Below are 134390 nucleotides of genomic sequence, written 5' to 3' on the forward strand. Positions count from 1 at the left end.
CTCATAAAAAGGACTCTGCACACTTATTGTCAATCAGAGGTTTGCTGCAAACTCATAATCCAGAAAAAAAAACCAAAAAACCTTTGCTATCATTTTCCTGGATATCTAAGGTTGCATGATTAGAAACCTTCATGACTATGATTGCACTGGAGAGCACATGAACATACTAACTCTGATTAGCAGGGAACCATATGAAGATCAGCACTATTGCTGTTTAGCTTTCAGGGAGTGGGTATCCTGAAAGCATACCCTCACTGATTGCAGATCTCCCATGTAGATGCACATCAGTTTATGACCTGTGTAGACAGCATCCCTGTCTTCATGTTGCCATGATATTTTTGGTGATCCACTCCTGCCCCTGGGTCTGGTTACTGGGTTGAATGAAATCTGACATCCTGTGACAGTGATTACACCACAGAATTAGAATGGCTCACACATTTTTATTGTCGTCTATCACTGGATTACTTAAAACCTGATGACTTGCAGCTGAATGTGTTGATTCCACGGAAACGCATTGTGTTTGGGTGATATGAAAGTCCCGTCTGTCCCAGCTCAGGGCCCAATCCAATCCAACTTTCCAGCACTGGTGCAGCCACAATGTAGCCCCGAGGTAAGGGAACAAATGTTCCCATACCTTGAGGAGGCCTCTGTGACTGCCTCCCCACTAAGGGATGCAGTGCACACCCCATTGGCATGGCTGGACCAGCACTGGAAAGGATTGGGCCCTCATTCACATATACAAGTCACTTCAGGATGCTGTAGTGATAAGTGATGAACATACATGTGGGAAGCAGCCCACCAAAGCTTCCCCCCCAATCCTCTCCCTCACAGTAGCAAAGATCTTCCTGTTTCTGATCTTCCACTTCTGATTACAAAAATAGGACTTAACAACAACAACAATAATATTAACAATAATATGAATAATACAAAATAATTATCATATACTCTTTTGAAAATTATTAACACAAACCAGTTAAACACTCCCCCTCCCCCCGTGGATAAAAAAAGGTGAAGATGTACACTTTTATAAAGACAAAGTCCTCAGTACAAAAAGAAGGAGAAAGAGCTTGAAAATGGATATTTTTCTATAAGGCAACAGGTTACCTTTCAACTATGTTCTTGAATTACATTGGAGTTGTTTGGTGGTGTTTTTAAAAAATGTCAAAACTTGGCTTGCTTCAGTTTATCGATGTGATAACAGAGTTTCAGTGCTGGTCCCAACTTCAGGCCCAAATATTTCATGATCATATCGCTTTTCAGCAGCAACAGAGCATTGCCGTCAATTTCCTAATTTAAAAAGAAAGAATCGTGAGTATAATTTCTGACGTTTGTTGCATAGGAAAGAAGCTGCTGTAGTGAATTGGCTGCAGAAGAATTGGCTTGCTATGACTTTGTGTTGAGCAAACTTCCCTTGACAGTTGAGAGAAATTAGGCAAACTGGAGACAGAGGCAGTTCCAGGTTTCAGGAGCCTCCCACCCCACCCCACCCCACCGGTTACAGTGTGTGCCTTTTTGGCATGGCTGTATGGGGGAGGGGTGGGGAGAGAAGGATAGGATTGGGCCATAAAAGTACTAGGAAATGTACATTGAAATGCCGTCAAAGTACGTATTCCAAAGCAGTTTTTTGAGAGCTGTTCATATGCATTTTAAAAGGATATATGGCCCCCAAATAACACGTGTGCAGAGTTCTCATTTGACAGGGGTGCATATGGATTTTTTAACAAGTGAATGTGCCCCAGTGCAAAGCATAATGGGAGAAACACTTCTAAGAATGACTGTGTGGGCTTCACATCTCCCTCCCTCCAAATTCAGCATGACAGGAAGCAGATAAGAGGGTTAGGGGTTGCCTTGTAAAGCAAGAAGAGCCTGGTATGAAGTGATCAACAATACGAATTTGATACAAAATGACTAATCCTAGACTCTACTGTTGCAGACCTCATTCAATGACAGATTTGATCACTATTAGTAATTTCCACTTTGTAACTGCTGGAGGTCATGACTTATACTTTCTTCCACATTCTGTTGGAAGACTGCAATAGTATATAGCAGATGTTGCTTTATTAAGATTTAGTGCAGTGATTTTCAACCTTTTTCATTTCAGGGCACACTGACAAGGGACTAAAATTGTCAAGGCACACCATCAGGTTTTTGAGAATTGAAAAGGCACAGCGCTGCTGGTGGGAAGCTCACACCCCCCAATAGCCCTTCTAACAAATGACTCAGAGCCCAATCCTGTAGTCTGTGCCATGCCTCTGCAGTGCGGACCACAGTCGCAAACGTGCTGTAAGGCACATTTGCAGGGCTTACCGCCGGGCTCCCACCGGAGCTGGCTCAGCTCCGGCCGGTGCTGAACCAGAGCGTGGCAGGCGCCCGCGTTCCATGGCTCAGCAGTGCCTGCGACCACTGGGCTGCAGAATGGCAAGGGGATGGGGACGATGGCGTTCCAGGGTGGGGGAGGCTAGTGTGACGTGGTAAGGGACGCGGGGAGGGGGCGTGCTGGGGGTGGATGGGAGGAGGATCTGTGGAGCTCTGCTCAGCAGGATCCTAGGTGCTCGTGAAGGCTGCGTGCCTTACACAAGCGCCTTTATTTTAGCAGCAAACTTTTGGTCGCCACTAAAGAGAGTAGCCCCATTGCAGGGCTGCCTCCCTTACCCGGGGGAAGGGGACGAACATCCCCTGCGCAGGAGGCACTGGATTCGGTGGCAGCCCTTGCAGTGCCGCTGAGCTGGAGCGCCCCAGGCAGCTCAGGATTGGGCTGCCCATTAGGATTGGGCTGTCACCGCCTAAACTCCTGCGGCACACCTACAGACCACTCATGGCATACCAGTGTGCCAAGGTGCACTGGTTGAAAATAGCTGATCTAATCCCATGAATACTGATTATCAAGTTTAATATTTCAAAATTAGGGTTAAACCCTCTGAAAAGGTCCACTGACCAAAGAAAACAGGCACTGAATCAGAAGGCTGGCTTCACTGTGACTTCTCATGGTGTAAAAACACTATGCTGGGTAGTGCAACAGGATTGCAGTGTAAAAGTAACTAGCTTTGTTCCATTTTGCTGCCTGTATTTTTACAGGAGCTAGAAACACTGGCTTTACAGAGCAGTAAAATCTTTCTGTTCAAGAAATACGGCAAAAGCCAGAATGGTAAGCTAATTGGAAGAAAGCTAGAATAATCAATACTAAGATGGTTCAGGTCTAAGAAACAATATATGCTTTCAGTTGTAAAATCCATCATTGGAAGAGACAGGATATAATTCTGAAAGAATGGGTTTAATTATCATCAACTCAAAAGCTTTACACTCCCTTCATTATTCATTTTCCAGTTACAGATCAGAGTTAAATGAGAAACCATTGCATCACTTGTGGGCTGGCTTTCCATTTGCTAGTTCTCCTTGATGTCAATTGGCATTTGTAGGGCTGTTTCAGCTCCTTCCTCACCTGAAATGGGTCTGTGCCATTCCCTCAGAAATGAAGAGTGGGAGAAAGCCCATCTGAGAATATTGGAAGGTGCAGGTGGGCTTTGTTTCTGGCCATCCTAGAGCACTGTTTCCCAACCTGGGGTATGTGTATCCCCAGGGTACTCAACAAGAACTTTATGGGTACTTGAAAAACAATTGAATAATGGTGGGAAAAGGCAGGTAGTGCAGCAGAATGCCTTGCAGGGCCAGCAAAGCAGGAAGGAAGGTAGCTAGATGGCTGCCAAAGCCCCACCAGTAGCTAGTTTTTGGCCATCAATTCATGTATGAATCAATGATTTAAAACTAGTGCAGTGAAAAAGCTGAAACATAATGCAGAAAGTGTTCAACCACCAAGAATTTCTTAGGACATGTCTGGTGCAAAATGGTGCAAAAGAGTGAAAAGACAAAGTCTTCAGTTCTTGAAACAGGTAAAAAGAGAAAATACTGCAATGAATGCATGAAACACGGGTTTTTGTATATAGGAAATGAGGCTTTATATTATTATTATTAGTTACAAACATTTTGCTAACATGAGGGGCACAATTTATGGAAATAGGCAGCCAAGGGGTATGCAAGTGAAAAAGCATTGGGTACCACTGTCCTAGAGAAATGAAACTCTACTTACTCGGAAGTATCCCTACTGACATAAATAATGACAGCTGCTTGCAGCTGTTTTTTTAGTGTCACACATTAAGAATCACAGAGAAGTTAAAATCATAACGGTCATCACCTGAGTTTGTCTTTTGTTCTGTAATCCTGTCATGTCATGGCCAAATTAGCTGACAGCAATAGCAAGGATTTCAGGTGCTTGTTGGGAATGTCAGTGGCATTCAGGGCTTCAAAATAAATTATGCACCAGCTCCCAGGAATGATTTAACTCACAGGAAGACATGGCTAAGGTTAATGGAGTAATCACTTGTCTTTCACCTCTTGGGTCTTCATGCTTATCCGGTTTAAATGTGAACGTTGAAAAATTGCACAGCAACGTGTAATTCAAAGTCATAATTGAGCTCTTAACCGTAACCCATTTTTGCCCGGCACACAGGTGCACACATTTGATCCCTGTTTAATATATCCAATGTTGGGCAGAAATAGCTTAATCTAGCTTCAGAATCCTTGTTTGTTTCCTGATGAGACTGACTAAATGCTGAGTGTCTTTTAAAAAATGTACACACATTTTAATGGGCTACAATTTATAAATCTGCAGAAAACTTACAACACTTGGACATCTTAGCAAAGCAATTGAAGAGATGTATGGAACCATCCCAGCACACATGTTGGTGGATGTCTACAGATTCCTTAATCAGTGATGATGTCAATGGTTTATAGTGGTGTATAGCTGTATAGTGTTTCCTAGCCAGGTGTTCTAGGGAAGTCCACAAGCAATGCATGAACCAACTGGTATTCAGTGGTATACAAAACTGCCTCTGAAACTGGATGTTTGTAGTACCTATAATGGCTAATAGTTATTTAAAAACCTATTTTTCAATTATCTAATCCCCTTTTGAATTCACCTAACCAGTGACTATCACCACATCCTGTGGTGTGGAATTTCATAAATTAATTATATGTCATGAAGACGTCAACTGCTAAAGAATTTCAATTTTGTTTTTAAATCTTGGGTTCCAGTCTAAAGGAAAAGGAAGAAAAAAAACCAAACACCATTCCTTCCCACTTCTGCCACATCATGCATATTTTTTCAAACTCTCTCATATCTTCCTTTGATTATCCTTTATTTTTCTTTAATATCCAAAACATTATAGCCTTTCCTGGTAGGGAAAGTGCTCCAGCTACTCAAGCATTTGTGTTGCCTTTTCCTCCACCTTCCCAGATGTATGATATTTTTTTCTGAGATGCAGCAGCCACAATTATACAAGGCATTCTAACGGAAGCCACAACACAGATTTATATGAAGGTCTTATGATACTGAGTTGTCTTATTTTCAATCCCTTTCATTGCCACTGTACACTGAGCCCAATCCTGTGCTCCTGTGTTACCTGTGTAATCCTGTGTTACATTTAGAATGTAAAGGCACTTTACCTAGAAGGTAAAGTGAGCAGCCCCATTGCGGGGCTGCTTACCTTACCCGGGAGAAGGGGACTTCTCCCAAGGCGCCTCCTGTGGTAGCCCAGGGTGTGCAGGATCCGGCAGCAGCCCTTCTCGGTGCCACCGAGCCTGGGTGCCCCGGGCAGCTCAGGATTGGGCTGTGGGTTGATATTTTTGCTGAGTTATCCATCACAACACCAAGATATCTATCCTGATTAGATACCACAAGTTCAGTTTCCATGTGTTTATGTGGAACGTTGGGATGTCCCATCTTATATCTACATACACTGATTCTCACTGTTGTCTATTTGGGAAAGATTCTTTGGAAACTCTTTGTAGCTCAGTTGAATTTTCACTCTCTTGATAATTTCCTGTCATCTGCAAACTTGCCTGACTTGTTTGCTGATCACACCTGATTCCATACCAGTGATGGGCAACTTACATAGCATGGGTTCCAATGTAAGTCCTTGTGCTATTCGTTCTTTCTCCACATTGTAAAAATTATCCCCCTGGAGACCTTGTCATTCCCTTTGAGATCAGGAGGTTCAGGTTTTTCTCTGTCCCACTAGCTAACTCAGGGTCCAATCCTATCCAACTTTCCAGCATCAGTGCTGCCATCTTGTAGCCCCAAGGTAAGAGAAAAAAATGTTTCTTCACTTTGAGGAGGTCTCTATGTCTGCCCCTCCACCACAGGATGCAGTGCATGCCCCATTGGTACAGCACCACCGGCACTGGAAAATTGGATAGGATTGGGCAGTCAGCCAGGAGAGAAGGATGGCTCCTGGACCTTATTTTCTGTTTGAACACATTTATGATACAGTAACACATCCTGTATTGTCAGAGTCTTAAGATCATGGTTGGCAACCTTTAGTCTCGAAAGACTATGATATAAGCCTACAGCCCCTGGTATTCCCAAGTGGTCTCCCATCCAAGTACTAACCAGGCCTGACCCTGCTTAGCTTCTGAGATCAGATGAGATCAGATAAGATGTTGCCCGAAATACTTGGATAAGTAGAAGGGGAATGCTCTTTAGCTAGGTTAAAATGGACTCTGGAATGTTTGGGGCAACATAGAACGTACACTAACATTGATTTGTGGTAGCAAGAAGACTAATGTAGTGGTACTTCAAAATTTATTGGTTATTACAGGCCTGCACAATCTGTGACCTAGTGAGGCAAAGGCAGCCAACCAGCCATGTGTTGTGGCCTACCAGGTGATTTACTGCTCCCCCCCCCCCAACCTTGCCAACCCTCCAGGACCGGCCAGATGTCTTACAGAATCAGGATCAGTCTCTAGGAAATGTCTGAAGCAATCTTGTTTATTTTAATGGGACCTCATTTGCATCAGTAGTGTTGCTAGGGGGGTGCAGGCCACATTGGGTGATACACAACAGGAGATACACTACTGGCCAAAAATTTTAAAAAATTGGTATTTTTGAATAATAGCATCATGTTTTTTTCATTGGATGTGTAATTTCATGCCAATTGCAATGAAACAAATCATGTTGAAATATCTCTATTCTATCAAAAGTTACAGCCAAAAAACCAGTGGGGCAGGATGAGGATGCATCACCCCACTCACCACACAGGGCATTGTCACACCCACTGCATGGGAGGAGGTCTATCAGGGGGGTGATGCGCTGGGTGATGCAAACCCCTTTGCATAATGACATTACATCATGTGGGGGGGGGGAGAACTGCCACCAATCACTTCAGTCACAGGAGCCAACCCTAACTACCCCTCTGTTTTCACATCCCAGGCAGACAGCAAAACCAGGACATTTATACTTTGCCAGTAAGCTTCATCTGCTGCCTTTCAAGTTGTGCAGCCCTGGTTCTGTAAACTGAAAATTAAACTTGAATAATCTTATTCTGTCACAAACAATTTCCAACATACATGTTTTCTGAAGAGATCCACGTGTGGCCCTAGAGCATGAGGGTCAGCATCTCTCACAAACCAAACCACGTCATCAACAGTCCAGGTCACAGGATTCTTGCTTGTGGGCCGACGTGCATCCTGTCTCTCTGGTGAAGGACTTGAGGCTGTTGGCATAAAAACAAAGAAACCAAAATCTCAGCACATCACAAATGAAGATTAACTTGTTGCAGCAGCAGTGTGCCAGTCATTACTGGTAAAACCAATGTATTGCATTTCATCCTCTTAACCTGGTCCATATTTGCACAGTTCATGGGTCTGACAAATGTACTTTACATCCTTAATAATAATACGTGAATCATTCATGTGAGAGAAAAACTAGTGAAGAAAAGAGTACGGACTGGAATTTACTTTAAAGAGGTGTTGTCCTCCTACTCCTGAACCATTAATTTATGTGAATGAATGAATGAATGAACGAAAGAACGAAAGAAGCCTATATCTTCCCTTTGTGAGATCCCTCTGTTCACCACAGAGAGTAACTACAGTACCTGCAGTTAAGAAGCAGAGCCCAGAGGAACTCTGGGGTATCCCTACACATTTTTTTCCAGTGTGCTTATTTACTGCATGCAGTGATCAGGCCACCCTGCAATTATATGAGGGAGAAGAAGCAGAGAGGGAGACATCAGATGCTCATTCTGAGTGGATTGCTTGCCCTTTGGCCACAACACCAACTACCCTGTGAAGAAGTGAAAGTTGTTTTCTTGTTTTATTTCATTCAAGTGTAATATATTTATTGTATTTTTCAATATTATAAGCTGATTTGGGAACTAAGGTAGAAAAGTGGATAGAAGTTTACAAATAACTAGAGGTGTTTGTTTCCAATGAGTAAGATAGGATTACAGTCCAAGTCTTACTGTATACAATGGGCTTACTTCTGAGTAATGTAAATAACACCATATTCAAACACCTCTACAAATAACAGTGTACTTGGAAGTTAGTTCCATTGAGTTCAATGGGTCTTATTTCCAAATAATCATGCATATGACCACAGTGACATAGCTGAGCCTTGGATAACAGAGAAGACTTGGGTGGAGGATCAGAAAAGACAGTGTTTCTCAAACTGTGGGTCAGGATCCATTAGGTGGGTCATGGGCCAATTTCAGGTGGGTTCCCATTCATTTCAATATTTTTTTTAATATATTAGACTTGTTGCTACCATGGTATGTGACTGCATTTGGGGAAATGTTCACAAATCTGTAGTTTTAACAGGCTACTATGTATATGCTTTTAACAATGATAGTAAATGGGACTTATTCTTGGGTAAGTGTGCGTAGGATTGCAGCCTAGGATTGTTAAAAAATTTCCTGCTTGATGACATCACTTCTGGTGGGTCCTGACAGATTCTCATTCTAAAAAGTGGGTCTTGGTGCTAAAGGTTTGAGAACCACTGATATAAGAGGTAGGAAAGTGGGGAGGAGGTCAGCCATTTAGAATTTGATGGCTTAACTGAAGGCATAACCCTCAAACTGCTGAACAGTGCTATAAAAATATAAAGCCCCCAGTCTCCTGCTGTGGGAAGGAAAATATTCCATCTGCCATACCCTTAATGGAATAACTCCTGCTATCAAACCTATAGGCAACTGCAATAGTGGCTCAAGAGAACACCATCTTCCCATCTGGAAGTAAAAGCATGAAACTGTTAAAAAAAAAAAAGTTAGCTAGCTTTGGTTAATTGCTTCTCTCAGCAGATGGGTAGTTTCAGACCTGCTCTACACATGAAATTCTTTCTTACAAGTCCAGGATAAACCAACACATAATTGTATGTATATTCACATAGAAAAACTGCACAATCCTAGGCATGTTTATTCAGAAATAAATTTCACTGTGTTCATTGGGGTTCACTTCCAGGAAAGTGTGGATATTCACAGCTTTAATGTCTGTTTTTCTTGATTATGGGCACAATAACTGGGCTCTGCTGTGTCGTAAAGGCATGTTCAACAGCACAGTGCCAATGGCCATTTCAGAGATGCTGCCATAAACAGCAAAGGCCCCGCCTTTGCCCTGGCACACTACCTCAGATGGCAACCTGTGCTGAGGCTGGTAAGCTGTTGTGGGAGTGGGAGGTGAGGGGGAGGCAGGGCAGGGCAGGGAGGAGGAGGAGGAACGGGGCAATTTCTGGGAGGGTGGTAGGCAGAATGGGGAAGGGAGGATTAATCCTGGCAGCACAGTCACCAGGTGCCTTCCCCATTCCTTCCCCTGTTCCCTCTCTCTTACTCTCCTCGGTTATGTACCAGCAAAATGGCAGGCAAAGATATGAGGAGAGCCATTGGGGCACTGGAGGATTGCCCGGTGTAAGGGAACAAAAGTTTCCTTAACTTAAGGAGCCTCCAGGGCTGCTACCTTGGTGCGGCTGGATCGGCGGAGGTGGGAGGGTTAGTTAGGCTCAACCTGTTCGTATTCCTGGGAAAAGGAAGAGGCTGCATTTTCCAGATACATGGCATCATAGCAAGAGAAACACCAGCGCAATTTCTCACATATGATTGGGGTTCACATGGGTGGGCATTTTTCTGCACTGACATTAGCTCCCTGTAGGAAAAGATGCTACGTTTGGGATAGCCCGAATATTTTCTTCTGCTTGAAGCGGTTAAGCTGTTGGTGTCTTCCTAATCATTGATTTTTTCCAAAAAAATATCCTCAAAGGATGCCTCACTAGAGAGCTACTAAAACTGCATAAAGATGAATGCCACAGACATGACTTTTTAATGGCATCAAGTCAGAGATGATTTAAGGTCACATCAGCTCCATTCAGCATTAAATCAAGGTAATAAAGCACATTGGGATGAAAGTGCATTTATGTTTTTATTCTTAGTCTCTGTAGAATTATCTTATCTTTGAGCCCTCCCTCAACTCCCCCTCCCTTTTTGCTTCTTTCTTCTCACAAAGTGTCCTATTACGTTAGAAGAAATTATACCTGTTTGGTTTTTATTTATATCTCAGGGCTCTGTGTGTGCATGCATGTGTACATACGAGCCTGTTTGCACTGAGAACCCCATAGCATGCCATTTTTAAGGCATTGCTGCAAACAGTGAAGGTAATCTGCTCAAGAGCTCCCCAGTTTGGTGCCTTAACATACAACTGGATATGCAAGATGCAATTACAGGAGTTGGAGAACTGACACCATTGCACAGCATTTTTAGCTTCTTTTTGTGCATAGATGCAAACTCTGCAGTTCCATAGTTCGCTGTGTGGATTCCAGAGGCTCTGTAGGCCAGCATGTGACTTGAATGTATTAGATCAGGTTGCTGAAATTTTTGTGCTAAGGGAGCCTTAGATTGTTGGATGATAGATCTTTGCCTGTTCCCTTATGTAATTTGCTTGTAGGTACAGATGTTACCACTACTTACCAAGTAGCAAAGTTTGCTATAGCTGCAAAGAAGATCCATGCAAAACTCCAGAAACTTTAAGGAAGAGATCTAGGAAGCATGTTACTACTGGTTGTTGATATATACTTTCCTATTGTTTTTTTTTCAATGTATTGTGACGACTTATAGTTTTAAGCAATAAACTGGATTGATTGATTGAGTGCTAAGGGAGCCTAAAGCGGGAATGGAAATGTTGCAGAACACAAATAATTACTTATTTATTTCCAGCCTTTTACCCAGTCATCAGGGCATCCAAGGTGGCTTACAACAATTTAGAAAATTACAACAAAAGATCATAAACACATAGAACAAGCCACACAGATGAACAAGCCTTGCTGAGGAAGAATCAGCATGGCTTCTGTAACGGTAAGTCTTGGCTCACAAACCTTTTAGCATTTTTGAAAAGGTCAAAAGCCATGTGGATGTGGCAGAAACTGTGGATATTATATATCTGGATTTTCAGAAGGCATTTGACATGGTCGCTCAGCAAAGGCTGCTGAGGAAACTCCACAGCCAGGGAATTAGAGGGTAGGTCATCGCATGGATTAGGAACAGGGTGAGAACCAGGAAACAGGGTGGGAGTCAATGGGCAATTCTCACAGTGGAGAGAGGTGAAAATTGGTGTGCCCCAAGGATCTGTCCTGGGACTGGTGCTTTTCAACCTGTTCATAAATGACCTGGAGATAGGGCTAAGCAGCGAGGTGGCTAAGTTTGCGGATGACACCAAACATTTTTGAGTGGTGAAGATCAGAAGAGATTGTGAAGAGCTCCAGAAGGATCTTTCCAAACTAGCAGAATGGGCAGCAAAATGGCAGATGTGTTTCAATGTAAGTGTAAAGTAATGCACATTGGGGCAAAAAAATCAAATCTTCACAAGCAGGTTGAGTCTTAGAGGGTTCCATTCCCAGAACTCATGTGAATGGCAAAAATCGCATTAAATTGAATCCATTTAAAAAACAATGTCCCTCTGCTAGGCAATTCAAAAACAGCTTTGCCTATCTTTGTGATGTAAGACAGAGTCATTAGGCAGACAATCCATCAATAAATTTCTCTCCAAAAGCTTAGAAAGGTTTCACTCAGAGCCAGCACCCCTGTCTTCAACTAGAGCACAGTGCTGAGAAAGAATGCAAAGTGATTTACCTTTCTTTCATGAGCTCAGGAGGAAGGGAGGGGCGCTTGCCTTGGAGTGAAGCTGTTTTAAGTTCCTGGAGAGAGAATGATTGATGGATTGTCTGCCTGCTGCCCTCTCACGCATTAACGAGGCTATTTCCTTTAATTTAATTAAACAACATTTTCCTTTTAATTTAAAGGGCCCTTCTTATCGCATTGAGATAAAACCATGGGTGAAAAATTCATGGATAAATAGGTTATACCTGTATAGGCTGATGGGTTCTGAGCTGTCTGTGACAGATTAGGAGAGGGATCTTGGGGTGCTGGTGGGCAGCTAAATGAAAGTGTTGACCCAATATACAGCAGCAGTGAAGAAAGCCATTTCTATGCTTGGGATCATTAGAAAAGGTATTGAGAATAAAAAGGCTAATATTATGCAGTTGTTCAAGTCGATGGCAAGGCCACACCTGGAGTATTGCATCCAGTTCTGGTAACCACATCTCAAAAAGGATATTGTGGAAATGGGAAAGTTGCAAATGAGAGCAACTAAAATGATTACTGTGCTGGGGCACCTCCCTTATGAGAAAAGGCTACAGCATTTGGGGATCTTCAGTCTAAAAAAGAGATACCTGAGGGGAGACCTGAATGAGACTTACAAAATTATGCAGGGAATGGATAAAGTGGATGGAGAGATGCTCTTTTCTCTCTAACATAAAACCAGTACCAGAGGACATCTGCTAAAATTGAGTTTTGGGAGAGTTAGGACAGACAAAAGAAAATATTTCTTTATTCAGCATGTAGTTAGTCTGTGGAACTCCTTGCCACAGGATGTGGTGATGGTATCTGGCCTAGATGCCTTTAAAAGGGGTTTGGACAAATTTCTGGAGGAAAAGTCCATCATGGGTTACAAGCCATTAACCTCCTGATTTTAGAAGTGGGTTACCTCAGAATGCCAGATGTAAGGGAGGGCACAGGGATGCAGGCCTCTTGTTGTCTTGTGTGCTCCCTGGGGCATTTGGTGGGCCACTGTAAGATACAGAAAGTTGGACTAGATGGGTCTATGGCCTGATCCAGTGGAGCTGTTCTTATGTTCTTATCAAAATAAAAATAAAATATAAAAAATACAACCACCAATAATAAATAAAAAGCAGTACAGACAGCAACATTATGAATAATTCAAACCCTTAAAAAAATAAAATAAAAAATCAGCCCATATCAACATATAATAGGCAAAACAGAATAGTAACCAAGCACTGCAGAACAGAAACCAACAAAACTAAGGTGAGAAGGCTAAACAAACAAAAAAAATTATCAGCCCCTGCCAGAAGGCCAACAAAGAGGGCATAGATCTCAAGTCAATCTCAATATGGGAGGGAGTCCATATTTATGATGTCACCACTGAGAAAGCCTTGTTGCCTCCAGCCTGACTTCAGCCAAGAGCAGCACATGTAAGACAGCCCACTCAGAAGTCGTATCACATGGAAATAGTTCCAGGTCCCTGTGAAAGACTTTAAGAATGTATTATTTAATGATTTTATTGCTTCTTAGTGAACACTTGAGTAGAATTCCACCTACATGCATTTCATTATATCTTCACAGGTAAAAGGACAAGAGAGTTACTATTTTCTAAATGAAAACTTTTGGAAAGGGGGCCTGGAATATTCATAAAGGGCCAGACTCCCACAAGCCCCATTGTGGCTGATGCCTGGAATCAATCAGATGCATTGAAATATCAATCTGTGACCACCCAAAAACCCTCATTTGGAGATGTCCTACAGCCGAGCGGGGGAGTGGGGGGGGGGTTTAGTAAATCAGAGCAGAACAGAGCCATCAAGGATGCCAGAGGCACAAACAAATGAAATGCAGAATTTGTTTCATGCAGAAGTCAAGACTGTGGAGGCTCACACTGTGGATACTGATAAAAGGAGCCCCATAACAGCATCCAAATAGTTAGGACTTCATCATGCATGATATGAACCACAATTTTTTTTAAAAAAATATTTAAAGTTAAATGACCACATTTCATGAAACTTAGAATAAAGTCCATTGTTGGGATGTCTGGGTTTTCTAAACTGGTTTGGTTTTAACAGTTCCAATTTAATATTGAAGTGTTACATGGTGTGAACTGGAGCCTTAAACCTCCTCGTCACCCAATAAATTTTCCTAAGAGCTTCTGGATAGAAACACAGTTTGTTCCAGACATTTATTATTGCACTGGAGGGGGGGGGGGGGTTGGAAAAAAAGACGCAATGGTTGAGTACCAATATCTAAAAATTTTAAATTGGTGATTTTATGTTTGTCCTTGGTGGTAATAATGTAAGAGCACCTTCTGTTTGCTCAAGCACTTGGTGGTCCATTATTATGGAGGCTGGAGGTTATATTGAGCTTCCTAATATTGATTTATTCAGACTATTGATATACTTGGCTTAAACTGTCTATTTTGGTTTGCATCGGCATTTCGAAATCTCAGGCAGAGATTATTTCTTAGATCATTTTTATTGGAGGTGACAGAGATGGGACCCTTACATAAAATGCATGCCACTGAATTATGGCTCCTTATCTCTTAACATTTAAGCTGTTTAGCTTCACTAACTGGCGTCTTTCCTCCTATGTTGGGAAAGGCTTAGAAATATTTAAAGTGCAATCCTATGAACAGTTTTCCTGGGAGTAATTTTCAGTGAACACTATGGGATTTACTTCTGAGTACTTGGCATCCTTCAGTCTCGGAAGACTATGGTATCGCGCTCTGAATGGTGGTTCTGGAACAGAATGTCCTCTCTAGTGCGCGAAGCCTGGGTAAAGTAGATATGGAGCATAGACTGTTACCCATGCAGCAAATCCCCCCTCTCCACGTCGCTGAAATGGTCCAAAGGAAAGGCAGAAGCCAATACGGTTGGTTCCAGCGGCGTCGCAGGAGTTGCCAGAGCGTGACTGTGTTCAGCCATGAACTGCCTCAGGGACTCCGGCTCTGGATTTTGCCTCGAGGTTGACTCCTGAAGCCTTTTCCTTAACTGGATGTAGCCACAAGGCAGTGGAGGCTAGGGATCAGAGTTTTCCTTCTCTCAGATGAGCTGCCTTCCCAGGCTGACGAGTCCCATCTACCCAGTGGCTGTTTAGTCGCCTCTTATTACAAGTACAGCCAAACTGAGGGACTATTCTTATCCCCAGCCCCCAGGGGGTAGTAGAGTAGACATGCATAGAATTGTGCTGTATCATTCTCTCTCTTTTTAAATTATATTTTTATTTTAAAAGATCAAAGATTGAAACATACAAACTCAGTAAGTTAGAAATACAAAACAGAAATAAATAAGAATTATTAAAAAAAACAGATATTGAAAGTTGTGTGGCAGGTGCTGTATCATTCTCATTGCTCTCTTTCCAGTAATTCATGACATATACATAGGTTGTGAGCATAGACACATACATAAATGTAAAGAGCAGGACTAGTGTGTTAGACATCTGCTCAATAATCATGTTATTGAGCACCGATACTATTTTTACTAGTTTACTATTTTCTGATTTTAAACTTAAATGAGGTGTATTTTTTTGTATTTATGAAGAACAGATTGCAGTATGTTTCAGTGCTATAGATTTGCAAGCTGAGCAGATGGATTTTTTTGTATTTGGAGTTTGTAAAATATCATATTATAATTACAGCCTGAAAAATCACTGCAGTGGGAGTAAAGGAGTAGCTGAAGGTCTTCAAATTAGGTGGTCATTATTGGTGTTCACATGGAATCAGGCAATTCTCAAGGACCCTAGCAAAACAAATGCCCAGTTCAATGGTAAAAGAGCCAGCTGGAATCTTTGGTATGAGGCTATAACAAAATAATAAAAATGCAAATCCAGCAACACCATATGAACCTTAGGAATACTATTCAAAAGGTTGTCAAGCTCCCATTGAGCTTAAAAGCAGAAAATCTTTTCTTGCATCAATATACATATAGAAGTATTTATAAAATAATCTGTGAGGAAGGGAACATCCTTCACATTTGCCATTATTTGGTCCATTATTTGGTCCTGAGATATTCAACTTCCAGAACTGTCACAAAGGGGAATATGTGACCAATGAGGAAAAAGTAACACAATCTAGGAGCATAGGAAAGTATTTGTTAAGACATCTGGAGAACCTTTGCATTTCAGATTCAAATCAGAACTGAACGTGTAGCGTATGAGCTACGCAGTGGGTTTTTTTTTTTTGTTGCAGATCAGCATTTATTTATAACACACATGTCTAAATATTCAAAACAGCAGGAACACAGGCTTACTAAACACAGAAATGGAGCAGTAAAGGAGACAGGGTGAAGTGCGGATCAGGCCCAAGGGAGAAGGTGGGATCGGCAGCAGTAGTGCAAACAGATCGCAACCCTCTTCCTGGACCTGATCCATCTTCCCAGGTCAACATGCGATTGAACTGGTGTATGTCTGAGTAGACTCATAGCAGCTGCCTGGGGCTTACCCGGGACAAGAGGACAAATGTCTCTTTACCCCAAGAAGACCTCCAGCAGCCGAAAATCCCCCTTGGGATACAGCAGTAGCTGTCACTGCTGTATCAATGTACTGGGATTTAGGCAAGATTGGGCTGACAATCATTCCATATTTCTGCAGGAATGAGATAATTAGGAAGAATATTCCCAAGTGTTTGAGACAACACAAACAATGTCCTACTACAAACAATGTCCACAATGTATTTCCTACTAGATTATACCACATGCAAAAATGGGACACTAAGTAGGACTCTCCAAGCTAATCTGAACACATAGAGATGGGGATCATATAGAGAGAGGAACTTATCAGATAAATTATTGTGCAAAAAGGGCTATAAATTAGAATCCACAACATCTTGAACTGGCTATTTGGGAGCCAGAGACATTCCAATGAATTGGTTAAGTCCTCTGTTCTCTTTGCATAATGTATATTGCATTTAGACTTGTGGGTATTTTTTGCTAGCAGAGTCCTACCTGTGTATTAATCCTTCATTTATGCATCTGAAATGATTCACACCAGGGATTAAATACATTAATAATGATCTCATCTCTTAACATGTCAGAGATATCCTAGGGCATTGTGAGATCAGAAATTAATCAAGATGATAAAGAATGTTCAGATCACAAAGAGAGAGGAGTGCCCTGGACCAATAATTATCCTTAAAGATCATAATTTAGGTAAAATCCAATTTCCCCATTTTGGCAGGTGGCAAGAGAAAATGTAAATGAACCATGGGATGCTAAAAACTCAGGAAGCATTTCAGTGGGAAAGGAAGCTGACTTGTACATTCTTTAGTGCTGCATGTGAATGGTCTGGCAGCATCTAATACTGTTATTAGACTTTGATAAAGCAGTAAGTATCAGGCTACCATTTAACATGATTAGCCAACTGAATAAACTGACTCAGCTGATATCAGCTCAAGACTTGCTGAACAAACTGAGGCTACGGAGAGACTGTTTCACAGTTAGTGCCTTTTTCTTTTCTGTAAGGAATGACTCCACAAAGAAGTTTCCTTAATGAGTTTGGGAATATGCAAGCAGAATGAGGTAGATGTGCTATTATGATATATCTGAGAAGACTGTCATGTTAAGGAATAAATGTGCATTTTGCACACTGGTATAGCCAGGCCCAGCTGGTGCTCATGTGCCACCTGAGCCAGCCACAAAATGCACCTTTTTTCCCTGCCTTTTATTTAAACATAAACATTAAAAAGTCTTGCAGGCACATTAACACATACCTGTCCACTTTCTGTCCCGGGTGGTGGGGAAAAGGGAGTGAAGCCAAACTGCTTCAGCATCAGCTGCCCTGGGTGCAGCCTCCTCATTCCACCCAGGTCCTGCATGCCCCGCTAGGTCATTTCAAACAGGCCTTGGGGAGCAAGGAGACTGTGCCCAAGGCAGCTGAACCTGCGGCTAAGGGAAGGGGGGGTTACATAAGAACAGCCCCACTTGATCAGGCCATAGGCCCATCTAGTCCAGCTTCCTGTATCTCACAGCGGCCCACCAAATGCCCCAGGGAGCACACCAGATAACAAGAGACCTCATCCTGCTGCCCTCCCTTGCATCTGGCATTCTGACATAGCCCATTTTTAAAATCAGGAGGTTGCACATACACATCATGGCTTGTAACCCATAATGGATTTTTCCTCCAGAAACTTGTCCAATCCCCTTTTAAAGGTGTCCAGGCCAGATGCCATCACCACATCCTGTGGCAAGGAGTTCCACAGACCAACCACATGCTGAGTAAAGAAATATTTTCTTTTGTCTGTCCTAACTCTCCCAACACTCAATTTTAGCGTATGTCCCCTGGTTCTGGTGTTATGTGAGAGTGTAAAGAGCATCTCTCTTTGTGCTTTATCCTTCCCATGCATAATTTTGTATGTCTCAATCATGTCCCCCCTCAGGCGCCTCTTTTCTAGGCTGAAGAGGCCCAAACGCCATAACCTTTCCTCATAAGGAAGGTGCCCCAGCCCAGTAATCATCTTAGTCGCTCTCTGTTGCACCTTTTCCATTTCCACTATGTCTTTTTTGAGATGCAGCGACCAGAACTGGACACAATACTCCAAGTGTGGCCTTACCATCGATTTGTACAACGGCATTATAATATTAGCCGTTTTGTTCTCAATACCTTTTCTAATGATCCCAAGAATAGAATTGGCCTTTTCTGCCGCCGCACACTGGGTCGACACTTTCATCAACTTGTCCACCCTCCCCCCCCCCCCAAGATCTCTCTCCTGATCAGTCACAGACAGATTTGGATTGGATTTTCATCTCCTGATGGCCCACTTAGATGCTTTCTGCCAGGGTTAGGGAGATGGAAAGGCAGAGGCAGCAATGCCAGAATTTTTTGTTCCCCCTTCCTGGAAAAGTACACTGCTGCTACTGTGCTCTTTGAGTTAACAGGAAGGGGATCAGGGCACAGACTGGAGCATCTCGACTGGTGCAGGCTGGAGAAGGCAGTGGGAAGATGTGGGGTATCCTTTGTATTTCTGCTGCCCCTGAACTTGCTGCTCACTGTAAGGTCTTCAGTCCATGTCATCAGTGGGCTGCCCTGAATATAGCCATAATGCACCTCATCTTTATGTTGCAAAGGAGTGGAAGGAGAAAAGAATCTCAAGTTTTGTACATCTAAGGGCGCAATCCTAACACGCACTGGAGCAGGCAAGCCAGGAGGCTTGTGCTGCATCCAACACGGGATTGCAGCAAGCAGTGGCTCAGCCAGGGGCAAGGGGAAGCTCTTTCCCTTACCCGTGGGGAAGGGCTGCGCACCCCTATGAGTCTCCTCGAACCTGCGCCACCTCCGGAGGTGGTGCAAGTCCGAGGAGAGCGGAGCGGCTTGAAGTCGCTCTGCTCACCCCGGGGACAGGGGTTGGGATCCGGCATAACTGCCGGGTCCCAGCCCCACCCCCAGGCCTGCCTTCCCCCCACCCAGTAAGTCATGTGACATTTGACTAATGGGTGTGAAAGAGAGAAAAAAAGGAGTGATTTAAGAAGATCCCTATTGGATCAGACCAAAGGTCCATCTAATCCAGGATACTCTTTTCCATATAATTGGCTGCTGTAGGGTAGATAAGCCAGGCTGTTTAATAATTTATTTCAGAGAATAAAACTGGTTTTGGGAAATTTCATTCATCTCAGGCTTCTGGTTGCCTACGTATATTTTTTATATCAAATAGTGAGGTATTTAAAATATTTTAGATTTTCTAGGACACACATCATTTAACAGCGTAGAACTCAATGAAGAGTGCTCCAATCTCCTTATACTTTGCTGCTTAGTTTAATGACAGCTTCATAGTTCTGAAGAGATTTCAGCAGATGCCTACCACTCTTCTTCATTTACTCTCAATCCCAAATCTTGATCTCACAGCCATTCAAGGCAGCATGTAGCTGGATCATAGAACTGACCCTGGGTCATCAAACACCACACAACAAAAATGACCATAAGAATTCCAGCACATGGGAAGAGTGTTTGAAAATAGTGCTTCCAGATATATGGAGGAATGAAATTAGAATGACATTACTAGCCCAGAACAACAACTTTTCTTTGGTAGAAGAGTCAAATGCTTTTGCAAAAATATTCCAAAACAACAAGAAGTTCTGATAGCATCTGCCTCTCCCTCACAGCTAGAGGGAATCAGCTAGAACTGTTTGAAATTTTACTGAAGTTGAACATTTCATAAATGTCAAAATTCTTTTTTAAACAATGCATTGAGTTGTGCCATGATTTATGACAGCCTATAGGCAAAAGTGGCATTTGCAACTGGTTAAATAGATACAAATGGAACATGTGACAATTTGTTCCGACTTCGAGTCAATTCTGAGCCAATTTTGGGAGCCGAAAGAGAACCAATTTTGCAAATCTTTTCATCCTATGCTAAGCATGACCCCTTTTTCTGTAATTATTGCACCTCATTGTGCAAAACTGTTCACAAAGAAGTGGAAGTTGGAGGGTTATAGGGGATGTGTCTCTGTTGCCAAGGCATCCTTTCCGCTGTGTAGTCACATGTTTTTTACTATTGGGGAAAGGATGGATATGTGCATTCACAGCTAAAAGCAGCCTAGTATGAATCGACTTGGATGTCCAATGTGCGTCTAGTTGCAGATAACATCTATCTGCATTGGATTATTTCAGTGGAATGAGGCTTTTCCAGCTTTTTCAATGATACTCAAGGAAGCCTTCTTTCTTCTGATTCCCAGCTCAGAGCAACTGGTTCAGCAAAGAATTTACAACCAAGACAGCAGCAGAGTTCCACCCCCCCCCCCATTATTTCTTGCCCAATACTTCTTGCCGTAGCTCAGTAGTTCACAAACTTTTAGCACCGGAACCCACTTTTTAGAATGAGAATCTGTTGGGACCCACCAGAAGCAATGTCATGACCAGAAGTGACGTCATCAAGCAGGAAAATTTTAACAATCCTAGGCTACTATCATGGTTAAGAGCATATTACTTAGTAGCCTGTTAAAAGTACAGATCTGTAACATTTTCCCAAATGCAGTCACATACCACAGCAGCATCAAGTCTGATATATTAAAAATAAAATATTAAAATGAATGGGGAGACACCTGGATTTGGCTCATGACTCACCTAGTGGGTGCTGACCACAGTTTAAGAAACACTGCATTGAAAAGCTGAATCTGCTCTGAATAAGGGAAATTCAGTTGGTGGTAGTGATGGAGGTCCTTGCCTAATCTTAGAGAAACCTCAGTGAGTCTAGATAGAGCCTTAAAACATTTACTGTCTGCCTGGGATGAGAAAATAGAGGGGTAGTTAGGGTTGGCTCCTGTGACTGTTGGCTCCTGTAGTTAGGGTTGGCTTCCTTAAAAATGTAACTATCAGGGTAGGAAGAAAATGAAAAGCAGAAAGCCCCGTTCAGAAGAATGTTGTAGAGTTAAGTAACAGCCCAATCTTATCCAGGACTGGATTGTTATGTGCAGGGGTTTACGATAGCGGAAGTGTCTTCTGTGGTCAGCACTCCATGCATGGCGCTCTGCTGGCTGCCATTCAGTGAGTGCTGCTGCAAGATGTGACAACACTGCAACTTCACCACTAGACCCTACCGCACCTGACAGACTCAGTAAGTCAGCAGTGGAGGTAGGCTGTGGGTAGGGAGGGGGAGGCCGTGTGAGGGAGTGGGAGAACTGGGGGTGTAACTGGGTGGGGAGGGGGAGGAACTGCGGGTGGGGAGGAGGCAACAGTGATGTATGCTGGATCCTATCCCCTCCATTTCAAATCTCCCCAATACTTTTCTCTCATTTGGTGATGCACGTCCAAGGAGACCCATAGGTGCCCCCAAGGCTTATGTGAAGTTAAGTATAAAATGTTTCATGGTTACCTCCGGTTTTCCTACAGGTTGTCCCCACAGATTGGATGCAGCTGCATCCTGCATCCAAACTTACATGTAGGGTGCAGCTGCACTGGCACTGCTGGCGGGGGATAGGGTTGGGCTGTAAGTAAAGTAGCAGTCCTTAGCTTTTTATTGGGGGCAAGGCCAATTAAATTTGGTCTAAACTGGTAAATTTGGTTATTAGAAAGCTGGCCTAAGGTTGTCCACCCAGTGCTAGATTCCATACAGTCCAACTGTCCCTCTTTTCTAGGGCCAGTGCTATATATAGTATTTTCTAGTACCCATGCTGTTTTTATTCCTATCTGCATTTCATTTTTTATTTTATTAAAATATTTAATGTCCATGTCATTTATTTGGTCCCTATTTTTGTTTTTTGGGAATGCCTTTTAAAAATGTTATTAGGGTAAGATGCTAGAGTTGTCACTCTCTAGGGTTCAGCAACCTCTCCAGGGTTTCTAAAAATTAAATAACTGAAGGAGAGATGGCAATGTCTTCTTTCTCTACTTTGAACTGTTGATAATGTTTTATAAATCAATGTTCTAGTGTATCTTTATTGCACAGTATACAGTACAATATAGCAGGAGGGGTAAAGGCTTCAGGAGTATATAAAATGATGGGGGCAGTTACCCTTATTATGAAAACAGAGGTGTTATAAGCATGTCTCTATTTTCATTTGTGAAATGTTGGGGATATCAGAATGCCTAGGTCCCACACTCCCATGATGCATTGCCCTTCAAATATTGTCAAACAAGGTTTAGCTTTAGGGAAGTGGATCCCAGAAATGCTGGGATAGTTCACTAGGCAGTTATATGACAAAAGTGTCTTCTCCCAAATCAAAACAGCAGGCTAAGATAAAAATATATGGATAATCGGTTATGTGCCAGGATCACAGCGCTTCTTACAGGCTGAGAATGATGGACAACCACCTACCTGGTGGAATGGCAAAGCTGACTCCACTTCTCAGTGAAAAGAATGCAAATAATAAATAGTACTGCTATTCATAAAACATTTTAAATGCTTACAGTGCTTTTAAATTTTTGTGACAGTAGTCATCTTCTTAATTCTCCAGGCTAGGTTACTATTTACTTGCACTTTTCTGCCGGAGAATTGACCAATAGTGTGGAAGGTCAGTCAGTGATCAGATTCAAATCTGAACTGAGATTTGACTTAGTTATTTATTGAAGATATTTTTATCCTGCCTCTCCATTCAGACAGTGAGCTTAAGATTAGCTTACATAAAACATAAAAAAACTAAATACAAGAGACTGCAACCAAAGAAAAAAATTCTCTGCTTAGGAGCCCAATCCTGGGCTCGGTGCGCCGGCTCACTGCCAGCACGCAATGCTGCAAACATGCTGTAAAGAACATTTGCGGGCCATAGCTTTGGGCAAGCACTGGTAGTAGCCGTGTGCTGGCTGGCGCCAGGCTACTGCCAGGCGGGTACCCGACCTCCACCACTTGGCAGTTGCACAGACCACCGAGCAGTGGAGAGGTAAGTGGGGACATAGGGGGAGGCAGGGAGGACGCGTTCCAGGGAGGAGGAGGTGAGCAGAGGGTGGGCGGAGGCTGGGGAGGAGGCATTGCAGGGAGGCAGGGAGAGGGCAGGGAGGAGGCGTGCCAGTGGGAGGGAGCAACCTTCCACCGGATCCAGTGCCTCCATATTGGGCTCGCTGCCCTACACAGAGGCTCTAGATTCACTGTCGACCTTTTGGTTGGCGGTGAATCAAGTAGCCCCGTTGCGTGGCTACTCCGTTTACCCGGGGGAAGGGGACAAAAGTTCCCTTCTTCTGAGGAGCTGTTGGTGACTGTCCAAAGTGCACAGGATGTGGTTGCAGCCATTTTCGGTGCCATCACAGCCACACACCCCGGGCAGCTCAGGATTGGGCTGCCCATCTACTACTTTCACTCGCTCAGATTCAGACAAAGAGATTGATTGAGAATCAGTACAAAATAATAAAAAATTGTCATGGAAATTATGAAATCAGCAGAAACAATCAGTCAAGATTTACTACCAGGATGATATATTGTAGGGAAAGGACACAGTAAGCTAATGCCAGGTAAAAGGGTTGCATGGTATAAATTATAAAAAAAAATTCAAGTGAATCACATTAGAAATATTAGGAATACTATAGGCCAGTTAATAAATTAAAAACAGAAAGGTACTAATGACTTAGAAATGGCTAAAGCACTGAGCTACTTAAGTAAATCTGTCTTCAAAATGAAAAATATATAAGTAGCACTTGAATAATTAGAAACGAAGCAAGATGCTCTTAAAGATTAATTGCTATAGGCCAGGTAATGGAGCATTTTTGTGAACAAAGACCACTCATAAGGATCAGAATAAATGTATCCAAGGGCAATATCCAGCACATTTAATGAACCCAGAAATTACTGAAATATCCTAATGGGAAAGTACTGAAGAAACAGAAGAAAGGTTATGTCATTTTCACTTCTAAACAAGAAATAAAATAGTCATGACTGGACTAATGCACAGATCTTAGATTCTGTCAGGACTGTAGAAATACTATATTCATTATTTTGGATTCTTTCTCTCTATTTGCAAAAAAAAAAAAAAAGTAAAATACCATTTGTGATATTTTGATCTGCATACTAATGCTTGAGTCATAATGAGCTCATATCTGAAAAGTTCTCTTCCTAAAATAAGGACTGAGTCCTACAAGAGCTTACAAAAAGAGTAGAATAGCAATTCTCTCTACCTCCAACTTAAGATTGCCTACTCCTTGCTGTCCTCTACAAGGGTCTGAAGACATTTTTATCTGCATGACGTTTCATTATGATGTCATTGGTTTTATTGGCTGCTTTTATTGAATCAATAGTTTTTAATAGATTGCTATTTTTTTAATCCTTTATTTTATAAGCTGTCTTGAGCTCCCAGAAGGATGGAAAGGTGGAGTATAAATCTTCCAAATAAACATAGATAAAATATATAAATCCAAAATACTTTTCACATGATAATCACATATACAGTACACTAAACATGCATAGGAGACAGTGGGATTGCAGTCACAAATCCTATCTCCCAACCTACAAACATGCACTATACTGTCAGTCCCAACACATACAAATTGTATGCAAGTCCATAGATTCTGTTTACGAATCTGGAATGTACAGATGGTAATGAATGCATGTAGTTCAGGTGGCCGGGCTTTCTGTTGCAACCCTGCTCCCATCTATGCTTGTTCACTGTACATATGATGACTCTAGGAACAGTGCTTAAGTTCTCACCAAGAACCAAACTTCTGTTATATACAAAGCATAACACTCTAATTCAGGGATGTCAAACTCATTTCATATGGAGGGCCACATTGCATTCATGATGCCTGCTGAGGGCCGGAAGTGATGTCATTAGGCAAGAAATGATGTCATTAAACAGGTCATAACCAAAAATAAACACTTTTTTCTCACTTAGGAACTCATTAGCTGCAAATAACAAAAGAATATATGCAAATTTTGATCATATTTCAAGATATGGGAGAGCTCCATTTTCATGTGGGCTGCCCTTTCAGCAGTAACACCTCAGCACTACTCAGCAGCTGAAAGCCTGAGGGCCGTATAAAAAGCTTCCACTGGCCGCATCTGGCCCCCGGGCCTTATTTTTGACACCACTGCTCTAATTGTATGAATATGGAATTCAACACCATCTTAGCATCATCAGATGAAACGGAATAAATGATGTTACCACTTCTGTTTCCTTCCAGATAGGTTCCATTTTGAGTTGGGCTTGATGTCTGATGCCTTAAACCAGTAGTTGAGGGTCCTCCGGAGGACATCTGGCCAGGACGGTGACTACAAGAGGAAGAGGAACCTCCAACATGACGTCCGTCTCCAGAACTCTGCCTCATAGAGTATACAGAGCCCATACAATTAAAGGCAGAATCGGAGGGATCTACGCTGTAGTGCTTTGTGGGCACTAGGTCAACCAGGTAATCTTCAGGTATAACTGTTTCTGTGCAAAGAGATGATTAAGGGTTAATAAAATAAATTCATTGATCTTCTGTCAAAGTAGAATTATCTTTTCTGCTTTCAGTTAGTCTGAAATATCAGACAGCCAACTTAAACCCAGGAGCAAACTATAATACAAACAGACTTAAAATAAATGTACAGCTTGAGTTTTATCAATGAGGATTTATAATAGGAAATGGATATGAATTAATTTCTGGGACAGAAGCTCTCTAGTCATGAAATGAATTAATAATACATGTTAGTTAATTTACTGGAGAATTTGATGGACTATGACTGCAGTGTTTGGTTTGCCTCACAATGATTTTCTGTATAGGTAGGGGTATTATGAGACTTTAAAAGAGGCATGGTGAGAACTTTCAGGGGCCCTGTGGAGCACAGGTCTCATTTACCTAATGACAAAATGTGAATCACAGAGGAGGAATCACATTATGTGGCCATGAAACCCCCTATTTGCTTGTACTCACAACATGAAGATGAAGAGAAAAAGAAAAATAATGGGACATGCAGTTAATTGATAGAACTCCTGCTGGTCAGTGAGAATCATAAATAAAAAAAAGGTTTTGATTGCAGCTAAAAAATTATAATATTCTGAGCACATAAAAGCCTCTTCACTTGTGTAATGTACTCTAGTTCATAGCAGAAAGTATCCCCAGGAAATGTGGGATTTCTCTTTGGTGAAAAGGGGCGGGGGGCTTGTCACAATTTTTTGTGCTTCCAGTACCTAGATAAAGAAAGCATGTTGTAGTGCAGTTTAACCTGAACCTGAACACATTTATTTTTGTGGGTGGACTTCATTACCCACATTTAATCTATGATACCCTCTGCCTGAATACAACAGGACTTACTCCCTGGCAAGTGCTACAGGTTTGTAGCCTAAGTGAGCATATCCTTATGAAATCAAAGCTTTTCATCATAATATTAAATTGGAGTAGCATAGTGGTTAAGAGATTGAGCTACAGTTAAGTCCTCTGAATCTCACCTCTGCCATGACCTCACCAGGTGACTTCTGGCACAAATTCCATAGAATTTTTCTGTGTCTAGTGTTATTCCCAGGATGGGCATCTAGATGTTGCTAGACTGTTTAAAAGCTTACGTGGACCAAGCCACACTCCTTCTTAACCAGGATGTGGGTAGGATAAACAAAGTAAAGAACCAGCATTGATCAACCAGCAAGTATTTGACATAACCAGCTTTTGCTGAGGTCCAGTGCCTGACAAAGGGCCTACAGCTAACAGGGGAGCACTTCCCTCTTTGTGCTTCTAGAGATTATATGTTTATGTTCTGAATGTGCATACCAGGAAAATGGAGAAGCATCATGAAAGCCAAAAAATTGCTGCTGCCTGCTTATGTTGCATAGCCACCCACGTAAATGGAAAAAGGCAGCAAAGATGGTACAGTGCCAGGGGCAATTTTAAATCAAAATAATAATAGCCTCTGGCCTTTCCCTCAGTATCTACTGGATCATTGTAGCATTTTCTCTCCTTTCATCACTGCATTTGCAAGTACACTATTCAGATTATGAAGCTTGGGCAACTAGTCATGAAAATGTGCCCGAGAAAGAAGCTCTTGACAGTTTAATTTCAAAAATACTAATGACCTGCATTGTACAATATATTATGTCCAGGAAATCATCACACTTTCAGAATACCAAGATCCCCTAAAAGATTCCATGGATAAGCTCTTAATATACTATGAAAGTTGCCGAGATCTATTTTCTGTCAATATATTATTTCTCCTGGACAAGAAACAAAGCATTTTCCTTAACCTCTATGTCAGTGTTTCTCAAACCGAGGTTTGGTACCCACTAGGTGGGTCATGAACCAATTACAGGTAGGTCCCCATTAATTTCAATATTTTATTTTTAATATATTAGACTTGATTGTACCATGGTATGTGACTGCATTTGGGGAAATGTTACACATCTGTACTTTTAACAGGCTACTAAGTGTATGCTTTTAACAATGATAGCAAGTGGGACTTACTCCTGGGTAAGTGTGGGTAGGAGTGCAGCTTAGGATTGTTAAAATTTTTCCTGCTTGATGATGTCACTTCTGGTCATGACATCACTTCCAGTGGGTCCTGACAGATTCTTATTCTCAAAAGTGGGTCCTGGTGCTAAAATTCTGAGAACCACTGCTCTGTGCAAACTGAAAAGTAACCATGTTGATTCTGTAGATGAGGGCACTAAGGCAAATGTCAAGTGCCCATGCTCCTAAGTTCACCACATTAATTGGAAGGACCAATCCTCCCAGAACATCTGGGAGGAAGTCTGGTCTAGAGGGTAGAGCCTCTGCTAGCCTGAAGATAAACATCAGAAGTTCGCCAGTTCGAGGACACCAGCAGCTCCCTGAATGGCTGAGAATCGCAAGACCTTGAAGCAGCTGACAAGCCCAGCTGAGTGATTCCACCTGCCCCTTGAGGGATTTGGATATGCCTGCCTATGTGAACCCCCTTGAATAAAGTCAGAGGAGTGGTCCGATGACCAGAAAGGTGGTATATAAATACCGAGTTGTTGTTGTTGTTGTTGTTGTTGTCGTCGTCATCATCATCATCTCAGATCTAACAAAGCAAAATCAGCCATGCACTGACCAAGGGCTGAATTTTGAGCGCTGTAAGAAATTTAACAGTTCTTGCTTATCCACTCTTGTAATTCTAAACCCTCATCTTAGACTTCTGCCTATTGTGCCAGCTGCCTTTCCTGGACACAGCAGGAAAGCACTTAGGCCAAGACTGAACCCAAAAGATTACAATGGAGAGCTGCTGACTATCAGCACAGATGGTTATCTTGGCTCTGGGACGTGTCCTGGAACCAAGACAACCACAGGCATTTCAGGCTCAGGGACGCCAGAGACATGACACAGGAGTGAAAGGAAGACCCCTTCTTTCCCTCACTGGTCCTGCCATTATCCCTTTGGCAAGTCAGCTGCTCCTTGAATTGTGCCATCCTTGGCACCTGACTTTACTGCCTAGGTGACAGTATCAGCCCTGAATGTAGACTTGAAACATGCCCCAGAACAGGCACAGACTGAGCACAATCAGAAACACACCAGTGCATCTGACCAGAGTGGACCAGGTCAAATATGCTGCATGACTGCCTACATTCCTGAAAATAAGCATCATGTATATGTGTTGCAAGTCAAAGAAACCATCACATGTCCAGGTGTTAAGAAAAACACTCCATCTGGATTAAAGTCCACTAGGCAACATCCTTTTATGCAGACACTCAACAGCTGTCATGAATGAAAAGCAATACAGTAAATAAATGTCGGTTTCTACTCTGTGCAAAGTAGATGTTTACAAATGGCACATTATGTTAATTTAATGTCCCCTTCACTGAATCACTGTCAACCAGTGTCTGAATTGGGGGTGTAGGAAGCAGCAGTGCCATAACCCCACTTCTGATGGCAGCTCAGCTGTCAACAAGAGTGAAAAATCCATGTATACAATCATCACATTCCATCTCTTTTCAAATGCAGCAAACAACATAATGATCTCCTCTCAACAAACCTTTTTAGATCAGGCAAATAGTTTTCTATTAAATTTTGTTGTGGTTGAGTGGATTGCATGGATCTCCCATTCTCCCTTTAAATCTGACCTTAATATTTTATTTATTGTTTAAGGAATAACGTTCATGGCAGAGGAATATATGAGGCAATAAATGGCTTGTGCAGGTAATTAAATGCTGAACCAAAGCCGAGACTACTGATAACCATAAAAGCCATTTATTTTGACTATATTCGAAAGCCATGCACTGTGGTTATTATATGAGGGAAGGCAAGATTGAGCCTGCCATAGGACTACATAAGAAAAAAGAATAATACTGCACATTTATTGCATTTGAGGATTTGAACTCATGTTGCCTTTTTTTGTATCCTCAGAAACTATTATCAGTTTGAAGTCAGTCAAGAGACACATGTGACTAACATGTTCAGCCATTGCATGGAGTTTATAATAGGTTGATAGGTTTTAGATTTAATAAATTTTTATGGCAGAACAAAATTGTAGGTGCTATTTCAAAGTTTAATTCTTGAAGGACTCCTCTCTCTAATTTATCCAGAAAGTCCCAACTAGAGGCGAGATTAGAAAAAACAATCTACAAATCATATAGCAACAAACTGAAAACATGTCTTTGCAAAATAAGGCTGTATTTTTTAACATCAGGGATGGAGAGTGTAAAGAAACTGAAGTGTAAAGAGTGCAGAAGTCCTTAAATGATGGGTTGTATATAATCTGTAATGCGCTTAATTTTATAGCTCCCAAGATGGATGCAAACTGAATGGCTTACCCAAATGCTCTCAAAACCTAAATGGAATATTAGATATTTCAAGGGAATCATCGAGATTCCCTATTCTTTGTCTGCTATAAGGCTAATGTGCGGGGGGGGGGGGAGGGATTTGCAGAGAACAACTGGCAGGAGAAATGAATTGATCAATATTCATGTTTCAGAACTTTGGAAGTCAGTGAGCAGTTGAAATTTTCATCATGGATTTTATGGTAAGACTAGTATTTTATGGTACTATGATATTTTTTGGTAGAACTAGTATATGGTAGGACTACTAGTAGTTATATATACTGTTTCTTCATGCATGAACCTTCCATTTATCATTGATTGATTATATGTGTGTGTGTGTGAATTTCAATTAAGAAAAAACCAAACAGCACTGCAGACAGGCTCTGGGTCCTTGAAGGATATTGTCAAACACTAAGTAGTAATATTAGCTAAATAAGTAGTTGACCTAAAAGAGAACATTTAAATTTTTTTGGTAATGTTTTAGCTTTCATCTTTATCGATAACATATTTATGATTTAAGTACAAGGCAAGGTGCTGTAAGTTTGGAGAATGTCAGAGGTAGTGAAATTCTCAACAGAGTGGCTCATACCAGAGAATGGAAGATATATACAGACTATTCCTATTCAAATATACATGAGAATTCGATTGAATACAGAAGGACTTATTTCTGAGTAAACATGCATAGGATTATATTATAAATGTTGTCCTCAAGATTGAAACCGTGGGGTGATAGTGTCTTTAAATTCTATATCCAGGAATTTTCTCATACTTCCAATATCACAGAAATTTCTCAGTAGGAAATATCTCTACTAGGAGAGGATGTGGACATCAGAATCGAAATGTTTAGCAACAGGCTACTTGAGCTTCTTTGTTGTTATTGCTGATTTATTTTATCAAAAACATGCATGAAGGAATGTTGTTGTTTGGCTGTTGTTTGGCTACTGAATGTGGTATCTAGGGCATTCGCATTTGATCACTGTTCTGCCAAATTCCAATCCAAGCTCTGCCTTGAGAATTATGCCCACTTTCAACAAATGAGCTCTCCTTCTTTCCTCAAAAAAATTACCCTGGTTCTGCCCTGTAGTCCTGCTGGACCCCACCTCCAGGGTAGCTCGCCTGTTCAACCTGCAGAGGTCCTCTCTCCTGCCAGCAGCCTCCCACCACTACAGCAGTCCCTTGGTCCTCAGCAGGTCTTGGGCACAGCAGCCACACACCAAACTCCAGTGTCTCCAGCAGTCTGTTCCAGCAGTCTCCAAAGTCCATTCACCAATCGGTCCAGTCTCCTCTTCCTCAAGCTTTCCTCCTTCTGCTGCCCACAAACCCTTCCTGCCTCAGATGCTCCTGAGAACCCTATTGCCTTCAAGTGGCTGCAGCTGTGCAGCTCACTCTGCTGGATGCCCAGGCCTTACCCTTAAAGGGGCCACTGCTGACACCACACCCTACCTCCTTGCCAGATCTACTGAGATTCCAATACAATCACATATACTACATGGATGGCCTTGTTGTTGATGCTTTGTTTTATAAAAAATGGGTTATCAGTTGTGGTCCTTTAGAAGGTAACATTTTCCTAACGTAAGTGGACATGGTACAGCAACTCAATTCCCAGTGATGTGATCCGGAATTGGCAAAGAGTGCTTTAATTTCAGTAGGATAAAAATTGTGGATATACAAACCAAAGATCCTAATGCCCCATGTTCTCAGCCTTTAGGGCAAGGGTGCCCAAACCCTGGCCCTGGGGCCACTTGGCCCTCTGGAAACTTGCTGGAGCCCACACTGGCCCGACACAACTGCTCTCAACATGAGGGCGACTGTTTGACCTCTCACGTTAGCTGTGGGATGTGGGTTCCCTCCACTGCTTGCTGTTTCATGTCTGTGATGCAGTAGCTGCAGCAAAGAAAAGGCCAACCTTGTTTTGTGCAAGGCCTTTTATAGACTTTGAGCTATTGCAAGACGTTCATTCATTCATATAAGTTCCACCTCTAGTATATTAATTTATGTAAATTTATGTAAATTTGTTCAAATTTTAAATATAAATTAATTCTTTTTTTCCCCTGGCCCCCAACAGAGAGATGGTCCCTCATCAGAGAGATGATGTGGCCCTCCTGCTAAAAACTTTGACACCCCTACTTTAGGGCAACATTTAGTTTGTCGCTATCTCTTTAATTCTCTACCACACGTCATCCTGTTGAAAATTCCACTATTTCTAGCATTCATCAAATTGTCATTACTTTTGGTTAAGCAGCACATTGAGGATAATGAGAGACAATATGACTTAAGTACGTAGTGCCCCAGAATTTTTTCTTAACGAAGATAGATTATATAAGGTTGCAATAGCACCTTATTTTGTCCAGCTGGAACAGCTTAGACACAGAAGGGCATTTACTTTGGCCCGGCTTAATGCACTACCCTCAGCTGTGCAGGAGGGACGGTATAAAAGGATCCCTTGGGCATTGCGTCTTTGCCCATGTGGAATGGAACAGATAGAAACAACTGAATATGTTCTGTTGTGGTGTATTTATTATAAGAAGATATGTGAAGAACTTATTTTCCCTTTGATTAGCCAACTTTTCGGATGCACAGAGCAATAATATATGTATGTATTATTATCTGATTCCAATCCAATGTTTACATATAGTGTTGCTAAATTTTTTACCACTGCAATGGGTATTAGGAAATGGATTTTAAATATGGATGAATCTCTGTAGTTAGAGTATAGTCTGCTAGATAGAATGGAATTGTTTTAGGGGAGATGGCTGGAAGTTGCTGCTGGGTATTTTAGAACTGTTTTAAACATAATATAATTATAAATTGTTTTATTGTTTTAAACCTAATCACAATATATTGCATATCTTTGTATATTTATTTATATATGCTTATATATTTTGACATTCTATATGTGGCTGGTCTTATGACTGTAATAAAGACTTACTACTACTACTTTTTGGTTAATATTTATATTCACAACCATATTACTGATGAAGGTGAAAATTAACATTAACATTTTGCATAATATGCTTTTGTATGAAATAAAAGTTGATTTTTAAGGATTCCCTCAAATATGATTCCCTAGTGATTTAAACCTACCTGATTCCATTCTTCCATTTTCATATTCTTCTGGGTTTTCAGAAGTGTTGTATTGTGGAAAAGGCTGATTGCTGAAAAGATTGTCACATAATAAACTTCGGCAAAGCTTTTTGAGGAACCGCAAAACATAACCAATACTGTTCACAACTGGCAGGCTCAAGAGGTGCTGTTTCCCATCGAAAGAAGCAGAAACTGGGAAGAAATTGGGAATTCAACATAAGCAGTAGCACCATACATAAAACAGATTATAGTGCATCCTCTAAGAACCCTGCACTTTCAAGAGCCTGACTGCGAATTATGTAGCTTTTGAGCAAATGGCGACATTGCAACCGCTAGGTCATTCACGAAAGGCATACGTGTAGGAAGACAGTGGTATGGAACAACATGGATCTTTGTGGCTCTAAACATTTCACAGATAGAGGTGAGTCTGAGTCTGTCAGTGGGATTTCCCATGGATGGCAGCTCAATTATATCCTCTTCACATCAAAGGATAGGGGTTGCCCATCCTATCCTTGCCCAGCCTAGGCAATGGCTGAGTCTAGCAAGGCAGCCTTTTCAGACTGGATTTATTGGGCTTGGGACTTGCTGGGGCCGGCAGCCTGACCCTTTGACCCTCTGCCTCTGGAGGGAGACTCTGACCTGAGTTCTCGCCTGTCTTTCTGTCTGCTTTAGCTTCTAGCCTCTCCTCTCTTCTTTCTGTCCCTTCTTCTGCCTTCAACTTCCCTCTTTTTCACCCCTCCCAACCCCTCTAGGTATCACCTTCCCATCTTTCCTTTTTCCTTGCTGGTAGCTGTCTCCAGGTATTCTGGGCTCCTTCTCCTTTGCTATCTCCTTGCTGTCTGCTCATTTCTTCACTTCTCAGTTCTTCTGTTAATTTCCTCCTGCCTTTCTTCTCCCTCCTTCCATCTTCAGCTCCCTTTGAAGGCAGCCACCCCTGCCATTTCCACCTGCTTCCGATCAGCTGCCCCAGCTAGCTGCTTTCATCCTCCCAATGGCTCTGCTACACCCAGTAATGATATCATTTCCAGGCATCTCAGAGCTGATGGTTGGAACAGCTCCATGTGAGACACATGGCTCTGTGGAACTGCATAGAACTTCACATGTTTTCAGGAATGAGCTAAAATAATTTTCAAAATATCTGTAGCCCAGTGGTTTTCAAACTCTCTTGGAGAGTTTGCACCACTGTAAGTCCTTGTGGGGGCGGGGGGAGGCAGCGGGAGTGGGGGGAAGGCAGCGACCCGATCCCCAGGATCATGCTGCTCAGGAGGGCTGCAGGGACTGGGATGCACTCACCATCCCTGCTGTCGCCTGTTGGGGGTGTGGGGAGCCCTGCACGAGCACCTGCAGGGCTCCCCAGCTTGTTAGAAGTGAAAGTAGAGCGATCACGTTCCACCTCCGCAAAACCGGAAATGGAGCACAATCGCTCCGCTTTCACTTTCTTCAGGCTGGGGAGCCCTGCAGACACTAGCGCAGGGCTCTCTGCACCCCGGGGCAGCTGCTGCAGGGACTGGCGAGTGCATCCCAGTCCCTGCAGCCCTCCTGAGCAGCATGATCCTGGGAATCGCGTCGCTGCCTCCTCCCTGCCTCCCCTTTGTCCCCGCCCCTTAAGGGGAAAGAGGCTAGGGCCTTCAGGCTGGGGCATCATGATGCCCCAGTCTGAAAATCACTGGTAGCCTATTTTAATCAACAAGGATATATACTGTGATCAGAGTGTTTTTACAGAAATGAAAATAGGAATACGTTGGATATAATTAAATGTGGCCCAGCAAGACAAAACTTGGGGTTGTACAGCATAGAGGTCCCCAACATGGTGAAATGATTGCTATGGAATTGGTTTATCTACATCCACCTTCAATGAATTAAAATAGTTCTTGTATTTGTTCTTCCATTTCAAGATGACCCAAAGAGCAGTTCTACAAATGAGAACCATTGGTACATGTTTAAAAACAAACAGACAAACAAACAAAAACCATAAGTACATAAGAAATATGTACTACCCTGCTAACTGGGTTAGAGGCACTTTTTAAGTGGGTGCTCCTCTTTTATTTAGCAGGGGGAGAGTAACTGGCCCACCTCACCCCAGCAGAGACGTTTCAAGTGCCTGTCTGCTGGTGTTCTTCTGCATCTTTTTAGATTGTGAGCCTTTTGGATCCATTATTTGATTTTCTCTCTAAACTGCTTTGTGAACTTTATGTTGAAAAGCGGCATATAAATACTGTTAATAATAATAATAATAATAATAATAATAATAATAATAATAATAATAATAATAATAATAGGACATTAGAAAATGAAAAAGAAAATCCAAGTATTATAGAGTAATGATAGTTTCTCTGGATTCTGTGGTAGAATGTGATCTAAGGCGCAAAGGATTAAAGATTTCAGCTCATTGTGCTGTATCCTTCTCACAGAGCCTGTCCATGCTCATCAGAAGCCTATGTCGGAAATAAGAGATTCTTGGCCCATGAATTCCGAGATTCAGAAATAGCCATTCCTCTCTGATTTCTCAAAGATCAGTTTTTCCTACTGAAAGCTGAAAATGTGAGAGGGTGTCAATTACTTCTGTATACTCCTGCCAGGGAGTAAGTGGCAGAAAAGCAAAAATCATGTATATTTTAAGGTCCAACCAGGGAGGAAAAGTATTGAGGCCCCATCAAAAAGTGTGAATTCCACGAGCCATCAACACTGATAAAATTCAGCTGCTTGAAGAGTCAGGTAGTCCACCCATGAGGTGAAGTGAAGCAGCTACTGTGAGCAGCATAAGAGATGCAAGTGACCCCCTGCACAGGTTGCTCCCTACACCCATCAGCCATCTCCACAGCCAACTCATCTTACCCCATATCTCTCCTGCCTCAGTCCGACACTGAATATTTTGAGAAAGAGCAAGGAAACCTGGAGAAGCATCACCACATTTCCAAAAAAAAGAGGTGTTTTTTCCTCCAGCTTTGCTGCTCTATTTCAAAACACAGAACGGCAGCACAAAGAGAAAGAAAAGGCAAAAGGAGGAAGGAGATGATCAGGGTGTGTGAATTAGGAGGCCAGCGTCCAGTGCTGTGGCTGCTGCTGCTGCTGAAGTCCATGGTGGCAAAGCTGGAGGAGGAGGTGACTGCCACAATAATCCTGTCCCTTTTTTGAGGAGGCATGCACACACCTCCCCCCCCCCCCCCACTGTTCCCTCTACTGCTGCTTCTAAATTGGTTAGGCAGGAGGGTTCCACTCCTAGGCAGCAGAATCTGAACACAGCTTTAAGCACCAGTTCAGCTTGTGCCAGCCTGGATACAGCCTGGAGGTTTGCATCGTACAGAATAAAAAGGGGCACCTCATTTCTTCTCAAACAAGTCACACTTGTACACTGAGCTTGGGAAGGTGCTGAAGGAGCCTGGACGTGTCCTGAGGACTGAGCTTTCTTAAGTCCTGCCTCAATTTTGAAAACCTGCTTCAGACTACAAGCAAATGATGAGGTCTTAACTGGCTGAGCAAAGTGAAGCCTCTAGCTCAGTGTTTCCCAAACTGTGGGTTAGGACAAGTTTCTGAAACATTAAGAAGTACAACAAATCAACCGCTTCACAAGCACCCTTGCCCAGTTTGCAGAAGAACATTGTTAGCTGGAATGCTAACTTGTGGAATGAGGTAATCTTCATAACTCCAAATTAAAATGTCACGTTTTCTGCTTTTCTCTAGTAATGAACCCAGTTTCAGCCTTTTGTCTGGCCTGGCAGTCCTTAACTGCACATCTTGCTCTCCAGGTCAGCCTTCTGAGTACCCTAGAAAAAGAGTAGGAGGAACAACCCTTGAACTCCATTTCTAGAGAGGCTCTAGCAAATGTCTAAACATACATTTTATATGCAAGATCCCTAGTGCCTTGGGAGCACAGGACCTTGATTATTATTAATTAATAATTTGTTATTAATAATAAATGAAAACAATTATTTCTTTCTAGATCTCTTTTTTTGGTCTAGTCTTTATTGCAGTGGTTCTCAAACTGGTGAGTTGCGACCCACCAGGGGAACTGGAAACAGGCTGGAAACCCTGTTAAGGGTTCTGGATGGCACCACAGCGATAGCAGCACCGTGGGGACCAAGGGGCAATTGCAAACTGGAAGTAAGCTCCAATAGCAGATTGGAGCTCAGTGCGGCCGTGTGGAGGGTTGCAGAGGGGACTGCAAGCCTATGGGACCCTTCAGGAGGCTTCAGGACGCCCCCAGGTATGGTAAACCACCCCTGGGTCCCTGCAGAGCCACGATCACTGTGGCGCTGTTGGGGCCATATACCCCAGCTCTCACCCCGCCCCGCAATAACTCACAGAGGTAGCAACTATTTGGGAGGAGTTTGGGAACCACAGGTCTAGTGGGTCATGATAGATGGTCGTTTTAAAAAGTGGGTGCCAGTGCTAAAACGTTTGGGAAGCACTGCTTTAAATTTACCTATTCAGCTTGCTGTTTGTTTGTCTGTTTGCTCCTAGTACACTTACTTCACAGGAAATTGAAATTTTGGAAGGAATTTGATACATCATACAAACCACAATTCTGTGTTTCAAGTTCAAATACCAGTTCAATTGCTGCCCCTGTTTCAAGGACAGGATAAAAATGCAAAATACAAGGCAACACAGCTTTTGCCCTGAAGACCAAACCACTGGAATGAAGACCAGTGTGTGTGTTCATAATATTCTGCACTTCTGCATGCACCCCTTGCTTGGCTTCTTGAGTTTCAAGGTAGCCAGGAAAGGTACTAAACATAATTTAACATGGTAACTTCTTTGATGATTGCAGGAAATTTTGTTATGCATGTTCCTTAAGCCAGTCTATGATTCATATTTAAAGATTAACTCAATACCCATATTAGTTTTCAAGGAAATACAAAACTGATCTGAATGCAACATCTGAAGCAGGACCTCTGAAACACCGCTTTACTAGTTTTTAGTAAGGAGACTCTGATGAGTACGTTCAAGGCCTGCTGCCTTTGTTTAGGCCTCTAAGAACAGAGATTATTTACTTTCTCACTACATTACCTGACACCATTTCACCTCCATAGCCCTGCTTGACAAGCGAGAAGACAGTCTTCTGCTGGTGTGCACAGTCAATGCATGCTTGAACTGCCTGTTGTAGCACCATGGAAGGCCGCTCAGGCCCGAAGTGGTCTGGAAGTTGCTGCACTTTCTTTCTCTCGAGGTATGGCCCCAAATTTGCTTGCTTGTTGACATAAATGCAGACTGCAGATAGAAAAAGGCATCATGGTTAGTACAAGAGATCCCAAAACCAACAGAAAACCAAATCTGTATTCACTTGAACGAAGTCAAACAACATTAGGGCCTATCAGGACCAGCGGTTTTTCAAGTATTTAGTAAACAGACAGGTGATGTAGTTTGCACAGTACAGTGCATATATAGTGCTCCGCTTCCAGTTTTGTTTTACACAGATTTCTTTTTTTACACTAAAATGTATTTGTCTTTCCAGGACTGATCAAACAGAAGTCAGTATAATCAATAGTGTCTTTTGTGCATTCTGTTCAAGAAGGATAGAGTTTTGCTTCCACTACATCACCAAATATAACATTTATAGCATTTATAAAATATAAAATTTTAATTTTTTTTTCTACAGGAGCGAATGCCAACCATTCTGTAATGGGAATTTTAAAAGGACACTCAGGGACACCATTGAGATGAACCTGCTTCCTGGCTCTGGTGAGCTCCAGTGACTCGAGCCATTGAGAATAAAGTTTGCTGGTATCTGCATACCCCATGTGCTTAAAGTGAGGCAGAAAGTTGAGCACTGGCTTTGAGAGAAAATGAGACAGAGATATCATAATGCATAGGAACATTCTGAGAACTATGTACCTCACATTGGTGCTTCTATACAGTATTTCCATTTACAGAATTGCACTTTTCAGGAAATAATACACTTGATATCAAGTTAAATCTTATACAGATGGTCTGTCCTACCAAATATCAAAGTCTAAATTTTAAAAACTGACATGGAATTAGAAGCTTAAATAGAATTAAATTTGATATAAATTGGACAGAAGTAATCTCCATAATGGCTCCAAGGTCAATGCAAAATTTGGTTCAGTGCCGTTTTTAGAATTAACATTCTCAAGAAAGAGGAGCTTTCAAAGTTCTGCATACAATAACAGCAGCAGAATGCTCTGAAATCCATAAATCCACACACACGCACAAATCTTATCTGTGAATGAAGAAAACAGAAATTGACCTATATTATGTCCTGGGAAGAGAGGCAAACCATAAGGAATTAATTAAAATACTGAAGGTTGAGCGCACATTATATTTCACCATGGTATCTTATGTTGACTGATAATATGAGTAAGAGGAGCTCATGAATGGGACAAAATTAATACAGCAGTCTGCAGATAAGACTACTGATGAGAAAATATTCTATGTTGCGACACACCTTTGCGACAAATCAGAATTTGTCCTCGAAAAGCTACTACCTAATAACACAACTGCAGCACAGCTCATATTTTCATCTGTTCACAATATCTCCTGCATTCTGGTTTCAACCAAACTACCTCCTTTGAACAGCTGCAAATAAATACATTGTTTAGATATCTCCCATGTTTTAGCTGCAGTATATGTACCAGCACTTCTCTGTGTAAGAGAAAGCCTCTTATAACAAAGCACAAGACATGTTTCCCCAAAAGTATTCTCTTAACTGTTAGACATTGGATAGACATATTCATATGTGCTTGTATTTTGGAAATAAATACTAAGTTTTCTCAGATTGGTCTCAAGCCTGGAGTTCTCAGATTGATCAAAAGAGGGTTTCCATTAGTGCCTAGAACTGCATTTATGTTTGCAGAATGCAAGCTGCATGTACTGTGTTAATTTTTATATAACTATATGCAGGGGGGAGTCACAAAGATTACATTGTTAGATGCTCAGTTAAAAACATCTAGAAGCCTACACACTTCACAGTCAACAACTGAGGGTTTGACAAAAAGGGCCCAATCCTATGTGCAGCTAGCATTGGCACGGAGCTTCAGCACTGTCACTGGGTGCTGTAAACATGCCATAAAGCACATTTACTGCAGAGTAAGCAGTGCTGGGTCTCAGCACCAAGTGGAGGGCGTCTCACTGGAGCCAAGTAAGACCACCAGGTGGTGCAGCAGCATTTCAGGTTGGGAAGGAGGGCATGTGGAAGATAGAACTGGGTGGGGGGAAGGGAGGAATGGGCCCGGGTAGGGGGTTGGGACCAGCAGAGGAGGCCTCCACCGGATCCTATGCTCCATGTCAGGATGAAAAGCCCGACATGGAGCTCCTTCAGTCTGTGCTGGTACAGACTGGAGGAGACCTATTGCGGGACCTGCATCCTTACCCAGGGGAAAGGGACAAATGTCCCCTTCCACCAAGAAGATTTTGGTGGCTGCTGCAGCACCCACAGGATACAGCAGTAGCCGTTTTGGCTCCACTGCTCCTCTGGGTGCTGGGCAGTTTAGGATTGGGCTGCCCATCAGCATAAGTTTCCCATGGCGCAGGTAGCCTCTTGTTCTTCTTGTTAAGCCACTAATGATATTCTGTATGTATCAGCATATTTTATATTGATAACCTACACTCAAAAGTGCTTAAGAAATCTTCAGCAGAGGACACTACTGAAGCTAAAAACAACAGTACATATGTCAATGCAGGTGATCATGGAATTTTGCATATTGCACTAATTAAGGTAATTATTTGGTTACACAATCAGGCCCTTTCTGTACTAAGACAATCCATGTTAACATTTAACATACCAGAATATTGATTTTCTTTTCCTTTCTTTTTTTAAGGGATAACAAGATCCCGCATTTGTGAGGTACATGAATGCATTCGTGTGTGTGTGTGTGTGTGTGTGCGTGTGTGTGTGTCCATGCTTGTTACAGACATGGTGTAAGTCAGCCTAAAGTAAGACACATTATTATTGCTGGTGGCAAGCGTGCTAGGCTTGTCATCTTTCAGATCATATAGCATTACCATGTGACAGAAATCAGATAGGTGACAAAAGAAATTATAACAGAGCGAAGGACGTGGATGATGGCTGTGCAGTGTTGGGGATAATATACAGTTAGTATCACCCTAATGAAAATCTAGTGCTTGAAGTGTTAACAGCCATTCAGGCTGAACAATAAAAAAGACTCAGAGCAATCTATTCTGGGTAAACAGGACTATAATGGCAATAATACTTAGCATCACACAGCACTTTAAGCCATCAAAAGGCCATACAAACAAACGGGGAAACCATTACAAGCATGAACAAGGGACATGAACTGTATTACAGAGACCTGATGGCAGATTTATTAATACAAAACAGCACAGACTTTGCTTTTTGCCCGTGCTACTGTGTTATTTTAATTCAGAGCTGATGAATGCTTTGTGGGTATGTGGTGGATTTCTACCATGTACAGCCAAGGTATCTTAAAGAATTAAAACTGAGAAAGTAAGGCAAGAGCAGGAAAAACATGACAGATCTGCTTTATAAGGCTAGCAGTAAACAAATTTTCTTTATTCACTGTGAATTATACAAGAGCAAAGATTTGTTTCCACATGTATCCCTGAAGTCCAAAACAGTGTAGCTCAAAACATGAACACATTGCATTGCTTAAGTTCAATTTACTTTGTCTTATACCCATGGATTGTCATCCACCCCCACTACTTTTTTACAGCACAGTGGCTGACAGTTATAGGCCTCATGATTAGGGCTACTTGGTTCAGACCCGGAGATGACTCCATTATCCACTGAGAGTTATAAAGAAAGGAGAATCTCTCCCACTTTAGTTTCTCCCACTTTAGTATTACTGTGCTTGCAATGACAGACGAATCCCCATCTTTTGTAAATTTCCCTTCTGTGCATCTCCTATGTCTACAGCAGCTTTCTCCAGGTCTGGATCTAGCAAGCCAAGTTGTGCCATGGAAGTTGCCAGTATCTAGAAAAAAAATTGAACAGAGGACAACCAGGTTGATAGCACAATCCTATGCATGTTTACTTGGAAATAAATCCCACTGTGTTCAGTGGAGTTTGTTCCCTAGCAAGTGTATTTAATACTGTAGCCCAGTGGTTCTCACACATTTAGTACCAGGACCCACTTTTTAGAATGAGAATCTGTGAGGACCCACCAGAAGTGATGTCATGACCAGAAGTGACATCATCAAGCAGGAAAACTTTTAACAATCCTAGGCTGAAATCCTACCCACACTTACCCAGGAGTAAGTCCCATTGACTATCATTGTTAAAAGAATATACATAGTAGGCTTATTAAAAGTATAGGTCTGTAACATGTCCCCCAATGCAGTCACATACCAGGGCAGCATCAAGTCTAATATATTAAAAATAAAATATTGAAATGAAAGGGGACCCACCTGAAATTGGTTCGCGACTCACCTAGTGGGCCTGACCCACAGTTTGATAAACACTGCTGTAGCATATATATTTTGGAAAGCACCACTTTATAAACAACCAAGTTTTCAATTTTAAAAAACATTCTACCAACTCTTTTTTCACATTAGATTCCACCTACCTGTGAGGGCTTGCGGGGCTGCTGAATTTGGGATTGTGGCAGCATCCTGAGGGATTGAACTAATATCTGGTTCTGGTGTGCTTCGTGGTGGGGAAATTGCTAAAGGAGTCATTAGAACACGAGATTTCAGCTGCAAGACAGAACCAATTTGGGTAATGAAAACACATACAGGATCTATTCCATTATACTATATCTTGGAGCACTTTAAACTCCTACACGTTAGCAAATTACGATAGTATCACATTCTTTCTAGACACATTAATGCTTCCAAGGAACATGGAATATGGAAGCATTATGCATTCACATTTAATGCTGAAAGATACAGAATGTTGTGCAATTCACTATGTAGTTATTTACACCTTAAGAAAGTACTATCAAATCATAGTGTTGCTTATTAAATACATTACAGATGTAGAAAATACATCCTACAAAAAGTTCAATGTGGGATATCAGGTTGTTTATGCTGTATAAAGCTGTCATTTAAAATGTGGCCATTAGTGACATAAGAGTAGCTAACTTGCAGTTAACCATTAATTTCAATAAAACAGCAATAAAGTTAAATTTTGTTGCTTTCAACAGATCTCACAGTGCAATCCTATACACATTTACTCTGAACTAAGTCCCACCATATGCAGTAGGGCTTGCTGTAAAAGAAGCATTTATAGGATTGCAGCTATAGCTACAAATAACCCTAACTAGATAGAGACATTAGTAATTTTTACAGTGGGATGAATCAAGAGTTTCTTGAATAAGGCACTTCTAAGTGTTCTTGTGGGGACCTCAAATTTCACTGATTTCCCTCTCCAGCTGCAGCACCCATGCCCCTTCCCATACCTCCAATCCCCCAGTCCTCAAGATCATTTTTTATAGGTATGGGGGCCAAGTGAGGAGGCCAATGCGAGAAATCCCCGTACCATGAATGGAACTCCACTAACAGTCCAATCCTATTGAGTGACAGAACAAGCATTCCATCAGCAGCAACCACCTTATGACACCTTGCAAAATGACTTAGAACATAAGAACATAACATAAGAACAGCCCCACTGGATCAGGCCATAGGTCCATCTAGTCCAGCTTCCTGTATCTCACAGCGGCCCACCAAATGCCCCAGGGAGCACACCAGATAACAAGAGACCTGCAAGGCTTTCTGGGAATTGTAGTTAAGAACATAAGAATAGCTCCACTGGATCAGGCCATAGGCCATCTAGTCCAGCTTCCTGTATCTCACAGCAGCCCACCAAATGCCCCAGGGAACACACCAGATAACAAGAGACCTCATCCTGGTGCCCTCCCTTGCATCTGGCATTCTGACATAACCCATTTCTAAAATCAGGAGGTTGCACATACACATCATGGCTTGTACCCCGCAATGGATTTTTCCTCCAGAAACTTGTCCAATCCCCTTTTAAAGGCATCCAGGCCAGATGCCGTCACCACATCCTGTGGCAAGGAGTTCCACAGACCAACCACACGCTGAGTAAAGAAATATTTTCTCTTGTCTGTTCTAACTCTCCCAACACTCAATTTTAGTGGATGTCCCCTGGTTCTGGTGTTATGTGAGAGTGTAAAGAGCATCTCCCTATCCACTCTGTCCATCCCCTGCATAATTTTGTATGTCTCAATCATGTCCCCCCTCAAGCGTCTCTTTTTCTAGGCTGAAGAGGCCCAAACGCCGTAGCCTTTCCTCATAAGGAAGGTGCCCCAGCCCCGTAATCATCTTAGTCGCTCTCTTTTGCACCTTTTCCATTTCCACTATGTCTTTTTTGAGATGCGGCGACCAGAACTGGACACAATACTCCAGGTGTGGCCTTACCATCGATTTGTACAACGGCATTATAATACTAACCGTTTTGTTCTCAATACCCTTCCTAATGATCCCAAGCATAGAATTGGCCTTCTTCACTGCCATCGCACATTGGGTCGATACTTTCATCGACCTGTCCACCACCACCCCAAGATCTCTCTCCTGATCTGTCACAGACAGCTCAGAACCCATCAGCCTATATCTAAAGTTTTGATTTTTTGCCCCAATGTGCATGACTTTACACTTACTGACATTGAAGCGCATCTGCCATTTTGCTGCCCATTCTGCCAGTCTGGAGAGATCCTTCTGGAGCTCCTCACAATCACTTCTGGTCTTTACCACTCAGAAAAGTTTGGTGTCGTCTGCAAACTTAGCCACTTCACTGCTCAACCCTGTCTCCAGGTCATTTATGAAGAGGTTGAAAAGCACCGGTCCCAGGACAGATCCTTGGGGCACATCGCTTTTCACCTCTCTCCATTGTGAAAATTGCCCATTGACACCCACTCTCTGCTTCCTGGCCTCCAACCAGTTCTCAATCCACGAGAGGACCTGTCCTCTAATTCCCTGACTGGAGTTTTTTCAGTAGCCTTTGGTGAGGGACCGTGTCAAACGCCTTCTGAAAGTCCAGATATATAATGTCCACGGGTTCTCCCGCATCCACATGCCTGTTGACCTTTTCAAAGAATTCTATAAGTTTCGTGAGGCAAGACTTACCCTTACAGAAGCCATGCTGACTCTCCCTCAGCAAGGCCTGTTCGTCTATGTGTTTTGAGATCCTATCTTTGATGAGGCATTCCACCATCTTACCCGGTATGGATGTTAGGCTGACCGGCCTATAGTTTCCCGGGTCCCCCCTCTTTCCCTTTTTAAAAATAGGCGTGACATTTGCTATCCTCCAATCTTCTGGCACTGTGGCCATTTTGAGGGACAAGCTGCATACCTTAGTCAAGAGATCTGCAACTTCATTCTTCAATTCCTTAATAACTCTTGGGTGGATGCCATCAGGGCCTGGTGACTTATTGATCTTTAATTTATCAATGAGGTCTGAAACATCTTCTCTTCTAACCTCTATCTGACTTAACTCCTTGGTTAGGAGGGGCTGTTCGGGCAGCGGTATCTGCCCGAGGTCTTCTGCCGTGAAGACAGATGCAAAGAACTCATTTAATTTCTCTGCCATCTCTAAGTCTCCTTTTATCTCCCCTTTCCCTCCCTCACCATCCAGAGGGCCAACTGCTTCTCTGGCGGGTTTCCTGCTTCTAACATATTTGAAGAAGCTTTTATTATTCCCCTTAATGTTGCTGGCCATGCGTTCCTCATAGTCTCTCTTGGCCTCCCATATCACCTTCTTACATTTCTTTTGCCACAGTTTATGTTCCTTTTTATTCTCCTCATTAGGGCAAGACTTCCATTTACGGAAGGAAGCTTCCTTGCCCTTCACAGCCTCTCTAACTTGGCTCGTTAGCCATGCAGGCACCCTCCTGGATTTAGTGGAACCCTTCTTTCTTTGGGGTATACACCTCTGCTGGGACTCTATTACTGTTGTTTTAAGCAGCCTCCATGAACTCTGGAGAGATTGGACTCTTTTTACCCTCCCTTTCAATCTCCTTCCAACCAGCCTCCTCATTTGGGGGAAGTCCGCCCGTCGGAAGTCAAGGGTTTTTGTTAGAGATTTGCCTGGTATTCTTCCCCCAACGTGCATGTCAAAATGGATTGCAGCATAATCACTGTTCTCCAATGGCTCAGTAACATTGACATCTCTAACCAGGTCCTGTGTACCGCACAATATTAAATCCAGAGTCACCTGCCCTCTGGTGGGCTCCGTGACTAGCTGATCTAAGCCACAGTCATTTAGCACGTCAAGAAATCCGGTCTCCTTATCGTGACCAGAACACAAATTGACCCAGTCTATATGAGGATAATTGAAGTCCCCCATGATTACAACCCTGTCCCTCCTTGTCACCTCCCTGATCTGTTTCCTCATTTCAAGGTCCCCATCCTATTTCTGGTCTGGAGGACGATAGCACGCCCCCAGTATTACATCCCTGCACAAGCCTGGTAATTTAACCCACAGAGATTCTACGGTGGAGTCGGACCCACCTTCAATCTCTACTTTGCTGGATTCTATCCCTTCCTTAACATAAACGGCCACCCCACCTCCAACATGCTCCTCCCTGTCCCTCCTGTAGAGTTTATAGCCCGGGATTGTGGTATCCCACTGATTCTCCGCATTCCACCAGGTTTCCATTATGCCCACTATGTCAATGTTTTCCCTAGTCACCCGACATTCCAGTTCTCTCATCTTTGCTCAGAGACTTCGGGCATTCCCATAAAACATTTGTACATGGAATGCCCCAGGGTGGGCTGCTTATTTGCTCCTGTGTCTCCACATCCTCTCACTGTGCCAAACCGTCTATCACATCCCATCACGCTACCTTTTCCAATTTCTTCTCCTACTCTGGCTTTGTCTTGTTGTTCTCTAACCTCCCCATCCTCCATTAGCATGCAAATCTGCTTGCTAATTAGCTAAAGACTTCCATTAGCTCGCTAAATTAGCGAATTATTTTTATTCGCTATATTTTATTTTATTTTATAATTAATAAATTAATATTTATTAATTAGCAAATTAGCTAATAGAATTAGCTCGCAATTAGCTCGCTAAAGACTTCCATTAGCATGCAAAGCTGCTCGCTCCCAGAGTGCCAGTGGAGAGGCTGCAGTGGCGTCATGCATGGTGCTGGCACTGGACCAGCCCACCACCCAACATAAGTTGGTGGAGGACGCAGGATGGGGGAGGGGAAGGGCAGAACAAGGGTGGAACGAGTGTGGGCAGAACGAGGTGTCGACAGGGTGGGGAAAGGTGGTTTGGGTCCATGAAAGGTGAGTGCAGCAGCAGTAGCCACTGAATCCAAACCTCTTCCTGGAACCAAACCCACAGCACAGGTCCATATAGATCTGCACCAGTAATCTTGCTGGTGCAAGTCCAAGTAGACCCCTCCACACTGCAGAGTTTTACCCCTGGATAAGGGAACAAATGAGCCCTGCCCAAAGGAGAACTCTAGGACTGCTCTCACTGCAGGTTACAGTGTGAGACATTTTGTCACGTCTGCACAGTCAGAACAAGTATTCCATTGGATTGGATTGGGCTATAAGTTATTAAGACCCCTCCAATTATGGCTCAAAGATGTAGATTAGCATGAACAGCAGCTAGTGTAAGATGGCACTGTGGCAGGCAAACAATGCTTCGGTAATCAAATGTCAAGTAGTTATTTTGTAATTCACAGGAGAGATATGATCTCCTCTTCCTCCTCCTCCTGTGCACTATACTGAGGTTCAAAGCTACATCACAACACTGACTGAACTTTCTCCAGAATGTCTGAGTGAATTTTGTATTCAGTTCAAAATGTCCAGCAAGAAGTTAAATGATATTGATTCATTGATTACATTCATTCATTGATTCATTCATTGATTACAAATGACACAATTAAGGAAGCTGCAGAACAAACACAATCCAAAATGCTGCTTTAAAAGTAATTTCTTACCCTTTAACTTAAAAAAAAAATCTGTCCAGGGGCATCCCATACACCCAACTGGGCACAAAGGTGTCACTGGGGTTTGTGTCACCTGGTGTGAAAGTTCATTGTGTTACCTCCTTGATGAACCAGACCATACAAAATAAATTACAATATCACACATGCAGTCTAAATTCAGTGGCATCACTAGGGTAGGTATCACCTCCATTAACTTTATTTATTTAAATATATAACAATACAGATCACCCAACTAATCAGCAACCAAGAAAAAACCATTGGCCAACTCGATGGCACTCACACAACTGAATTAGAGTTCTAGTATTAGCTCTGATACATGGAAATGAGAGCTGACTCATACCAACAACTTATGGATCTCTGGTATGTAATAACAACACCTCATTGGCTCTTGGGAACAATCTCATTTATCAGTTTTGAGTTAAGAGAATCCATTTTTTTGTAACATAACGCAGTTGTGTTTTCCATTTCTGGTTATTTGGCTATAACCTTTGATAGAGTATAGATATTTCAACATGGTTTGTTTCACTGCATTCTGCATTAAATTCCACATCAAATGACATACAACATGATGGCATTATTCAAAAATACCAAGATTTCACAATTTTGGGCATTTAGTGGAGTCACACACAGCCCAAGTGCATCACCCAGTGCTGTCAGTCCCCCTCGTGATGCCACTGACTGGGTGTGACAAAAACACTGGTATCAGTAAGCTATTCAAAAGAGGCCACAACAAAGGACAACACAAATGCAGGTGATTTTCAGAACATTCAGGGTGAAACATTGTTGGGAAGGAGGGCAATTTCCCAAATTCTAAGCTTATAATATTATTATTAATTATTATTAACAGTATATAATATGTGATTATTGCTTCAATCTTTGATCCTTAATCTTTGGGGTTTGCTACCTATCAGTGGCTCTAAAAATTAACCAAAATGAGAGCTGCTGAAAGACCACAGCAGAAGCAGCCAGCTACATACTGCATCCTGTAAGCCATGAGGGTGACAGTTACTTGAATAAAACCCATATCCCATATCTTGAATAAAACCTAGCCCATATCATATCCCCTGCCATTCCAGACTAAGGTTGCTAGAGAGTGAATTTGTTCAAAAAGTCATTAAACAGGCACATAATCAGACAAAGATACCTCCCCTTTGCCATCCTGTCTACACACACACTGGGAGTTCACCTATCTATCATTGCCCATTTCTCTTCTGAAGTGCCTGCAGGACACAAGGGGCAGTGCATTTTCCAGGCGGCAGATGACTCAGAGGCCACCTGTCTCTGGGCTCAATCCTATCTAATTTTCCTTTGCCGGTGCAGTTGTGCCAATGGGGTGTGTGCTGCATCCTGTGGTAGTGGGGCAGTCACAGAGGCCTCCTCAAGGTATGGAAACATTTGTTCCCTTACCTCCAGGCCGCACTGCAGCTGCACCGGAGCTGGAAAGTTAGATAGGATTGGGCCCTCAGAGTTTTGCTCTTATCTTCTTTGACCAATACCTGATTCCTTCCATATCTCCCTTCAACCCTCTCCGCTCCTGATCTTACCAGGTGCAGGACCTGCCTCCAGGAAATCTGACCAACCACATGGAGTCCACCATGTCATGAAGTTGCACACACCCATGCAAAGGGAATAGTTCTAGGATTCCCTGTTCCAAAGTTTAGAGACTATACATCCACAAAGAGGTACATATTTGTGAATTGCATGTAAAGTATATTTATTTGAAACCCTTTTTTTCCTGCTTCTGCTCCTGTTTTATTGATAGCAGGTGGGGGTTGGTGGAGAGCAGTTGAAAAGGGGTCTTCCACTATATGGCTTTGCTTAATTTATATTCATTGACCCTTTTTTCCTACCCTGCACATGCCCAATCTTGTCTGATCTTGGAAGCTAAGCAGGGTCAGGCCTGGTTAGTACTTGGATGGGAGACCGCCTGGGAATACTGGGTGCTGTAGGCTTATACCAAAGTCTTTCGAGACTGAAGGTTGCCAACCATTTTTTTCCTACATGAAGTAACTTTTCTTTGTTAGAATTGCCACCTGAACCTTGTTAGAATTACAGCCTGTATCTGTAAATTTCTTGTGTCTAAGCATCACCTCCTTTCACGTGTTCTTCCTTTTGTCCATCCCTCTTTCCCCAGCACAGGAAGGAGCAGGAGGACTTCATGTTTGTCTCTGGTAGCCCTACTGTGAGTTTATTTAATCTTATATTAGCACGAGACTGTTAACAGCACCTGTCAACACTCCTTTCCTTTTAGTCCTCTGTCTTCTAGAGTTGCCCTCCTGCATGTTCTAAATTGCATACAGTGGACTAACTCAACAGATGTTCCTGCTGGTTATTCACAGTGCCAGCTAAAGGAAACCATCTTCTCCCAAGACAAGAAAGGAGACTAGATCAGTATTTCTCATTGTTTGTCCCCTGCTGTACCACTCTGCATGGTCCACCTGTTGGGAATACCACCAAAAGTAACTAGCAATGATGTCATTGCCAGTTACTTCCAGATTGGGAGGTCAGATACAACAGACACATGTAAGAGGCTCAGTGCGGACAGAAGAGCTTTTTTAAGCATGTGAGAAGTGCACCCTGGAGCTCTGCCTGCCAAGCCTCTTACCACTGCTTGTTGCACTGTGTCACTTGTCTCGCTGCCAGGTGGGGTCCAGGGTCAAACATATACTGCCAGGCACCACCTCCAGTGCCATCGGTGGTACACGTGCCACTGATTGAGAAATGCTGGACTAGATGTACACTTACCTTTGCTACTCCTTCCTTTCAACTAGGTATCTCTCACTCTTAACAGTGCCATTTCTAATCTAATATGGGACCATTCCATTCTTCAAGGTTGGCCTTGCAAAACAGAATACATTACACTTCTAAACACAAACTCAGAACTCCTGTCAAATGCTTACTCAGAAAACTGTATTTCATCTTTTTTTTTTTGCTCCAGCACTTTCCTGTCACTTTCTGACATCAAAATTTATGTCACTATTTATTAGCCATTAAAAAGTAATATGACAGTATATAATATGAAAAAGCACATTTTAAAAGTCAATTGTCTGAAATCTACATACTCAGAGAAGCATTTTTTCCTTTTCAAATGCCATTCCTGGCACAGAATGCAAAGATCACAATGAATTTCAAGGAACAGAGGTATGCTACTTAGCTGAAGCCTATGAACTTAAAGTGGGTATACGTATACATGCTTCTGAAATAAATGATCCTGTAAATATATTTCACCATACTTCCATGAGTGTCAGCATTAATATTGGAAAGCATATCTCCTATAAAGTTACAAGATACAGGTCTTTCTAAATAGCATTCAGGGAAGCTTTGATGCATTTAGCAATTTATCTAGACATAACTTGGCAGCATATATCTAGGGGTATAGTTGAGAGGGGTGGGGGAAGAAGCTTCAGGACTTCTCCTACATCAGGAGGAATGAGGTCATCAGCAGAACTACTCAGGTGCAGCATTTGAAACTTTTTTCAATGGATCTTAGGGCGAAATCCTAAAATAGCTATTTTTAAGAATGTTCTTGTTATTAATGTGTTTTTACCTTGTTTTAATTCATTTTTTAACAGTGTTTTTAATGATTATTGTAAGCCACTTTGGGTCCCTTTGGGGAGAAAAGCGGGGTACAAATGACGTAAATAAATAAATCCATATTCACTCCTGGGTAGGTGCAAATCCCTTGTGCCAGCTTGGAGGTGTTACAGCACTTTCATGCCACCTCAAGAGTCAGGAAGCCAACCCCAGTGCCATTACACCTGCGGACCAGTAAGTATGCACCGGCTGAATCAGACCAGCACCAGAGGGTCTGGTGAAGGTGGGGGAGAGTGGAATGGGGTGTTCTGGGGCAGAGGAGTGCTCCACCTTTTTAGGTGGTGCAGATCTGAGTAGCCCCACTGGGTCAACTGCTGGGGTAAGGAGAATCAGCCCTCTTGCCCTGCGCTGAGCCACAGCCAGCCCCAATCCCATGCTGGATACGGGGCAGGCCAGGTGATGGGTTTACCCGATCTGGTGGGCTATTGTGAAATACAGGAGCTGAACTAGATGGGCCTTTGGCCTGATCCAGTGGGACTCTTCTTATGCCTGTTTCAGCACGGGTTAGGATTGGGCTGCCCATTGAGAAGAAGCATCAGACTCAGTAGGAGATAACTCAATAATTTTCTAGGGGCATATAATAATGTCTAGGGCCTAGGCCATCTGTTCTTAAACTTACTGGGACTGCGACACCCTAGGAACCCATAAATAAGTGGTGGTGACGTGAAATGCATCACATGATGACATCACTGGCCACTCACTTCTGGGTTTGGAGGACATTGCAAGTCTCCAAACAGCGGTAAGAGGGTCAGGGTGGGTAGGAGGGCTTTTTGCAGTGTGCAATCTTCTATGCTGCAGCTCTGCCCATCATGCTGAACCATCTGTCACTGTTTGGATGCTCGTACCACGGTCTCTCTGCTGGGGCAGCAGAAAGCATGTAACACCCCAGCAAGTACCTCACAATGACCCAAGCAAGGCCCGTGAGAGGGGGGTAAAGGGGGTAATTTGCTTTCAGGTCCAGGATCAAAAAGGGTGCCCAGCAGACAAAGGAGAGCCTAGAAATTTCCTGGCTCTTATTATTTTCCTATCTTACCTGGACTTGCTTCCTGCATGGGATGCCAGGTCTGCAGTTGCTGCTGCTACCGAAAGCCATATGTGCTAGGCCAAGGAATGCGTACATGACACTCTTTAGCACAGTGTCAAATCTGGGAGGAAACTGGCCTGTGACAATAGCTCTTTGGCGTGTAGATGCGCTTGCATGAAGGAGTGTATAGGAGCTCAGGGACACAACTGCTGCAGAACAATTGTTTTGCAGAACAATGCAGAACAGGACACTCTCTATCCTAATGTGAGCCTAAATACGATGGTGCTAATTTTCTGCAATGATTTTCTATATTTAAGAGATTTTAGAAAGACTTAGGAGTGTGTTTGTTTTTCCATATTACTGTATCTGGCTGCGGAAGCTGCACAAGCAGATAGATCAGGGCTCTGCATTGGGAAGCCCAGTAGACCTGGGTTCCAAAGACTTTTCTGGTTGTTGCTACCCTCTCCTGCCCTCTTCTGTCCATCTTTTTTTGACCCCACCCTCCCTTCTCTTTTTCATCCCCTCCCCCTTTGGGAAGGGGCCCAAAAGAAACTTTGTACCCCAAGATTAAATTCCCCTTTAATCCTGACCCCACAGTATCACATGGTACACTTTGGAAACCACAATTGATATAATGGAGATGCTGTAATGTACAATTGATATAATTGAGATGGTTTCTAAATTCTTAGTTTCAGTGTCCTCCAAGTACACCTAAGGTGCAATCCTAACCCCTTATGTCAGTGCTTTCCAGCACTGACATAGCGGTGCCAATGGGACGTGTGCTGCATCCTGCAGTTGGGTGTCACTCACAGAGGTCTCCTCAAAGTAACAGAATGTTTGTTCCCTTACCTCGGAACTCCATTGCCCTTATGTCAGTGCTGGAAAGCACTGACATAAGGGGTTAGGATTGCACCCCTAGTCTATCTGCTTAGCCTACTACAGACAATGTTCCATACCCTATTTTATTCTATTAATTTCTGTTTTTATACTACCCTATGTCCATCTATGTTTTCTCTTGTAGTTGGCTGTTGCCACATGTATTATCTACGTATGCCAATAAAGGTTATTGGATTGGATTGTAAACCACTGGCCTACCCCATCACCTTTCCCAAGAGCTGTCTGAGGGGCAGTATGTGGCTCTTGTTACATTAAGACTACAATTCTATTAAAATTTACCAAGAAATAAATCTTACTGAACACACATGTTTACTTCTGAATAAACCTGCAGAGATTCTCACTGTATATTAGGCTAGTAGCATTCTTTTATATTTATCTGGGATAGATTTTACATTAATTTTTCAATTTTTATGGTTTTCAAAAACATGATTGCAACTCACTCAAACAGACTGGAATGAAATGAGCTTGAATATTAAATGTAGTATAATAAATAGGATTAAGTGGCAGGAGAAGAAAACACTCTAATGAAAAAATTTGAAATTGATTTTTATAGTCATGTAATCTTAGTGTTAATGTGGTTATGGGGATACGGCCATGGGAGTGTCATGATAAGCTCCTGCACTCCAACATTTACTACTATATCACCAAACACACACAGACATGCAGCACACATGCAAGTAATAATCTTATCACTCTTCACTCATTGCTGGCACAAACCCATCTCCAGCTGGACCTCTGTACAATAGCTTCTTTCTTCCTTCACTAGCTGCAGTTTCTACCATCACTATCTCCTGCTGCCACACTACAGGCGGGTCATAGTGAGCTCTTTCACAATGGCCTAGGCGCAGCTCAACGCACAATAGGAAAATACACGACAGAACAGCATCTTCTCCAAACCTACTGTGGACAGCAGCTGGTTAGGCTGAATAATTGCTAGTCTACCAGAAAAACAGGGTCAATATTTACCCTAATGGCAAGCATTTGTAGGAACCTAATTAAATACCCTGGAGGCTTACTATCATTTGAAAGACAATTGAAGGTGGTTTGAGAGAGATTGCTTCCTGTGATGTTCCCACACAATATTTCTTGGATCCATAGCACATGCCACTGAGCTGCTCTATTTTATTAAAATGGAAAAAAAGCAGAATTGAAGTGTCTGGGGGGAAAAAAATTATTTTAACCCACTCAACTTGAAAAAGCTGTTAACATGGCAACAGTGGAATGGATCACCTAGAGCCCAATCCAAGCCTTACCTTTTGCTAGCATAGACCCACTGTGCCGGCTCCCAGGTGTCGCAAACATGAGGTAAGGCATATTTGTGGTGACTGGGGGCAGGCCGTGCTAGTACAAGGACGTGCACCAGCCTGCTCCCGCCAGATCCCATCCCCGAGTCCCCCAGACCGGGTACGTTTGTGCCAGTCAGAGGGAGGGCAGGACAAGAGGTGGTTTTTGGGTGGGGGGAGGGCAGGACAGAAGGTGGATCTGGTCCAGGAGAGGGCTGGTATTGGCTGTGGCATCACACACTGAATCCTAACCTCACCCTTGGCCCAGGTAGCCTTACATGGGCCGCTCAAATTGCACCAGTGATTTCACTGGAGCTGATCCAAGTACTTCCATAGCAGTGGCTGGGACTCGACATGGTGTAAGGGGAAAAATATTCCCTTATTCCGAGTTGACCTCCAGCCACCTCCTAACTGGTGCTGGATACAGCGGAGGCCACTGTTCCAGCACAGGTTAGGATTAGGCTGCCCTATTGTCACAAATATTTTGTCCTAATGAGGAAATGAAAGGTCAAGAGCCTGAAGTGGGCACAGAACAGGTCCATTTGCAGATACACGCTGTTCTCTCTGACAGTGAAAGTCTTGGTATGTCTTGAACTCAAGAGTGTTTTTAAGACACCTGGGCATTTCTGCTTTAGTGTAATAAAATTTATATTAAAAAACAAAACAAAACACCACACTTCCTGTAATAAAGACATGTGTATACAAAGCTGCATAAAAACCTGTCTGGTGTGAAGTTAATTTTCAAGCAGACAATCAAAATCAATGGAGGAGAAAATTACATGTTACAAATCCTAATTTGGATCCAACATAGACTTCAGAGAATACCATAAATCAATAAGTGAAATGATCCCGTTTGCCCGAGAAAGTGGAGATCACCGGATAGAAGTAACTTTTAGCATCAACCATTACATGTTTTCTACTACCTTTCAAACAATGTGTTTTTAAATTAAAGCAAGAGCAGCTTGCTGTATAACAGCTGTATAACACTATTTTACCTTGTCCCTCAATTAACCAATATGTACAAGTGTCTATATGTTCCCCCTAGAGTGAATTACATGAAAATGTACAACATCTTGCCACGTTAGAACTCCTGGGATAGTTGCAACCAGGCAGAAAGCTGATTTCGGCTACACAAAGAGTTAAGCACTATTCTGGAGCCTTGCCCCCTTCCTTGGAATTCTGAGCATTTACAGGTAGCTGTTGCCTGGCTCAGCCTATAAAAAGGAACTGCAAATAACCAAGCCTGCACTTTCGAAGCCTTCATAGGAGGATAGTTGAAAAACTCTCACTGTATGCGGCTCTGTATTTGTTTGAATGCACACTCTTTGAAGCGTTTTGGCAACATCAATACATATAGAAACTTTGAGCTCTCCTGGCTCAATGCGTTCCATTCTGTTCTGTTAAATCAACGGCACAGGTATAATGCAAATACCAACACACTCCTCAAAATATAAAATGTCCTGTGGATTCTTGTGCTAAAAGCTGTACCTCCTCTACTCATTACACAATTGCCCATGCTGTTCACACAGTACAGCAAGCACTGGTGTCAGTTGCTTGGGGCTCTGGGCCAGAAACCTGTGCTGGTCCCCCCATAGAGCCCCCACCTGCCTGCGGTGGCACATTCCGTTCCGAGTTGGCCCAGTCAGGTGGGTCCTCTGATGGTTGTGGGCTCTCAGTTGCTGTCCCACCCTGGCCAACATTTGAGACTCCCTCTGCATATTGCAGTTCATATAAGGACCAAACTGCACATTTAGCAGTTGCAGGTTTAAATTTACTTGAGAGTAGCAGCTCTGTGGGGCCTCAATTCGGATTGGAACTGCAGTCCAGCAATAAAGGGTTTTTATAGTTCTTTACTTCTACACTGTTTTCCTGCTGAAAATTACCTCTCCTAAGTGGCTATTTAACCCTTAAGGTGCCACTCGCTACAATAACACTGTTCCGCTGGAAATCACTCTGCTGGAGCCAAGAGAGTCAATTTTTTTATTCAAACATGGCTATCCAGTAAAAAATGTAGCTTGTGTGGGAGGAACACGTGGAGACTGGTTCTCAAAATATGGCTTTATGAAAATGCGAATCTCTTACATGGATAAGGCCCATTGGTGGAATAAATATCAGAAGTAAGATCTCCAATGTGGTGGTCATGAAGTGCTACCATATCAACCCTAGTTAGCATAGCACAAGTTAATGAGACCAGCGTTGGCTGGAATGCTTATTTCACCATTAGAAATGGTTTATCTTGCAGTTTTTAATACTGATTGGATGTTCCTTTTGATATGTTATGCTGTGAAGAGAATGACAGCACAGAAGTTCCCAAGGCACTTGCTCCAGTCAAGTGAAAGAGCAATGTGGTGAAGGCAGGGAAAAACACACATAACAGAAACCGTCAAAGCGAATGCCTTCCTTCAGCCTCAGTTAAGGAAAGGTTTAGGCAACAGGGAAAAGAAAAGCCATGAAGTTAAACCAAGTTAGACATTTACAATGGTGATCTATTAAGCTAAACAGAGGAAAACAGTTATAGCTGTTGGCAGAGGAAATCTTGATAAAAATCTACTAACAAGGCTGGTGCCAAGATGAGTAAGTATAGGTGCCTAATATACTCTGGCTGCTAAATACATTTTAACCAGTATAAAGCAGCTGTAATAAGGTCAAGTGAGAAGGGAAGATATTGCAGTGGCTTCTGCTTCCTGTCATGCAAAGCTTCCAATTCTTTTTACTATAGTAAGGCCTACAATTTACACTGAGTATGAGTGTACTTGTATCAGGAATCTCTTAACACTTTTGTTTCCAACCACTTGGAATTAAGGTTGCTATGTTGTGGTGAAAGTCCCTGATTCTTCTATACTTTGGAACCTTTCTAGCTCCAGGGAGGTTTCATGATGCTTCAATATCCTTTTTTTTAAAATAAAAATAAAAAAAAGGCTGCTGAGACATCCTACTGTATTGTCCAGGAATGCTTCCCTCTGAATTCAGCACAATTCCTGATGGTAAAGCAGCCAAGTCATTCTGTGAATTGTTCATCTTCATGTCTTGCTTTTCCCCAGCCAGAATAATAGACTCTAACCAGCCCACCTGCTGGGATTGACATGCAACAGGCTATTGGGCAGCCAACCCCACCTGATGAGATCAAGGGACAGTCAGGGATGCCCAGATTGTTGAAACCATTCATAGCCAATCCTAATTAGCACTGGAACAGCAGGGCTGCATGGCCTCTGCTATATCCAGTGCTCTCCAGGAGCAGGCTGGAGGTCTCTTCAGGGTAAGCCAAGTAACACCCCTTAAGCCTTAAGCTTAAGCAGGAGGTCTGGTCTAGAGGGTTGAGCCTCCACTTGCCTGAAAATAACATCTGAAGGTCGCCAGTTCGAGGCTACCGCATGGCGAGACCTTGAAGCAGCTGACAAGCTGAGCCGAGTTATTCCACCTGCTCTTTGGAAGGAGCTGCTTGTCAGCCTGTGTGGGAGGAGGCCAGAAAGTGATACAGACTGCAAAAGTTCCATCTGAAATGTTGTGTGGTTCTTGAAAGATAGAACCTTCTTTAATTGTAAAAATCCCTACGGGGATTTAAACAGCCTGCCTATGTAAACCGCCTTGAATTAAAGTCTGAGAAGAAATCTGACAACCAAGAAAGGCAGTATAGAAATACCTGTATTATTATTATTAAGCCAAGTAACACTCCAAACTGCCCTATGGATCTGCACCTGCTAGATAGCAGGTATAAGTCCAACTTGCCCCATGTAAAGCCACAAACCCAGGATGGGGGTTATGATATGGTGGAGGCCTGCTCTGCAAATCCCACCCCCCCCTCCTGAGCTTGATCTGGGCCCCGTTCCACCCTCCCTCACCCCGAAACACCCCCTCCCTGTCTCTGTGCTGTAGAGAAAAATGAGAATTCTGCTAACCACAGCAGGTAAGGAAAGAGGGTAGGTAAAAAGGGCAGCAGCTACAGCTTCCTTAATTTGCGCACTGAAAATGTATAAGCAAGCATTGTCTCCAGGTGAGGACCTGGCAATCCTGTTTGGAATGTATTGAACTTCACTGGAAGTTTTAACCACCTGTCACAGAAGGATTTAAATATTTGCCATCTGAGAAACGAGAATCACAAGTACAAGTTGACTTATACTCCTTTTCAAATAATTTGGGTTGATGGGAAACAAAGGAGGCTGGCCTGATGTAGCTTTAGGGTTAACACTTGATGAGTTTGCAGTAAATTTCCACAGTATGCCCAGTGCACATTAGTGAAATGGCTACAAAGAAACCACAAACCTCCGTTGTTTTTTTTCTCCAAAAGAATCTGATCCTACAGTAACTAATTTATCTACATGGGCTTCCTCACAAATCAATTTCCTGTTAAATCAATCTCCATGGAGACCAGTTACCTGAACAACTGGTAAAGTGAGAACTTGGAAAAATATTCTGCGGGAACTTTCAGGCAGCTATTTCAGAGCACTCCAGCTACTCTCATGCAATTGATGCAGGTTGCAGCCTGGCAGAAATGCAATGCTGATGCTACGACTCCACTACATGAGTGAATTAGTAATTAATATCAGTGGTCTCCATAGGCCCTGAAATCCATGCAGATCAGTTTTCACAAAACTCTGAGACATCATGCTAAGTCATCTTCCACCAAGCACTAATTTCAGGTTATGATCTAGGTTGTCTGCACGCACGCACGCAGAGTTATTGGGTGTAGCTAAGAGATATCTCTGTGGGCCCAATCCTATTCAACTTTTCAGGGCTGATGCAGCTGGGTCAATGGGACACTCTCTGCATTCTTCTGTGGGGGGCAGTCATGAAGGCCTCACAAATCAATTTCCTGATAAATCAATCTCCATGGAGACCAGTTACCTGAACAACTGGTAAAGTGAGAATGTTTGTTCCCTTACCCTGGGGCTGCATTGCAGCTGCATCAGTCCTGGAAAGTTGATTAGGATTGGGCCCTGAGATACCACAATGGAAAGTACTGGGATAATCAGCTCTTTATAGATATAGAAAGATAATCAGGATTCTTTAACACCAGCTGAAAAAAAATTTATATTATCAGATGATAATAAGGTTGCTCAAACCTTCATCAAAATAAATTTTAACCCAGATTGTAAATTCATATTTTTTTTTGTAAAATACAGACACATTTTTCTAAATCTGTTCTCCAATAATCCAGTTGCCAAAAAGAAAGTTGGTCGTCTGCCATTTGAAGTTGCAGGAGCTTTTAAAAATGCACGTAAAAAAGTCTGATGGTAGGAGAAACCCATGCCATTTGTCGGCTAATTAAATCAAGAGATCTACCCATCACCAAGTGTATTCTCTGATTCTAGCTACCTGTGCACTTCAATTGGGGGCTGCATGCATTAACAGTGGGGAGTCAAACACTACTCGATGTAATGCTGTTTCGGTGTACAGATCTTCAATGCTAATGAAAAGCACAAAGTCAGATGCATTGAGTGTTAAGATGGCCGACAACAACAAGATGGCCGGAAGCCATTGCTTATTAAAAGATATCTTATTTCTGGTCTTCGTTTATGAAGAATTATCACCATCCCTGAACCTGCCATTCTTGCCTATTGGATGATAGATATGATTACAGTAAACCAGAATAATGAATGATCTTCAATTGACAGCCTACCATTTTTCTTCATTTCTCTTGTAGTTGAGCAAACTACATGGAGAAATGGAAGAGTATCTTTGTTGGGTTGTATTCAGTGGCATCACTATAGGGATGCAGGCTGCACCAGGTGACACGCACAAGGGGGGGGTGACACCACTACTGTCCAAAATTTTTAAAATCTTTATATTTTTGAATAATACCATCATGTTATATATCAATTGATGCATAATTTCAAGCAGAATGCAATGAAACAAACCACATTGAAAGAGCTGTATTCTATCAAAAGTTATAGCCAAAAAACCAGTGGGGGCAGGACAATGGTACATCACCATGCCCACTGCCTGGGGCATTGCTCCACCCATTGCATGGGAGGAGGTCCATCATAGGGCCTCCCACACCGGGTGACACAAACCCTAGTGACACCACTGGTTGTACTAAGACTATTATGTAAAACATCTCGTACTTTTCTTTGGGGAGGGCAGGAATTGAAATATGACCATGTGAAGGTTTGCTTCAATTTTAGTTTAAAAAGCAGAGGTACATTCCATTTTACTTGGGAGGCATTTAACAAAAGCTCGCGTTTGTTGTACTCTATAACACTCTTGGCAACTGCGGGAGGTGAACAAACACACATCAATTCAACGCAGTCTGTAGAACCACAACAGAAGGTTCACAACATTTTTGAAATTACAATCAGAAACTAAAACACTTTAAAACAAGGTAAAGTCAACCCATATAACAGACACAGTTCTGGACAACAATTAACAAAGTATCAACAGCAGGTCAAAGCCAAAAATTCTTAACTATTTAAAAGACAAACACCACCAAGCTGGAGGGCCTCCCTAGACAGAGGCCAATGAAGTGACATATAATCCAAGGGGTGTGACCCAGGAAAGATAATAGAGGATTTTGGAGTGTACCTCTAACTGTACACAGTTGCCTGCAATCAGGCATGTGCCCTGGCAAGTACTCCTGATCAGGTTTGTTCACCCCTGATCTGGTGCAGTGATTTTCAACACATTGAAATAGTCAATGTGTTGAAATGGTCTGCAGGTACGTCACAGGAGTTTTGGGGAGGGTCATTTATTAGTAGGGCCATTGGGGGATTTGAGGCCCCCAGCCAGCAGTGAGGTATGCCTTGTCAATTGTCCAAAACCTGATGGTGTATCTTGACAACTTTAGCACCTTATCAATGTGCCATGAGATGAAAAAAGTTGAAAATCGCTGGTCTAGTGGAAACAGACACAAAAAGAATCTTTTGCCATTCTTAGCACATAAGAAAATTGCAAATGTAGACCTGTTTCTTCTTAAAGTTTCTCCGGATGAACAATGCTTAGCACATGGAATATTTCTTCCTAAATACCTACGCCATCACTCAAAAAAGATATTTACACAAACAAAATTCATGGATCATGTTTTTGCTACTAATACATGTGCTCCTGTTCAGTTTAAACATTCAGTTTAAATATTGGAGTAGCTGCTGCCAAGACAAAGAAAGCATCACCTAAAATTCCTGGAACTATCACAGAAGAGCAGCCAAGGAAGCAGTTGATGTGGAGCCGGTATAGCAACCCTGCACCTGCAAAGAAGTTCTGGAAGGCTGAACTGGCATGAATCAGTGAGGCACTCAGACTGCAGAGGCTGCTAAGGCCCTAAGTAGTACGCTAGTACAACATTGAAAGAATGCCCTCCCTGCTCTTCAGTTAGTTAGCAGTGGTGGTGAGCAAAATGAGCATGGATCAGGAGCATCTTTTCTGCAGAAAAAGTCATCATGGGTTACAAGCCATGATGCGTATGTGCAACCTCCTGATTTTAGAAATGGGCTATGTCAGAATGCCAGGTGCAAGGGAGGGCACCAGGATGAGGTCTCTTGTTATCTGGTGTGCTCCCTGGGGCATTTGGTGGGCCACTGTGAAATACAGAAAGCTGGACTAGATAGGCCTATGGCCTGATCCAGCGGGGCTGTTCTTATGATCTTCTCCCTTTTTGTCTTTCAGTGGACATTGGTCAGAATTTTTCTGCACCCATTGCCCTAGTATGCTTGGCTGACAAAAGAGTCATTAAAGGTATATACAAACTAGCAAAAGGGCTAAAGAGAAAATCTTCCATTAACAACCATTGCTTTTAATGTCCAGGAAGCCCAGTCCTATGCTGGCTGTCACTCCATGGTACAGCAGCGCTGAAACAGCTGCTGCTGTACCCTGCAGGGTCAAGGAGGCAGCCGGAAGTCTTCTCAGAGTAAGGGAACATCCCATTGGGCCCCAGCAGCCCCCAGGGGTCTACCTGAATCTGTGCCAGTTATTTAACTGGGTCAGAACCAAGGAGACCTGTGTAGGGTTTCAAGGTTTGGGAGTGGGACAGGATTTGGCAGCAGCCTCTGGGTCATCCTCCCCTGTCCAGTTTTGCTCCTCCCTGCCTTCCTCCCACCCCGGAATGCTTGCCCGCCGCTTGGCAGGATACTCACCGCTGGTTGCTCCTGCCAGTTGTCCCACTGGCATGGAGGCCCGGTGCCAACTTGTGTTGGCCTCCCTGCCAGCGCTATTCCTTTCCCAGCCACTGTGATGTGCCTTAGGCTTGTGGCATGTTTACAACAATTGTTGCCAGGGCAGCACGCAGGAGACCAGCACTGCCCGGCAATAGGATTGAGCCCTTAGTGTTCTTAATGCACTAAATATACAGAAAATGCTGTGTTTTAGACACTTATCTGTACAACTAAATTCTAGACAAGGAGGGGAGAAAATAGCCATAAAAGGAGCTGGAAGATAACATACCTTATACCCAGGTTTCCTTCCTCGCTTCTTTGGGATCTTCACCACTGGCAAAGAACCAGCTGGCGTTGAATAAAGATTATGAACAGCCATTTTCATAGGAGCAGAATGGAGCGGGGGTCTTCCTCTTTTTCTACCTGGTATTCTGGGAGACTGCATGTCACCAGTATCGAGTCTTGGGGGCAGTGATGGCAAATGATTCATAAGTAAAGGAGCTGTAATTTTTTAAAAAAATCTTTTGTTGAAAATGGAAAAATAAGAGCCACAATTTTCTGATTTCATTATTTTGTCACTCACTAGGAATGTCGTTCACTATCAACAAGAAGTTAAAGTTTAGATGTTGTACAGTAGATACATTACAGATCCTGACCCAGAAATTCTATTCAATTCGCAGTATTATTTATTTAAATCTATACATAGTGCACAGTAATCTAAGTGCAGAATCTCATGAGTTGTCAAATAGTATTGCTATTAAAAAAAGACTATTCCCAGAAGAGCAACATAAATATTTAGGAAACCAAAGATGCAAATTAAAAAAAGCTCTAAAGGCTTATCCTATTCCTTTAATATGCAAAATGAAAATATGCCTTCCACATGCAAAGGCATTTTCAGTTTTTGAAGGCTTGGGTGGGGTGGAGGAAAAACTATGACACTCATTCTCAGTGAGGTCATAGGAACTGTCTAAAATTCTGATGACGAACTGCATAAGAAATCACAATTGACCCATTACATTTTCCCAGTGACAATTTTGTAGTTTGGGAGCTAGAAAACTGTAATATCCCCCAGTGCATTTTTGATGGAAAATGGTTAAGTCCTGCACTAGCAGTGCACTTGATGTGCTATAAAATGGTCAGCTGGGAAAAAAAAAGTTGATTAAGGACATATCAGTAGTGCAGGCTAACTTGCCTCAATTTCATGCAGTGTTGGTTTGCATAACTCATAACACCTTGGTATGCAGCAGTTCACTCAGTCATGCTGCCACAACAGAAGTGTATATTTTTAATTTTTCTGAGACATTTGTGCTGCCTAGAAGTTTTGCAGATGTGGACTCTATGAATTCCTGTATTCCGTGCTTAAACCATATAAGATTATTTGGGTTTATGGGATTATTTTGTGGAATTGGGTATATATGCATGGTGTAGTCTAGGGAAAAATAATCTCAACCAAGATATGCACTTTATGGATCAATCCTAACTAAGGTCCCAATCCTATCCAACATCCCAGCACTGGTGCAGCTATGGGACATGCGTTGCACCCATCAATTGGGGGGGGCAGTCATAGAGGCCTCCTCAAGGTAAGGGAATATTTGTTTTCTTACCTTGGAGCTGGATAGATGCTGAAAAGTTGGATAGGATTGGATTGGACACCGATGCAGCTGTGCCAAAGGAGTTCTTGCTGTATCCTGCGGGAGGGGGACTGTTGTGGAGGTCTCCTCAAAGTAAGGGAACTTAAGTTCCTTTACCCTGAGGCAAGCCTCCCCTACCCCAATGGATCTCCTCAGATCTGCACCAGCTTTTGCAAGTCCGAAAAGAGTAAGGGAGAAGGAATGGAGTTAGGATCTAGGGCACACTGGTGCCATCAAGATCCACTCCTTCCTCTCAATCTTCTGCTACGGCTGAGAAACTGCTAGAAACCCTGGAAAGCCACAGTCATAAACAGAGCCACTATTAAGAGTATATGGTAGTTTTCTAGGATTAATCCCCGTTACATGTGAGATTAAAAGCAATGCAGAAAGTTCGCAGTGAAACAATAATAGATGCAATGACCCCAATAAGGCTTCCATATTTCTGAATATATTTGCTCAATGTGATCCTTAAGCCATTTCTGCCCAATGTTGCATATATGCAATAGGGACAAATGTGTACACCTGTGGGCCAGGCAAAAACAGGTTAAAGACAGGAGGGGCATTGCCTCCAATTTGTGCTGAAGCAAATGCATTTGTTTTGAAACAAGTTAATAACAGATCTTTCAACAGCATTACAGGCACTTAGTCAGCTCAGAGATATCCATGATATACATACTGCAATATTTGAAGATTGGTTACAATGCCATTAACACCAGATGCACAAAACTCTCAGACACATGGTAAAAGGTCTAACACCATATAAAAAAACACATGCTGCAGAGATGGATGAGAAATTCATAGATTGGCACTAGAAATTATTTGATAAGGTTGCTGAAATAGATGCTGCCAGTTTTTTTTTGTAAACATATTTTATTGATATAACTTTTTATCTTTCAGAACAGACATTTCCCATAAATGAACAGAGATTTTTCTCACATCCAGGTCCATATATAGTCACAATATGAAAGCAGAAGATGTAAGCACATGAATCAGATGGAATGGGCCTTACATACCAAACCACTGTTTTTTGCCTTACTTTTAAAAAAGCCAAAGAGAAGGGTGTGGATGAGGGGTCCAAAAGACAGCCCAGGAGCCTTAAAGCCCTTTTGGGGTCACCAACTTAGCTGGTGGCACCCCCTACCACACTTCACATGAAATATTTAGCCTTCTTGGGGACTAGAAAGGTGATGCATTCAGTGGAGCATAAGAACATAAGAACAGCCCCACTGGATCAGGCCATAGGCCCATCAAGTCCAGCTTCCTGTATCTCACAGCGGCCCACCAAATGCCCCAGGGAGCACACCAGATAACAAGAGACCTCATCCTGGTGCTCTCCCCTACATCTGGCATTCTGACTTAACCCATTCCTAAAATCAGGAGGTTGCGCATACACATCATGGCTTGTACCCCATAATGGATTTTTCCTCCAGAAACTCGTCCAATCCCCTTTTAAAGGCGTCTAGGCTAGACGCCAGCACCACATCCTGTGGCAAGGAGTTCCACAGACCGACCACGCGCTGAGTAAAGAAATATTTTCTTTTGTCTGTCCTAACCCGCCCAACACTCAATTTTAGTGGATGTCCCCTGGTTCTGGTATTATGTGAGAGTGTAAAGAGCATCTCCCTATCCACTCTGTCCATCCCCTGCATAATTTTGTATGTCTCAATCATGTCCCCCCTCAAGCGTCTCTTTTCTAGGCTGAAGAGGCCCAAATGCCGTAGCCTTTCCTCATAAGGAAGGTGCCCCAGCCCCGTAATCATCTTAGTCGCTCTCTTTTGCACCTTTTCCATTTCCACTATGTCTTTTTTGAGATGCGGCGACCAGAACTGGACACAATACTCCAGGTGTGGCCTTACCATTGATTTGTACAACGGCATTATAATACTAACCGTTTTGTTCTCAATACCCTTCCTAATGATCCCAAGCATAGAATTGGCCTTCTTCACTGCCATCGCACATTGGGTCGATACTTTCATCGACCTGTCCACCACCACCCCAAGATCTCTCTCCTGATCTGTCACAGACAGCTCAGAACCCATCAGCCTATATCTAAAGTTTTGATTTTTTGCCCCAATGTGCATGACTTTACACTTACTGACATTGAAGCGCATCTGCCATTTTGCTGCCCATTCTGCCAGTCTGGAGAGATCCTTCTGGAGCTCCTCACAATCACTTCTGGTCTTTACCACTCGGAAAAGTTTGGTGTCATCTGCAAACTTAGCAACTTCACTGCTCAACCCTGTCTCCAGGTCATTTATGAAGAAGTTGAAAAGCACCGGTCCCAGGACAGATCCTTGGGGCACACCGCTTTTCACCTCTCTCCATTGTGAAAATTGCCCATTGACACACACTCTCTGCTTCCTGGCCTCCAACCAGTTCTCAATCCACGAGAGGACCTGTCCTCTAATTCCCTGACTGTGGAGTTTTTTCAGTAGCCTTTGGTGAGGGACCGTGTCAAACGCCTTCTGAAAGTCCAGATATATAATGTCCACGGGTTCTCCCGCATCCACATGCCTGTTGACCTTTTCAAAGAATTCTATAAGGTTCGTGAGGCAAGACTTACCCTTACAGAAGCCATGCTGACTCTCCCTCAGCAAGGCCTGTTTGTCTATGTGTTTTGAGATCCTATCTTTGATGAGGCATTCCACCATCTTACCCGGTATGGATGTTAGGCTGACCGGCCTATAGTTTCCCGGGTCCCCCCACTTTCCCTTTTTAAAAATAGGCGTGACATTTGCTATCCTCCAATCTTCTGGCACTGTGGCCATTTTGAGGGACAAGTTGCATACCTTAGTCAAGAGATCAGCAACTTCATTCTTCAATTCCTTAATAACCCTTGGGTGTATGCCATCAGGGCCCGGTGACTTATTGATCTTTAATTTATCAATGAGGTCTGAAACATCTTCTCTTCTAACCTCTATCTGACTTAACTCCTCGGTTAGGAGGGGCTGTTCGGGCAGCGGTATCTGCCCGAGGTCTTCTGCCGTGAAAACAGATGCAAAGAACTCATTTAATTTCTCTGCCATCTCTAAGTCTCCTTTTATCTCCCCTTTCCCTCCCTCACCATCCAGAGGGCCAACCGCTTCTCTGGCGGGTTTCCTGCTTCTAACATATTTGAAGAAGCTTTTATTATTCCCCTTAATGTTGCTGGCCATGCGTTCCTCATAGTCTCGCTTGCCCTCCCCTATCACCTTCTTACATTTCTTTTGCCACAGTTTATGTTCCTTTTTATTCTCTTCATTAGGGCAAGACTTCCATTTACGGAAGGAAGCTTCCTTGCCCTTCACAGCCTCTCTAACTTGGCTGGTTAGCCATGCGGGCACTCTCCTGGATTTAGTGGAACCCTTCTTTCTTTGCGGTATACACCTCTACTGGGCCTCTATTACTGTTGTTTTAAGCAGCCTCCATGCACTCTGGAGAGACTGGACTCTTTTTACCCTCCCTTTCAACCTCCTTCTAACCAGCCTCCTCATTTGAGGGAAGTCCGCCCGTCGGAAGTCAAGGGTTTTTGTTAGAGATTTGCCTGGTATTCTTCCCCCAACGTGCACGTCAAAACGGATCGCAGCATGATCACTGTTCCCCAATGGCTCAGTAACGTTTACATCTCTAACCAGGTCCTGAGTACCGCACAAAATTAAATCCAGAGTCACCTGTCCTCTGGTGGGCTCCGTGACTAGCTGATCTAAGCCACAGTCATTTAGCACGTCAAGAAATCCGGTCTCCTTATCGTGACCAGAACACAAATTGACCCAGTCAATATGAGGATAATTGAAGTCCCCCATGATTACAACCCTGTCCTTCCTTGTCACCTCCCTGATCTGTTTCCTCATTTCAAGGTCCCCATCAGATTTCTGGTCTGGAGGACGATAGCACGCCCCCAGTATTACATCGCTGCACAAGCCTGGTAATTTAACCCACAGAGATTCTACGGTGGAGTCGGACCCACCTTCAGTCTCTACTTTGCTGGTTTCTATCCCTTCCTTAACATAAATGGCCATCCCACCTCCAACACACCCCGCCTGTCCCTCCTGTAGAGTTTTAGCCCGGGATTGCAGTATCCCACTGATTCTCCGCATTCCACCAGGTTTCCGTTATGCCCACTATGTCAATATTTTCCCTTGTCACCAGACATTCCAGTTCTCCCACCTTTGCTTGTAGACTTCGGGCATTCGCATAAAAGCATTTATACACGGAATGCCCCAGGATGGGCTGCTTATTCGCTCCTTTGTCCCCGCATCCTCTCATTGTGCCAAACCGTCTATCACATCCCATCACCCTACCTTTCCCAATTTCTTCTCCTACCCTGCCTTTGTCTTGTTGTTCTCTAACCTCCCCATCCTCATCCCATAGGGATGAGGAGTCCCGAACCGGATGCCCCTCGGCTCCTGTCGAGCAAAACAGTTGATTCACCCGTGACTTCCAAAGCAGGGTATGTGACTAATGTCTAAAAGTTACCTTCCAACTTGTCTGGAAATTGCCTGCTCTGATTGAGTTCTTCCTCATTCCAAAGATGAGGATACTTATCAACATTACTCAGTTGGAAGGAAATGAACCTGAAAAAGTTTCCAGGAGACCAAAGTGTATTATAAATGAATATTTAATATTTGGGGCCCAATCCTATCCTTCCTCCTTGTGGCATCCCAGAGCCTCCTGGCACCCCAGGTTGGTCAACACTGTAATGCAGAAATGTCACCCAGCTGCATCACCGTGTCACCCCTGTGCCTGTGTCTGACCCCCCCCCCCCGGTGCCGCTTCTGGAATGGCTCCATTTCAGAGCTAAATGGAGGTGAGAGAGGGTGGGTGGGCCCAACTTTGAAGAGCTCACCATTTTAAGCGATGAGCACTACGCCCACTGCCTCCCTGGAGACTCTAGGGAACATCCGGAGTACTGTGGAGATGGGCGCATCATCCCCCATACTCTACTGGATTCTTGGATAACCCCTGCAGCCTGAAACCTGGGGCCCACCCTCCCTGGTCACCCACTTTGTACATCACTGATCCCCCTACCAGTGCAGCTGCATCAAAAACGTATGTGCTGTATCCAGTTGATGTGGGGTCGGTAGGAGGCTTCAGAAATGAAAGGGAATTTAAATCCCCTTTCCCCTCTGCAAGCCTCCTATCCCACATTGTGTCTGCTTGGGCAAGTCTGAGGAGAGAAAGGGGCCAGGGAGACTGTGGGTAAGGAGGATAAGATCCAGAGTGCACCATTGCTGCAGATACTCCTCTCCTGCAGCCTTCCCGCCCCGTTCCTCCCTCTCCCTGCCCAGTTGCACCCCTCTACGATCCCATGCTACCCTCCTCCCACCTTTCCTACCTTTGATTATCCCAGTCATGCTTCAAATATTTAAAGACAGAGAATGACAGAGACAGTGTCTGAAATGTTCAGTTTTAGTGTTTACTTGATGTAATTAGATGGTTTGCTGTCCAATTCAGGTAGAAATGATTTTTCAATGAAATAGGATGCACACATCCTCTCGGTATCTGCTGGATCGGGAATTTGGTTCTTCATACTATATGTTCAATGTCTGGAGCCTGGACTATAGGGAATGCCCAATATCCCAGACTCCTCATTATGGGAATTCAGATCACCTTTGCCTTGTTGCCCCCACTTGATATAAACCAGCAGTTTCCAAACTCCTACAAGGGAGTTGGGGCCGCTGTCAGTTTTGGTGGGGGCGGGGTGGGGGAAGCCCCGACGGCACAGTGATCACAGTTCCATGCAAACCAAGGGGCTTTTCCCCTTATCTGGGGGTCGCACTGGCCTCTGGAATGGTCTAGGAGGCTCCCTCCACGGACCCATAATGCTAGAAATTGCAATCTCCCGATGCTAGAGATTGTTAAGTGATCAGAGCTGGAAGTGTGCTCTGATTGCCAAATGGAGTGATTTCTAGCATTGGGGGACCTAAAGAGGGGGCAACGCTCCTGCCAGACCATCCCTGAGGCCAGCGTGATCCCCCAGCATTATCGCTGCGGCACCATTGGGGTCCCTATTATTAGGTCACTCCCCTTAAGGGGGAATGGCCCAGTTATTGTTCTCTATAATGGGTCACGAACCACACTTTGGGAACCACTGATAAGCGAATGCACAACACTCATTTACTTGTTCTTCTCATTATCTGGATGTTTCAAGTGCTCCTTAGTCATGTGGTTAAATAACAAAAACATAGAGAAGTAAAAAGTCTCCTAAAAACTGAGGATTGGCCACTGACTACCAGCTGTAACTGATAGTTACAAAGGGGCAGGAACAGCTATTGGGATGGAATGTGCAGGCACCAACTCACAGTCCTACCAAAACACATATTGGAAAGATTCAGCAGAACTCATGCCTTCCCCAAGAACAGTCTGCAACTCTCCAGCATGACCTGTCTCATGCTTGGAGAACCACAGAGTAGAAGTTTATAACTGTTTATAACAGGAAAAAGCTACACGGGGACTCCAAACTCCTCCACAGAAGAAGAGGAGATAATTGCTAATAATAAAGTAGGATTGTCCCCCTCTTTCAGAATGGAATGACATGGAGGAAAAATCATACAGCTTATTTGCATACGTTAATTTTAAATCTATTGCACAGTTTAAATTACTCAGTTATGAGAAATGAAGATGAGCTAAACAGCTGAATAAGTTTAGAATTTGTGAAATAGCAGTCCAGTTTAACCAATTTTCTGAAAGTGTGAATGACAGCTGTTAATGTCTGTGACTAATTTTAAAAGAATGCCAAACCACAAGGAAATGGATCAGCAGCCTTCAAAAGAGAGTATTTAGGTTAAAAAATACAACATACTAGATTCATATAGAATCTACCTACTCAATGAAATACCGTCGGGTCAAGGGGATAAGAGGAAAGCAGTTAATTTTCAGATTCAGTTTCATGGAATAATGGTTTCCAATATAGTTAGCTTAACAGAGTTAAAATTTCCTGTGGAGAACAAGAAATTTGATATGCAGGAGATTATACTTGAAAGAAGAGGAGTTCCTTTCATGTTTCTGAGTCTTGTGAATGTAATAAGTACTATATAAATAACCTGTAGCAATAGGTCATATTAATGGCATTATGGATTTTTGATATCATTTGCTAAAGGTCAAGATTGTGGAGCTGTAAATGAGGTATATTAACCTTCTGCCTCGGTTTGTATTAATCTTTCAACTTTCCACCCTTTAAACTACATTCCACAGCATTAATTCCTAAATGTGGGGGTCAGGACTGAGGCATGGCCTACTGGAATGGTCCAAGTTGGCCACTATACAACTTGATGAGAAAACCATGCAGATCATTGGTGGTTGAACATTGATAATTTCAAGAATCAGTTATTGATTTCTATAGGACTGTCTGCAGTGGTGTCACTAGGATTCACGTCATCTGGTGCGGGAGGCCTGCGTATCACCCCATGCAGTGGGCGGGGCAACGCCCCAGGTGGTGGGCGTGGTGATGTACCATCGCCCTGCCCCCACTGGTTTTTTGGCTGTATCTTTTGTTAGAACACAGATATTTCAATGTGGTTTATTTCATTGCATTCTGCATGAAATTACGCATGGATTGATATATAACATGATGGTATTGTTTCTCCAAATTCTGATTTTAGTGATTTTGAAAACTTGTAGAGTCACACACACACACCCTGTGTCAACTTACTAACAACTTATTGCAGCAGTTCTCAAACTTTTAGCACTGGGGCCCACTTTTTAGAATGACAATCTGTCCAGGACCCACTGGAAGTGATGTCATGGCCAGAAGTGACATCATCAAGCAAATGAAAATAAATACTTATATATAATTAAATTAAAATAAAAGAAATAATTAAATAAGGGGAAGCCAGTCCTGATCCAACAAGTGAATCTACTCTGAAGTAAGTCCCATAGCGGTCAAAATAGAGAACTTTCCCCTTACCAGCTGAAGCCTCTTTTTTGTCCTTTTTAGTGGGGGGGGGGGAGGCTGCCTTCTGGAGCTTTTGTTTGTTGTGCTCCAGTCCCATCGGATTGGGACCATTCTGGTGTCCTCACATTCCCCTTTGCCTGGCTTGACCAGCAGCCAAGGCATGTCTGCATACTCACGAGTAAACGCGACATGAGGCTGCTTGCTTTCCATAGGGCTCAATAGACTGCAGCTTTTGTGTTTTGGGGGGCTGCATTAATTGGATCAGGACCATTCTGACATCCTTGGAGTCCTCTCTGACTGCCTTTTCTGACGGAACTATGGCAAGTATGCCTACTGGCAAGTAAACGCGCAGTACAGCTCACTTTCACTTTCCATAGGGCTGCATGCATTTTTTCCTTCAGGTATTTTGGGCATAACTTTTGAATGAAAGGAGCGATTTCGATTCTGTTTTTTACACTGCACTCCACTTGCCATTCCACATTCAATGGTGTATGGCATGACATGGTAGCCACCCGCACCCCCTGCACCCGCCTAGCAACACCAGCGGCTATCTGCAGCTAACCATACAGAAGTCCTTAATGAAACTAAAGGCCAGTACATACAAAATGGTTGCCAATCAGAAGCCACTTTAAATTAGTCCCCCTGGTAGATGGTTCTATATGGCAAGTAATGTGTGGACGGGGCTCACCTAATGGAAGGGGATATTTTTTTCAGCGTCATGTTTTGCAGTTGTTTTGGGAAAATCCCCAATATGCATAGCAGACTGCCTGCTCCACATGAATTGCTTGTTGAGTGGTTTGCCTTAAGACAGTAATTTCGTGTCCTATGTCATAAAAACAAAGAGAGAAATTACCATTGTATGTTTATATTTGTTGATTTAAAAGATGCTTATAACTTGTGTACAAGAAACAACTTCTGACTAAAGTGATTTTCTCCTCGTTTCAGCATGACCTGCTTGTCTGAATATTTTGATATGTGACAGTTGTGCAACGAGATTGTGACCTGCCACCTTCTGGTGCAAGCCAGATGTCACAAGTTTCCCAGGAGTTTGTCTTTACCACACAACGCTTATATGTCAGATAATTCAAATTACTTGTTTCCATACCAAGAAATTTTCTAATGGTGCATTTTCCATATCACCCACCAAGAGAGTTGTCCATCTGAACTGTTTTGATTTATTTTTCTGTAAACCACCTGGAAATTTTGAAAAACATTAAACATGTTTAGACACTGCTGCTGTGGTGGCTACTACTACTACTACTACTAGTATACTAGTACTAGTAGTAGTCGTACTATAATGTAATAGTATAGTCACAGAAAATTCACAGTACAATAAATGAAGATATTACTAATTTTTACATTTTTGTCTTACCCTTCCTCCAAGAAGCCCAGGACAATGACACTGATCTTCTCCCCTCACTAACAACCCGGTGAGGTAGACCAACACCACAGTCCAAGGCAGGTCTACTCAGAAGTAAGTCCCACTGTGTTCAATGGGGCTTACACCCAGGAAAGTGCATAAAGATTGCAACCCAAGACTGATCCAGATTCACTCGAGTTTCATATCTGAGTAGTGATTTGGACCCAGATCTTGTGCTCTGTTCCTACTTTCTACTCCTACTCTGATCATTACATTGCTACCATACAGATTTGATGTTATTAATTCAAAAGATAGGAAAATATATCCCATATATATCCAGAATGGTGGACCCCCCTACCACATGGGAAAAACGCTGAAGAAGAAGAAGAAGAAGAAGTAGTAGTAGTAGTAGTAGTAGTAGTAGTAGTAGTAGTATATCCTTTTATCATTGCTATTTTTGCTTTCTTTGAAAAAACATGGGACTTGCACAAAGGGAAATGGGCAGAGCTGACAATGCTAAAGAAGTTACAAATTTTGTTTGCACATTTGACTGACAATTTATACACCTGTTGTGGTCACTCAGAACAGATAGCATCACATCACATCCCTCCCTGAAAGTACCAATTGAGGAAGATCAGCACATGTAGACAAGGCAGTTTAAATAATTGAGAGAAATGCTCTTCCTACCGGGGCCAGCACTGTTCATTCACGTATTTATTTAGTCTCTTTTTGAAATACTACAAAATACAGGCATCATCCCAACATCACAGCAGGAAACAGGCAGATGTTTCAACTATACTGATCATTTCAAAGTAAAGAGAGCAGCTTCATGTTATGAACCCTTGACTAGATGGCAATGCCAACGCGCAAGGAGATTAATCCACAAATTGACTCCGCACTGCTCTCCCACTAAGTTGGCAAGCACCTGGTTCATGCTCAGCTTACTTTCTTTTCATGGTCATCATATCACAGGTCATTAATTATCCTGCCTGTATTTGTAGTACTGAAGCTGAAATTGCAGCTTCACAATTATGTTTTTTTTATGGACATCGATTGTACCTCAAAGGAGTCATCGTTATCTGAGTAGAAATTCTCTCCAAACCCATCAGGGCCTCAGAATTAGAAGTGACTGCATCTGTTCTTTTCCTACTTCAGGGAGGAAAGAGAATGGGAGCAAATGGGTCTGTGGTGTCCTTTCACAGTACATTTTTTTTTAAGTTGAATTCACCAGCAGTGACACTGTGCTGTCCTTCAGGAGATGTTTCTTTGAAGAATGACACTCCAGTGACAGAAGGAAGAGCAGTAGCCAAGCATGCCTCTAACTCAGGTTTGTTTAATGAACCAGAAGAACCTGAAAAAGTCTTTGAGAGAATGGGACCCAGAGGAGTAGAAGGGACCAACTTCCACTTCTGCAGGCTTACCTTTCTTCATTTGGTCTGACAACTTTATTGAAGACTAGCAGCCTATGGCTATGAATTGATGGCGTAAGACTCTACAGACATGAAGGATGCAGAAAGGGAAAAAAATTATTTAAGTAAATATATGAAAAATGTAGTTGACAAGGTTACATGGGTGTCGGGGTTTGCCAAACGGATTGAGAGCATAAAGAATAAATAGAAAAAGAAAATACAAAAGTCAAGTTTCATGCTTTAAAAAAGAACAAAAAAAGATAAGCACAAAATGAATACCAGAATTACTGTGAAATGAAAAAAGGAGATTGCTCGAGTTAGTCTTTAAAGGCAGAGATTGAAGTGTTTTCTTTATTGTATTGATTGATGTGTAGGGTTTCTTGGCGTGTTTTTTTTTAAATGATTGGAGGCAAACACATTTTTGTATCTGGGCAACACAATGACAGTAGTGTTCGAATAACAGCACACAGTCTCTCTTCTAATATGTCACAAAATTAAAGAAAAAATACTTGCTAAGAATTTTTTCTCATTCTGACTAGCAAGGGATAGGACTGTTGACATGGAAAAAAAAGACCAGACAGGATTGAGGCACTCTTAAATGTATTAAGTTCTGCTTATTTCAGTGGGAGATTTCAACGTGTTCTGGGAAGCACTGTTTTTAAAGTCCTCCAAACTAAAGAAGAAGGTTTGAGCAAGATTTGTGCACTTGGATCATAAAGTTTATCAGACATTGTTGCTGCTGTTGGCGAAATGCTTAACAGCCCAATCCTCTCCACACTTTCCTGGGAGTAAGCCATTGACACTAATGGGACTTATGTCTGAGTAGACATGCATAGGATTAGGTTGTAAGTCAAAATGGGCATCTTTCACTCCAGTCCTCACAATATTGTTTGGTTCTCTAGTAATCAGTTGTGTCTCTAGTGCATCTTTTGATGCTGCCGGTGTTTTCAGCTCTTCTCCTGCTTCATACTTTTATATTTTTATTGTGCTACTTTAACCACATTGCATCTAATATTTTTGACTATGTTTTATTTTCTTATATTGTCCAATTATAACCGTCACCTGTACAAGAGGCGGTTTGGATTCAATCCAAAAATGGTACTGCCTTACCAAAACTGAGTTCTTAATAGAATCCAGTACAGCCTCTTCTCGCTGTCTTGCTCCATAGCTCCCTCTGCCTCACAGGGTTGTTGTGAAGACATAAGAGGTATGGGAAACAGGGTGGGAGGGGTGGCAACAGGATCAGGTCTTGGGAGGGGGTTGGATCGTGGGTGGGTCCCCAGCCTAATACTTTATTTTGGGGGGTCATGGCACAAAAAGGCTGAAGACCACTGTTTTTGTCAAACTAGCAAATGAAAAAAGAGTCAGTCCTTGTGAGACCCTATCCCTTATAAATCTGTTTTTGAGTTTTGCCATTTTCCCACATTTTGCACCTGCTGAAATAAGGTTAACCAAAGTTATCCAACAGGGTTAACTACCCCAAGGTCACTCAGTAGATTTCATTGCTGTGAAGGGAACTAAGCCCAATATCATTCCTCTATACCAGGGGTGTCCAAAGTTTTTGGCAGGAGGGCCACATCATCTCTCTGACACTGTGTCGGGGGCTGGGAAAAAAAGAATTAATTTACATTTCAAATTTGAATAAATTTACATAAGTTTACATAAATGAATATATTAAAGATGAACTTATATGAATGAATGAAGTTTCCTTTGCTACTGCTACTGCATCACAGAGGTGAAACAGCAAGCAGTGGAGGAAGCCCTCATCCCACAGCTCACGCGAGAGGTCAAACAGTCGCCCTCATGCTGAGAGCAGTTGCATTGGGCCAGTGCAGGCTCTAACAAATCTCCGGAAGAGGCTCATTGAAGACTGGGGGCTCACTGAGGGCCACATTGAGAGGCCTCGAGGGCCACATGTGGGCCCAGGGCTGAGGTTTGGGCACCCCTTTTCTAAACCAAATACATTAACTACTATGCCATAACTCCTATTTGATCCTGAATCCACGCATAGAAGGAATGCTATGGAAGGCCCTGGAATAACCGCTGCTGCTGTCACTGTACTCTCAAAACCCTGGTCCCTGCCCACTACATGTTCAGCATGAGCTAAACATTCCAGGGTGGCTTTTACTTGGAACATTTTTCCCTGCAGACCATATTGGTAGCTGCAGACAAATGCTAAATGCATGGAGGGCAGAGACATAGGTCTGGCGTGCATGATCGGGGAGGGGGGGACCATGCACACATTCCTCTCACACATTGATTGAGGCCTGAACAGGGAGACTGTAGCTCTTATAATACTTCCCAATGTCACAATACACATTCAATTTTTAAATGACTTTCTTCCAATTTCTATCCTATGTCGACAACCTTTTGAGAAGGACCTTAGTTCAGTGGAAGAGCACTTAGGTTAATAGCAGGAAGCCCCAGGTTCAATTCCTCACATCCAAAGATTTTAAATAATAGGGCTTCGAAATATATTGGTCGAAGACTCTGGGGAACAGCTGTCAGTCAATTAAGACTGCACTATTTTATTTGGGCCATTTAAGGAGACAAAGAAGCAGGATGTAATTTGGGACTGCAACATTTTCTTTTCATGATAACTCTACATTACACATGCTTATTCCTTATTTCAAACAGTCCCAGTAAAATCATGTCTTTTTAATCTACTGCCTAGATTTATGCCAGATTAGGATAACCTGATTCGTAAATTTGTATTCATTAAGAAAATTACTACATTCAGTAGAAACAAATTCGACCAAACTAAAATCAGTTAAGTCAAATGATTAAATTAAATTAAATTATGTTTTGATTGACTTGTGGGGAAAAATTCAATTTAGTTAACATTATCTCTTCACTTGCAACAAGTTGCTGGTTTCAGAACTGTTGGTTTCATAACTGTTGGATTTTAACTGTGGAAATATTCTAATTCACTGGTAAATGTTTAATAAAATATTTATTCATTTGCTACTGAAAAAGTACTGTACTTTTGGGAAAACTGACAAATGCAAATCCAAAATGTTTGAATAATACAGTGTATATCTAATATTCTGACTATTTCTTCCAGAAGATTTTCTAGGCCTTAGTGGGTTTTTTCATTCTGGTTCCCTGGCAGACTGCTAGTCCTATTAAAGGTAGGCACACATTATCACCACAGTCTGCTGTACTTCACTATCACATACAGTACTATTGTCTTACCTACACTTTGACAGATCCTACCATTACAGTAAAGTTGTAGGACTGTGTTTTCCCTATCACATTCTAAGCATGTTTCTGACACATGTGAGAAGATCTGGTTATTGGCAGCATAGAATTGCCTCCCTCTCTTGCAGTTCTGTACTCCTTTACAACCTGGACCCACTTTGTTAATTGACCTATTCAGTTGCTGCTGCCTTCCCCCGCGACACTACAGCAGCAACTATTTCAATTCATTCTGATGCTGCCATTTGGCTAGTTGCTAAGCAACCACAAGATACACTCCACAGCTATTTCCAGGTGCATAGACCCTATTCCTGGTCCTGGTGAAATGTCCATATGAAGTTATAGAAATGATCTTGCATGCAGCATAGACACTGAGGAAGGCAAGAGCTGAGTATAGGATGCTTGCTTCATAGTTGACACTTGGGATAAATGGGAAGTTAAACTCCAGTTAAGCAATTAAGCTCCACTCTTAGCTTAGAACTTGCACAATCTGAAAGTGGTCTAAACCCCCTAGCCTAGCACCATGATTCCCAAACTGTCTGCCGCTGGGTGCCCCGGGGCACTGCAGTAAACTCACAAGGGGCACCACAGGATAGTTCAATGGAAACTGTTATGTATGCAAGTTTAATGTATAAGTTATGCAGGATTGAAATCCTGCATAACCGATTGGCCCGGTCTTGACTGGTCAAGTCAGGAGGTGGATCGAGACCTTACCCGTTTGATTGGCCCTCTAGTTTAGCCTGCCAATCAGGTGGACTGAGACTGATTTAACAGCACCAATCATGGGGAATCTGGGTGGAGCTAAGGAGTATAAAGCAAGGGGTGTTTGCCTTGTGTTTTCATTGCTGGGTTCTGTCCTGAAATAAATGTGTTGAGCTGTTATCTCATGGCCTTCATTTATTCGCATGGACCCACTATTTAACAGAAACACAGCAGTGAAACTGTAGGGGTGCTGTGAACAGGGAAACGGAAAGTTTGAGAACCTCCAGTCTAGCATCTTAGAAGTGTTAAACCAAAATAGGAATAGATTCTGTGTATCTTAAAAAATATATTTTATTGAAAATGAACTCAATCTAGTCACTCTCCCGAGTGTTCACAACTTGCACAGAGACAGAGGGCTAGTTGGGGCTACAGGATGAACACACAGACCAATTGTATATAAGAGCTCCCACAAGCAGCAATACTTCAGTCAGCACCTTTTAGGCACATTGAATCCTTGGGTTTGCCTAATAGCATTCTTTACTTTTTTCATATGCAAGAATATGAAGTCATAGAGGGTCATAGAAGAGCAGACCCTCCTCCACTGCATGTAGTACCACAATGTAGTATAAGGGTTGCTGTGCAATGCTGGCACCCAGTTACTGAATCTCTGAAGCAAATCCATGCACTGGGCCCCCCATGATAATGCCCAGCTACCCCATCATGGCAAATTTTCCCTACATCTGATTTAAGACACAATCCTTACGCCTTATGTCAGTGCTTTCCAGCACTGGCATAAGGGCAATGCAGCTCTGAGGTAAGGGAACAAACATTCCCTTACTTTGAGGAGGCCTCTGTGAGTGCCACCCAACTGCAGGATGTAGCAAACGTCCCATTGGCACCGCTATGCCAGTGCTGGAAAGCACTGACATAAGGGGTTAGGATTGTGCCTTTAGAAAAATTGATGTAAAACACCAAGTCTGGAATTTAAAACGTTTTCTGGGACCATATTAAAACCACCACACCCATTTCTTAAAACATTGTGAAGCAGTCCCCGTAACTCTTGCCTTCCCTTAGTTGAAAGTACTCTGGCAGAATCATTCCATTCTGTTAATGGGGGAGATACAGGCAGTGCTTTCTGAACTGGAAGGAAGGGGCAGTCATGGGTTTTAATCTCATAGAGTTCAACCAGAAAACTTAATCAAACCCTACTTGACCTTGAAAACATGATTAAGTGCTTAATCTAATCTGGAAACACAATGCTTCTTGCAGGAAAATTGGAGACACTTAAATCAACCTTTGATCAAATAGCAACCCAGAGGGCAGCTTCCTCTTCACTCTTTGTCTGACCAACAGAAGTTCTTTTTCTTTATTGGTAAGGAAACTAATCACATGCTGGCCTGTTTAATAGAGGAAAAAAAGAGGAGAAAAAGTCCTATTCATTTCATGTTTCACACTGTGTGCTCCATCTTTCTTTGCTGCCCTGCCCCCCACCAACCAGAAATGAAGACAGTTTTTTGGAACAGTGAATTTGCAAAATGCTCTTGTTGCCTACTCAGCCACTGACAGTGTAGGCACCAGCTAACTGGCAAACAGTGGTGGAGATACACTGCAAGCCTGCTGCTTGGAAGACTCCACTCTGGCTCCAGGTCTTGAGCAGTAATGTACACAGTTCTTAGTCAACCATAGCTCATGCACCTGAACAGTGTGCAGAGGATAACTGCCAGTGACTTTGCTTTCTCCTTTCCTCATCAATGAGCCCCAGGCTGGAGAATCTCATACATCTTTATTTAGAAAACTTATCTTTTCTTTCCACCCTTCCAGGAATTCAAGGATGGCTGATGCAGGAAGACATCCTGTGCCATTTCACCCTTCCTCAGGGTATTGTTCATTATTCTCCCTTAACTTCTTTCCTCTACACCAGGGGTGCTCAATAGGTGGATCGCGATCTACCGGTAGATCGCGAGGCAAAATGAGTAGATCGTGGAGTGCCGACCCCCCCCCCAGGTGCCTTTGGGAGGAAACGCCAGGAGTAAGGCCCATTGTACTCAATGGGGCTTACTCCCAGGTAAATGTGGCTAGGATTGCAGCCCCACAGCCTAATCCTAGGCATGTCTACTCAGGAGTAAGTCCTGTTATACTCAATGGGGCTCAAGGTACACCAACATACATTGTACACATAAATGTTATATGTTATGATGGCGCAAACATTGTAAAAAAAACTGGTAGATCTCCGGGCCTTGCTGGGTTTCAAAGTAGCTCTCGAACCAAAAAAGTGTGAGCACCCCTGCTCTACACTGTACTGGGTCTGCCTGTTGTGACTTCTAAATTACCTATTGGAAAACAATTGCATTTGATAACACAGGATGGGGTTGTTTTGTTTTGTTTTTAAAAAGATACAGATCAGAGATCCAACACTTCTTACTCAGCCCTCTGCATTATCTGGCAGAGAAATACTGCTGCACTCACCTGAAGACTGACTCAAGGTAGGAGTTCACATTTCAAAGAGCTCTTCCTTGGAAGTCATACAGTCTGCACTGTAGAAAGCAGCATCTAGTGCCCACCTCTCATTGGCTGCTCTGGATGAGAGAGATGAAGCACCTTTGCCTCATTTTGTCCCTCATGTGCTCCATTCCCAGCGGGCCAGGGCAAAGCCATTTTTACCTAACTAAGAGGCACAGGAGTGAGATTAATATTATACATGATGTTCAGGAAAAAAAGCCCCAAGCCTTCAAGTTCATACAAGCTGCATTATGTGTTGCTCCTGTTCATTTCATACAGAAACCTCACAGAGGACAGGCTGCACACCAAGATCCAATAAGTAAAGAGAAGAGGCATGGGGGTGCCTCTCTTCCTCCTTCCTCGCCAGGCGCACTTGCTGGTCCCCCACCTGCTTACTTGCCTGTCATGGGGGGATGCTGCAGGGGCAGCAAAATTTGGGAGAATTCAGGCTTTGCAAGGTACAGGCTGCCACTAACTACAGTTCCTAGCACAGATCAAAAAAGTGGACTTGATCTCACTGGGACCAGCAGTGTCTCTCGCAATTGTGAGCAGTCAGGGATGGTCTGAACCATGAAGCTGACAGAGACATTCACCTAAAGCAGCAGATCAGCCTACCTGACCCACGTCTGCAGCTCCTTTTTCTCCCACTCACTTCCTGGTTCAGAAAAGGAAGAGGGGAATGGAGCAGAAGAGAAAGCATGGAGGAGAGGAGAGAGGTGGGCTAGAGCACCACACCACTCTCCTCTACATGTCCATCTGCTCCATTCCTCTCTTTCCTTCCCAATCAAGAGAAGAGGAGGAGATGAAGGAACAGGATAGAGGTGGCAGTGGCTGGTGCACTGCCAGGTAAGTTGAGCTCATCAATTGTGCCACCTTAAATGCTAGCAAGTCCTAGGTCAGCTGCGTGAACGGATCCTAGAAGTAGATCTCTCTCTCTCTTTTTCCCTGTAATGAATGAGAAAGACAGCAGCAAAATGCATTGTGACCGCAGTCATCACCAATCAAAATACATTTTGGAGCAAAATACATGTTGTCTCTGATTGCTACATTTATGAACTATCATGCATAGTAGTCTGAGTTGCAAGAGGATTTAGGAGTAAGAAATCTCCCCTTCCTTCCTTATACTCCCCCCCCCCATGCCAAGGAAACATTCACCCATGTTATGAACAGTGCTCCTGCCTATGAACTAACTGTACTGTCCTTCTTTTTTCCCCCTCTTCAAATGAAGGTAAAAAGAGAAGCGACAATGTTCCAAAAACTGAGGATATCCCCCTGCAGCAATAGCCATGCAAGTGATGCAGACTCGGGCATCACAACTGCATTAGCAATCGCAGGATACAGCATGGAATGGAACAATGGTGTATATAACTACACATGGAATTATTTACCATGAAAACAAATTCAGTACAAATATTTCTACTCAAATTGGGTCCCTTTTCAGACAGGCTGTTTACTTGGCTGACCATTTTAGAAGCTAATCAGCCTGATTTGTTTCTCCTTGTTTATTGGATAGGAGAAGTGCTTCCTATATGATTTGTGATGTGTAAAATAACACCAGTTTTCTGCCTTAGACATGAGCTTTTAATTAATATGAGCCTGGAGTAAAAGTTCTTTGCTTTGACAAGCGCTTGAGCAAACATGCTAGTAGGACATCACTTATAAGGCTTTTTGATTTGTGCTCCTTTTAAACTTTCCTGATCTTCTGCACCAATCAACTTACAGCCTAGAAACCTGCTGGGATACAGCTGGTCTGTTCTTAGGCAGCCCAGTCCTAAGCGCCAACACGCCGCCGGGTCCTGAGCAGCACCAAAAGGGCTACCACTGTATCCAGTAACTCGGAGCTCTCCTTGGGGGAAGGGGACATTTGCCCCTTTCTCCCAAGTAAAAGGACAGGCCCTGCAATTGGCTTCCTTGAGTCTGCACTGGCTATTTTGCCAGTGCAGACTGGAGAAACTCTGTGTCGGCTTTTCAGCCCAACATAGCGAATAGGATACTGCAGAGGAGGCCTCTGCCAGTGCCACCCCTCTCCCACACCAGCTCTGCACTGCTGCCCAGCGATTTCAACTCTGGCTGCTGCATAGTTTCCTGGTTCAGTGCCGGCTCTCCTTACTCCAAGGGTGCCATAAACATGCTTTGTGGCACATTTACAAAACCTAGCACCATTGCTGAGCTCCAGCACCAGTGCTACTAGCCCATAGGATTGGGACCTATTTTATCTGCTAGACTTCTTCACAACCCTTCCAGCATGTACACCCTCTCTGCAGCCTTGCTGTCTCTTCTTCTCACCGTGCTCCTCCATACACCCTCATTCCCAGTCCAGGGTAGTTTGGTCCATAATCGTATGAGACTTGTAGCCTCACTCGTTTATTTCAGTACTTCCAACGAGATTGTGGAAGTACACAAAGATTGTGATTGGGGAAACTCTAGGCCTTGACTATTTACAGGTCTATTACTGTTCCCTCCACTAACGCCGTTTATGTTCCCAAGCAACACCTGTGCCCTCCCTTGAGACTGCATTAGAAATACTACTTTTTCATTCATTGGGTATGTGTGCATTCCACAGCAAGTTCTGTAATTCAAAGAGGTCATTCATGAGAGTAGGCTGCAGCACCGAACCCACACAATGCAATCTTCACTCATATTCAATATACCGTTATTCAGGTGAATGGCTCCATTAACATCACTGGGATAGGTCATTTCTGTCACAAGTCAGTCATTATGATGAATTAAGACATCCCCCATTGTGTAAATGCTTATTCCATAACTGACTTCTACATTGCAGACAGAGACCTTGCCCGCTGCACATATATTGCAGTGTGACCATTATGTTTTAGTATCATTCAGGAAAATATCAGGGTGCGGGGGGGGGGGATCTATGAGCTGCATTGCTGAATGATCACAAGGGTGAATGAAAGGTAACAGAACAGTTCTGAAAAAAAAGGTTTGCCTAAATCTAAGATGTGCAACATTTGAAAGCAAGTGGGCGAATTGCTCATTTTACATTGCAATGTAGTCTTCTTCAGAAAATGTAACTTTTCTTGTTTGTTTGCATATGGAATGCACTATAATAAAACAGTTGTATGCACATGATCCAGATCATGTTGGTCCAGCTGCTGGAAAGATATGGTTTTCCCTCAAGATAATGTAATTATTGAAACTGTGACTGAGGTATGGTTGGAAGATTCACAAGTACTCACTGGAAAGTTTTTTGGGGGGGGGAGGGGAATGGAGGAGACAAGCAAAATGTAGCAAGGTATGAAAAATACAGAGAGAGACATACAAGTGTGGAACTGTATGCTATCAAGAACGTAGGGCTACCACCGGAAACAACAGCATCATGTTGAGTTTTTCTCTCCCCCTTTGTAATGGGGAGTTCAGCAACTTACAGCTGAATCCCATGCCTGTCTGCTCAGGGTGTAAGTCTTGTTGAATTCAATGGGTCTTACTCCTAGGAGAGTGTTACAGGATTGCAGCCTTTCTTAACATCCTGACATCATTACACTGAGCATTTTCACCAACCTGCCAAGTGCCAACAGCCATTAACAGTGAGATGGAGGGAGGGAAGCATCAAAGAAAGAGTGTAATTACCCCAAAACAAAAGATCTGAACCACCTGGAAGAAAATAAAGAGCTCTTAAACAAAATAGGAGCTATTTGGAAAAATCCAACATGATACTATAGATAATATGCAGGCATAATATTAATAAGAAACATACAGCAACAAACATTAAGACTCCAAATGCAGAAAGAAGAAAGAAGTCAGGAGGCACAAACAATGCATAAGAACATAAGAACAGCCCTGCTGGATCAGGCCATAGGCCCATCTAGTCCATCAGGAGCACACCTGATAACAAGAGACCTACATCCTGGTGCCCTCCCTTGCATTGGCATTCTGACATAGCCCATTTCTAAAATCAGGAGGTTGCACATACACATCATGGTTTGCAACTCATAATGGATTTTTCCTCCAGAAACTTGTCCAATCCCCTTTTAACCTGCACACCTGTCTACTCTTGGAAAGCAATATTCTGTCTGTCTTAGCTGCTAGAAATTAGCCAGAGAGTTAGGCTATGAAACTACTAATTTGAGGCACACCAAACCCTTCCTTTATCTAGTATCTTTTAAAGCAGAGATATAACATCACCATCTCATGGGCAGAAAGGCCTCTCTTCATAATCTTGTGGAGCTTTCAAGCTAGAAATGAAAAGCTTTTTGTTGCATTTCTGCCCATCCCACAGGCATGCATATTTGATCACTGTAGTGTATATGCAGTTGGGCAGAAATGGCTTTTTAAGCTCCTAGAGCAGCGGTTCTCACACATTTAGCACCAGGACCCACTTTTTAGAATGAGAATCTGTCAGGACTCACTGGAAGTGATGTCATGACCGGAAGTGACATCATCAAGCAGGAAAAATTTTAACAATCCTAGACTGCAATCTTACCCACACTTAGCCAGGAAGAAGTCCCATTGACTATCACTCTTAAAAGAATATACATAGTAGCTTGTTAAAAGTACCAGTCTGTGACATTTCCCCAAATACAGTCACGTACTATGGGAGCATCAAGTCTAACATATTAAAAATGAAATGAATGGGGACCCACCTGAAATTGGTTCATGACCCACCTAGTGGGTCCAGACCCACTGTTTGAGAAACACTGTACTAGAGGATGGGAGTAGCAAATGGCAGGTTACAAATCTTATTCTGATACTGATGCAGATGATTCTATAGAAAAGTTTGCATGACATGCAAAAGGAAAGACAGAGAATAGGTAAAAATTGTTTCAGTCTGTATTCAGAAAGAAATTATCTCAGTCTAGAAAGCACAATTTTTGATCCTATGCAGTTTTTGTTCTAGATTGTTTACAAAATTACCCCCCCCCCCAAAAAAAAAAAAATTAATAATTCTGGGACAACATTAGTGAGCATCTGGAATTTGAATTGCTTTATTCTGCCCAGATGCCAGTATATCAGTGTAGCCATTTTTACCTTTGTCAAAAGTGCAGCAGGCCCATAAAATACATGGGTTCCGCAGCTTTCAGTTCAACTGACCTCGCATACTATAGAACCATTTAACTCTTGCTTCAGTACAGTACAGTACACATTATATTTCTGAAGTGAAACACAGCAGTTGTTGATAACACTTATTATAGCTCATTGAGAGCCCAATCCTATCCACGCTTTCCTGGGAGTAAGCCCCATTGAGGGAACTTACTTCTAAGCCCCATCTAAGGGAACGTACTTCTGAGTAGACATGCATAGGATTGGGCTCTCATTTTTTAACTTCTGCTATACAGGAAGCAAAGCCAACTTCTAGAATTTAAAAGTAAAAGTTAAATCCTGGTATTTCTCCCTACAAGAGGAATGAAACCAATGACTGCTGAAATGGCAAGACTTCATTTGCAGAGTTGCCCATAAGCAGATATGATGAGGACATATTCCTTAAATGTTACCTGCTGAGCACCTGATAAATAATCTGTGTGATGTGACATTTATTACCCTGCTTACTGGTTCATTGTAAGGACAGATTGGTTTATTCCCTTCATAAGGGCACAGTGCCTGCCTGGGATATCAGATAGGCAGGAGTGCTTTGCTTAGCAGGCCAGCAAATTCACTACTGTTAAAACAATTCAGGGTACAGCCCAACATTCTAAAAAGTTTAATGCAAAAAGTGCAGATTCCCCTGGGAATCTTCAACTCCAAAATTCCCAAATCTTACAATCGGGAGTCTTACATTTTTCTTATTATGCAAATAAAGAATTATGCAAAATTGCTTGACTTGCTTCTTTTAAAAAAGTTATTTTAAAAATCTCTACTTCAACATTGCTCTCTGAGTTGTACATTTCCTAGCAGTATTTGCACTATCACAGCCAGTGCTAAAGTGGAATTATTATTATTGGCAACCTTCAGTCTCGAAATACTATGGTATCGCGCTCTGAAAGGTGGTTCTGGAACAGCGTCTAGTGTGGCTGAAAAGGCTGATTCGGGAGTGACAATCCCTTCCACACTGGGAGCAAGTGCAGTCTGTCCCTGGTCTCTCTCCCTGGCTATGGGCCTTCCTTCTTTGCCTCTTTGCCTCAGACTGTTGGCCAAGTGTCTCTTCAAACTGGGAAAGGCCATGCTGCACAGCCTGCCTCCAAGCGGGCCGCTCAGAGGCCAGGGTTTCCCACTTGTTGAGGTCCATTCCTAAAGTGGAATAAACTGCATTATATCTTACTTGCCCATCTGTCAACAAAAGAGAAATTCTTTTTATGGGGTTTGGGTGCTGGCTGTTGAACGAAATATAAAGATGAGGGCTTGCTTTCAGGCTGAAGTTACCAAAAACCAGTTGTCAGGTAACACAGTCTTGCATGGTTAACATATTTAATTGAGAAGGGGAGAGAAGATGGCTGCAAACCTGGGAAGAGTTGGGTGGGATTTTGACTGTTATTTTACTAGATTACTGAAGAAAATCTCTTCTCCCAGCAACAATAAATATTGGAGGGAAATAAATATGTATTTCTTTTTCTGACTGCCCACAATGTGAAGAGGATTAAAGGTCTGACATTCTAGTATTAACTGAAGCACTGCTGAACAGACATGCTTTTTAGCAGTGACAAATAATTTAAGTTCCTTGCAGGCTCCATGTCATAAACAGTGGCAGACTCTGTTAACTATATAAAAATGATGGGCTAAGGCTAAAAGAGTTTGGTATTTGTATCCTATTGCCTTATATTGTCTTCAAATGGAAAAACCTTGGTTAATTAGGAATCATGCACAGTGCTCACAGAAGGTACAGTTAATATAGATATTCTGAATACCTGACTTTGCACAAACGTCACCATCTGCAGTATTCCTGCTGTTTAAAAGGACTGCTAGTTAAAACACCTGTTAAAAACCTTGTTAACACTAATTCAGTGTCCAGCTGCTTACTTGCTGCAAGGGCAACTTCATCTTAAACCTCCTGGGACTGTGTTCAGCAAAAAAAAGAAAAGAGAAGGAACAGCTAATGAGGGAGTCTTCTCAGATCATGGAAATGGACACTGCTTTTTTGGAGTAATTTAAATTAAGTCTATTTATGGCAACAATGAATTGATCCACAGTTCAATTCCAATGTCCTGCTCCCTACTGTCACTAAACTATGTACTGTACCTGTAACTTAAACAACTGAATATGCTTCCATGCGTTACCCCTGCTTCTATTCCCCACCCCCACTCCCTCTCCCTTTTGTCAATATTTTAGCTAGTAACTTCAATGTCAGTAAGTGTAAAGTCATGCACATTGGGGCAAAAAATCAAAACTTTAGATATAGGCTGATGGGTTCTGAGCTGTCTGTGACAGATCAGGAGAGAGATCTTGGGGTGGTGGTGGACAGGTCAATGAAAGTGTCGACCCAATGTGCGGCGGCAGTGAAGAAGGCCAATTCTATGCTTGGGATCATTAGGAAGGGTATGGAGAACAAAACGGCTAGTATTATAATGCCGTTGTACAAGTCGATGGTAAGGCCACACCTGGAGTATTGTGTCCAGTTCTGGTCACCGCATCTCAAAAAAGACATAGTGGAAATGGAAAAGGTGCAAAAGAGAGTGACTAAGATGATTACGGGGCTGGGGCACCTTCCTTATGAGGAAAGGCTACGGCGTTTGGACCTCTTCAGCCTAGAAAAGAGACGCCTGAGGGGGGACATGATTGAGACATACAAAATTATGCAGGGAATGGACAGAGTGGATAGGGAGATGCTCTTTACACTCTCACATAATACCAGAACCAGGGGACATCCACTAAAATTGAGTGTTGGGCGGGTTAGGACAGACAAAAGAAAATATTTCTTTACTCAGCGTGTGATCGGTCTGTGGAACTCCTTGCCACAGGATGTGGTGATGGCGTCTAGCCTGGACGCCTTTAAAAGGGGATTGGACAAGTTTCTCGAGGAAAAATCCATTATGGGGTACAAGCCATGATGTGTATGCGCAACCTCCTGATTTTAGAAATGGGTTATGTCAGAATGCCAGATGCAAGGGAGGGCACCAGGATGAGGTCTCTTGTTATCTGGTGTGCTCCCTGGGGCATTTGGTGGGCCGCTGTGAGATACAGGAAGCTGGACTAGATGGGCCTCTGGCCTGATCCAGTGGGGCTGTTCTTATGTTCTTATGTTAAAGCCCCTTGGGGCAGGCACCTGTCTTTTTCACTCTCTGAAAAACATCACATGCAAACTGATGGTACTATTTAGATGTGGGATTGTTTAATACACACTTATTTAAAGATGTAGATGGATTTGCTAACTGGATATATGGGCCCCCTAGCAGTTAGTCTCATGAATAGTTGAGGGGTTTGGAAAGCCAAACCCGGACAAATGACGATTATGTCTTCGGTCCTAGGCATACTTTTTTGAGAATCATTTTTTCTCACATGCAGTCCAAACCCAGGCAAGTTCTACTATGTCCACTGGGACTGACTCTCAGGCAAGGATTCATCAGACTACAATCACAACTGCCTGGCCTACGCAGGCAAAAGAGTCAGTGGTAGACTCCTGTGGTGGGAGAAGCGGCTGTACCACATCATATTCCAGCAGGCGGGCAAGCACTTTTTCTAGCATTCCCTCGAGTAAAGTACTCCCTGAACAGAGCAAGCCAACATAGCAAGGAGTAGGCTATGCCAAAACTGTTCTCCTTGATGGTCTAGATTTTAATTATTTTTATATGTCTGGCCACTCAAAATTGGCATGCCTCAGAGCCTAGAGTGGCACAGATCACTCAACCACCCTTGGGTTTCACTGCCGCATGCTGCAATCCTATACGCAGTTTCCTGGCAGTAAGCTTCACTGAGCACAATAGGACTTACTTCTGAGTAGACAAGCCTTGGATTGTGCTGTTATTTTGCTGCACATGTAGAGTACATCCCCATTTCTTTAAAAATTCCTTAAAATAGTGCAGCATGTCCCTCATTAGACTAAGTACATGCAGACATAAACAAATATTTCTGTAATCTAAACACAATTTATATTTTATAAGTTGGAAGCAGGGAAACCAATGCATCCAGTCCCAGCTGAAGAAAAGGATGCCTCTTGACAGATAATTTTTCAATATAGGTGTCCAATGACAAGAAGAGTAGCAAATGCACTATCAGGGAAGCTTGAAATGTAGACAATTCATGTTACGTGCAGTATTCTCTTGGGAATACATTGGATGGACTCTGATCCTCCTGTCACAGATGTTTAGGAAGCTTTTACTATGGAAATTCAATTTAAAAAAAAAAAGCCCTTTCCCCCTGGGAAAAAAATGTTCAACCAGATGTACGCTTGTGATAAATGCCACTGTTTTGATACCACAGGGACGTCAGAATAACAAATTCTGTTTCTGTCATTATAGCTTCAGTCCCTATGGCTGCAATACCCAAAATCTTATGGATCACCCAGTTTTCCTGCATGTAACTCTTCATGGTCAAACACAGAATTCACTGCAGAAAGAAAGAAAGAAAGAAAGAAAGAAAGAAAGAAAGAAAGAAAGAAAGAAAGAAAGAAAGAAAGAAAGAAAGAAAGAAAGAAAGAAAGAAAGAAAGAAAGAAAGAAAGAAAGAAAGAAAGCTCAACAGTATATTTCCATGTTAGGCCACATAGGCATAATCTATGTTTACTTACTTGTGAATAAACATGCCTAGGACTGGACTATAAGTCCTGCAGATCTCAATGAAACGTACTCCTACATGTGCTTAAGACGGCAGCCTTAGCAAGAACAAAGGGAGCGTGGGGACAGTTCAGTGACTTACGAAGGAGATTAAAAAACAGGGCAAAACACTCACTATGCCCAGTGAGCTATTTAATGGTTCTTGAGCTTGCTTGGCAAAATGGTGGGAGAAAGTGGATTGCAGCATTCCAAGGGCATTTTCAAGGTCACCAAACACTCAGTGGCTATGTTAAGAATATAATCTGGTACTTCAATCCAAACTCTTAACTGTTAGACAACACTGCCTTTTAGACTGATAGTATGAGGTTTTTTGGGAGCAGGTTGGGTTTTATTTTGTTTTTTTTTTGACCTCATAAAGATAACATCCATGACAATTAATACATTCCTGTCATTTCCAAAAGACATGGGATTAATTCAGATGCAATCAAACTCACTGCCAGAGGGAGAAACAAATAAGGTAAACACAAAAGCCACTTGTTACAAATACATGACAAATCCTATCAAGCATGAGAATTCTCCTGGAACAACCATTGTAATTGCCACTAAAGGAGGAGAGGGAGGGGGGCTCTCTAAATGCAGCAAATGAGCAAGCTTTTAAATTGGACGCTTAGAAATACAAACCAACTTTTTGCCCATCTGTGAATGGGCTGATTAATGGAGCAAGAAAGGACCACAAAATGATTGCTGTGATCTCCCTGAAAGTTGCAAGAAATCAAATGTGATTTGCATTATAAAGCACCATTTTTATTGCAGTGCAAAGTAGTGTACTAACTGAACTCCCTTTGCTTCCTGGTGTTTCAGAAAGAAGATGCTGCCACTTTGTCCGAGGTACACAATTTTGGAATGCCACATTTTAATTTTACCCAAGGCTCATTAAGTAAACAGAAAATAGAAAAATCTTGGGCAGCAAGATTGGAAACCATTTTTCACTGGAACTATTGTACAAAAGTGCTTTAAGTGAGGGGGTTAAAAAATTGCGTGGCCGCCATCGTATTACGAGTTGCAATCTCTGGGTTTTGGCACAATTCTAAGAATAAAAATGTAATATCTGTAGAAAAATAACATTTGAATATTCTCTGGAAGTGCCCTCATATGTCCAATCTAAACATACCTTTTTTCTTCAGGACAGTTCTTGGAAAACATTGTTCTTGCAAGTTTGAAGCCAAAGGCAGCTGGGCATGGTTCTGACTGATTGCTACCCTGTGATGCCATTAAGAAACAGCATCCTCACCTCCCTAAGTGGTGGGACAGACACTTCAGCTGATCCTGGAGGTCCAGGGGCACTTGGCTGGGGTGCAAGCCCACTACCACAAGACTAAATTGTAGATTATACTAGGAAGCTTATTTCCCTGTATCTATATGGGGTATAAGATTATGTAGGATATACTTAACTAACCTCATTGTCAGACAGAGGATCATAAACATCCACTCACAGCACAAACCTATGCGTGTCCACTCAGACACAAGTTCCATTGCATTCAATTGGACTTACTCCCAGGAAAGTTCTCATAGAATTGCAGCCTCAGTGGAAGCATATTAAGCTATATTAAAAGTATTGCTAGAAGTTGCTTCATTAATCAGCCCAGTATTGAAAAAGCCCTATTCCTTGTTGCGGCCCCTCCCACCTCCATAGGTGGTAGTACTTGTAAGAGGGACTTACTAGACCAAAGAGCTGTCAGAAAACCAAATTTCTTTGTTTACTGGTCTGAAGAAGATCAACAACAGTAAGAAACTATGGCAACTGTATCCAAATGGCTTAGCAGCCACTGAAGAATGCTGATGTACTATAACTTCCCAGGTGATAGGAAGGCCCAAACCAGGTGAAAAAAAAGTACAAAAACATCTGTAAATCAGAGATTTTTCAGCACACCAGGCCAACCCTGTTCTGGTGGCAGTGGTAGCGCTCATTATGCCATCAGGGGGCAGCTAGGGGTCACCAAGGTGGACCCAATGTAGGACTTTATCCCAGTGTTCCCAACAACCTGGTGCTGACAACTGGCTATACATGTATTCTGAGGGGAGGGAATTCCAAAATCTGGCCGCCACAACTGAGAAACCCCTGTTCCTTTACCCACTAAACACATCAGATGGTGGCAGGGCATAAGACAGAGCCTTTAGTTGAAAAGCCTGTGGGTCTGTTTTGATTATACTTACAAACTCAACTCCTGCAGGGTCATTTACACTGCGTACTCTCCATGAGCATTTACTTTTTTCTTATTTCTTGGAACACTGGATCTTTTTAGCTTAATCACATGTGTGTGGGGAGTAGTTCTTCTGAACTGCCCCCAACAGCAGAATTGCAACATTCCAGCAGTCAATGAACTAGGAGCCCAATCCTATCCTTTGCACCCCCCCCCCACTTTTGCAGCTGTACCAAAACTAGGTGCACTGTATCCAGCGAGGGGGGAGCAGTCTTCAGCAGGGAAAGGGGATATAAATCCCCTTACCCCTTTATAAGGCTCTCTATCCACAATGGGTCTCCTTGGACCTGCACTAGGCATTTTGCTGCTGTGAGTCCAAAGACCGGAAGGAGGTGGGAGCAAAAACGGAGGGTAGGATCCAACATGTCCATCTCCACCAGATCCACCCCCTCCAACAGCCTCACCACCCTATCACGTCTCCTCCCCATCTAGGTTCGCTGCCCCCTGCCCCTATTCTGTCCTCCCCCACCCCTCCTGCCTCCCATGGTGGCATGCCTGTTCCTGTGGGCAGCTGACGCTCAGTGTGGGTGGGAAGACTTTGGCCTTCCTGCCAGCATCTGGAAAGTGTGGTACTGAGCACACTGCTGAAAAGTGCTATCTGGCACTTTTTCAGTAGTGGTCGGTAGTGGAATATGTGTTCCACTGCTGGCCAGAGCATACAGGATGACTGTAAGGGAACCACATTTGACTTAAGACACCCTTGAATCAGTGACACAGTAAACCTAATATTGATGCATAGAAAGGCCCAGTTTTCCTTAATTCATGCAGTTATTTTCTATTAATGTTAAAGGGCCCAGAAAACATAAATCCTACACACATTAATGATGAACTGGGCCCATTGTAAAGTATTTTGTAAGGCTATACTTAGCTATGCAGCTAACTTATTATGCAAATAAATTCAAATATTAACTGAGCCATGAGAGATTGCTACTAGGCACATCTTCATTCAATGGGGAAAATAGATGAAGGCCACCAAATGGAATCAGAAGATAAGAGGTATGCAAAATATTTCTCTGTACACAGCTGCAGAGGCATTAAATAAGTAGATTTTACATTATAGCGTCTTCTGCACATATTTTCACTGTGTATGTGTGCACACTCACAAGCTGTGTGGTGTTCAGTCACTTATACTGCAAGCCTCTTGTCACTGAAGGGGACACCTTCCTGTCCAGCTCTCAAGGGGTGCAAAACAGTGCTCTGTCATTTCAGTGTATTTATTTATTCATTAATGATCTTGTTGGCAATTTACAAGTCCATTACTCCACCTGCATGAATGAAACTTCCCTCCATGAGCTGAGTGGTCACAGTTGGCCAAGCTGAACCTCACATGCATTTGCCAAGACCTCTGAGGAAGGGGAAGACCACAAGAGAGCATTTCACTTTTTTGGGCTGGCTTTTGTCGAAGAATATTTTGACACACAGAGGAGAGGATCTAAATGAAGACATTGGCTGAGACTAGCATAAGTTTTACTTTATTTTTCTTTCTCACATTCCTATCCCACCCACCCTCCAAAGAGCTCAGTGCTGCACACCCAATGAGCTGTGTCCATCTGAGAGAGAGAGAGAAATTGACTCAAGTCATCCAGGGAGCTTCACAGCAGACACGAGAGTCACACCCAAGTCATCCTAGTGGGGGGCTGTACAGGATATTGAACCAAGTAGCCTCAGGCGGGTAATCGAGGCAGCACTCCTTGTCATTTTTAATGCTGCCCTCTACTGTCTCAGTACAGATGTTCATGGATTTGCCTCTGTGCAGCCTGAATTCAACTGGGCAGACCTGTTCTGTATGCTTTTAGAGATGTGAAGGATGCAATGTCATTGGTGAAGAGCAGGACCATTATGGCTCTGGTCCTAAGGCTGTGAAATGACCTTCCTGTGAAGGTCAGAAGTAGTTCTTCTCTGGGTCTTCACAAAGGTTGTAACATCTCTTTATTTCAGATGGGGTTTGCCTAACTAATCCTTATTTACTGGTGAGTATGAGTGACTGCAGCAACATGTTTATTTTACAGTATTTAAACAGTCATGTTTAAACAGCCGTGTTTACTCATGAGTAATAATAATAATAATAATAATAATAATAATAATAATAATAATAATAATAATAACAACAACAACTTTATTTTTACCCCGCCTTTCTCCCCGAAGGGACTCAAGGCGGCTTACAACAGGTTAAAAACAGATTAACAACATAATTTAAAAACAGATAAAAGCATATTAACACATATCATAAAAACAGTAGTCAGATAACAAAAAATTAAAAGATGTTGAAAAGATGTTAAAAAGACCGAGAACTCAGAAGGCTTGTTTAAACAGAAGGGTCTTCAGGCCTCACTGAAAAGTCTCAAGAGAGAGAGAGCCATTCTTAAGTCAAGGGGAAGGGAATTCCATAGCGTTGATGCCTCTACTGAGAAGGGCCTATTTCTAGCCGCCGCCCCACGTACCTCCCTAGGCGGCGGCACTTGTAAAAAGGCCTTCTCTGATGACCTAAGAGGACGAGCTGGATTGTACAGAAGTAGGCAATCTCCAAGATACCCTGGCCCAGAGCAGTATAGGGCTTTGAAGGTCAAAACCAGCACCTTGAATTGGGTCCGGAAACGAATGGGCAGCCAATGTAGCTGCTGGAGAAGCAGACTGACAGGGTCGAACCGTCTACCTCCAGTAACCGCACGGGCCACCGCATTCTGCACTAGTTGCAGTTTCCGAACCGTCTTCAAGGGCAACCCCACATACAATAATCTAACCTCAATGTATTATTGCATTACAATAATCTAATCTCGATGTCACTGTGGCATGGATCACCGTGGCCAGGTCTGCACAATCCAAGTACGGCCGCAGCTGCGCACCAGCCGAAGCTGAGCGAAGGCCCCCCTAGCCACAGCCGCCACTTGGGAATCCAGGAGCAACTGAGAGTCCAGGTGGACCCCCAAGCTGCAAACTTGCCTTAGTCCATCGGAAAGGGCAGGCAGAGAGGACTCCAAACAATGTCAGAATGGTCCTGATCCTAGAATGCAGCCCCCAAAAACACCCAAGAAGGAGGTCCCTCTCCCCCAGCTGCAAATGTATTGAGCCCTATGGAAAGCGAAGCAGCATCACAGTTGCGTTTACTCGCAAGTAGGCAGACGTGCCTTGGCTGGTGCTCAGGCCAGGCAAAGGGGAATGTGAGGACACCAGAATGGTCCCTATCTGATGGAGCTGGAGTGCAACAAATGCTTCAGAAGGCAGCCTCTCCCCTTCCCCCCCACTAAAAAGGACAAAAAAAGAGGCTTGAACTGGTAAGGGAAATGTTTTCTATTTTGCACTTGTGAAGTCAGGTGGGTCTTTGTATTGATATGCCTGAAACAGAAGAACTTTAAACTGGGCACTGGGAGGGCTGGAAATCTCCCTGATTCTTTTGGGGGGTTGTTATTGCAGGCAGACTACAGAGTAAGCTCCATTGAACACTATGGAACTTACTTCAGAGTAGACATACATAGGCTTGGGCTCACAGGCTGCAGTCCTACCCACACTTTCCTGAGAGTAAGCCCCAATGACCACAGTAGGACTTACTTCAGAGTAGATTCACTTGGTGGAACAGGACTGGCTCCCCCTTATTTAATTATTTCTTTTATTTTAATTTAATTATTTATAATTATTTATTTTAATTTGCTTGATGATGTCACTTCTGGCCATGACATCACTGCCAATGGGTCCTGGACAGATAGTCATTCTAAAAAGTGGGTCCCAGTGCTAAAAGTTTGAGAACTGCTGCAATAAAGTGTTACTAAGTTGACACAGGGGTGTGTGTGTGTGTGTGTGTGTGTGTGTGTGTGTGTGTGTGTGTGTGTGTGTGTGTGTGAGAGAGAGAGAGAGAGAGAGAGAGAGAGAGAGAGAGAGAGACTCTACAAGTTTTCAAAATCACTAAAATCAGAATTTGGAGGAATAATACCATCGTTATATATCAATCAATGTGTAATTTCATGCAGAATGCAATTAAACAAACCACACTGAAATATCTGTGTTCTAACAAAAGGTACAGCCAAAAAACCAGTGGGGGCGATGCAATGGCATATCACCAAGCCCACCACTTGGGGCGTTGCCCCGCCCACTGCATGGGGTGACACGCAGGCCTCCTGCACTGGGTGACGTGAATCCTAGTGACGCCACTACCTCCAGGCTGTATTGTGGCTGCATCAGTACTGGAAAGTTGGAAAGGATTGAGTCCTTAGCAAAAATAGTTCCAAAGAGGTGCAAAGGTGCTTTAAAATTCCTGTGTGCAATCGCCCAAAGCAAAAGAGAGTGACAGAATCATACAAATGTTTGCCTTCATTTACGAGGTACGGCATTTAAAAAACGGAATTCAAGCAAAGATGACTCATGGGTTGCATCTATTCTTCCCATGAATATCAGGATGATCTTCCCCCCCAAACTGCCAATCTCTCAGGGAAATGTTTGTGCTATACTTGAAAGCAACAGTGAGAACTGCCATGTCAGCTGAGCATTTTTAACATTTTGCTCCTTGATAGAGAGGAGCACATCCATTCAATGGCTGTGGTAGTTTCTGGGGAGTGATTCTGATTCCTTGGGGGTGGAGTCATTCTGAGAATTGCTCATGAGAAGTCTTACTGGCTTGATGTAGCTGATAGGAATTGTGAATGGAACCTGGGAAATATTGTAAAAATTAATTACAGATGTGGAAAGTAATGTGATGACCTGCATTCTGCTACTAAGGCAATATAGCCACAGAATCTGTCTGCATATCCTGTATGCTTTTGTGTGCAATAAAGCTATGTCAATCATCTTTCATGAAACAATGACGATAGCAATAGTTAATCTTTTTGAAGTTCCTTTGCAGTCTCCGGTTACCTAGGCAATACCTGTAATTAGAAGGTTCCTCACAACATTAGCATTTTCCAATACCGTAAGTCCACTTACAGCATGCACTAATATGGATTTTGACTATTCCCCCCTCAGATAGCATTTCTCCTAAGGAAACTCCCATAAAATGTGCTGGAAAATGGCAACTTCCTATGCATTTTATACAAACTTTACAGAATTTAATAGAGAAACATACACCTAATATACAGCACAATAGATGTATGTCTGTACTAAGAATTGTAGCCTCTTCCAATTCTGTAGTAAGTCCTTCACTAGCATGTTATCTTCCAAAATAAGTATTTCAAAGGCTGTTTCTTTCAAAATATTTTAATTTTGACGGTCTTTTAACTGACTCTGATGGTAGCCCACTGACAACATTACCCATTTCAATTTGCCTAGGAAAAGGGTGGGCAGACAAAATACTTATAACCAGAGCTGGCTTTGAATTCACAAACAGCAGGATCTGGGGGAAGAATAAAAGCTCCCCCCCCCCCGCAACATTACCCCAAGTTTCAGCCTCCATTTACAAAATCAAAAGCCTTCATTTAACTCATTCTGCACATTCATTCCACTGGAACGTTCTCACAACTGCAAAGTTCAGCCTGTACACTTACACAATTGCACACCAAGCCATCTCATTCTGTGCCATCAAGATATTTGTAAGCTATTTTCTATACACACAGAAAGACCTGCACACGATCCTGTCCTAAATGAAATCACCTTTTCACCAGCCAGCACATACTAATATGCTCATCTATGAATAGCACCCACTTTATGGGGTGCTACTAATTTCACCCATCCATATCTGGAATTTTTTTTAAGGCAAGAATTGCATGAAAGAGAATCTTTCCCCTTATTTTCCTTTCCTATTTTTGAATAGGAGATACTGCTAAATGAATAAGTAACACATATCTCCTAGTCATGGAAATAGAAAGCAAGACTCTGTACCTCTGCTCTGATAAGACACACATGGATGTTTTGCTATGTGTTAGTTTATCTATTGTTGATTTATTTATTAAATACATTTCTATCCTGCCTTTACAAATCACATTCCCTGGTCAGCAAATAGGGGTGTTTTTCTTTTGGGCAGAGGGCTACTTTGAGAAGTGAGATGGGGTGGCAGGCAAGAGACTGTGGACAAGTTTCAATGCTACCAATGTCACTCTTCCTTTGTCCTCTTTCCCCCCTTTAGGGTTCTGAGAGGAATCTCTTTCAGACAGGAAGGGACCTGATTTGGATCAGGGACTTTCAGCTGCTGACATCGGATTGTAAGGCAAGATGCAAGGCAGCTATTCAGATTCATTTAGTCTTTTTCAAAGAGCTTATTTCAAGGTCAATTCATATGACAAAATCAACATTTTGAGAATGGGGTAGAAAGGATTCCTAAAACTCTGTGTTCAGAAAAAGTGTTTGCTTTCCCTTCCTAGCTAAGCTGAACCCACAGGGAACACGCCACTGTTCAGCCATTGGGATGAGTCGTTTCCAACTGTTATGCTATAATTAGTTGATGTAAAAATGGTATTCATAATGTGGACAAGAACATGTCTTATTCGGTTTCAGGAAGGAAGAGCAAAGCTTTGAATTACTGAACTAGAGAGTGCTACAGTTTCTAAGTAATATCTGGAAGTGCTTAGAATAGGTGTTGTTGGGGTGAGGAGTTCTCAGTGTAATTGTTGGGTATTGATTATCGCATTCCAGTTCCTATTTAAGTACATGCTTATTCTCTGCAAATAATATTGTTGTAACTAAATAAAAATAATTTTAAAAATTAGACAAAGGACATGGCATACTAAACTGCTTGGAACGTTTAAATGACTTTCTTTCCTCATCTGAAAATGTAAGATGCTTTCTGCTATGATTTTTATTCTTTCCATTTGCATAGACAAAACACTACCAAAGCAAAACTAAATAGTTTAAGTGGCACTTTTCTGAGGTCCAGCTGGAAAAAAAACTGTTGCATGCGTAGAGCATAACATACCTCTTGCCTAATTTCACAGATGCCACACCCACCTATATTTTCCAGCCTGTTCACAGTGATGCAAGAGGTATGTTGAAGAGAGAAGATATATAGACCATCCTTGATCATTTCCCCTCATCAATAGGACTGAACCAATGCAAAAGATGTAAGTGCAATGCCATGAGCCCTACCACAAAACAAAGGGATAAACAATGCATCATTCTTGAGGCAAAATGAGAAGCACTGCCTAGAGAGTCTGGGGATTGAACCTGGGACTTTTGCAAACAAAGCACATGCTCTATCACTGCACTATGGCCATCTTCCTGGTCAACTATGGCCAACTTCCTGATTCATTCCTTAGTTCCTTAGCCACTCATTTTTACCGCTTATACGCACATGAAAGACACATGTATTTTTAAAGCTGAATCAAGTGAGCACAATCCAACTTCTGGTTTATTTTCATATTGAATGTTAAAGAAACTGTATATTAAAAATGATCAAGATCCTGAAATGTAGTATATCCATTATACATACTGTCATCAGGGATAGGATCTTCTTGTGGCAGAAGATAATTATTGAACAGCATGAGATCTTGTCTCTGGTCCATTCTTATTGCAACTTTAGTCTTCTAATGGCCCATTTCCCAGATTCAATAAAGCATGGGGAAGATCTCATTTCTGAAGACTAAAGAAGAAATTGGCATAAGAACATAAGAAAAAACCTGCTGGATCAACCAAAGGCCCATCTCATCCAGCATTCTGTTTTTCACAATGGCCAGTTAGATGCTTTCCAAAAACTGAATAAGCAGAGCATGAAGGCAACAGCTCACTGCTGTTTCTTGTTCACAATATTTGGCATTCAAAGGTATACCATCTCTAAACATGGAGGTTCCATGTAACTATCATGCCTAATAGCCAGTGATAGATCTAATTTCCATCTATTCAGCTAATTCCTTTTAACCTAAATCTAATTGGGCAAAGAGGCACTTTTTAAAGTGGTGTTCCTTTTGTAATTAGCAGGGGGAGAGCAACCCTTCACCCTAGCATAACGTCTTTTCTAGTGGCTGCCAGTCTTTCTTTTCACCTTTTGTTAGATTGTGAGCTGTTCTGGGGACAAGGAACCATTTATTTTGCTATGCAAATTGGTTTGTGAACTTTTTTTGTTGAAAAATCATTTTGTAAATATTCTAAATTAAGAATAATTTTAAAAAAACTACATTGCATGAAAAAAGCATAATACCATCCTATGGCAGTGTCAAGAGAGACAAACAAATCCTACAATTAATTAATGACTAATAAGCAGCATAGTAAGTAAAGGGGTGCTGCAGAACTGAATTAACAGATATGCTGATTAAGAGGGGGGGGGGAAATTTGGCTATCTAGAAGCTAGAAAAGCTTGTAGTTCCTTCTAGTCCAGTACCCAATACTTTGTCTGACCAGCAAATAAATATGCATTTGAACATTATAGTACATGCAATTTAAAAAAAACCATAGCCAGGAGGTCTCATTTTTTGGTCTTTTCCCCTTGTCGTAGCTCAAAATGGAATCTTCCCAAACACCATTTGAAGGTGATAGGGGACGGGGATTTACCAGAAAGAACCTGATGCCACCCTATTTCTAAAGAACTATTCTCTGTATGTGGAGATGACAACAATGGAAGTTAAAATGAACTTGGGAAGCCCTCAGTTAATTGTGGTAGTAAGGCTGTCTTAAGAGGTGTCTGAGAAAAAATTCTCACTTCACTGTCTTCTTATGGGTTTTGTGGTCACTATTTGTTCATTCACAATATAAACCATTTCTGAAGGCTGTTCAAACTCACATATCAGCTTGCAGTATTAATTCTATTCCCCATGGCATTCACCTGTGTATTGCAAAGCATTCTGATTACAAATGCTTCAAACAGGTCTCTGAAGATGCTAAGATATCAAATGTATCCAACTGCCACATTTGTACAAGGCTGCATGTCAGGATTGATTCCAACAAGAGATTTTTGATCTTGCCCAGAACATTGTCCCATTCTTTTTTCTCCAGAACTGGAAAGTAAACCATTTTTATGAATCCCCCCTGGCAACATTGGACTAAAGTGTTTTTATTCTCTCTCTCTCTCTCTCTCTCTCTCTCTCTCTCTCTCTGTGTGTGTGTGTGTGTGTGTGTGTGTTTTCCTAAATGTACAGGGAGAAAAATGAACAGGAGATTCTTTTTAAAAAGAAGTCATCTCTAGTGAGTGAATAAGACAGAAATACACTGAGGCTAACATTGCTAAAAGATCTCTACAAGCAGATATTAAAGCTCAGGAGATCCTTTCCCAATTAAAGTTAACATAAGCTATTGAAGCCTCTCACAGCCTTCTCCAAAGACAGGTTATATTGGTATGCAAACCAATGCAGACCAAGTGAATTTATTGGGTGCAGAACCAACCTGAAGCCAAGTTCTCTGCTTTTATTGGTTTGGGGATCACAGCCATCAGTCCACATCCACTTTGGATTTGACTTTAAAGGTTTATTCTAAACTGAAACTATATGCCTATTGTATATTGTGTCTATTTTTCATTTTTCGGTGGATCCAGCCTTAGAATACCCAGAACTCTTAAGACTGTGTTTGAAAAGCACCCACTATCCAGGCTACTTGACCACAAAACCTCAGGTGTTTTGTTTAAAAATTACATTTTGAATTTCTGGTCAATGTCTCGCATGAATGGGAAACTCCACACTATTCCTCCTGAGTAAGATGAACCTATTTGCCTCAAGCCCATTCATGGGCTCTCATTTACAAAGTATGGGGTGGGAAAAACAAAAGCAACTTCCAGAGAGACTCATTGTTCAATTACTCACTGATTATCGCCTTGGTCTAAGGTGGTAAGTAATGATTTTAGTGACATTGGAGGGGTGTTATCAAGCTACAGATGCATTTCACCTGGATTGTCAAAAACTCTTTCTTCCCTTGGATGTAACTCTAAATACACCTATTTTTAAAGATGCAAATGAATGAAGAGTGGGAAAACATACCCAAAGCCCAAATCACATTCTTTGCAAGTTACATGCTTCAGACTTAGCAAGTAATAGTCATGCTTTAAAATGTAGACATACAGATCTTCCTACAAATTTCACTAAGGAGCAGATAGATTAGCATAAATTTTCAAGTATAAATAGATCATTTTCAGACAGACTGCTTGAAGAGATTCATAAACTAATAGGAAATCTGTGACATGAACACACTGTTTATATTCTACAATAAGCAGTTTTTGAAACACACATAGACACACACCCCTCTAGTTGTCAGAAATGGGAAAAGTCCACTTCAACAGGCATATGAAAAATCTTCATGGCACTCAAATTTAAACACAGAGAACCAACTATGCTCTTGGACACAGGCATTCACCAAAAAAAAAAAAAAAAAAAAAAAAAACATGCGGAAGGCTTTCATAAGCTAAGTATTTCTACACTGAACTGTTCCAAAGAAGGTGCTGCTAATTAGTATCAAGATGGCTAAACTTAAGATGTGGTTTGGAGTGCTCTCTGAAATTGCACACCTGGATGTTTGCATGCATGTATATATACATGCATGAACCACAGAACAAGATATTGCTCTTTAGAAATATTGAAGTTGATAGCAGTGCATGCCAACAGAACGACAGCTGATTTTTAATAACAAGAAGACTCATCAACAGCAACAAAGCAGATAAAAAAGAAGAGCCCCCTGCCCCTTACCTATTGCTTCTGTTTAAATGCTGGATTGGCTTCTTTACTGACAACAGGTATTTTGGCCCAAAGAGTCGAGGACCTGAAGCACGTGCACGCTGCCCATTCCACAAGCCATCTTCTCCCTGTCCGTTAGCACCCCGTACATCTCCAGCAGCTCCACTCTCCAGCTGCAAACATCTCATTAGACTAATGCATTCAGCACAGGCAGAAAACTCGATTTACCATAGCTACAGCAATGAATTTCCATTACGATGACAGCTTCAACCACATCATGTCCAGAAAACCAGCCAACCACTGCCTTTTAAAGAACACACACACACACACACATTTTACATGCAGAAAATGAGGCCTGTGTGTGCTGTGTTTTCTTCCTTGCTCTCTGCAGCTAAACTCAGAAAAAAATGTGCCATGTTAGGAAGTCTGCAGGAATGGGTTAAAAACATTTGCACTGGAGGGGGTGTGTGTATGTGTGTGTAAAATAATGTCCCTTACAGCAACCAGAATTCTGTGACAATGCTGAGAGAGGGTGTTTGGAACCTCTCTTTTTTAACTATCCCTCCTTGGTTGCCATAGTAACCAGACTGTATCATCATCTCTTTGTCCCAGTCATGCAGCAATGTGGCCCAGTATTGCGCTTTGCACGACACCAGCGACATGAAGGAGCTGTCAGTTGCCTTGCGATTATGAGAGCAGAAGGTAGCGGCTTTTGATGCAACAAATATTTTTTGCCAGTTAATGGCACTGTTCCTGCAGGCTAGCAGTTTCTATGCGCTGGTGCGCAGGTCTAGGGTGCATCAGGTGTATACAGCGCAACAGCTCTGGGCACAAAGTATTGTCTACAGAGTCCAGTAAAGTAGCAGGCAACCATGGGCAGATGGAGGCAGTGAGCCAAGGAGGGGGAGTCACTCCTGTTCCCCACTCCATCTACGTCACAATCCCCCTCAGTGAGGAGGAGATTTTATCTTCATTCACCTGGCAAGGCACAGAACAGATTGTTGGTGACTGAGGAAACACTGCTGCAAATAGAATGAAACAGTCATCATCCTAACATGTGCCATTGCCATGTCTGTAGCAGAACCAGCTTTAGAGTACAGGAGGGCTGTTTAAAGTACTCTCTCTCACACTGCCTTGGTTCATATATACTGCAGTTGCATTAACTTGTCATATAAACCCAAAACCTGGTCCCTGTAATTTTTTCCCTCTCAGATGAAAATGTTAAAGATCTGCCTTGCCCGGATCAGATAAAGATCTGAATAGTTCCACATTCTGTTGCTTCCAGCAGGCAAATGGGTCTGGGAAGCTCACAAGCAGGACATGATAGGGGTACCAATTCCCCTGTTGTTTCTTCCTGTTACTTGATAATCAGAGCTATACTGCCTCTGAATATGGAGTCTCCATTCAGATAGCATGGCTAATAGGCTTGAACATTCTATGAAGTTGTTCATTCTTCTGTGAAGTTAATTATGCTTTAGCTAAAAAGTCTGTAAGTCAACCTTCCACTGATCAGGACTGCAGCATGCAGAATGGGGAAGGTTAACCCTTTCCCCTATGCCATGGTCCTAATGAAATGCCCAATATAAGGAAGCTGCTTTGGATGACAATGGCAGCTTTCAGCATATGGTGTCTCAGGGGGTGGAACTGTGATGAAAGAGTTAATCTCTCTCTCTCTCTCTCTCTCTCTCTCTCTCACACACACACACACACACACACACAGAGAGAGAGAGAGAGAGAGAGAGAGAGAGAGAGAGAGACTGACCTTGTTTAGGGTTCCACATTGCAGATATTTATCCGCCCTTCTGTGGGCTTTGATAATGTATTTTAAGCAGTGTTGGGAAAATCCAATATGGCTTGACTTGAGTCAAGTTGCCAAGTCACTGCCCCCCCCCCCACAGCTCAAGTCAAAAAAGAGTCATAACAGGGGTACTTTCCAAGTCACCGAGTCACCCTTTACTGACTCTAATGGACTCGAGTTGAGCCCCCCCCCCTTTAAAAAGCCCTCCTTTAAAAAGTGGAAAAAATTGGGCTGCTGCTGGGGAATGTGTGTGTGTTGGAACTCTCTTTGAACACAACCCTGCTGTCCCTGCCCATCTGTAAAGAGGACAGGAGGGGTGGGAGCAACAGTGAGTGAGCCAGGGGAGAAGCAGCAAGAGGAAGGTGGAGGGCCACTAGCAGCAGCAGCAGCAGCAGCAGGGAGGCTTACCAATCCTTACAGCTCCACTCAGAAGTAGTCCCTCTGTAGCCGCTCATTCAGTGAGGGTCCCCGTCCCAAGTAACAGAGCCATACCTGCAAAGCGTGATTGCTCCCTTGCCTCTTCTCTCTCCCTGGGCTGAGTCACCCCCTTTAAAAAGCCAGCTGTGGAAAAAACAGGGCTGCTGCCAATGTCTGTCTGTCTGTCTGTCTGTCTGTCTGTCTGTCTGAGAGTTCTCTTTACTCACTCCCCTGCTGCCCCCTTCCATCTGTAACAGGGCAGGAGGGGGTGGGAGGGACTGAGTGAGAGCTGGAACAGAAGCGGCAAGAAGGAGGGTCACAAGCAGCAGCAGGGAGGCTTACCAGGACAACCCAATCCTTGCAGCTCTACTCAGAAGTAGTCCCATTGCAGCCATTCATTCAATGGGGTTGCTCCTCCTCCCTCAGCTAACGGAAATATGAGAATGACCATCCTTTGTCCAGTGATGATCTGTTCCTTCCTTCCTATCAGAGATGTAAAAAGAGAGCACAATCCTGCCTTCCTGCTCCTGCTTGCATTAACCCTTTCCTGCCTCCCAGCCGGGACTCCCTGCAGCTCACCGTTGGAATGCTTGCCCCACAAGGTTTTCCATGCAATGAAAACAGTGAGCAGGCACCCCCAGACACAGGCAGACTCAAGTCAGCATGCGTGGGGATGGTTGCCGAGTCAGGAGGGCCCTGATTCAAGTCTTTTTCAGAGTCTTCCATGCGTGCGACTCACGAATCACCGAGTCAGCAAAAATCAAGCATTTTCACAACTCAAGTTCCCAAAACTGATTTTAAGTCACTTCTATTTTGACTGTAAAGAGTGAGATTGGCAAGGGATGCCCACCTCCATCATCACATTTGCCTCCACACCTTCTCCCACTCCCTGGACGAACCTTATAGAATTATTTGAAAAGGTCAACAGGCATGTGGATGTGGGAGAACCCGTGGACATTATATATCTGGACTTTCAGAAGGCGTTCGACACGGTCCCTCACCAAAGGCTACTGAAAAAACTCCACAGTCAGGGAATTAGAGGACAGGTTCTCTCATGGATTGAGAACTGGTTGGAGGCCAGGAAACAGAGAGTGGGTGTCAATGGGCAATTTTCACAATGGAGAGAGGTGAAAAGCAGTGTGCCCCAAGGATCTGTCCTGGGACTGGTGTTTTTCAACCTCTTCATAAATGACCTGGAGACAGGGTTGAGCAGTGAGGTGGCTAAGTTTGCAGACGACACCAAACTTTTCTTAGTGGTGAAGACCAGAAGTGATTGTGAGGAGCTCCAGAAAGATCTCTCCAGACTGGCAGAATGGGCAGCAAAATGGCAGATGCGCTTCAATGTCAGTAAGTATAAAGTCATGCACATTGGGGCAAAAAATCAAAACTTCACATATAGGCTGATGGGTCCTGAGCTGTCTGTGACAGATCAGGAGAGAGATCTTGGGGTGGTGGTGGACAGGTCAATGAAAGTGTCGACCCAATGTGCGGCGGCAGTGAAGAAGGCCAATTCTATGCTTGGGATCATTAGGAAGGGTACTGAGAACAAAACAGCTAATATTATAATGCCGTTGTACAAATCTATAGTAAGGCCACACCTGGAGTATTGTGTCCAGTTCTGGTCGCCGCATCTCAAAAAAGACATAGTGGAAATGGAAAAGGTGCAAAAGAGAGCGACTAAGATGATTTCGGGGCTGGGGCACTTTCCTTATGAGGAAAGGCTACGGCGTTTGGGCCTCTTCAGCCTAGAAAAGAGACGCCTGAGGGGGGAAATGATTGAGACATACAAAATTATGCAGGGGATGGACAGAGTGGATAGGGAGATGCTCTTTACACTCTCACATAACACCAGAACCAGGGGACATCCACTAAAATTGAGTGTTGGGTGGGTTAAGACAGACAGAAGAAAATATTTCTTTACTCAGCGTGTGGTTGGTCTGTGGAACTCCTTGCCACAGGATGTGGTGCTGGCGTCTAGCCTAGACACCTTTAAAAGGGGATTGGACAAGTTTCTGGAGGAAAAATCCATTACGGGGTACAATCCATGATGTGTATGTGCAACCTCCTGATTTTAGAAAAGGGCTATGTCAGAATGCCAGTGCAAGGGAGGGCACCAGGATGCATATCTCTGGTGTGCACCCTGGGGCATTTGGTGGGCCACTGTGAGATACAGGAAGCTAGATGGACCTATGGCCTGATCCAGTGGGGCTGTTCTTATGTTCTTAACCATTAAGGCAGTGATTTTCAACCTTTTTCATCTCGCTGCACACTGGCAAGGCACTAAAATGGTCAATGCACACCATCAGCTTTTTGACACTTAACAAGGCACACTGTACTGTCTATGGGGGCACACACCCCCAAAGGTCCTATTCCTTTAGTCTCGGAAGACTATGGTATCGCGCTCTGAATAGTGTTCTGGAACAGTGTCCTCTCCAGTGTGCAAAGCCTGGGTAAAGTAGATATGGAGGATAGACTGTTACCCATGCAGCAAATCCCCCCTCTCCACGTCACTGAAATGGTCCAATGGATAGGCAGAAGCCAATACGGTTGGTTCCAGCGGCGTCGCAGGAGTTGCCAGAACGTGACTGTGTTCAGCCATGAACTGCCTCAGGGACTCCTCCGGCTCCGGATTTTGCCTTGAGGTTGACCCCTGAAGCCTTTTCCATACCTGGATGTAGCCACAAGGCAGTGGAGGTTTGGGATCAGAGTTTTCCTTCTCTCAGATGAGCTGCCTTCCCAGGCTGATAAGTCCCATCTACCCGGTGGCTGTTTAGTCGCCTCTTACGATAAGTACAGCCAAACTGAGGGCCTATTCTTATCCCCAGCCCTCAGGGGAAACTCCTATAGAATAAATGTAATAATACCACGTACGCTTGAAAACAGAAAGGTGTTTTCATTGGTCCACACTGAAACTTGAGACATAGAATTACAACAATAACATGCATTCCAAATCTCATTGATTTAGGTTAATATTCAAGAGGGATACAACAAACAAACAAACAAACAAACGGCCAATGCTCAGGTTAAGTTTTAACATACATGGTGCTGTGCAAAACCTGCTCAGAGACTTTATTATAAAATTACCCCTTCTCTTTTCCAAGTCCAACATAACAACAAATGTACAACCCTCCCCCAGCAGAATCCTACAAAAAGGTTTCCTCTTCTATTCTGTAAAAGTTTTTCACCATGATTCCCAGTCATCCCTGTCTTTTTGAATTTCCTCAGCAGATGTGTCACTGTTGTGACTTGTCATGTTCAGTTATGTCAGTCACGTCACACCATGTTACCAGTGTCATGTAACTTGAGCTCGCTGACACAGCAACACTGCAGTATGGCATCAGCCTCAGCCTGGTCTCGCATGTTGATTTAAGCTGGAGGAGAGAAATTACATTTTTCCAAACAATTCCTCCCCCACAACACACTCTTTTAAGTCAAAATTGAATTGTGGTTCCTTCACAAACTTCCCTCATTGCAGTGGCTTGTGGCTGGCTTCAGAATTCCTCTCTAAGGGCCCAATCCTATCTAACTTTCCAACGTCATTGCAGCCCTGAGATAATGGAACAAATATTCCCTAACATTTTGGAGGGCTCCATGAGTGCCCACTAATTGCAGGATGTAGCACATGCCCATTGGCACGATTGCATCAATGCTGGAGGAAAGCATGGCTGCATCAATGCTGGATAGGATTGGGCCCTCATGGCGCAATTCAGACCAGCAGATGGGCCAGCGTAAATCCCTTGCACAGGCCCATCGTTGTTGCAAAAGTGCCATAAAGCACTTTTGCACTGACATAAGGGGAGATAGGCCAGCGCATGGACATTTGTTCGCCTCCCCACACTGACGCAGGCCCTCGGAAGGGTGAGTTTGCACAGGCTGAGCTCAGCTAGTGTGGGGGACTGGGGGGCATGGGAAGGGCAGGAAGGAGTTTTTTCTGGGTGGGGGTAGGGTGGGTAGCAGGCATTTTCGGGGGTGGGCAGGGAGTGGAAGGCAGGGCTAGGATCTGGCACTTATGCCGGATTCTAGCCCCGGTGCTTGGAGGCCCGTGGCAGTCCCAGGCTGCTCAGATTTGTACCACTGATTTAGGTAGTGCAGATCTGAGTAGCTCCATTGGGGCTGCTGCTGCTCTCCCTGGGGTAAGGGGAAAAGTTTCCCTGTGCCTTAGGACAATCCTCAGACAGCCCCAAACTTGCACTGGATACAGCACAGGCCCATCGGTCGGTCTGTTCCAGTGCAAGGTAGCATTGCCTGTTACTTAATGTTTAGTCTGGATGTAGTCCTAACAGCTTCCTGGTATGGTGTGCTTTTAAAGGAAATGTAGGCAGCAGTTTTTGCACAGGCTTCAACCTGTGTGGGAATATCTATGAAGGTGGCAGTGCCAGCAGTTGAGACACATGTAAAAGGCAAGCTTCAGAGTCACCTAAGACCAGTCCTACTGAGGTCTTGTGCTGCCAGAACTAGCATTCTGGCAATGCAAGGTCCTTTTCAGCAACATGAAAGCTGCACCTCTGTCACACACTGCCAGGCAGCTGTTGCAAATGGTTAAAGGTACAGCATGTGTGGCAGCGGATCTGGGAGACTCTGGTAAGTTGGCAGCAGGGGGCAGGCCTTGGGCAGGGAGAGGATATAACAGTGCACTTCAGACAAGGAAACTGGGACATGTCAGGGAGAGAGGAGGTGGATATGGTGGCAGTTGCATATGCCAGGTCTTATCCCCCATTTTTCTGCCTGCTTCTGCCTGCCTATATAGCTAGTGCAGGTCTGAAGGAGACCCACAGGCAATTGGGCAGCCTAGTTTTTACTTACCTCCCGCAGACTGTCCAATCCCCCCCGCCCACTACAGCATGATTCAAAACTGAGATAGGTTCAGGGAAAGGGATGATACCCCATGCCACCTGCCCTTTTCTGCTCTACCTCCTTCTCTTGTACCTGACCCCAAACCTGACACAAATATGCATTTGGAACTGCGTGGCAGGAAACTGGTGAGCGGGATTTGGAGCAGAAGAACATTGAACTGGGAAAGCACTGATCACCCTCCCTCCCCTCCCACACACTACTTTCCCACTTTGTACTGTATTTCCCTCTCATGAAGTTGATTTCCCAGAAACACAGAGCTGCTGTCAGGGCTTAAAGAGAGGCATTTGCAGGTAGCATCAAATTTGTTCCTAACAATAAAAAACAAAGAACTTCTGCTGTAACAACCAGGGATGAGTTTAAACCCCGAATGCATGAATCAGATACAAATTAAAACCTAGAGGGAATACTGGAGTGTGTATTTCAGGCTGTATTTATGCTATAAAAAACTAGTTTGAGGTTTGGCTTACTTCCCATGGAATCCTGGGTTCAATTGTTCTGGGGGGAGGGGCTAAGAATCTCTGAATTCTTAGCAGTCTCACCAAACAGCAATTCCTGGGTGTTTGTAGTTCTGGAAGTTAAAGTGGGATAAAACTGATAGAGGTTTGAGGTGTACCTGTATCTTTAGAAGCTGGACTTTCATCTAACAGTGACGCTTGGGACCATGAGCAAGTCTCTCCCCTTCTATCTGGCATATCTACACTGAGCATATTTGCCCAGAGACCAAAATTATGCTGCTATCCTGCAAATAGTTTTGTGCATTTAATTGCCATTCAACGTAAAGAAACATATAATGGGCACAGAACAAACCTCAAAGTTGCTGCCTTAAATTGCATCCCAGAGTGTACTGAACTAGGATAGAGACCCAAATCTCCATAAAAGGCATTATCTTTGCCACCCAATTAGCAAGTGGCACATCCATTCTTTTTCTGCAACAAAGTACAGTACTTCTAAGTTCCATTCACTGTTCATACTCACCATGAAATGGCCGGCAAGCTGGAGATAAGGGCAATCTATAAAATCCTGTACCCTTTCCACTAAAGGAAACAGAGGCCACATTGCCACCCATTAATTTATTCCTATATTTATTTAATGTATGGCCCTTTTCACTTCATTCTGGGGTAAGGGGGTGGGGGAAGCCTGCTGCATTCGTCAAATGACCAAGGACTGTCTATTCATTTTAACACAACATATTGTGGTTACAGGGCATAACATTATCCTTTGCATTGACATTTATAGGTCAAGCTTTTGGAAAAACCTCAGAACCAGCCTTTCACTTTTCAGTGTTCATATCACGCTGACAGATTTATGGGAACCCGCCTTTTGTGCAGCTTCACCATCTTTGGAACGACACATGTCCCTTCAAACATGATTTGCATGTGAAATAGGAAACACCTTGGCAAATCTGGGTAAATGTCAAGGGTCCCACGACACCTGAAAGATGAATTTATTCATTGTAACAGGAAACAAGTACAACATCACATGCATGAAGCGGTCTGCAAAGTTGATAGATTTCTATATGGTGGAAAAGAAATGGCTTTATATCATGAGACAAAGAAATCAACACATTCAAAGAGATACTGTACACAAGCACATCAAAGTTAAGTGTGTCCCACTACTGCCAGGATGGGTTTCCGATGGGCAAGTACATGCTGGAGACTTTTCTCTTATCAAAAATCTGTGTACAAATGTACAAGCTGAGTAAGAATTTTCTGGGGGCAGAGGCAAAATCACAGGCAATATCAGCTTCACAGTAAGGAGAGTCCGCCCCCCATGCCCCCAAATCCTTACTGCTGCTCTCTGATTCTCCCCTTGAGATTAGATTGACTTCAACTTCTGTCCTGACTGGACAGTATGGGGTGTGTTTCAGCACCTGGGATATCAAATGCCCACTGTTGCCCATCAATGACCAAACCATTCCCAGCATTGGGAAAGGGTGCCGTTTCTTGCCTCTGTGTAGCAGAACACAACAGGCCTTGGCAAAGGATTGCAGATCACATGGACCAGACTGCAGGGAGTACTCCATGGTTTCAACTTGTACATAGTGTTTTAGGTGCATTGCAGTCATACAAGTAACTTCTGTGTCTGCTGTACTGAAGAAGAAAAGTGATGTTTGAACCAGTCCCTGTGGTCAAACTAAATGTGAACCTAAACACAGAAGTAAATTATTATTATTTTTTTATTGTTATTTTATTAATTTATACCCCACCTTTTTGCCCAACGGGCACACAAGGCGGCTTAAAATTTAAAAGAACAACATGAAAAACAATCATTAAAAACAATTTACAATAATTAAAAAATCTAAAAACAAAAAAAACCCATGGATTTTCATATAAAAAGCAAGAAGCAAGAACGCCAGCCAGCCTGTCAACAATTAAAAGCTTTTTGAAATAAAAAGGTCTTCAGTCCACGCCGAAACGTTAGCAACGAGGGAGCAGTTCTAAGGGGAGGGTATTCCACAGTTCGGGGGCCACCACCGAGAAGGCCCTCTTCCTGGTCGCCGCCCCTCTCACATCACTTAGTGGCGGCACAGTCAAAAGGGCCCCCCCCCAGATGATCTAAGAGCACGGGCAGGATTGTAGGGAAGGAGGCGGTCCCTCAAATACCCTGGACCCGAGCCGTAAGTCTTCCAAGTTTTGTTTTGTTTTTTGAGTAACTAGCATATGGGAATAGCATGGTGAAAGGGTGGAAGGGGTCCTTAGAACGCCCCCTATGATTTTAACCCTGATTATATGCCCTCCCAACTGTATGATATTTTTAAGCCATTTCTGCCCAACTTTGCATATACTCAACAAGTATCAAATGTATACACCTGTGGACTGGACAAAAATGGGTTAATGGGAGAAAAGCTTCCGTAGGCTTTTAACTAAAGCATTTTTTGCCATGAAAAAACAGCATACAGGGCACTTTTGGGACTGCAGCAAAGACACTACACTAATATGCCCCCCCCCTTCCACTGCAGTTTTGGCCTGCTATGATTTTCAGTCTTTCTCCTCTCCACATACACTATTTACTAAACAAAAACAAAATGGAAAATTTAGGTACATGGTTCAAGACACATCTTATTTGTCCCCTACAGTCCCAGGCTAAGGCCTGGAAGAAATGGGTTTAATTACATCTTACACATATTTCAAACCCTGCAGGGGGCAGGGTGGAAGAGGGACGCTGCTTGGTGGAACTATTTGGAGCAGGGAAATGTCTGGCAGGGAATTATGTACCTCCTGCCCCTACCAAATATTTATCGATTGTTGTCTCCCAATTAAGTTCTTAGAACAATTCCAGTACCTCCCCCCAGTTACACTGTTTGGTCCTTACCCATGCAGCTAGTGGAAGTCCACATCACCCTTATTTCCACAACTCTAACAGGAATATTTGGGCCCAATCCTATTCAACTTTCCAGCTCCGGTGCAGCAGCACTGCAGCTTCGAGGTAAGGGAACGAATGCACCCATACTTTGAGGAGGCCTCTGTGACTGCTCCCCCACCACAGGATGCAGCGCACACCCAATTGGCACAGCAGCACTGGCCTAATTAGAAGGGGGCAAATGGGGCAAATGCCCCGAGCGCTGACCCTCCAGGAGTGCCACCTCAAGCCTCCCCCCCCCACCCGCCTGCCCGTCTGCTTTTTTCTTTAAAGGGAGAGAGGCTGGCAGCTCTGCCGACTTCTGTCCCTTTAATAAAAGCCTCCTTCGGAGGCTCCTCCGGATGGAGGAAGGGTGCCCAGGAGCACTCTTGGAGAGGCAGCAAGAAGCTGCCTCTCCAGCAGAGACTCAGTGCCGGACTGGGCCGGCCGCCCCAACCTCCTGCGGCCCGGGAAGCCCAGAGCATCAGTGCCTCCTAGAGCATCAGCTTGACTCCTGTGGCACTGACGCTCTGGGCTTCCTGGGCCCTGACGGAGGCTTCCGCGCCGCTTGTAAGCAGTGCAAAAGTCTTCTTTGGAGCGGTCTGGGGCTGCTGGAAGCAGCACCGCAGACAGGTGGGCTTCCAGCAGCCCCAAACTGATTCAACGGAGAAGTCTGCGCCACTTACAAGTGGTGTGGAAGGCTCCGTTGGGGCCTTAGCTGCCTCCTTCGTTCCCCCTTTCTTCCAAAGGGGGAACGGAGGAGGTAGCCACACAGAAGTAATTGTGGTGATGATGACTTCACCGCAATTACTTCCGGGTCATGGGTGGGGGGCCAAGGGGTGTGGGGGCGCAAAACTGGGGTCTGCCCTGGGTGCAGGGACCCGCAGGTACGCCACTGGCACCAGCCCTGAAAAATTGGATAGGATTTGGATTGAAATTTGGATTGAAAATAGTCAGCTACTTTGCAGGGCTGTTTGGACGGTTAGAGTGCGATATAAAAGATTGAGTCTTATGCAAGAATGATACAAGTGTAATATATAAATAATACCCATTCTTAGGATCTTAGCATCTGGCAGACACCTAAAAGACACATTGACCTTCTTGTGCAAGAAAAAGGTGATGTGCTGAGATCTATAAATTTGCATAGCCTAAAAAATCACATTAGCCTTTCTGTAGCCTTTCTTCTGATTCTGAGCTCAACAAGAGGCTGTAAACATTAACGAGCCGAGCTATATAATGCTCTGTGAAACAGTTACAAGTGGTGATACAAAGACACATAATGAATGAACAACATGTTCAGGTCTGCTCAGTAATATTGTTCATCATAAAAGGTTTCTGTGACTGTGTGGAGTGCAGACAAATTCATGGAGGACATATCTTTTAGTATTAGCCATGTTGTTTACACAAAAGCTAGAGTGTCTGTGTTCAAAGTGCTCATTTTGTCCAGAGACCCACAAAAGGAATTCTCTTCACACAAGGGGGGATCTCTTGCCTCCCTTTTTCCATTTCTGTCTGTTGTGCTAGAGCTGGAGAAGGATATCCATGGAACAGGGAGATCCAGCTTGCAAGGACTGATGGTGAGTTGCACCCACGACCAAGGCTACCTAGTCTTTCTGTGCTGATTCATGTGTTGCAGGACTTGTGGGGCTAGAATGCCAAGAACAAGAGCAAGCACTCTCCTGGTTTGAAAGCAGGGCACAAAATATGGAGAAAGCATTCTGAAGCAAGCCTGAAGGGGAAATGTAGAAGGGAGGAGAGTGCTGAGCTGGAACACTGGCAAATGAGAGGAGCAGAGACTGGCACATCATGAGGTAAGGGGGGGCATGCTGTCTCAGGTGCCAGGAGGTCTTGGGCCTGCCGGGGGGGGGGGGGAATCTAGAAAGCATTTATATGGAAAAGGCCATGCATACTAACTATAGTAACCAATGAGAAGTTTTGTTAAACGCCCACGTTATGTGACACCAGCATAGATGCCAGGTTTGTGGGCGACCCTTGAACAAATGCCTCTGTGGGCTCCTTAATGGTGGTGGGGCAGAGTAGCAATACTGGAGGTGGCTGTTTTCCTACAATACAACGCCTTGCCATTACATCTAGTGGCAACCTCTGGCACCATTGCTTCAGATTACTGATTCTGCTAAAATTAGCCCTGACAAGGGTTAAGATCTGAGCGCTACACTCCGCATGGTGATATCTGGTGATAATGACAGCAGTGTGGAGTACTTTTCAGTGGCTATGCTAGCAGTTACCATCTGTTTCCACCAAGGTCTTGGGGCAACCATGGTGGATCATTTGATAGCACGGAACCCTTGGCCAGTGCCTGAGTTGTTTGACCCATGGTATGAATACTTTAGCACAGTGGTTCTTACACATTTAGCACCAGGACCCACTTTTTAGAATGAGAATCTGTCAGGAACCACTGGAAGTGATGTTATGACTGGAAGTGACATTATCAAGCAGGAAAATTTTTAACAATCCTAGGCTGCAATCCTACCCACACTTAGCCAGGAGTAAGTCCCATTGACTATCATTGTTAAAAGAATATACATAGTAGCTTGTTAAAAGTACCGGTCTGAAACATTTCTCCAAATATAGTCACAACCCATTGGAGCATCAAGTCTAATATATTAAAAATAAAATACTGAAATTAATGGGGACCCACCTGAAATTGGCTCATGACCTACTTAGTGGGTCCTGACCCACTGCTTTAGCAGACATACTATTCAATACAAGAAACCCAAAGTATAAATTCTTGAAGAAAATAGAGTTAATTTATATTAAGGACTCCATATTCCACCAGCAAACCTTTCAAAATGTTTGGGCAAGGGTACTCATCCTTGCAGTTTGCCCTTGACAAGTTAACACATTGGCCTGATTTGCACCACTCAAATAGCTAAACGGAAAATGTCACTAGTCCTCATGAAGAAGCCCCAGTTCCTGATGTATTTTATGCAAAACTCAATATTTGTAAAAAAATTTAGGAGCAAATTAACATTATATATTCATGTGAACTGCACCATTGATGCCGTGATCCCACCTGTATGCATAAACCAGTAGCCATTTGCTCAATAAAGTGCCTTTCTGGCCTTAGTCCTGATTTCAGTATGGAGACAACTATCTCAAGTTCAGATCAAATGACATTTTCTCACTGTCACCAACTCAGCCACACAGCAGAAATTCAAGTAAAATTAATTTGCTCCCACAGAATGTCATTTTACATCAACCTGTACTCTATAATTTAAATAATTCAATTTTTAAAACTAATTAAGTCAAATTATCTTACGCTTTCACAAGAATAATGATGCTGTCAGGTTAAGTCAAATTTCAGTGTAAAACTGAGATCTGTCTAATAAGGACTGAGATGAATGACCAACATAGGAGGAGTGCTTGGCACAAAATTCTCATATCAAACATCTTAACAGAACCACATATCAAGTAAATGGCAGGACATCCACTGATCTTAATATTAAGGCTGCAGTGGGCGAGTCCTAAAAGGGGGGAGGGCAAGAGAATTTTATTTTAATTCTGCTTGAGTACCCATGCAGACCTCAAAGCAGTTCTACATGACTCCCATGATCAGGTTATGTATGCCACCCTCTTACTGTGGCACAAGATGGCAATATGAACAATTCACATGCTGTTTGCAGCACTGAGGTGTGTATGCATCGTACTTCATATCATTTGATCACGGTCAAGGTCAGGCATCATGTCAGTCAAGCTTCAGAAGCTATCCTGCATCATTTTGAAGCTTCCCATGGTCATTTTAAAGCTACCTATGCTATTTATGAGTGCCATTTTGAATGCTGTGTTCTGATGGTCTCAGCTGCTGGTGGGTTCATTACCGCTTCCCCTAGCCTCATTGATCCCATAGGATCAATTATTCCCTATCCATGGATTCGTTATCTGCTGGGGTAATGAGAATTAACAGTATATTTTTGATACTCACTAATAGTAGGCCATAAATGAACTTAACATAAGTTAACATACACATTTGGTGCGTGCTTCTTAGTTGTCACTTTTGTAGCTGACATAAGGACACAGGATCCAATTTCAGAAGTGTAAGAAAAGTCTAGAAATAAGATATATCACACAGATAATGTTCTGTGTACCATGCACTGACAAACAAGAGAGTACATATCTTCTCCTGCTCCTTGAGCATTTCACCACACATGATCTGACCCCTCTTCCTAGCTTTTTATTGGCCATAAAATACCTGGTCCACAGAATGGTTTATTCTTGTGTTTACAGCCAATGCTGTCTTGCTACTAGGGCTGGTGCAGTATTTACAGGGTCTGGTAAATACATTGTTCTCTCCTGGGAACAATGAATTAGGCCTAGTTTAAGGCATTCATATCTTTCAATTATTTTCTATTATCACAACTGTTTTATTACACAGTAGGCTGCAACCAATTAATGTAGAAGTAAGGTTTCATTTTGTCTATGGATTGTGATGGTTTAAGACAAAAGTCAGGAATATAATATGGTTGTCTATAGATTTTCAGGGTATTTCTAAAGTTAGGGACATGGTTATTTCTTTTTGGATACAGTTAAAAGTGGCATAGTGGAGACATCAGCCCATCGTGTATATGCCCATTTCTTTTGTTCGCTGTCATCTCTGGCAAACAGGGTTTTGTAGTGCTTAAAAAGCCTTCAAAAACTGTTTGACCACAGATGATAGGAGGACAAAAGAAATGAATGCACACACGCCACAGGAAGCCATAGATCCATCATACCATTTTCAACTCTCTTTTGTCTCTTCTACAACGCTGATTGTCTCCAGTCTGACACTTAACTTTGAAGTACCCACATATCTCTTTAAAAGGAAGAGGTAAATAAACAATGTGGCAAGAGCAGAACACCCTAATCTTCAAGCACTGACATTAAACAATTGCCTTGTTCTACTTCAGACCATTGGTTCAATTAATTCAGTATTGTCTGCAGTGACTGACAGTGGATCACTGGGGTTTGAGGTGGAACCTGGAAGTCTCTACTAGATCTACCTGGGGATGCTAGGGAGTGAAGCTGGGACCTTCTGTATGCAAAGCATGTAGACCAGTCATACTCACCTCACCACACATCCTATGCATTTTGGCACAGCTAAGCCCATTGAAACCAATGGGCTAAAACCAAGCCTAATTCTGCACACAGGTCTAGGCTCAATGACCTGACATTCTAAAATGAAAATTCAGTTCTGTTGTAGTACCAAAAAAACAAACAAACAAAAACTAAGCCTCTTGCTCTGTTTCAAATCCACATACATAACTTTTGAAAAAATAAATTGCGTTATTCTTGTTCAAGCATCTAGATTCTAGAATGATAGAGATGAACAAGGTGCAGAAAAGAGTAACAGAACATGTTCTAGGGAGCTGGAGAATCTTCCCTATGTCACACGTTGGCAACCTTCAGTCCCGAAAGACTATGGTATTGCGCTCTGAATGGTGGTTCTGGAACAGCGTCTAGTGTGGCTGAAAAGGCCAATCCGGGAGTGACAATCCCTTCCACAAAGGGAGCAAGTGCAGTCTGTCCCTGGTCTGTCTCCCTGGCTATGGGCCTTCCTTCTTTGCCTCTTTGCCTCAGACTGTTGGCCAAGCGTCTCTTCAAACTGGGAAAGGCCATGCTGCACAGCCTGCCTCCAAGCGGGCCGCTCAGAGGCCAGGGTTTCCCACTTATTGAGGTCCACTCCTAAGGCCTTCAGATCCCTCTTGCAGATATCCCTGTATCGCAGCTGTGGTCTACCTATAGGGCGCTTTCCTTGCACAAGTTCTCCATAGAGGAGGTCCTTTGGGATCTGGCCATCATCCATTCTCACGACATGACCGAGCCAATGCAGGCGCCTCTGTTTCAGCAGTGCATACATGCTAGGGATTCTAGCATGTTCCAGGACTGTGTTGTTTGGAACTTTGTCCTGCCAGGTGATGCCGAGAATGCATCGGAGGCAGCACATGTGGAAAGTGTTCAGTTTCCTCTCCTGTTGTGAGCGAAGAGTCCATTACTTGCTGCAGTACAGAAGTGTACTCAGGACGCAAGCTCTGTAGACCTGGATCTTGGTATGTTCCGTCAGCTTCTTGTTGTACTAGACTCTCTTTGTGAGTCTGGAAAACGTGGTAGCTGCTTTACCGATGCGTTTGTTTAGCTTGGTATCGAGAGAAAGAGTGTTGGAGATCGTTGAGCCAAGGTACACAAAGTCATGGACAACCTCCAGTTCATGCGCAGAGATTGTAATGCAGGGAGGTGAGTCCACATCCTGAACCATGACCTGTGTTTTCTTCAGGCTGATTGTCAGTCCAAAATCTTGGCAGGCCTTGCTAAAACGCCTTGCCTTGCCTTCCCTATGATGAAAGAGTAAAGAGGCTGGGGATTTTTTTAATTTACCAAAATACACTCCCCACTTCCCAAGCTGATTGGGGAGAAGAGACACTTGATGGAGGTCTATAAAAGTCATAAATGGTGCAGAGAGAATCAAGGGAGATTTCTCTCTTGTGCTCACACTTGAATTCATGGTCATTAAATAAAGTTGATTGGCAGAAGGTTCCGGACTGACAAAAGGGAATGCTACTTCATGCAAGGCATTTGGAATTCATTACCATAAGATTACTTTTTAAAAGGATTAGACAAATTCATGGTCTATCTATGGCTATTAGCCATGACAATGACATGGAAGCTTTGCATTTGGAAGGATACTGCTGATTGCTGAATTATGGGGGCATAGGACAAGGGAAGGCTAGGTGAGGCTGTGCAAAGCAGCCTCCTATGGGTCCCTCCTATGAGTCTCCTAAGGGCATCTCACTGACTTTGGTGGGATAAACCCAAAAGCAGATCCCTTGTGGGCAGTTCTTACACTGATCTTAACTGGACAGACAACAGATGCATTGCAGTTGCTGTACTTATAACTCTATGTGGGCCAATGTAGTTCTAGATTTCTATGTTCATTTTTCTAGTAAACATCAGGAAATTGGGAAGACCGGTGTTTGCAACTCTTGTATCAATTTGACAAAAAGCACCTTTCCCTTCCCTTCAGCTATTTGTACCTCTCTGCCATCTTACAGACATGACATTGCAAGGGGCTGCTATTTCCTATTTATTTGAAAACTTTTGTATTCCTTCTTTCCTCTCATTACCAGGACCCCTGTAGCAGTTCTACACAGCTTTGGGAGGCACCCAAGGCTTTTGGGGCCTTGTTGCCTGAGGGAGTGCAGAACACTGAAGGGTTAAGAAAGGAAGTTGAGACAGGGGCGGTGGCTAATGTAGCAAAGAATCAGAGCAATGAATGAGGCAGGGCAGACAGGGATTCAAATGGTAGAATGCAGGGAGAGCAGAGCCAGAAGCGGGATGGACTGAGATCAAGCAAGAGTGTCCTGAGAGAGTCTTGAGAGAGTCTGCCTCCGGCCCGCCTTCTGCAAGCTTTATTTATTCTTAAACATGTGAAGCAATACCGTGCAATACAAAGAGGGTTACTGAAGGTTACAAAGATTACACTGCTAGGGAACCGGCTAGCTCTAGCTAACCACAACATAGATAAGAAGCACTTCTCCATAACATCCTATTGTTTACCGGCACTGGGCTTGGGGGCTCAGCATATTTCCAAGGCTAGCAAAGTGTGCTTTTGCGCAGGCACGACTGTTGTCGTTTGCCACATACTAAAGCTAAGCTCAGTGCCTGTACATATTTACTACATCTCCCCGTTTGTTTTCATTTTTGCACTATGGGGTTATAAAATGCATGATTTGTCACAACAAGGGAAAACATTGGAACTTAATCAATTGGCTAAAGGGGGAACATCATTATACTTAACTAAAACAACATTTTACTTCATTACTTAAATTGGCTGAAATAAAATTGAAGATTTCACTTTTACATATAAAAACTTTTCAGGAGATAATAACACATTTACAAAATTAAAAGAAGCATTTTCATTTTCAAAACAATTCACTGAGCTTGTTTTCACGGGCATACAAGGCTTGTTATGGCTTTGAGTTCTTTTGTTGACATACTAAAATCAGATAAGTTTTTTTTTGCAGCTTGCTGGTTGCTTGCTACTGTGAACAAAATGTTTATTATTAACAGTATTTATATACCGCTTTTCAACTAAAAGTTCACAAAGCGGTTTACAGAGAAAAATCAAATAACTAAATGGCTCCCTGTCCCAAAAGGGCTCACAATCTAAAAAGATGCAAATGAATACCAGCATACTGCCACTAGAACAGACAGTGCTGGGATAAGCTGGGCCAGTTACTCTCCCCCTGCTAAAAAAGAAGCACCCACTTGAAAGCAGGGGTAATGGTTTATGGTCTGTGTCAAATGTTATTGTTCATCCTGTAATGCAGGAAAAATGCTTTTTCAAAAGCCACAAGGGTTATGGATCTAAAAGAGTTTTTGGTTCTTTTTGCCATCACGACAAACAATTGCTTCTGGGTTTTTGATGAATCTTTCCATGATGTTAAAAGTGGGATGGGCCTTTCTTTGCTTAGGCCCTTCCTGCTGGCTGCCTACTTTTGGGTTGTCCTTGCAGCTGGAAGTTTAGAAATTGGATTCTTTCAGGCCTTGGTTTTTTTCTGTGGAAATAAACATAACAGCCTAGCCTCTCCTAAATTATTAATGGGGGTTGTGCCTTTATTTTGAATCTAACAATTGTCAATAATAGACTATAGGTTATTTGGAAACCTTAATTTGGGCTAGAAGGCAATAGTTTTACTGTGCCTTTCATAAAGGGTGCTTTTCATGGGAAATGAATCCTTTTACATCTAATATTTCACTTAATGAAACAGGGAGGCTCTTAAGCCTGACAAAGTGTCTCTCAGACACACATTAATCCAAACAAACAAACAATTACATCATATCATCATATCCCTCGTTTTTAATTATTTTAAAAAAAAGATTGTAAGATGCACTGTGTGTGTTAATAGTGGGGAAAAAACATAAAACTGATTTTTCTTACAGTGTGGGGTTCTGTCTTTAAAACACATATATTTCTCACTAGAAACTATTCTGTTATTCCATCTTACACATACTTTATCTATTTTACACATACTTTATCTCTTTTACACATACTTTATCCCTCTTACCCATACACTATTCCTCTTACCTCCAGCAATCAGCAAACGGCACTGCACTTTCACCTTCGCTCACAATGACCTCATTTCATACAAACATCGAACAACTTACTTCTGACCTTCAAAACGCAACACAACTGTTGCTAAAAAACACTACTTTCTTCTGCTTTTTCTGTGAGAACTTGAACTTTAAACTTTTTTGATATAATTAAAACACCACAATTAACTCAAAATATCAATATTAAATTAAAAAACTAATTATTTATAACTTTAAAGCTATGATCTGCTGCTAATGAATAAAATGGCTGGTGGCTGCAGTCTTGAAGGGTATGAAATGAGAGGCACCGGGAGACCATGGCTATGTGAAAAATACTGGACTTGGCTGCTGCCTAATGATTGCATTTAGTTCTGCCATGGTCACTTGCTTGGCACATTCCACAGCTTGCACCACTTGTTGCTGGTGCTTTATAAAGTTTTTATCTCTTTAATGACTGTTATAATGCTTTTTTTATCTTTAATTGGGAGATGGGACTGCTTTCCAAGGGCATTGGAACAAAACTAAAAGGTTAGTACTGCTGCTAATTTAACTATTTGGGGAAACATTTATAAACTTATAAAATGATGTGTTTTCTCTTACTGGCTTTCTTTTTAATATATCACTACTTTTAAAAATGAAGACACAGCGTCTGACTAATATTAAAAAAAGGATTTGCTTGTGTCATTAAGGCAAGCCTAGGATTTTGGGGGGTATTGAATATTATTTTTTTCTTACATACTTAATTGATATATCTTAACAATTATTACAATGATACTAAAATTAACTATTGAGGGATTTTTAATTCAAGTGTTACAGGCACAGGATAAGCTTATGGCTATACCTTTTTTGGTGCTATTTAAAAACTGGACTATTATAAAATTTAATTTATATACTGCTGACACAAAGTTGGGCTGTTGGACATGCCTTAAAGGAACTTGCCAATAATACTTTTTTAGTCCTTCCTTCAAGGTGGTTGAGGCTCACGGGGCCATACTGCATTCTGTGCAGGAATTAGGGGCTTTTAACTATAAAAAACTAAATAATATGTGTTTGCTATACTTTTTTGTAATTCTCTGGCATATATGCTAGTGATGCCAAGATTTTTAAGTGCAATCTGTACCTCCTTTGGCACAGAATGAGGGAGAATTTGTTGTTTTTTGAGGGTTTGCCTGTGTACATCGTGGCATTGTACCACAAAAAAGGGTATGGATAATTTAAAAAATTCCTCTGCTATTAAGTCTTTTATTGTTTTTTGAACCATTGTTTCCATAAGGGATGGCTATTTGTCAGTATCTGATTGTTCTTTTTGCTCTGAGTTGGTGCAGAGGGGGGGAAAAGAGAAAAAATACAAGCTGACAGAGGAGGGCTTTTAAGAGCACCTGGAAGAGCACAGAGGAGGGCTTTTAGGAGTTAATCTCCTGCCCTGGTGGCTTTGGCTGAAGAGCACAGTTTTTGATAGGAAGACAGATATAACAAAATCAAAAGTTAGAGAAGCAACTGTAAATTATTACAGTGATGTTTCTGTGTAGCTGAAGGCTTGTACTTATGTTGATACTTACCTAGCGGTACCATACTTACCGATGCTTATGCTTAGCAATGCTGTGCTTATCGTTGGGATCCTGAAGGATAAAAATGAGCTATGTAACCCGTGCCGGGCGAGATAAGCTAGCTGTTTTCGTGGCCCCATGTTGGGCGCCAGATGTAGCAGTTCTACACAGCTTTGGGAGGCACCCAAGGCTTTTGGGGCCTTGTTTGCCTGAGGGAGTGCAGAACACTGAAGGGTTAAGAAAGGAAGTTGAGACAGGGGCGGTGGCTAATGTAGCAAAGAATCAGAGCAATGAATGAGACAGGGCAGACAGGGATTCAAATGGTAGAATGCAGGGAGAGCAGAACCAGAAGCGGGACGGACTGAGATCAAGCAAGAGTGTCCCAAGAGAGTCTTGAGAGAGTCTGCCTCCGGCCCGCCTTCTGCAAGCTTTATTTATTCTTAAACATGTGAAGCAATACCGTGCAATACAAAGAGGATTACTGAAGGTTACAAAGATTACACTGCTAGGGAACCAGCTAGCTCTAGCTAACCACAACATAGATAAGAAGCGCTTCTCCATAACATCCTATTGTTTACCGGCACTAGGCTTGGGGGCTCAGCATATTTCCAAGGCTAGCAAAGTGTGCTTTTGCGCAGGCGTGACTGTTGTCGTTTGCCACATACTAAGGCTAAGCTCAGTGCCTGTACATATTTACTACAGACCCCCAAGACGACTCACCACAAATACAAATACATATACTCAGAACAGAAAAGCAAACAGCAAATTAAAACTCACAACAATGAAAGCAATGAAAACAATGATGGTAGCAGCACACAGTGCAATCAAGCTCTTAACAGAAGCCAGTAATACAAAACCCAGAAAAAATAAGCAGCGACTAAAGCCAAAAGAAAACTAAGGCTGCAATCCTAACCACACTTACCTGAGAGTAAGCCCCATTGAACAAAATAGAACTTACTTCTGAGTAGACCTGATTAGGATTGTGCCCTTAAGGTGGGAAGCTAAATGGAAAAGTCTTAAGCCAGTAGTTCTCGAACATTTCCAGCCCGCGGCTCCCCTGATCCTTGTGGCCATTGGCTGCGGCTCCCCATTACATCACCTCACAGTTACCCCAAAATGGGGATAAAGGTGTTATAATTATACACTAGAAACAAAAAAAAGCTGCCAGCACTCTGAGGCTGCAATCCTAACCACAATTACCTGAGAGTAAGCCCCATTGAACAAAATAGGACTTACTTCTGAGTAGACCTGGTTAGGATTGTGCCCTGAGTTTGTTAGCAGCACACCTGGAGAGTTTTGGAAAGGGAGGGGGGAGAAGGATGAACTTGCTGGGGGAGGGGAAGACTTTGTTTTGTGTGCATCTGCTAATTGCAAACTGATGCAAACTGAGACCCAGAGACTGTTTGGCTGCAATCCTAACCTCACTTTCCTTGGAGTAAGGCCCATTGAACACAATAGGACTTACTTCTGAGTAGACCTAGCTAGGATTGTGCCTTTTGTCTTATAATAGCAGCCAACATGGAAAGTACCCCCCCCCCAAGGAGGCAGGAGGAAAAAGGGGGATGGCTGAAAAGGAATGGGTATTTTTTTTGATCAATTTTTGGAGACAAAGCTTGACTGATCAAGAGTGGCTTTTTTTCTTTTTTGTAGGGGGAGGAAAAAGAGAAAGGTGAAGACCCTTGGTTAAGCTGACACAGACCCCAAGCCTATGTAGGTCTACTCAGAAGTAAGTCCCATTTGAGTCAATGGGGCTTACTCCCAGGAAAGTGTGGATAGGATTGCAGCCACACAGAAAAAGAACTCTGACACATACACACCCCTTCTTGACCAGCAGGAATATTTCACACCCTCCATCTCAGCCCTCCGTTGCTACAGCAATCTTCAAACAGGCTGGGGATGTTTCCTCTTCTGCTGTCTAATTACCCCAGTCTTTTTGAACGGGAACCAAACTAGAAAGGAACAAAGGTCACTGCAGCAGGACATATGCCTTGTATGCAAGCACATGAAGAATGGAATGGGTGCAGCATGCACACTCCCCCAAGGAAGCAAGGGTAGCAAGAGACACTGCACCCCAGGCACAGAGTAGGCTTGGGTCAGGGCTGACAGAGGGATTCAGAGTTCTGCCAGGCCTGGCATGGGTTCACAACCAGTGCCTGACGTGAACTGATTGATCCCTGGTGTTGTCAGGGGCTATGTGCACAAGGCAGCGGTGTGACTCCTTCCAATTTACTTTGCTGAGGCAGGTGTTCAAAAACATCTTTCAGCCCCATCTCCATCAAACTCATTTTTTTAAAAAGGAACATTTTTATTTTTTAAAAAAAGGAACAATAGGTCAAGTTTCAGATATGCTAGAAACAGGATCAAAACTAGTGCTTAGAACTATGTACACCACCCTGAGCTCTTTGGAGAAAGGGGCGGTATAAACATGTGAAAAATAAATAATCTAAACCAATGGTTCCCAAACCTTTTAGTACCAGGACCCACTTTTTTAAACAACACACAATCGGGACCCACCAGGTTTACCAGACTTTAAAAAAAGGAAATCTAGAAAGACTCAGAAAAATTTATCTCAAACATTTCTATTTACACATGCTTGCAAACTGCAGATGCTCAGTTCCTTGCAGGGCAGTTAGCAGCTACTTTGCAAACTTCAGGTGCTGAGCTCTTTGCAGGGTAATCAACAGCTACAGAATCTGATTTTTGAATAGCCTCAGGGTTTGAGGCAATTCGTTATCTGATCATTCTATCACCCTTGGCAACCCATCAAAAATCAGGTTGGAACCCACCAATGGGTTCTGACCCACAGTTTGGAAACCACTGATCTGACATCCCAAGTCCAGAGCAACTGCTTTGCCTTGCTCTACATCAGTTGCAAAACACCAGTTCCTTCTTCAGGGCTCCCAAAGCCAGTTGGATAAATGAAGCATTGCACGAGCCATCCATGTGCAACAAAACAAGGTTCTTTCTAAGCAGAATCTCCATTTTTTCCAAGCACATGCAGTATCTATGCCTTTGAATGTCTATCATGTGAATCTGTTCTGCTCAATGAGATTGTGCCATCCCTACATTTTACAGAACTTCATCCATTAATATGTTCATCCGAATAACCTCTCTTGTATGACCAACCACTGCCCTGTCACGAGTAATGTACATTTGCAGCCATTACAACCTAATCTCTCTAAACTTGATTTACACAGAGTAATTACTAAAGCCTTGAAAGCTAATAAATCAGTCATTCCTCATGAATACAAATCATTGCAATGAATAAAATTAAGAAAGTATATATTTTCTTAGTACAAGTCGGCAGTGGAAAATGGAGAACAGAAAAAAAAGGTTCTGAAATAATGCACTAGTAATCGTACTCAACGTTTGTACAGTATTTTCGAGTGCAATCACACATATTGCCTTGCTGTAATCCTTCCAAAATATTACTGTTCTCATACTGCAACTGAGGCTGAGGAAGTGGCTTGCCTAAGGCCACCCATAGTAAAGGCGAGATTCAAACTAGGGAAGTCTGAATATACTGCTGAATTAACCACTACTAGACCACAAACAGTACCGCAACCCAATAGCAATCAGAGGAGATTATCAAGTTAGAGGGATTAGTTACAAGAGACACGTCTGTGCAATCCAATGAAAAGTGCTGAAGGGTTTAGTTTTGAAGCTCTTATGAAAAGTCAGCTGGGTGAGTGACCGGACCTACTTTCTCTATGAAGCTTGGCATTCCTGTGGTCAACATCCATGTTGGAAGAGCGACACTGTGCAAGCTGGACCTGCACAAAAACAATGGATGTGGATGGGTGCAGGGATGAGCAAATCCAGAACAGCTTGACTGGAGTCATGAGTCCCTGTCCCGTGACTCAAGTCAAAAACAAGTCCTAAAGGGGGAAACTCTCCGAGTCACCTGGAGCGTTTTCACAACTCGAAAAGACTCGAGACAAGAGTCTTTTTGATACCTGTCAAGCACAGGGAAAAAAATGGAGCTGCTGCCAGAAGGGGTGTCTATGTGTCTGAGTTCTTTTTCTGTAGACAAGGCAGGAGAGAAGGGACAGACTGGGAGAGTGGGGACAGAAGTGGCAAGAGGGAGGAGGGTCATGCGCAGCAGCTGTGAGGCTTACCAGGACACTCAATCCTTTGCAGCTGTACTCAAAAGTAGTCCCACTGCAGCCGGTCGTTCAATGGGGCTTCCTCCCTCCCCCCAGTAACAATGGAGTTCACAGCAACCATGCTATTGGAAATCATGATCTCTACAAACCTCCCCCTGCTTCCCTACCTTTTTCCCCAGGGCTTCTCCAGCCAATTCCAAGGCAAGAACCCCCTTGGGCTCCTCCTTCTGCCCTTCCTCATCCAAAGAAACAAATCAGACCTGCCACCCTTCATCCAATTATCATTGGTTCCTTCAGAGATGGGCATGAGAGCCCACTCCTGCCTCCCCCTTCCTGCTCAGCTGCAAAAGCAAACATTAACTCTTCCTTGCCTACTGGCTGTAACTTTCCCGCTGCTCACCCAGACTGAATGATAGCCCCACAAGGTTTTTCATGCTGCAAAACTGTAAGCAAGCACAGACTTGAGTCTGCATACATGGGGACCAAGTGCTGAGTCAGGGGCCCTTGACTCAAATGTTTTGCTGAGTCTTCCACACACATTACTTGAGTGTACATGAGTCAGTAAAAAAAAATGCTGATTCTTGCTATTTGGGCTCACCTGACTGAAATACTATACTTGTGGCTTGCTCTTTCCTATTTCGATTAGACTCCACATCAGCTTCTCTCTCATGTCTCCTGCCAAGCAGCCATGACCAGTTGCTTCTCTTGTATTGCACTGTGTATAGAGTTTTGTGCAACTCTGCCTGTTGTGAATGAGTTTTCCGCACCCCCCCCCCGCTTTGATGTCAGTCTGTTTCCAAAGTAAATAATTTAGTAGACTGATCTCCAAGCTTATTATTCCTCCATATTTTAGAAAATTCTGCTGAACATTTTAGGATGCGCAGAGGGCCTTAAAGATTGAAGGTGCTATTGGATCTAGCTCTGCACCTGGATGCCAACATGGCATTTATGGTTGAGTTTTAACAATGGATGGGTGCCTTTCCATGTCCTTTCTGGGGAAAAAAGATGACTTGACCACCAACATCTAATCCATATTACCAATATGGTTTGTGTAGAGCACCCTTTGACCAACCATTCAGACATGGCAGCTGGTTCAGAATATGGCAACTGGACATTTGACAGGGACTTGCTGCTATAAGTACATTACCCCAGTGCTTAAAGACCAACAGTGACTTCCAGTTTGTTTCTGGTTTGCAGGTGTTGACCTCTAAAGTGCTAAGGAAACCAAGTCAAGAATCCGAAGGACCGCTCCCCCCCAATCATTCCATTAATTCCCTAAATTACAGTAGTCAACCCAAGCCTTTATGTGTGGTGTGTCCCTGCCATTAGAAGTCAAGTCTTCTTGGTAGTTGCATCCAGATTCTGGAGTCCTGAAGGGGAGGTGCATGGACTCCCTGGCCCTCAGAATACCCTCCAGACACAAATGGAGCACAGCTCTGGTCACATTCGGTTGAGTGAGCCAGAGGCTTGACACGGACTGGATAGCAGCTTCTCGCAGGCCATATCTGGGCCCTGGACCAGGGTTTGGGGACACCCGTTTTAAAGCTACATTATTTTGCAAGGGTTTGGGAAGTGAAGACAATGTCCAACTAGTTCCTCCCCCCACCCCCACTGCTGGGGTTTTAGATCATAATAGGTTTTGTATTTATATTGCAATGCAATTACTGCTGATTACTGTGACAGAAAGGCAATATCAATCTTTTTTATATGTACACAAATTTTAAATTAAATATTTAAAGGCACAGTTGCAATACAAGGACATCTGGAACAACACAGTCCTGGAACGTGCTGGAATCCCTAGCATGTATGCACTGCTGAAACAGAGACGCCTACGTTGGCTCGGTCATGTCGTGAGAATGGATGATGGCCGGATCCCAAGGGATCTCCTCTATGGAGAACTCGTGCAAGGAAAGCGCCCTACAGGTATACCACAGCTGCGATACAAGGACATCTGCAAGAGGGATCTGAAGGCCTTAGGGATGGACCTCAACAAGTGGGAAACCCTGGCCTCGGAGCGGTCCACTTGGAGGCAGGCTGTGCAGCATGGCCTTTCCCAGTTTGAAGAGACACTTGGCCAACAGTCTGAGGCAAAGAGGCAAAGAAGGAAGGCCCACAGCCAGGGAGACAGACCAGGGACAGACTGCACTTGCTCCCGGTGTGGAAGGGATTGTCACTCCCAGATTGGCCTTTTCAGCCACACTAGACGCTGTGCCTGAACCACCTTTCAGAGCGCAATACCATAGTCTTTCGAGACTGAAGGTTGCCAATACAATACTATTTAAAGGCAGTATAAATATTTCAAATATACACATACTCTCTCTCTGGTTCCAAACCCATCATGCTACACCAAAACCACCTTGCATCTGAATACCACAACACGTCATTTCATAATGGCCAAATGCTGCTTAGGAAAAGAGCAGTGCAGCATTGCAACTCACTTCTTGGCCCAAGTCTAGCCCTTGCTCTTGGGTTGCCATGATGTGACCTCCCATCTGCTGTCCATGGCAGAATTGTCTGGCTACTTCTCCCATCAGATACCCCTTCCAAACCTCTTTGCAATTACCGTTACTTTTCCCCATGCTACATCCCCATGCTACTTGACTGACCTTACAAAGGACAGTTCATTAAATTGATGAGGCCCAATTTAATTCTGCAATGGAATAGAGATCTATCTTGCTCATTAGACCCTTTACACACTTTTATTGGACAATGAAATGCAACATTTTGAATAATTGCATGCACCCCGTCCCCATGTCTGCTGCTGACGAGCCAATTCATGATTTCTGTGCTAAATCATATTTCTGCATTTCTATATGCCTATAGTGACCCTTAATTACATATTTTAATACAGCATCACTTCCACACAATTTCATGGAACTTGACTGCACAAGTGCAGCCAGCATTAGAGTGTAGGCTTACAAATATAGAATTATGGCTATATAAAAAATAGATCAAAATTAATATAATTTGCTTCCAATGTATTACACGCAATTTCCAAAAAAAATGGATCACTTTATCCTTTTAAACATAGAGCTGGGAATCTTTAAATACGCGTGCTATCATACCTTCTTGAACATAACATTTCAGTTTTTCTTATGTACATGTCTTAGGGGTGTAGAGACTTAGGTACATGTCTCCCTCTACTGGAAAACAATGAGAAACTCCAATAAGATTTGATTGACGGGAACACTTATTCTAATTTGCTTAAATGTTGTCAGCTAGTAGTTGGAATCATCATACAAATAATGAATTCATGCCACATGTGGAATGTTATTTGCTTATTAGATGGGAAAGAAAAAGAGCCATCACAAAATAAAGTGCTATAAGTGGTTTCCACAATTCAGGGGACTTTCTATGCATTCAGAAGTATACATCTGTTGATTAAAAGAAAAAAGTCATTTTAAAGCCTTGAATAAATGGACTTTTGAGCTTCCAGGGACTTATAATGTTGAGGGCTCTTGAGCCAGGGTTTCAGTTTCAAAAAGGGGAAAACGAGGAATTGGAACGAGGTCCACTCAAGTCCCTAATAGCTTACAGTAAGTATCCTGAGGCAAGGGTAGGATTGTAGTTAAAACACACCTCTCCTTGCACCATGCCACTAAACAAGAATGGCAGTTTTTTAAATTTCCCGCTCTTTAGAACCATAACCAATCTCAACCAGCTATACTGGAAAAAGAGATTAAGGGCTGGAAACAAGCCCCAAACCTGACTGTTTAGCCCTCTATGATGCCACAGGGGAAGGTGCCAAGGAAGCAGAAAACAAAGAAACACTGTGCTATCTGATTCAGTGGCCGGGCACCTCTGAATACCAACTGCAAGGGATCACTGGTGGGGAAGTATTCTTCTCTCTCCTGCTTGTGGGCTTCCTAGAGGCAGCAGGTGGGCCACTATGGGAAACGATATGTTCAACACGGTGAGCATATTGACTTGTTGCTCAGAACTTTTCCTATGTTTCTCCTTCCTGCCTGCTGAAATTCCTCCCCTTTCCTGTGATGCTGGAGCTCAGTGATATTACTTAAAAATAAGGAAGTTGGGTCAATGCTATGCACCTCTTGACGCATCAATAGGTTATCTGCAATTGAAGGAGACTTCTCCTGGATCCACTTCTCCTGGATCACATAATTTTTCCAACGATGAGCAGAATACAATATTATTGCCTTGCTTCTCAATATCCTCTAATTGGAGATACCAGGGATTGAATGTGGGACCTCCTAAATGTAAAATGGATGCTCTACCACTCAATTTTGGCCTCTCCTATTTTTATTCCAAGGGACAAGTCACTAGAGATGGGACAATGTTAACAAGCTTGGTTTACAATTAAGGTAATCATGAGCAAAACTGGAAAAACAGGAAATTGATCAAGCATTCTTCTGTTTGCTTGTATCTGGCATGCAAATACTTCAGGAATACCCATACTGCAACTTAAATTGCAAAGCCTCTCAGCACTGGAGCATTTTAAATGAAACCATTTTCACATTTTGGACATTTTCAAATTTTATTTGCAACTATTGCAATTACAAAGAAATATATTAATGTAAGTTTGCATTTAAAGTGACAGTCCTCTATTTAATAAACAGGGTCACAGATTAGTGAGCAGCTCTTTTGGCCTTTGGGTGGCTTCCATATATGGAAAGTTTTTTCTTGTACGACAAACGCATTGTCACAATAGTTTACAGTATTTCAGTCTTGTTGTTCCTCAACACTGAGTGACAGAAATCTTACTACATGATTGACATTTGGATATATTTCTTAGCTTCTAACCACATCAGTAAAGTTATTACCTTTATATGTGGGAAGAAAGAGTGGAATCTGTTGTAAGATTTCTTTTTTTTTTTTTTTTTGCTTATGCAGCACAGAAAGCCCCAGCTATACACTTTTGATTTTTAAAGCAGTTATTTGTGTTGGTAATATGAAGCCTGGTTCTCCATGGCAATTGTTCAGCCCTCAGTATAGAGGAAAAATGCACTATTACAATTCAAAGGTTTTAATCAAATTTAGTCCCATTTATTTTGAATAGTTCTCAATAAATACAAAAAAATACCATCTTAGCATGTCTGTGTGTCTGATTTAAAAGGCTACAGACAGGGCAAGGTAGATTAAAAGCCAAGAATTTCAGCTTTGATAGCATACCTTTTACAAAAGGTAGTGTTTATAAGCCACCACTGTGTGTAACATATGGTCCCACTGTCATTTTACACATACAGCTTTTTCCCAAGAAATAAAAACCTGTATGAACTGATATTAGATGCTTAACCATGTTTTAAACAATCAAGAATGTTTTATAGTCAAGAAATACTTGTAACCAGCATGAGAATCCAGGGCAAAAGTTCCCCTCCCAATACCCATAAAGTAGATTTGTCTCAAAAAAAAAAAAA

At 42.9% G+C, this 134390-nt stretch overlaps 1 protein-coding gene across 2 annotated transcripts; it reads right to left on the minus strand.

Moving 5' to 3' along the window:
• Positions 1–1161: 1161 nt before the first annotated feature.
• SCML4 (Scm polycomb group protein like 4) lies at positions 1162–63324 on the minus strand. Of its 2 annotated transcripts, XM_066610409.1 has the most exons (8): positions 63124–63279; positions 42604–42733; positions 38111–38311; positions 33104–33295; positions 32945–32947; positions 25445–25711; positions 7402–7547; positions 1162–1287 (listed from the first exon to the last, which is right to left on the minus strand). In XM_066610409.1, the coding sequence occupies exons 1-8, from the start codon at positions 63277–63279 to the stop codon at positions 1162–1164; spliced, it is 1221 nt and encodes a 406-aa protein (XP_066466506.1). The 2 variants fall into 2 exon arrangements, with proteins under 2 accessions (XP_066466506.1, XP_066466498.1); XM_066610401.1 differs by lacking the exon at positions 32945–32947 and having other exon boundaries at positions 63124–63324.
• Positions 63325–134390: the final 71066 nt, after the last annotated feature.

The sequence above is a fragment of the Tiliqua scincoides genome, chromosome 1, assembly GCF_035046505.1.
Source record: "Tiliqua scincoides isolate rTilSci1 chromosome 1, rTilSci1.hap2, whole genome shotgun sequence".
Taxonomy (NCBI): Eukaryota; Metazoa; Chordata; class Lepidosauria; order Squamata; family Scincidae; genus Tiliqua; species Tiliqua scincoides.

What these genes read in the sequence shown, in the direction of transcription:
- SCML4 (XM_066610401.1), bottom strand. Translation starts at nt 63,324, where the DNA reads ATGAATCATTTGCCATCACTGCCCCCAAGACTCGATACTGGTGACATG. An exon ending in AGCCCCGCAAGCCCTCACAG is followed by an intron (nt 38,312 to 42,603) that starts GTAGGTGGAATC and finishes TTCTATCTGCAG; the next exon opens with TCTGCATTTATGTCAACAAG. An exon ending in TGGAGGTGAAATGGTGTCAG is followed by an intron (nt 33,296 to 38,110) that starts GTAATGTAGTGA and finishes ATTTCTTCCCAG; the next exon opens with TTTCTGCTTCTTTCGATGGG.